The 106,321-nt window shown below is 37.3% G+C and overlaps 4 protein-coding genes and 1 non-coding gene across 6 annotated transcripts; 3 read left to right on the top strand and 2 right to left on the bottom strand.

The window, feature by feature from the left end:
- Positions 1-7,753: 7,753 nt before the first annotated feature.
- On the bottom strand, positions 7,754-9,395 carry PIGBOS1 (PIGB opposite strand 1). The gene is made up of 2 exons (XM_069459587.1): positions 9,269-9,395; positions 7,754-8,031 (listed from the first exon to the last, which is right to left on the bottom strand). Exon 2 carries the CDS (start codon positions 7,954-7,956, stop codon positions 7,795-7,797), a length of 162 nt encoding a protein of 53 aa, XP_069315688.1. The 5' UTR covers positions 7,957-8,031; positions 9,269-9,395; the 3' UTR covers positions 7,754-7,794.
- On the top strand, positions 8,182-41,676 carry PIGB (phosphatidylinositol glycan anchor biosynthesis class B). Its single transcript, XM_069492061.1, has 14 exons — positions 8,182-8,187; positions 9,149-9,249; positions 9,438-9,694; positions 10,523-10,655; positions 11,817-11,937; positions 16,963-17,067; positions 19,411-19,541; positions 24,586-24,726; positions 29,522-29,573; positions 30,287-30,498; positions 31,105-31,169; positions 38,390-38,603; positions 40,846-41,026; positions 41,356-41,676. Exons 1-14 carry the CDS (start codon positions 8,182-8,184, stop codon positions 41,485-41,487), a joined length of 1,851 nt encoding a protein of 616 aa, XP_069348162.1. The 3' UTR covers positions 41,488-41,676.
- Positions 41,677-41,732: 56 nt separating this feature from the next.
- Positions 41,733-88,508, bottom strand: CCPG1 (cell cycle progression 1). Of its 2 annotated transcripts, XM_069483569.1 has the most exons (10): positions 88,418-88,508; positions 67,927-67,995; positions 65,112-65,226; positions 62,207-62,283; positions 60,613-60,814; positions 55,782-56,033; positions 49,624-49,745; positions 45,416-46,821; positions 42,390-42,487; positions 41,733-41,837 (listed from the first exon to the last, which is right to left on the bottom strand). In XM_069483569.1, exons 2-10 carry the CDS (start codon positions 67,984-67,986, stop codon positions 41,821-41,823), a joined length of 2,349 nt encoding a protein of 782 aa, XP_069339670.1. In that variant the 5' UTR covers positions 67,987-67,995; positions 88,418-88,508; the 3' UTR covers positions 41,733-41,820. The 2 variants fall into 2 exon arrangements, with proteins under 2 accessions (XP_069339670.1, XP_069339669.1); XM_069483568.1 differs by having other exon boundaries at positions 41,733-42,487.
- A 452-nt stretch (positions 88,509-88,960) lies between these two features.
- On the top strand, positions 88,961-95,128 carry PIERCE2 (piercer of microtubule wall 2). Its single transcript, XM_069492048.1, has 2 exons — positions 88,961-88,978; positions 94,781-95,128. The coding sequence occupies exons 1-2, from the start codon at positions 88,961-88,963 to the stop codon at positions 95,126-95,128; spliced, it is 366 nt and encodes a 121-aa protein (XP_069348149.1).
- Positions 95,129-105,854: 10,726 nt separating this feature from the next.
- Positions 105,855-105,962, top strand: LOC138381011 (U6 spliceosomal RNA). The gene has a single exon (XR_011232967.1). It is a non-coding gene; the product is annotated as a U6 spliceosomal RNA (small nuclear RNA).
- The last annotated feature ends 359 nt before the right edge of the window (positions 105,963-106,321 follow it).

Raw genomic sequence — 106,321 nt, 5'->3', positions numbered from 1 at the left:
CGTCTTGTCGTAGCCAGAGGTGCTGAGCGGCTGTCAGTTGGCACCGCCCCAGGTTCCTAAGTCCGGGGGCTTCTGCGGCGGCCCCCCAGGTCGGCTTCTCGGGCCGATTGGCGCCGGGCGTCCGGCTCTGCCCCGTCCGTCCCGCCGCTCCGGCTCGTCGCTCGGGCCCACCCTGGCACCGCCTTTCCGGGGCAAGGGAAAGTCTGGGGTTCTTGAAAATGACAAGGGGGGGCGCAGCGGGGAGGAGGTGAAATAAGTACAACTTCTGGCAGGTAAAAATAAATATAATTCTGGGAGAAAATGACAGATGGAGTCTCTGCTCACACGGTTTAATTCGGATTATAAAATCACTCTGAATTTTTAAGAGAGTGTTAGAGAATTCGTTTTTAAAAAAGAGAAAAAAAATTTACAATGCATTGAGACCTGCCTCTGTGAGGAGGAACTTGCGAGCTTTTGCTGCCACCCAGCGGCGTTCCCGCTCAGCGCCGACGGTTTTGCGTGGGCCTGCAGGGCCGCTGGGCCTGGGGCCCGGCCGCTGCTCAGGCTGCCTAGTTTCCACCCAGAGGCAGCCAGGTTTATCCTACAGTGGCCTGGAGGTCTGAACGGCGGCCTTTGGGCCTGCCCGGGAGGCTCTAAGGCAAAGCCCCTTGGAACCAAGTAATTCCACTTCTAAGCGGAGCAAAATGTTTGGAAGCGTTTCCAGCTTCTCTTACCTCTGTGTCCACCTCCACCACAAATGCCAGCTGTCCCAGGCCCACTTGCCCAACTCCGTCATCCTTCCTCTCTGTGGCTACTCAGGTTGCGTGACAGTACAGTTAGCTTCTCAGATATCTGTCCACTTCACAAAATTACATATAGGTGAACCAGTAGTTGGCAATTTTATACAATCGGTAGAACACTTCCAAGCAAACATAACACATTAAACTCAAAATTAGAGATAACAAATTTCATCATAGGGTGATGATTTCAGTGGCTGTTACCCCTGGGAGAGAAAGGCCTTCAGACTGTTGGTGATGTTAAGAAAGGAAAAGTAAGCCCGTGTTTGTGTCTAGAGAAACAGTCCAAGTAAGAAATAATAGAAAGAATTAAGAAATCCAAGTAAGAAGTAATAGTGATCTGAGTAAGGCAGTGGCCATAATGATGGAGATGAATGGATGATTTGAGATATTTCGGAGAGTGAATCAAGAGGACTTTGTTGTAGGGGGTGAGGGAGAGGAAGTATTCCATGGAGATGCCCGGGTGTGTGGTTCCTAGCTAGGGAACCATTGAGCAACAGCAAGAAAATCTAGTTGCAACAGGGAAGGAGGGTGAACTAGGCCATATGAATGCGCTTAGGACATTTCCATTTTGACACACTGGCACTAACAGAACATCCAAGTGAAGCTATTTAGTATGTAGTTGAACAGGTTTATCTGGAGCACAGAAGACATGTGCCGGAGCTATTAATATCATCCAAAGGGTACTGGAAGACATGAGAATCAATGAGCTAGTCTAGAAAGTGAACTGGGAGGACAAATAGGAGGTTGTCACAGAACCCAGAGGAACACTCAGCATCTAAGGCACGAACAGAGAAAATCCAAAAAGGAATCTAAGGAAAGAGTGTCCAGAGAGGTAGGAGGAAAACAAGGAGAGTGTGTTCTTACAGAAACTGAACACATCTTACTGCATACCAGTTCAAAGCCATCTCTACACCACTTCTTACTCTAGCTACAAAATTGGTGGCAGTATACTTCTTGCTTCCCACCCTGGGGCTTTTCTGACACTGCAGACTCCTACTTGAAACGCAGAATCCCAGTTCCAGTATTTCTAAAATGATTGAAATCAAAGGTATCAGTAAGAACTCATGGATTGTCATACATAGAAATAGATAATAGATAGGTGTGTATGCAGGTACTGTCCAGGTCTGTCTGCTAAGCGGTCCCAGAAGCAATTATAATCACAGTAGCTATGGATACACTTAGCACCCAGATCTTGATTTCTAAACACCCCTTTCCAATAAAAAGAATCCAGTACATGATCGTACATATAGAAAATCCTAAAGAATCAAAAAAACTATTAGACCTAATAAATGAAATAATCAAAGATACAGGATACTAGATCAACACACAGAAATTAGTTGTATTTCTACATATTAATGAAGGAGAAACAGGCAAAAGCACACAGGATCCATCGTGAGGGAGGACTATTCCTCAGTTAAGAACTTATTTTAACTGAGACCTTAAATATATTTTTGTTTTTAAGCTACATTAGCAAAACTTGTTTTTCAAAAATGCCCACTGTGAATGTTAAAGTATATTCTTAAGTATTTTATACCTGATTGTAAATTTTTTTTCAAAAATCTTGTTTTATATTTGTTAAACTGAACACAATTTTTGGATGTTTAAACATTACTTTTTGTACTTGAAATAAACATTACTTAAAAAAAAAAAAAAAAAAGGACACTGGAACCAGCTTGAAGGGATTCCCATTCACCAAATCTAGGACTATTTGAGCATGAAAATAAATAGTGTTTGTCAGGGCTAGCTTTGTGGGCATGCAACCAGGAGAGTCACACAGAGCCTTGCAACTCAGAATTTTAATGCTGTGCAGTCACTGTCTCGAAATTCTTAATAATTTAAACTCTGAATTTGTGTTTTGTAAGTGAAGTCTGATGACACAAAGGAGCATACTGACAGCTTGGAGCCTCTGATCACACCTGGGTGTTACATATGCCTGCCACTGCCCACTCCCTACCCCCTGGTTCCCTGGTTCCTGCCCAGCTCTGCCTCCCCTGCCTTGCTCCAGGGCAGTGACCGGGTCACCTTGGCTTGGGGAAGCCCACGTTTCTCCATCTCTTTCCACCCTTGCAGTAACCTAAGCGTGGATGGGTGCATGAGAGGTCAGGGTTGGGCGCACACCAACGGCACTGTCAACCTAAAAAGAAGACATCAGAGAAAAATATCTCCTAATATAATGATTTTATTTAGGAGTAAGCGGAAAGGATTATAACCTGGGGTGCACTGCTATAGTAAACCACAGGTGCATTCGAACAGGGGAGGGTAAAGGGAAGGTTTTACTGGCAAAAAAGAGTTCAATAAGCTGTTTGGAAATAGAGTTCATTGGTTCCAGATGCTCAAAGCATCAGTTGGCATCAGTTCATTGGTAAAGATGATGTTACCAGGCAAGTGTTCTTTCAAGAGAATCTTATCTGAATTCCTAAAGAAATTCTAGTGATAACTTTGTCATAGAAATATGTGGATACATGAGAAACATGCAAGCCAGGCAAAGCATGAGAGGCATGAAGGACATGAGAGAATTTCTTGTGGGGTTATTTTAAAAGGTCCTTGAAACAGTTTTCATCTTTAGATATACAAGCATGAACTCCTATCTTTTGTGTTCTCCCAATCCCAATTTGTCTGGGTCTGACCAGAGTGACTTTATCCTGATATGCACAATGATAGGACAGCCTTGCTGATAAACTGTCTAACAGAGAAAAATAAAATAACTTGCTGTCTCTAAGATTAACCACGGGGACCTTAACTCACTGTCTTTAAGATTAATCATCTGGGTTTTTTTGGTTTGGTATTTTTTTTTTTTCTCTATCGAATACTTTCTTTATTCAAAAAACACTTATTGGAATACTTTCTTTATAAACCAGATATTGACAAAGTTTTTATTCTTATCATTTTCCAATCACATGGGTCTTAATTTGCTGTCTTTGAAAATTAAACCGCCTGCAGAGATTGTTTTTACAGCATTTGAAAAGAGCTGAGCAGACAGAAAGGAAGTGTAAACCCTCCTCCTTTGTATTTGCCAGACCAGTCACCAGACTACACTGGTAAGCCAGTCCCCAGGAGAAGAAAAAAAGGAAAAATGAACACCCTAACATCTCAAAGCTGTCTCCTGTTAATCAGTCTACAACAATAAAATTTTCTTTACCCCTTTACAACCCCCCAATAAAAAGCTCAAGCCACTTGGCCTCAGTGCCAACATACCTTCCTTCTTTCACTTTCGTGCTGTGTCCCTTTCTCTCAGGAAAAGTAAAATAAACTTCTTACTTCTATCCTAATCTTTGTGGTGAGATTTCTTTCTCCACCTGTATTGTGAGCCCCCACCCTATTATGCAACTTTCATAGCTCTATGGGGTGGGCAAGAAGGCAGCTGGCCCTTCCCTGGTCTGGCAGTTCCACATACATTCTGTAGGCTATTCAGCAAGGGCCTCTTACCACCGCCATGTAAGAATCAAGAACACACCAGCATGGAGGGCTCAACCCCTTGCAGGTTGCCTATTTCCATGGCTTGGAGCAGTCAGCCCATGTGAAGAGGAAATTGACTCCCTCAGCCCCACTCCAGGCCCTGCATTTTCATCTGCAATGGGTCTCACAAATCATGCAGCCAGCCCTGATAGCAATGGGTTGCAACTCATGGAATAAAGTAGGAATCCATGCATGAACCATGTTAATGCATCTGTTCTGTGTATTCCTATCAGATTGAATCTATTTAATCATGAAAAAGCATCAGCTTTTTATAGAGTGTCCCAATTTAAGGGACACTCTATAAAACAACAGGCCAGTATTCTTCAAAAATGAAAGACAATGACTGAGGAATTGCTCCAGAATTAATGAAACCAAAAAGACATAACAACTAAATTCAAATGTGACCCTGGATTAGTCCCAGGACCAGAAAAAAAAAGTTTGTCTTTTGCTCTCAAGGACATTAATAGGATTCAGTGGAATTTGAATGAGATGTGAGACTAGATAATAATAGCATTATCAATCTTAATTTCTTGATCATTATACTGTGATTATGAAAGAGAATATCTTTGTATTTAGGAGTTATACACTGAAATATTTAGGGATAAAAGGGCATCATGTGTGTAACTTACTCTCAAAGGATTTAGGAAAATGAGTTTGCACATGTATATATGTGTGAGTATATGCGCGCACGCACGCACGCGCACACACACACACCGCTACCTACATATATAAGGAAAGAGAGATTAAAGCAAATGTGGGAAAATGTTAATAATTGTTGAATCTGGATAACAATTGTGTGAAAATTCTTTGTCCTATTTTTGTACCTTTTCTCTAAGTTTGAAATTATTTCAAAATAATAAAAACTAGTCTCTTCAGAAAATTCCATAGGATCTGGTCACCTATATTAGTGGCCCACTTGAAAATACAGTATATCATTGTCTTGGTTTTCCCTTTTAAACTCTTTTACTCCCCCTATCCTGCCCTCCTGATCTTAGAATTAGAATGGATTTATTATACGACTGGAGAAAGCAACCCCTGATTATGTTACCTGGCAAGGGCCTGATGATACTCCTTCACTGGGACAAGAACGGATGCACTGGTGAGGAGGGCACTAACCTCTTTGAAAAGCTTAATGGTGGTTGTCCTTTACAGGCTGGGGTTGACAAAAGAAGCTGCTGCAACAGGGCTCCCTAGAATCAACTAGAAATAAAAGAATTCAAAAAGGCAAAGGACAGACATTATAGCAAGACATAACTGCTATAATGGGAAGCAAGTCTGGAGCGCAACCAGGGTGTCTTGACCCACAGGGACCCGTGGTGATGGCTAATAGATCACGCTATGCTAAAGGGAAAGAGAGGAGTGTTTCTTTTTATGGCAGAAGGGGTATTTCTTGACTACATGTGTATACATATGTGTGTGTGTGTGTGTGTATAAAATTTTTTAAAGGAAATTGATAACTAGTGAGCAGAAGGCTAATGTCAGTCTCCACGATGCAATTCATGGTCCCTCACTAGTTTCGTAATCTAAGCCACTTTATAGACTTCATAGACTTTGAGCTCAATGATCAAAGAAGCTGTATCCATTTGAGGAAGGACTCTTCAATACTACAAAAATATACAAAAACATTCCCCTACTCCTTTCTCCCAAGAGACATAACACCATTAACCAGGATAAAGGTATATTGGAGCAAAAGGAATACTCAGACTTTGATGACCACTAGATACAGGACCTAAGCTGACTGGAACAAGCAGACAAGAAATACCACTATGGTCCTTCAGTAAGAGTAGGGGCTCCTGGAGGTGAAAGGATGAATGCAGGTTTAGCCCACACTAACCTAACAGGGCCCACCCTGTTGGGTCTCCATGCCCCCCATCCCCCTGCAGTTCTTAAGTGGGATAAATACAAACTCAGTAGTTGATAGAGACCTCACATTGATCTGTGATATAAGAGCCTTTGTGGTAGAAAGGGCCAACTGAAAGCTCCTGAATCTGACTTACCTGAATAAGGTAGTAAATTAGAAGCAATTCATGCAAAGAATTGCAGACATTAATGCCACCTTCAAAGACATGAAAGATATAGCGATGGGGTCTCTACATCCCCATTCAGTTCACCTGAGACCTGAAAAAACTAGATGGAAAAAATTCTAGAGATGGATGGTGATGATAGTTGCACAATATGAATATACTTCATGCCACTGAACTAACTGTACACTTAAAAATGATAAATTTTATGTTACATATATTTCACCACAAAAAATAGATGGTACTATCACAATAGCAGAAAACAGGGGACTACCTCAATTGCAGCTGCTATTTTGGAAGCAGTTATCTTCTTTTTTTGACAGTTTTATTGAAATATAATTCACACACAATAAAGTTCACCCTTTAAAATTCAGTGGTTAATATATTCACAAAGTTGTACCTTGATCACCATTATCTAGTTCCAGAACATTTTCATCACTCTAAAAACTTCATCACTCTAAAAATCACTGTATGATTCTTCAACTCTGCAGCCACTAGTCTACTATATTTTCTCTATATATTATATATAAGCAATATATAATACATAAATACTACATATAATTAATATATATTTCCCTATATAGTTTCCTATTCTGGACATGTCATATAAATGTATTCTAATTTTACCCATATTGTAACATGTACTTAATTTTTATAGCTAAATAATATTCCATTGTATGGATATACCACTTATTTTTCCATTTATCAATTGATGGACACTTCTTTCCACTTTTTGGGTATTGTGAATAATGCTGCTATGAATATTCATGTACCAGCTTGTGTTTTCAAGTCTCTTGGGTAGATACCTAGGAGGTGAATCACTAGGTCATATGGCAACTCTATGTTTAACTATTTGAAGAACTGCCCAACTCTTCCAAAGTGACTACACTGGTTTTATATTCTCAAAAACAGTGTATGAAAGTTCCAATTGTTCCACATCCTTACAAACACTTGTTATTCTCCATCTTTTTTACTGTAGCCATCCTAGTGAATATGAAGTGGTATCTCACTATGGTTTTGATTTGAACAGATGCAGTGTCTCAATTTGATCTGAGCTACACAATTTTTCAAGTACTCCTCCATTCTGCCCGGGATGAGAAATGGCTAGGGCTGAAAGACTGCTAAAGTATATACAAATACTACTGTATGTTAAACCAAGCTAACTGAGGGACTTTTTGCATAAGGTGGTTTAACTTGGTTCACTTATCTACAAATACTACAGTAAACATAATTTAATACACACCTAGACTGTCGCCCCATGACACTGCATATACTGCATTCCCAGAAAAATAAACCCCAACTAAAAAACAAAATATCCCTAAAATACTCATTTTTGTTTAAAAGGAAATTACTGTCTTGGTGATAAGACATAAAATGGCAAATAAACGTATAGTAAACATTAAAATTAACAGTGCTGATTTAAAAAATCATTATCCATGATTTATGTTTAAAATATATCTAATTTTTTATTAGATTACAGTCAATGTATAATTTCAATGGAACTTTAAGTAATCATTACAGTTCAACTCTATGTAGTATTAACTTTTCTTTTCTGATTCTTGTGCCAATTTCAACTTTTCTTTTAATGCCTTCTGATCTCTGGAATACTGTTCAAATATTGGTTGATAAATATATATTCCTGAAGCAATTCCAAGGATGCTAGCAAAAAGCAGTTCTGGAAGAGTCAATCTCCCAAACATTGTTGCAACAAACACAGCACAAGGCAAAGGTGGTTTTGGAAAGTCACACTCCACATCCAGGAAATCTCTTCAGATCTGTGTACAAAGCAAATGGGAAGCAAAGCAGTAACTTAGAACAAAATCCTTTTCAAAGATTTTATGTCACTACTTCACACTGAACAATATTTTTATAATAATATGTTACTAACTAAAAATAGAAATATAAGTACATAGGGAGTATGGGAAATGGGGGTTAGGGGATGGTGTATGACAAAGCTAAATCCTCTTCTATTACAGAATGGCTTTAAATGGATAATTTTTTTAAATGGCAAAAAGAGGGGAGAGGAAGGCATATACTCCTTTATATCTTTAAAGTCATACTATAAAAACTACTAAAAGAAATAGCCAAAAAGACTTGACAGTGATAGCCTCTGAGGAATATGATATGGAAGCAGGAGAAAGGCAGGCGGAGAATTGGTATTTTTCATTAGTCTTTCTGTACTATTCATGTTTTTTAGCAAAATGTAGGACAAAAACAATTTTTAAAAACACGCTAAAACACTTTGAGTTCCCTTTGATACTTTAATAAAGTAAAAGTAGATATCAAATAAAAATCATTTGCCATTCGTTTCTGACAAAAATATAATAGAAATTTGGCTGGCTTTACTTTTGACAATTGAGGAATTAACCTTAGTACTTCCTGGAAAGTAATATTCCTTGACAACACCTTAGTCTCTGGAGAAACTAGGTAGATGTTTGTGAATGAGGAAAGCACACTAAAGGATTTACTTGTTTTTTAAATTATAACAACACTTTTACTTACGGCCTCCTAAACCAGCCCCCGAGGTCACAAAAGTCACAAAAATCATTAGTGACAAAAAACGGTACTATAAACTAGTTTGCTTTTAATATCCCTGGAATGTAATTTAATCTGGGAAAGAAAAGCCCGTTTTCTCCTGAACTCTATGGTTGACTAGATAAATGACAACTTCACCAATCTTGCTTTGGTTCAGTGGCTACTAAGTGTTTTCAAAAAAAAGAAACCATAGGAACCATTTGAGCCTCAGTTTCTACATCTGTAAGACAGGCTAAATGATCCCTACCTACTCTGCCTAACTCGCTTAATAGTTATTTGTGAAATCACCCAAACAGTGAAATGTTATACCAACACTGCCATTTATAATTATCATTATCGTTCTTAATAACCACTCAGTGGAATGCTGAACAGATATTTCAAAAACATAATCAGGCCCCTCCGACTGTTCGGCCCTTGCTGCGCGTCGCTAACCCAGCCTCCCGCCTGCCCCCGCACAGGTGAGATCGGGCTCCTTACGGCAGGTTCCGGACAAGGGGCACAGAGACCTGACAGCCAAAATGCCCAGAGAGAAGGCGCAGACGAGCCCTCAACAAAGCGTAGTGGCTGAGACCAACTTGGCAGCATTCAACCCAGCAGATCACGAGTGACGCATTTGCCCGTTCCCGGCCACTTCCGCGCCTGCGAGCGATGGCTGCTCGCAAAGGCCAAACTTAGTGGAAGCAGAGCAGCGCGCGCCTCCGCAGCTTCCTTCCGCCCCAGGAAAGCGTTGGTCGCCGGTTCTCAGCCGACCTCTAAGCAGGTGCGGGATGGAGCGGGAGGGCGGCGATGGCAACCTGGCCTTGCGCGTTCTCCAGAACCGCTCCCACGAGAAAATGAAGCTGCGAAAGAGAAAATCTACCTTGTACCTCAGCGCCCAGGAGAAGAGCACCGGGCGCCGGAGGGGTGAGTGAGGGACCGCTCTCTGGAGGGCTTGCAAGAGCACCCTGTATTTCACTACCCGCTAGTTGTTGCCAGATCTTGAAGAGTCTTGAAAGGCTGGAAATATAGATTTTAATATAAATTCTGATTTTTATGTGTTAGTAACTAAATTCAAATTTTAAAAAATATTCTATTCAGCCTACAGTCTGTCCATTTGTTGTTAAGAGCAGGACTTCGGAATCAACAGAGAGATCTGGGTTTGAATCCTGTTTAGTAATTTACACCTTTTTTACTTCGGATAAGACATTTTTAGTTTCTGAGCCTAAGTTTCCTCACATGTAAGGTGGGGCTGATAATACCTACCCCATAGCATTGTTTTGAGAATTGACACACATGTAAAGGAATTAACACAGTGCCTGGTGTATAGTAAACATCAGTAAAGGGGACCATTTTATATACCACTGTTTGGTACACAAACAAAGGGTTGTGTCCTAAGTTGATAATGTATTAACTGGTTTCTTTCATGAGATACACATGTAGAATACTACAATAATGATAACTACCTATTAATAATTAGCCTAAGACCTTAACCCAGTCCCTTTTTCAATATTTATCTTAATATTCTCTTTATACAATAAGTTGCAAGAAAAGTTGGTTAAGCAAAAAGAGTGGTGATCACCGAGTGGTGCAGAACGTTCCCTAGGTGGGCTTTGAAAGCAGTGTGAAGGGGCCAGAGTTCACTACTGTGCCCTAACAGAGCCTGAGCAAAGGGCCAACCAGAGCAGCAGATTTTAAGTTCTGTAAGTGGAACTGCCAGACTTCTGTGCCACAATTACCTGTTTTGTTTTTCAGATCTTCTTGGAGAAAACATTTATCTGGTGTCATTTACCATAGCTTTGCGAATATTCAACTGCTTTTTAGTGCAGACAAGTTTTGTTCCAGATGAATATTGGCAGTCTCTTGAAGTTGCACATCATATGGTTTTCAAATATCCTTTGTAGCTTCTTTTTCAAACTATGAATGTGCATTCATCTTGGGAATTGTGTTCAGTTTATATTACAGTAGTCTGCAGGGGGTGCATTCTAAGAACCCCTGCGGATGTCAGAAACCAAGGCTACTACTGAACCCTATATAGGCTATATATACTGGGGTTTTTTTTTGTTTGTTTGTTTGTTTGTTTGTTTTTGAGACAGAGTCTCGCTCTGTTGCTGGGGCTAGAGTGAGTGCCATGGCATCAGTCTAGCTCACAGCAACCTCAAACTCCTGGGCTTAAGCAATCCTACTGCCTCAGCCTCCCAACTAGCTGGGACTACAGGCGTGCATCACCATGCCCAGCTGATTTTTTCTATTTTTAGTAGAGATGGGGTCTCACTCTTGTTCTGGCACTACAGGCATGCGCCATCATGCCAGGCTAATTTTTTCTATACGTATATTTTTTAGTTGTCCATATAATTTCTTTCTATTTTTAGTAGAGACGGGGTCTCGCTCTTGCTCAGGCTGGTCTTGAACTCCTGACCCTGAGCGATCCACCCGCCTCGGCCTCCCAGAGTGCTAGGATTACAGGTGTGAGCCACTGCGCCCGGCCTATATACTGTTTTTATCGAATACATAAGTACCTATAATCAAGGTTAATTTATAAATTAGTCACAGTAAGAGAAAAACAAAAATAATAAAATAGAACAATTATAACAATATACTGTAATAAAAGTTAGTGAATGTGGTATCTGTATTTTTTTCCCCCTCCCCTTCTCTCTGTCTCTCAAATTATCTTAATATTTTCAGATGCCAGTTGACCGAGGGTGAAACCGTAGATATAAGAAGGACACTACTGCACATATTTTGTTTTCTATATTTTCTCCACATAATTTTAACTCATCAAAGTATGTCATTATTTTATACTAATATTTCTTCTTGATGTTAATATACTTGACACAGCCCTTAACAGTGCTTAGTACTTGGAGAATACAGAGGAAGTAAAAAACACATTCCTGCCTTGAAGATGTTAAGAATTAGTTGGCCAATTGAATTTTTAATACAAATTGCCAATATAAAATGCTGTGTTTTAAAACAAAATAAAATGTTTTACATATGGAAATGAAAATAGGTTTTGTTTCAATACTATTTGACATTTAATCCTTAACATTACTAATTATGGTTATTTGACCTGGGAATGGACAGAAAGATTGAGGGGTTACACTTACCCTTTAATCTTTGCAAGCATTTACAAGATTCTACATCTTTTGGGGAAAGATAGTGTTCAGTTGCTGGTAAGTTTAAATAAAAGTAACCAAAATAGTGTTAAAAACAGATTTATTCCATCCTTTTTCAATGGTTAATGTATGTTAACTCAGTGATATCATTGATACCATGAAGTTTGTTTTTTAAAAGGCTATTGTTGCTAAAGTCCAGCCATATGTGGGAAGCCACGGTACTAAAGACATACTGTGATTCGTAACTCTTCAATATGTGCCAAAACACAAGACTGAGCATGAAAATGTCCTCCTGTGAGGAAGCCTGTTAGGATGTACAGATTTTCAGAATGACTACATTATTGTACATTATTTAGACTTCAGAATTATACTCCCTTAAAAGAATCACTTGAGAGCAGTGTTGTGTTTTGTTTTTGCAAGTGGAAGACCGTGTTATATGAGCTTATGAATACTAAATACATATAAACCCATTCAGGATTCAGTGTTGAAATTAAAACTTAAAAATTAATTTGACAAAAATTTAATAATATGTTTAATCAGTGTGTAATAATTGAACATCAGTAGTTAAGCAGGATTGTAACTCCTAGATCATGAATTGCTGAGATCACTTGTTAGCAGAGGGTACAAAGAAGGAACTAATGGTACAAAAGTTTCTCTAGCCTCACTCTCAGGATCTTTTAAGCTGTTGTCTAGTTGGACTCAGAGGTTTGGGCCTTCCCTATTTTCTGTTAGGGAGGGCCAGTGGCCCAGTATTCCAAAGAAAGTTTAAATCCTGAGGTGTTTTTTGGAGCCTATGAAGACACTACAGTTCTAGGTATTTGTTTTAAGGCAGGGTTGTACCCTCCCCTTTGCAGTGATATTTGATTTCCCATTATTGAGAAATGAGAGTCAGACCAGTGAAACTGATGCTTTACATGGGAAGATCAAGGGGAAGAGGAATTTAGAGCAGCAGCGGAGTTTCCCCCATTGACACAGATAGAATTTCGGAGCTGTGAACTAACATTTCTCCTCTCAGTTACCTACCAGCTTATATATGATGCAGGGTATCCATAAAGTCTGGAACCATACGCAAATATATATAATGTCATCAAGGACACTTTTATGTTTTACCAAGTAGGTTAGATTATTAATGAAGGGGTCTTCAAGATAGAAAAATTTCCTATTCCTCTAAAACCTATCCACCTGCCCTCAACCTATAGCTGACCCACCAGGCCACTTTGTAATAGAAAGGAAACCTCCCTGACCCCACCACCACCACCACCAATGCCCCCCCAAAAACCCTCTGTCCTACCTGGAACTTGACCAGGTAGAGAGTCATTAGGATGTGATCAGTCAGTCATTCATATTGTCATATTGGTTATTTTAAGCACATTTTATAATTTTGAAGCTAGAAGGGGTCAGAGAAGTGAAGTAAATAGACCAAGGTCACAGCATCTTAAAAGCATAGCTAGCTAATCCTAGGTCTACTTACAGCCTAGTGCTCTTTCCAGATAGCTTCTCTCTAAACTGCCTAAGGTGTGTGCACAGAAGTAGGGATGGCTTAAAGCTGCACTGTCCACTGCAGTAGCCACTAGCTACATGTGGCTTTTGAACACTTGAAATGTAGCTAGTCCAAACTGGAAGGTGCTGTAAGTGTAAAACACATACTGGATGTCAAAGGCCTAGTATAAAAAAATTATAAAAATATTTTTATAATTTACATTGATTAAATAAAATGTCTGAGATATATTGGATTAAACAAAATGAAATTTTGCCTGTACTCAGTTTTAGGTTTTGAGTTTTTCTTTTTTTACTTTTAAATTTGGTTGCTATAAAATTTAAAATTATACATGTGGCCTGTGTTACATTTCTGTTGGCTAGTGCTGGCTTAGAACATGTGAGGGGCAAGAGGAGAAGGAGGGGAAACTGAATGAGGTACCACAGTAGGGGCTTTGAATAGTCAGAATACAACAAAAGGGTACCTGGCTCCTGTAGCCTAAGGGAGGAGTGAGGAGCTTACAGAACAGAAGTATAGAATGGTAAGCTGCCAACAAAGGCCTTGTACACAAGGTTTACCCCTTCTCCTCTTTACTCCACCCTACTGCTTTTTATTTTCCAGAAGCTATGTGCAACTATTATTTAATTCTTCTCAGGTCCTTACTACAACCTGGAAAATTATGGTATCTTAAAAGTCAGGAGAGACTGCTAATGACAGGGGTTCAGAACTCAACTTATGGCCTGGCTCAGTGGCTTGCACCTGTAATCCCAGCACGTTGGGAATCTGAGGCAGGAGGATCGCATGAACCCAGGATTTCAAGACCAGCCTGGGCAACATAACAAGACCGCTTTTCTACAAAAAATAAAATAAAATAGCTGGGCATAGTAGTGCGAGCATGTAGTCCCACCTACCCAGCAGGCCAAGGCAGGAGGATCCCTTGAGCCCAGAAGTTTGGAGCTACAGTGAGCTATTATTGTGCACTCCAACCCTGGCTGAGACCCTGTCTCAAAAAGCAAGAAAGAAAGTAGATTTTAGCTCAACACAAAAATAATATGTAAAGTTCTCTCTTTTTTTCTTTTTTCAGACAGGCTGCAGTACAGTGGTGCAATCGTAGCTCACTGCAGCCCCCAACTCCTGGGCTCAAGCAGTCTTCCTGCCTCAGCCTCCCCAGTAGCTGGGACCACAGGCACATGCCACCACACCCAACTAAGTGTTTTATTTTTTTTTACAGAGGAGATCTCGCTATGTTGCCCAGGCTGGTCTCAAACTCCTGGGCTCAAGCAATCCTCCTGCCTTCGCCTCCCAAAGTGCTGTGATTACAGGTGTGTGCCATTATGCCCAGCCTACTTTCTTTTAAATTCAAGATTTCTACATAACAACCCTTCAAAAATTTTCTTTATCCAGGCTAACCATCTCCAGTTCTTTTTTTTTTTTTTTCCTGAGGCAGAGTCTCACTCTGTCACCCAAGCTAGAATATCGTGGTGTCGGCCCAGCTCACAGCAACCTCAAACTCCTGGGCTTAAGCAATCCTCCTGCCACAGCCTCCCAACTAGCTGGGACTACAGGCGTGCATCACCATGCCCAGCTGATTTTTTCTATTTTTAGTAGAGATGGGGTCTCACTCTTGTTCAGGCTGGTCTCAAACTCCTGACCTCAAGTGATCCTCCTGCCTTGGCTTCCCAGAATGCTAGGATTACAGGCATGAGCCACCACACCCGGCCATCTCCAGTTCTTAACCTCATAATCATAGATAGTATCTGATACCTTGTAATTTATTATTAAATAATATCCATCTTAAAATGTGGATCTCCAAACTGAACGCAATACTGAAGGCTAGGATAACTAATTCAGAATATAGCGGGACCATTAACTTCATAAGAACTATACATCTCTCAGGGCAAGGATTCTATTAGCTTTTTAGTAGCTACCTCACACTATTGGCTCATAGTAAGTTTGTGGCCAAATTGACTTTTCATATGAACTGCTTTCAGGGGGCCTGGGAAGTGAGGATGAAGCTTATAGCTCCCTATGCAAAGTAAACAGAAGGTATGTACATAGGTGCCTTTTACTGTATTTTACAGGGCACAATTTAAGTGGAATTAAGGATAGTCTACCTTTAATTTTCAGATTTAAGCATTTATTGACATATTGACAAAGAAAAAGAACATAAAGCTAAAGTATTAGAAGCCACTGACAATTGAAAATAAAGCAGCTCTAATTATAATGTAAACTTAATAAAGTTTGATTCAACAAAAATACAAATTCACAAATTTTTAAAAACATATCTTTTGAACAAACCAAGATTAAATTGTGCTCTAGGCCGGGCGCGGTGGCTCACGCCTGTAATCCTAGCACTCTGGGAGGCCGAGGTGGGCGGATCGTTTGAGCTCAGGAGTTCGAGACCAGCCTGAGCAAGAGCGAGACCCCATCTCTACTAAAAAAATAGAAAGAAATTATATGGACAGCTAAAAATATATATAGAAAAAATTAGCCGGGCATGGTGGTGCATGCCTGTAGTCCCAGCTACTTGGGAGGCTGAGACAGGAGGATCGCTCGAGCTCAGGAGTTTGAGGTTGCTGTGAGCTAGGCTGATGCCACGGCACTCACTCTAGCCTGGGCAACAGAGTGAGACTCTGTCTCAAAGAAAAAAAAAAAAAAAAAAAAAAATTGTGCTCTAGCAGCAAGTGTTACTTTGTTAGTGATGACTATCACACTTTTTTTTTTTAATTTAAAGAGGTTCATTCTGAGCAAAATGTGTGTGACTGGCCTAGAGCACATGGCCTCAAGAGGTCCTGAGAAAATGTGCCCCAATGACACATTTTTTTAATTCTCAGAGACGCTAATACATCTTTAATGTCCTCTGAATACCATTTTCTATAATTGTAGGATACTTGTGCTCTTTTTTTAAAAAAAGTAATTTGCTATTTTATTATCTATATTGAAGAATTGGGAAACAACGTAACTTAGTCATAGGCTCTAGTGTCAGGCAGACTTGGGTTTTGAATCCTGGCTTCTACAATAACTAGCTGTGCAGCCTTGTGAAAATTACTTAACCTCTCTGTGCCTCAGTTTCCTCATCTATTAAACAGTACCTACCTCAGAAGATTATTAGGACTGAATCAGCTAATATGTATAAAGTACTTAGTATGATATGTAGTACACAGTACTGTAAATGTTTGATTTTAAAAAAACCTGTTGTTGCTAATGAAAGTATACTTCTAAAATAGAATCTTAACACAATGAAATGGTTTGCTATTTAAATTAAAATTAGTGTTGATTTCATATATATGTTTCATATTATATATATGTTTTATATATGTATGTTTTATGTTATATGTTTTACATATATATATGTTATGTATATATTTAAAACAGAGAGAATGGTAAAACTACCTCAAGTATTTATTTCCACAAGAAATTAATGTAATTTTGGAGAAAAAGAAATGTATTTTTGCAGAAGAATATTAATAGAATAATACATTGTTTATTTTTGTACTAAAAATGGCTTTTAATTCACAGTTGGATGAACTTGTTGATTTTTATGGTAATTCAGTGTAAACCAACAGATGTTTTTAACATCCTCTTCTTCTTTATAACTAATGAAGATTTGGATTCCTAGACTTGCCCAAGCACTTCTATCTGCTGTAGCAGACATTCGGCTTTACTCATTAATGAAGCAACTAGAAAATCAGGAAGTGGCAAGATGGGTGGTAAGTCCGAAACACTTCAGAAACTGTATGCCAGTTATTTCATTCCTGTGGGCATAAAACACGTGGAAACATCGATTCTCAAAACAGTTTTAGAAGATAATTCATATAACTTTACAGGGGTACTTCCCTAAATTAAGAACAGCAAAATGCAAGTGGCACATACCACATCTCTCCTTCTGATGAAGCCCTAGGTGGTGGAAGCCACTGATGCCCTCAAATGCTATGAAAGGCTAAACCCTGGGAGACAGCCTTTGGGAGCCCCTTCACTTCTCAAAACTGTCCTTGCCTCACTTTTCATAGAATTCAGTAGGAATAGTTCTAAATCAGTGCCGACCTCACAAAGCATCTCAGCTATTTACCACCCTTGTCTATTCCTCTAGCTACCTGAGGTGCAGTCTGAGAAATCCATTGCATGGAAACACTCTTTTACTTCTGGCTGGAATGTTTGAAATAATTGGACTCATGTAAGGGAGAGAGTGTGGTGTAGAAGTCTATCTTTTGTCATTTGGCTTATTTCAAGATGGGGAGATAGATTCCTGACATCTCCCATTCTTAAATGGATATTCTCATTGAAACCATATCCTTACAAGGGATTGGATTCTGTAGGAAGGACTATTGTGACTTCACTTGGCTCTTTCCAAAATTAAATAAGCTTATCTGAGCCAGCCTAGAAATCTTACTACCTTTTCAATAGTTTCCATTGGAAAATACATTGCAAATTCCAAGTAACCAATTTACCAGCACATTTCTGCAAAATAATTTATTAATAAATTGGAGAAAGAACAAGTATTGTATTCTTCTGCATTAAAAAGAAAGATCGATTTAGTGATTAAGTCCTTACTAATTGATTCAGGGATAAAGTCAGCCTCTTTATTTTGTGCTTTTATTTATTTTACTTTACTTTATTTTATTTTATTTTATTTTTGAGACAGGGCCTTGTTCTGTCGCCTGAGCTAGAGTACAGTGGTATCAGCCTAGCTCACAGCAACCTCAAACTCCTGGGTTCAAGCAATCCTCCTGCCTAAGCCTCTCGAGTGTCTGGGACTACAGGTGTGCAGTGACACCCAGATAATTTTTATATTTTGAGTAGAGATGGGGTCTCGCCCTCTCTGGTCTTGAACTCCTGAGCTCAAGGAGTCCTCCTGCCTCGGCCTCCCAGAGTGCTAGGATTATAGGCGTGAGCCACCATGTCTGGCCTGTGCTTTTATTTTATGTACCTTGCTGAAGGTTTAACATGAAATGGTAGGCAAAGGTCACAATGACTTTGAAATCCTCTTTCCAGCCAGGTGTGGTGGCTCATGCCTCTAATCCCAGCACTTTGGAAGGCCATGGGGGAGGATTGCTTGAGCCCCTGAGTTCAAGACCAGCTGGGCAACATAGTGAGATCCTGTCTCCACAAAAAATAAAAAAAAATTAGCTGAGTGTGGTGGGAGGAGCCTGTAGTCCCAGTTACTCAGGAGTATGAGGCAGGATTGCTTAAGCAAAGGAGTGCAAGGCTGCACTGAGCTATGATCTCCCCACTGTACTTCAGCCTAGGTGATAGAGCAAGGCTCTCTCTCTAATAGAAAAATCAAGTTAAAAAAGAAATCTTTCCTTCAAAGATGCAACACTAGTTTCTTCTAGTTTAGGAAAAAACCTTTAATTTAATGAAAATTGGAAATATTTTTTCAAGGCTATATTTGAAGAGATAGGAAGCTATTAATAGTACCATATGTTTAATACCCTTGGCCCAACTAATAAGTTTCTTTTAAGACATTTGTTTTATAGACTTAATGATGCTCTGTTTGCATGTTCTTCCAGAAACTGGTTTATTAACTTAGTCCATATCCAAATTAAAATTTAATAATGTCTGCTGGCCTTTTTTTCCTCTCTCCTGTTTTTTCTCAATTTTTTCGTCAAGGAATAGGGTAACATTCCAAACCAAAGTCAATAAAAAACAGTCACAACACTCATGTTGGTACTATCAGACAGTTTGAGGAATACTAATTGGGAGAATCCATTTATGAATTTCAATCCTCTGTAAATTCTACCATCAAAGAATTTGTGTTTTATGTCTTTCATTAATGGAGAGTGGGATTTAAATCAAATGCAATGCCATAAAAATGCACCTGAAAGTATAAACTTCCTAACATTAATAAATATAGATCTGATATTATCATAAACCTGTGTTTGATGTAACTTCTTAAAAACATTGTTTGGGCATGTTTACTTACTTTTAACATCATTTAACTTCTGATATGTTTTTTGCAATATTTATACTTGCTTGCTGTTTTCCATAAAGATAGTACATACTAAGTTTGTCCATTTTCTACTTCATACATGTTTACTCATAATTGTTCTTAGTTTTTTTGCCAGTTGTGCTCTTGGTTCACATGGTATTGCTGTACCAGAACCCTTACAAACACCATGGAAACTGTTCTCACTATAATTGCTCTTTTCTACTATCCTTTGGAAGGTTCCAAGTCTATGAACAGGTGAGATATATTATTGTTAATAATTATGTACAAAACTCTAAGACATGCTTTTGAAAAATCTTAAATATCAACATATTGTAATGTCTTGTAGACCTGCTACTGTTCATGAGAGTCATGAGAATCACAAATTTTCAGTTGATATATTATAGCAAAATCAAGTACTCAAACTGGATAATTAAGGATAGTTTAATAAAAGAAATGTTTAGAAAGGTATATAAAATATTTAGGAAAGTCAATAAGGAAATACCACAGTACCCCAGGGCTAATCATAATTGGAAGTCTCCATTATCTTTAAGCCCCAAGGAGCAAGGAGATGAAATGGTTACTGGAGCCTATACAGAGCTATAAAAGAGAGGGCTCCAACAGAAGGCAGGCACATCCAGTTTTTAGCAATAGCAAGAAGACAGCCACAGGAATAAGTAAGCCTCATTTGACTCACCTTCCACCTTCCAATTAGACAAAACCAATGAAAAGCCAGAAAGCAAAGTAGTCCATCAATGTAGTCCATGCAGGACAGCCTCCCTGCACATAGAACAGGTAAAGGGTGGTGGAAGGCAAATTGAAAATATCTGGACCTGATTTGGCTTCATATAAACTGGGGAAACAAATATCAAGCAAAGGGAACATGAGCAAAGGTACAGAGCTGTGAAAGGGCTTCAGTATACTTAGGGCAGATTGTCCACAGTAGCTAGAGTGTGGTAGGATGCATGGAAGAAAAGAAGAACAAGGAATGAGGTTGGAATGGGACTTTGCTCTTCTCCAGAATTTGGATTTTATTCTATAGTTTGTAGGGAACCATTAGAGGCTTTGGAGAAGTATGACATAATCAAATCTGATTTTGAAAGAATTCTCTTGTAGTAGCAGTATTTAGGATATACTAAAAGGAAAAAAGCCAGAATTGAGGAGTCTAGTTAAAATGCTAGTATCTGTTCTTCCTACATAAAAGGTTGTTGGGAGGATCAAATCAAATAAGATCATTTCTGCCTTAGACTCTTAATTGTAAGAAAAAGCATTCGCTCGTTACTTAATATGATGAAGACATTATTATGAGGCTAAAAAATGGGCATCTCAGCCTTGTGGCCAGGCCTGGGAGAAATCTCAACCATGCAAATGAATTGCAACATTATACAGAATCCAAGGCAGTTTGGGGAATGGGCTATTTTGTTGTGCCTTTATAGCCCAAACAGTCTATGAATCTCTGTTTTACTTTCCCATGCTTTGAGGCTTAGCTGGTCTGTCTACATCCTTTTTGTTTTGTTTTGTTTTGTTTTTCCCATATACGCCAATAACAGCCAAACCGAATTTCAAATCAAAAATGCAATACCTTTCACAATAGCCTCAAAGAAAATTAAATATCTAGGAATATATTTAAAGAAAGATGTGAGAGACACATATAGGGAGAACAACGAGACACTAAGAAAAGAAATTATAGAAGATGTAAACAGATGGAAAAATCTACGTTGCTCATGGATTGGTAGAATCAATATCGTTAAAATGTTCATACTACCTAAAGTGATCTGCAGAATTAATGCAATCCCTATCAAAGTACCATCATCGTTCTTTACAGATCTAGAAAAAATAATTCTACGCTTTGTATGGAACCAGAGAAGACCTCATATAGCCAAAGCAATCTTAAGTAAAAAGAACAAACTAGAAGGTATCAGTCTACCAGACTTCAAGTTGTACTACGAGGATATAGTAACTAAAACAGCATGATATTCGCACAAGAATAGAGACATAGAGCTTTGGAACACGACTGAGAATTCGGAGATGAAACCATCCGCATGTGGTAATCTAATCTTTGACAAAGCAGACAAAAATATACACTGGGGAAAACAATCCCTTTTCAATAAATGCTGCTGGGAAAACTGGATAGCTACTTGCAAAAGTTTGAAACTGGATCCCCTCCTCTCACCTCTGACAAAAATCAACTCAAGGTGGATAACAGACTTAAACCTAAGGCATGAAACCTTAAGAATTCCAGAAGATGATGTTGGGAAGACCCTTTCAGACATCAGCCTAGGCAAAGAATTTTTGAAAAAGACTCCCAAAGCAATCACAGCAACAAAAAAAATAAATAAATGGGATCTGATCAAATTAAAAAGCTTTTGCACAGCCAAGGAAACTATCATTAGAGTGAATAGACAGCCTACAGAATGGGAGAAAATATTTGCTCTCTACATATCCGATAAAGGGCTGATAGCAAGAGTCTATCTAGAACTTAAAAAAATCAACAAGAAAAAATCAAATAACCTCATCAATAAATGGACAAAGGAAATGAACAGAAACTTTTCAAAAGAAGACAGAATGGCCAGCAAACATATAAAAAAAGCTCAACATCTCTAATCATTAGAGAAATGCAAATCAAAACCACAATGAGATATCACCTAGCCCCAGTGAGATTAGCCTCTATCAAAAAAATCCCAAAACAACAAATGCTGGTGAGGATGTGGAGAGACGGGAACACTGTTACACTGCTGGTGGGACTGCAAATTGGTGCAACCTCTGTGGAAAAGAATTTGGAGATACCTCAAAGAGCTAAAAATAGAAATACCATTCGATCCATCGATAGCACTATTAGGCATCTACCCAAAAGAGCAAAAGACATTCTATAATAAAGACATCTGCACCTGAATGTTTATGGCAGCAGAATTCACTATTGCAAGGATGTCAAAACAACCGAAGTGCCTGTCAATTCATGAGTGGATTACTAAAATTTGGTATATGTATACAATGAAATATTACTCAATTATAAGAAATGACAATGATCCAGCACCTCTTATATTTTCCTGGATTGAGCTTGAGCCCATGATCTGCAGTGAGGTATCCCAAGATCGGAGGAATAGCCTCCACATGTACTTGCCATCAAATTGGTACTAACTGATCAACACTATGGTGCTCACATGGTAGTAATATTCTCCAGGGATTAGGGGGTTGGGGGGCGGTAAACTCACAACCAATGGTCACAGACATGGTGAGCATTGTAGAGGAGAAAGGCATGCCTCTAAACCTCGCTTGGGTGAGGCAAAGTGCAAAAGATATTTGCACTTCAGTGTTTATTGCAGCATTATTCACAATGCCTGAAATGTGGAATCAGCTTAAGTGTTTATCAAAGGATGAATGGATAAAAAAGATGTGGTGTATCTACACAATGGAATATTATTCAGCCATGAAAAAGAAAGAAATTTTGTCATTTGCAGAAACATGGATGGATCTGGAGGACATTATTTTAAGTGAAATAAACCAGGCACAGAAAGACAAATATTGCATTTTCACACTCTCATATGGGAGCTAAAAAAAATTGATCTCAAGGAGGTAGTGAATAGAATGGTGGCTACTAGAGATAGGTGAGGGTGGTGGGAAGGGGTAAGGAAGAGGTATTGGTTAATGGGTAATTCTGTTAAATAGAAGGAAAAAGTTCTAGCGTTCAGTAGTGCAATAGGGCAACTATAGTTAACAATAATTTATTATATTTCAGAATAGCTAGAAGTTTTCAAATGTTCCCAACATAAAACAATGATAAATGTTTCAGGTGAATCATGTCCCAATTATCCTGACTTGATCATTATATGTTACATGCTTGTATCAAAATATAACATGTACTCAAAAAAAAAAAAAAGTAAACCACTTGGCTTTTTTTTTTTTTTTTGAGACAGAGTCTGGCTCTGTTGCCCTGGCTAGAGTGCTGTGGCATCAGCCTAGCTCATAGCAACCTCAAACTCCTGGGGTCAAGCAATCCTTCTGTCTCAGCCTCTCGAGTAGCTGGAACTATAAGCATATGCCACCATGCCCGGCTAATTTTTTCTATATATATATTTTTAGTTGTCCAGATAATTTCTTTCTATTTTTAGTAGAGACGGGGTCTCGCTCTTGCTCAGGCTGGTCTTGAACTGCGGACCTCAAAGCGATCCTCCCGCCTCAGCCTCCCAGAGTGCTAGGATTACAGGCATCAGCCACCGCGCCCGGCCACTTGGCTAAGTTTTTTAAATAGGGAAATCTTACACAAAAACCTAGATTTCTAGTTTCACTTAAAAAATTGGAACTCCTAGTAGTAGAATTTGGGGCTAGGATTCCTTCATGACAATATCATAATCCCCACCCAGCCTGCCTTTCTCGTTTTTATTATTTACCTGGTTTCTGTAGGCATTTGAATTTGTTTTCCCTGCTCTTACATCCTGACTGACATTAGGAATTTTTTAATAGTTATTTATTTTTATTAATATTAGTTAATAGGAATATAATGGTACCATATGTTTTATTTTGCTTGCTTTTAGTTTTAAGCAGGGCTAAATATTTTTCCACATAAGTTACTACCTATAGTCCTTGTGATTAAATTATCAAATCATCTCTTTCATCCATTTATTGAGAGAAGTCCTATTAGTAAAAGTCGACATTTTTATCCATGATGATATAGATTTGTATAGAATTTTTATCAGTTGTGTATGTGTATATATATATGTATATGTGTATATATATATATATACACACACAAAAAAAAACACTTTTTGTCAGTTGTGTATATAAATTAGCTTATTTTCAACACAAAATCATACATACTCAGAAGACCATCATTGTCTAATGTTTCAGTCAGATAAAATCAGCTTACTTTCAGAACAAAATCATACGTACTCAGAAGACCATCACCGCCTAATGTTTCTTTAAATGTGTTGTTTTTCCTTAGAGAAAGGGTTTGTGTGACCTCCTTATATCTCCTTAGGAGAAACTTTTCATTTTTCATTTTTCTATCAAGAAAGTAATTGGCAAAGTTGTGTGGTGAAAAGTTAGTATACTTTTCAGCACACAAGACATTAAGACACATAACTTGAATTCTTGAAAATATTAGAATTAGGATATCAATGCTGGAAAAGACTAGATTTTACCTCTTTTTACAGATAAGAGAAACTGAGATCCAGAAAGTATAAGTAACTGCCAAAGTTCATACAGCTATTTATACCAAAAGGAAATGCATATTACAGTGTAAATAGTAGATAACTTCAAAATTAATTTCCCACCTGTCTTGATAGCACATTTTCCTTGCTTATAGTGTCAAGTACTCATCCCTGGTGGCACTTGCCTTCATAATTCGTCCCACAGCTATCATTCCATGGATACCTTTGCTCTTCAGACATTTCTGTCAAGAACAGAGAAAGCTTGACCTTATTCTACATCATTTTTTACCTGTAGGGTAAGTATGGCTACAACCCATTTATTAATTTTAGTAACCTATAAAAGATAGAGTATAAACAAGATTTTTACATCTTTCAGTTAATTCTCTTCTCTCTCTCTCTCTTTTTTTTTTTTTTTTTTTTTTTTTTGTGACAGTGTCTTACTCTGTCGCCCAGGCTGAAGTGCAGTGGCACATCATAGCTCACTGCAGTTTCAAACTCCTGGGCTCAAGTGATCCTCCTGCTTCAGCCTCCTGAGTAGCTAGGACTACAGGCACACACCACTGTGCCTGTCTAATTTTTTCATTTTTTGTAGAGATGAGGTTTCACTATATTACCCAGGCTGGTCTCAAACTCCTGGCCTCAAGCCATCCTCCCGCCTCGGCCTCCCAAACTGCTGGCATTGCGGGTGTGAACCACCATGCCTGGCCCAATTTTTATATCTTCTAATGTCAATGAGAACTCTCAGTACTAGGAAATAGAATATTTTCAAATTTCTATTTTACATTTTTGTATTTATGATCCTAACTATAAGTACTTTAATTTGCTTAACTGAGAGTATTTGCAATTATTTCTAACTTAGAATGTTCCTATGCTTTATTTCCTAGCTATTTCTCAAATACATTTTAGAGATACTTTATTCTTTTACATTTGTACAGGGCTTTATAATTTATAATGTGTTTTCACATGTCACCTCCATGATTTTCACAATACATGTATCTAGGCAATACATGTGTTTTTATTAATAGCAAAGGCAACAGGGGGCTTGGAGAAATTAAATGTGTATTAGCCAAAGTCACTGGGCTGATTGCTGTGATAGAACGGGTTTTTAAATCCTAACTACACCATGAGCTTCCAGGATCAGACTTATCCCAAGTATCTTGTAGAATACCCAAAATAATTATTTACTGAAAGGATAAGTGTATTCTGACTCTTAGAACAGTAATCTTTTTAATATATAATCATGCATTGCATAAGGACATTTTGGTCAATGATGGACTGCATATACAATATTGGCACCATAAGATTATGTTTAAATATGTTTAGATACACAAGTACTTACCATTATTTTACAGTTGCCTCCAGTGTTCAACAGTCCTATGCTATGCCTAGGAGCAATAGGTTATACCATCTAGGTTTGTGTAAGTACACTCTATGATGTTTGCACAATAAAGAAATCACCTAATGATGCAGTTCTCAGAACGTATCCCCATCATTAAGTAACACATGACTGCACTAGTATTCACTCTGCACAAGTACTTTTTGGGTAGCAATTTGAAAGGACTAAATTATCTCGTGGCTAAGTTGCTACTGTTGTCATTTCTCAGATGTATTAACATTGTTTGGAATGTATTCATTCATTCAGCAAATATTTAATCCTAGGATGTGCCAGGCAGTGTCCTAGATCCTGAAGATACAGCAGTTTAACAAAACAAAGTTCCTTGCCTTCATAAAGTTTACATTCTGGTGGGGGGAGACAGCTAAAAAGATACAAGTAAATATATATATGTGTCAAGTGATAAGCGCTATCAGAAAAAATAACGTGGGATAAGGAGGATAGAATGTCTAGGGTGAGGGAGCTGTTATTTTTTATAGGGTATTGGGGAAGATCACCATAAGGCAACATTGAAACCAAAACCTAAAGGAGTTGAGACAGTGAACCATGTAGATACCTGATGAAAGTATATTCCAGGCAGAGAGACCAGCAAGCACAAAGTGTGTCTGGCATGTTCCAGGAACAGCAAGGAGGCTGTTGTGGTTAAAGTGAGCTTGGGAAAATGTGATAATGAGATCAGAGACATAGCAGGTGCCCAGTTCATGCAGGCTTTTACACTAAGGGAGATGAAAAGCGTTTTCAGCCTCATCAGCAATATGATATGGTTTATTCGTTTAATAAGCATTTAACCTACTTGGCTTCAAGCATTTGATGATTCAGAAGTGAGTAACATATATCATCTGCTTCCAAAGTTAAAGTCTGTAGGGGAAAAGCAATACGGATGCTCCTTGACTTACAATGGGGTTATATGTTTATAAACCCACCATAAGTTGAACATACCTTAAGTGGAAAATGCATTTAATACACCTAACCTACCAAACATCGTAGCATAGCATAGCCTACCAGGAACATGCTCAGAACACCTATATTAGCCTATAGTTGAGCAAATCATCAAACACAGAGCCTATATCATAATAAAGTATTGAATAGCTCATGTAATTCATTGACTAGTGTATTGAAAGTGAAAAACAGAATGGCCATCTGGGTACCATTATAAAGTTGAAAAATCAAAAGTTGAACCATTGGAACCATCTATAATTCTTACCCAACGATTTATAATGTTCTGATATGGGTATATAACAAAATGTTATAGGAGAAGAGAAAATAATGAGTCTAAGTCTGTTTGCAGGAGGAATATCAGTAGAAGCCTTATTAAGAGGGTGGTGTTTCAGATAAAATCAAAGGTGAATATGAGTTTGCCAGGCACAGAGAATCAGCATGCTTAAAGCTGAAAAGGCCTGAAGGAATCTATTCATATAGATCAAATGCTTGTCTTGTTTATTTTGAAGGAAAATATAGAAAAAAATCAATAAGATAATGCACGTGAAAATACTCTGAAATTATACAATGTAGAACAAATCACTCATAGTCCTAATTAGTCTTATACTCGTCTTTGATGCATAGAGTTGGTCCGAGACTTGAACTGCATAACCACCTTTTACTTAACTGAGCATGCTTTAAAAATAGCCAGTTGCATATCCAAACAGTAATAGTGTCTCTAAATATAGAGAAAATCTTGAGTTACTGTTAAGAAAAATTCTAATGTATATGGACCCATTTTTGTTTACCTTTTACATGATCTTAAGAATAGGATATCATTGTCATTTTGTACAATCAAAAATAGTTCAGTTGCCTTTCAGCTGCCACATTGTCTCACCAATTATTGGCAAGACAGGAATGAAAGAGGGGACATCATTATAGGTCTTACAGGCATTAAAGAGATAAAAGGATATTGTAAACAACTCTTTCCTAATAAATTTCACAAGTTAGATGAAATGGACAAATTTCTAGAAAAATACTACTTACCAAAACAGACAAAAGAATAGAAAATCTGAATAGTACTATTACATATGTGTGTATATATATATATATATATATATATATATGACATTTAATTTGTAATCAAGACCTTCAAACAAAGAAACATCAGGCTCAGATGGCTTCACTGGTGAATTCTTCCATACATTTAAAAAAGAAGAAACATCAATTCACATGTACTATTACACAGAACAGAAAAAGAACATTTCCAAATTCCCCTAATGAAGACAGCATATCCTTGATAACCAAATCTAGCAAGGATGTTACAAGAAAGGTCAATTATAAACCAATTTCTCTCATAACTATGAATGTAAAAATCCTAGGCAAATATTAGCAAATTGAATCCAGTGAAATATTAAAAAAGAGAATATATGACATCCAAGATTGGTTTTATTCCAGGAATTTTAAGTAGGTTTTTTCTTTTTTCTTTTTTTTAAGAGATGGGGTCTTGCTTTGTGGCCCAGGCTGGAGTGCAGTGGCATGATCAATCATAGCTCACTGCAGCCTCGAACTCCTGGGTTCAAGTGATCCTCCCACCTCAGCCTCCGAGTCTCTGGGATTACAGGCATGAGCCACCGCACTCAGCTAGGTTTAATATTTTTTTTTTCTTTTCTTTTCTTTTTTTTTTTTTTTATTTTGAAGAGCTCATGAGAAAATGCAGTTCTTTTTTTTTTTTTTTTTTTTGAGACAGAGTTTCACTCTGTTGCCCGGGCTACAGTGAGTGCCGTGGCGTCAGCCTAGCTCACAGCAACCTCAAACTCCTGGGCTTAAGCGATCCTATTGCCTCAGCCTCCCAAGTAGCTGGGACTACAGGCATGCGCCACCATGCCCGGCTCATTTTTTCTATATATATTTTTAGTTGTCCATATAATTTCTTTCTATTTTTAGTAGAGACGGGGTCTCGATCTTGCTCAGGCTGGTCTCGAACTCCTGACCTCGAGCGATCCTCCCGCCTCGGCCTCCCAGAGTGCTAAGATTACAGGCGTGAGCCACCGCGCCCGGCCTAGGTTTAATATTTGAAAATTGATCAGTATAGTTCATGACATTAAAAGAATAAAGGAGAAAAATCATATGACTTTCTCAACAGATACAGAAAAAGCATATGATAAAATTAAAGGCTGGCCAGGCACGGTGGCTAATGCCTATAATCCTAGCACTCTGGGAGGTCGAGGCAGGAGGATCACTTGAGGTCAGGAGCTCAAAACTAGCCTGAGCAAGAGCGAGACCCCAAATAGCCAGGTGTGGTAGTGGGGCATGCCTGTAGTCCCAGCTACTCGGAATATCGAGGTAGGAGGATTAGTTGGGCCCAAGAGTTCAAGGCTGCAGTGAGCTATGATCATGCCACTGCACTCCAGCCTGAGCAACAGAGCAAGACCCTCATCTCTCAAAAGAAAAAAAAAATATATTGTGTGGTACTGGAGAAAGAACACAGAGATCAACAGAACAGAATAGAGAGCTCAGAAATAGACCCACATGACTATGCTTAGCTGATTTTTGACAAAGATTATGTTTTTATAATAATATATTATTTTTATATAATAGTCTTACCTATTAATTCCTATCAATAGATAACATCTTTCAAAATACATAAATCCACATTCAGTTGGTGAAATTGTACAGCGTTTTAAAGTGGCTTTTGATGCAAAGCACTTGCAAGCACATGCCAATATTGAATTTTCAGCAATTCAGAATGTGAATCACCGTTCTATTTTGTTTTTCAGATTTGTTACTTTGAGTTTGTCTCTAATAATCGATCGTATTTTTTTTGGCCAAGTAAGTAAAACTATATTAAGCTAACAGCTATTTTTATTTTACCCATTTTTTGCACTGAAACCTGAACCTGGATTTTTGATCCATTAATATTTTGGCACAGAGGCAAATCATTTTTAAAAATGATATAGGACACATTAAAAAAGATTTCTAGAGTATGCCACTCGTTCAATTTGTTATGTTTTCTACATAACAAAATTAGTATTCCTAGTTGATAATTAAAAGAGTCTGTTTTAAGGCAGGAAAGTATTAAGTAAGGACTTAATGTTACCTGCTATTTTTGTCGCCATCTTTATTATCTGCTTTGTGCTACAATTCAAATTGTAATGTTGGCAAAGTTTTATCTTAATAGGCAATATGTGACATCCTAAGGTACTAAAGTAAGATTTTTAATATAGGTACCACACATACTCTCGTAAAAAAATATATCCTCTAATTGGATGTAAACTTACATTGCCAAAATATAAACATTTACTCATAATTTTTGAGATTCAAAATGAATCTCAAACTAATAAAGAACATATCAAAACTTAGAGAAGAAAAAAGTAATAGTTAAGGATTTCATACAGTCACTAATCAAAATTATTGATGTAAATATTGTCTGGTTTTTAGACTTCAGTCCTGATTTTATGTAAAGATTCTGTCAATTCCCAAGCGCCAAAGATTAATACTTGACACTAATACATTTCTATTTCTTTTTCCTTCAACTATGCCAGTGGACTCTGGTTCAATTCAATTTTTTGAAATTTAACGTACTCCAGAACTTGGGAACATTTTATGGTTCTCACCCCTGGCATTGGTACTGCAGTCAAGGATTTCCAGTTGTCTTGGGTACTCATTTACCCTTCTTTATTCACGGCTGCTTTCTAGCACCAAAGAGGTACCGGATACTTTTGGTGACTGTGCTGTGGACACTGCTAGTTTATAGGTAAGATTCTATTTGTTCAAATTGTTAATTTTTTTAATGTCACCAAGAAATTAAATTAACTAAATTCTTCAAAAAGTAAACCGATTATCTTTTGGAGATGCATTAACTTATGATTTGTGAGTGGGGATTATCTTAGAGGACAGAAATAGTAATAATTATGCATGTACTCAGAGTAAGTACTTTAGATACGCAATTTGCTTAATAAGGATTGTATTCAAGTTTTAGGAAGTTGTACCAATTTTATTTGCTTTTTTAAAAAAAATAACTACCAAAATCTTAAGTATTGAAGGACCAAAGAAATACTATTCTAAAATTAAGAATATTCCAAACTTGAATGGTATTACTTGCTTGGATTGGAAGTAGAAATCCCTTTTTTAGAATGTAATTGTACTTTATAATTTCACATTGACGTCAATGTTATGATTAGTTTTAGCACATCATAATCACCTTATAACTAAAATAATAAGACTGATTCCTGAAGCAAGAAATCCAGTCTCAATAATTAAAAAATAGATCATGTTAATTATAATTTAAAAATAATTAAGTTCTCAAACTATCATATAAAATAATACTTAATATTTTCTCTTAAAATCTTTTTTATTATAGCATGTTGAGCCACAAAGAATTCAGGTTTATCTATCCTGTTTTACCATTTTGTATGGTGTTCTGTGGTAAGTGTTTTCATTTAATATAGAAATAAAATTTATATAGAAATAGTTAGACAATACCATACTCAAACTCTGTTTTTCTTTGCTGAGCTACCATGCCCAGCTTATTTTTATTTTCAGCTAATCTAAGTGAGAATTACTTCTTAATTACGAATTATATTATTGCAATATTTCCTTTTGGTAGTCTAAATATCTCTTTTCCTATATGCTCTAAAATAAGATAAAAACATAAGGATCCTAGCCAGGCGCTACAGGTGGTGCACACCTATAGTCCCACCTATTCAGGAGGCTGAGGTGGGAGGATTGCCTGAGCCCAGGATGAGCCAGGAGTTCAAGACCAGCCTAGGCAACATAGTGAGAGATCCCCATCTCTGAAAAAACAAACAAACAAAAAAACCCACATAAGGATCTAATACCCAAAGCTTCTTTTGGCAGTGTTGCCTGTGATTATTAGAAATCTCTCACTAAAAAGTAAAGGAATATGTCTGTTTTAGAATAGCTATTTTAAGTTTATGGTTACAGGTGCAAGGGTCTTCATTTTCTTTTTTTTCTTTTTTTGAGACAGAGTCTCACTCTGTTGCCCAGGCTAGAGTGAGTGCCGTGGCATCAGCCTAGCTCACAGCAACCTCAAACTCCTGAGCTCAAGCGATCCTCCTGTCTCAGCCTCCCGAGTAGCTGGGACTACAGGCATGCGCCACCATGCCCGGCTAATTTTTCCTATATATATTTTTAGCTGTCTATATAATTTCTTTCTATTTTTAGTAGAGGTGGGGTCTCGCTCTTGCTCAGGCTGGTCTCGAACTCCTGAGCTCAAATGATCCGCCCACCTCGGCCTCCCAGAGTGCTAGGATTACAGGCGTGAGCCACCGTGCCCGGCCAATTTTCACAAAGGAAAAATATATTTATAGCTGTTAAAACTAGTTTTTAATGCTTTTACACATGAAATATTTACCCATGTAAAATGTACTCTAACACATATGCAATTTCTAAAGTAATTTACTCCTCTGATTTTTAGACCTTTTGTCCATTTTTCCACAGTCTTTGCAGTATATTTTTTACTTGTGACTTCTAAAAAATCTCATATGACTCAGCTTGGGAAAAATCTGAATTTTCACCTTGCCTGGTTTGGAAAAATTATGAATTGAAACTTTATTAACTTTAATTCATAATAAATGACTGTTGGCTTCCTTCAAATATTAAGACTTTAAAAAAAAATCACTGAGTTAGGAGGGAAGAAATGAGTAACCAACTGGAACTGGAGGCTGGAAAAACTAGGAAGTTACAGGTTTCAAACTTGTTACTTTTAAAAAAACAACCCACTGAATTAGGCAGCCCTTGACCAAGTATACATGAGCTCCTACAGACTGCAGATCTATATACTCTTCAATTCAGATAAACATACATATTTATATACTTGATACATCTGAAGTACTGAAACCAAAGCCTCAATTTGTCATTACCTTATAGTCTTACAAATGCAGGCACATTTAAAAGTAAGACATCTAACAGCTCTTTGGCAAACCTTTAAGAATAATTGGCCCATTTATCAGAACAAATCTATTCACAAATCACTGTTCAGATTTTAAAGTGGTATTTTGTTTTTTGCAGCCTCTTGAGTATAAGTTATAATTAAATCAAGCACTTCCAGAGTACCAGAGGACAAATATTATTAGTGTGTGTGGTTTGGTTAATTTAGGAACTGGGTTTGATTTTCTATTTTCACAATCTGGATTTTCCAGCATTCTTCCTCTGTGGCCCTGTTTCTTTGTTTAGAGAAAGATTGGGTTGTCTGAGTCCTCATTCCCATTCTAAAAGATTGAATCTTTAAGTGGCAGGATCCCTGTAACCAGGACCTGTTCCCAGTCTCAAAGATTGGGATAAAATGCTGATAAGAGGCAAAGAGAGTCCTTTCTAAGGGACAAGAATTACCCCTTCTTCCATCCAGTGTCTACTCAGAAGGATCCCTAAAGAACTGAGACCTAGAAAGCTCCCTGATCTCCTCACAGGATGTAATCTTTTCCTCCAGACGAGAAGATTCTTGAGTGGGCCAAAAGATTCCTAGGAGATTTGTACTTCCACCAAGAGTCAGAGCTCTTTAATGCTAAGAGATTCAATTAAGGATCAATAGGATCAATTAAGGAGTGAACTCACCTAGACAGAAGTCTTTGGACATTCAGGAACACTGCCAGACAACAATTCTCTTTGGAGTTGTTCATGTTTTAAGTGACCCAGTTTGAGTTTTTCCTAACTACCTGAAATCTTGAGTTGTATTACATCTCAAATCTCAGCCTTACATTCTGTTCTTATGGGACTATTTTAACCTGATTTTATTTAAACATGACGAGTCTGTCAGCCATTGCTGTGCAAGAGGCCACCTCAAAACTTTAGAGGGTTGGTTGGGCCAGGTGGCTCACATTTGTAATCCAAGCACTTTGGGATGCCAAGGTGGGAGGATCATGAGGCCAGGAGTTTGAGACCAGCCTGAGCAACATAATAAGACTGGCTCTACAAAAAAATTTTTAAAAATTAGCCAGGCGTGGTGACTCATGCCTGTAGTCTCAGCTACTGGGAAGACTGAAACAGGAGGATGGCTTGAGCCCAGCAGTTTGAGGCTGCTGTGAGCTATGACGATGCTACTACACTCCAGCCTGGGCAACAGACAAGGGAAGACCTTGTCTCTCAAAAACAAAACAAAACAGAAAACCTTTAGTGGCTTAAAACTGCATTTATTATTGTTACTTACAAGTCTACAGTTCAGCTGGGCAGTTCTTACCTCTGCTGAGCTCACTTATGCAGATGTGATCAGCTGCTGGGTAGACAGCTCTGTTGACTTAGGCTGTGCTCTCACATGTTTGGGGTTCATCTGGCTAAAGGCCAAGGCACTTCAGCTCTTCTCTGTTTTCTCATTCTCCAGAAAGCTAGCTGGGGCTTGTTCACTTGGTGGAAGGCATGGTTCCAAGAGAGGGAGCAGAAGTATGCAAGGACCTTTGAGGACCAGGCTTGGAATTTACACACTGTTAATTTTTTTGTGATTCTTTTGGTCAAAGCGAATCACAAGGCCAGGCCAGTTTCAAGAGATGAAGAAATAAACATAAGACTCATAATGGGATGGGACACAGGAAGAGGAGTAATTGCAGCCATATTTTCAATCTACAGTAATTTCTGTTGCCTAATTTGAATCTCTCTTAGTCCTATAAAATAGGACTTAATTCTAGAAAACATACCGTCTGTGATTGGCTCTGATCTTTAGTGAACCGTATAATGTTGTCCCTCAGTTTATCTGTAAAAGTACTATTGGTTTAGCAACACTGAAATTCTTAGATTGAACCTCTGTCATTTGTGTGCTGACAGGTTTCCAGCACTTGGTACCAGTTCTGGGTTAGGTGCCTGCTTAATCTGTTTTTACCACCGTGGCAAATGCAGACTCGCTTCTCTCTGATGGGGCCACTTTGTTTTTCCATATTCTAGCCTTTTTATCAAAATTGCACATGTGCATTGTTTCAACAATCATTCCACGAGTTGTTTGAAAAATCATTAGTCCCCCTGCTCTCACTCCCCAAAAAGCAATTACTTGAACATTCTTTTAGCTGGTTATTGTGGTATTTATCTCCGTTCTCTAAATAAAATGCTTATAATGCCACTTAGAGATTTTTGTTTTAGGTATTTTATCTATGACTTCTATGGAAGATGAAAATAAAGTTTCATTTTCTTAACAAAATAGCAACATAAAATTCTCCTTGATACCTCCATCTGTGCCCAGTACCCTCATTATGGTTAAGATTTCAAAGGCTCTTAGTTCAGTGGTTCTCAAGAACAAGTTCAGTCTCACTTTTTCTCAGCCTTATTCTCCTGTATGTCTTATTCCAGAATTGAACCAGCCTTTGTTTTACTCATGTAAACACTAAAACTTAGCTGACCTAACAGCTTTCTCAAAGGGTCTTTAAAAGTGGAAATGTTATTAATAACTCAGATATATCTCTAACTGGTAGAACTGGTAGAGATTTTTTTCTTAACATTAGGTTTTCTGGTAATTGTTGCCCAAACCAGAAGGAATCAGTAATGTATACCCTTAGACATTCCCATCCCATGACCGTGAACCTTACCTTGGTAAGAAGGAACTCATTAGTCATTGCTGAAGAATACAGATTGCTACATTAAATATCCAAAATTTTAAAAGTGTATATATCAAACTAAATAATACATGATGATTAAGAGATATGGCTGAGTAAAGGAGCCAACTCATGAAGAGCCTTCTTACATACTCAAGTTTTCAGATTTTATCCTGGAGAATAGTCAACTGGGACATAATGGATTTAAAACACTTTTGTAACATTTGTTTTTTTTTTTTAGTTTTTGTTTTTTTGAGACAGAGTTTCATTCTGTTGCCCAGGCTAGAGTGCCCTGGTGTCAGCCTAGCTCACAGCAACCTCAAACTCCTGGGGTCGAGCAATCCTTCTGCCTCAGCCTCCCAAGTAGCTGGGACTACAGGCACGCGCCACCATGCCTGGCTAATTTTTTTTCTATATATATTTTTAGTTGTCCAGCTAATTTCTTTCTATTTTTTAGTAGAGACAGGGTCTTGCTCTTGCTCAGGCTGGTCTCAAACTCCTGAGCTCAAATGATCCACCTGCCTCGGCCTCCCAGAGAGCTAGGATTACAGGCATGAGCCACCATTCCCAGCCCTGTTATCACTTTCTTAAGCAATTCTTCCAGAAATGTTCTATGTATCCACTTTTAAATATCTTTTTATAGGCACAGATAACAGGAATAAATTAAGTATTTTGGCGTAATATTTAGCATCCAGTTAGCAATGTGTTAGCTACTATGTGAAATGAAGTGATCTATATTCTGACAACTAGTCACCAGAGTTCATATAAAGTCCCAAATCTTCAGTAATTGGGAGCAAGTCTTGTATTTTAGGTAACTCTTAAATTATTTACATGATGGTGATTATCACTTTCTGAAGCTAGGTCATTTGAGGGTGGATCATTTCAGTGAGAACTGCATCTCCATATTATTTGCATGTGCAATTAAGTAGATTTACTGGGACGGCAGCTACTAGACTCTTGTTAATTACCCTACTTCCCTGTAAGGAAACCATGGGTCCTAGGCTTCTCCTGTGGTTCCCTCAGTCTAGCATTGGAACAGCAATGTCTTCCCCAGTCTCCCTTTACCAACTCCAGTTTCTGAAATCCCGTTGGGAAACTTTCAATCCCAGATGGTTTGAAAACCCCTCAGAGGCTTCAAATTCAAGACTCTTTGAAAAGAACCTGTGAAGTCAGGTTCTTTTCTAACATGTGCACAAAAGTCATTTGATGATAATGGAAATTTCTAAAGATATCTTTCCTATATGTCAAATGCTTAGTAATGCTTATAGGATGCTAAAAATTTATGTAAATAAAGGCAGTCCTCAGATTTGAAATAAGATTTTATCCCCAAACTTCAAGTTGGAACTTGAAATGCATTCTCTGTTAGAAATAACTTTAACATGTAGTTAGGTTCCCAGAATATCCCACAAAAGCTCATCTGATCCATAATATTGTTGCAGAAGCCAATTTTGACTGGCGAATGTTTTATCAGTACCCACTATCCCTCAGGAAACTAAGCTATCACCTGACTCCCCCTAGGCAGTATTCAACTAACTGTTCCTTCCCTTCCCAGCATTTTCTTCATATCATTCTCACTAAAATGATCTGTCCCAAAATGAGCTAGCTTCAGACAGTGAAAATTACCACCATACTGTAAGTAAGGTAAGCATTACCTAAGAGACACCCCTCTCCCCAGTACTGAAGATGCTGGGAACGTTATCTTCAAGCATTCTACCCAGAATCCCATTTTCACAACATTTATCACCACACATTCCCATTTTTAGTCACCCACTCATACTACTGTATTCCTAATGCCATAGTTTCTGGTAAAATTTTCCGTGAACCATTTAATGAGTGAACAAACTATTAATAAGTGAATCACTTATGCCCACTATACTTGTGTATCTCTGAGAGCAAGTTACCTTCTAGTGCCTTGACATAAGCTTCAGTATAGCTTTCTGTAATTTGAACCCACTAAGGTAGATGTTTTTGCCTTTCAACACAAGTAAGTGCTTCAAGTTGTATTTGCTGGTCTATTAAATCTGTAACTGGAATTATTATAGATGGTTGAAATTTTGGAATCTTATTTTATTTCTAATACAACTAATTTTAGTTCTCATCCTCTTTAGTAGGTTCCTCACTTTACCATTTCAAACACCTTATAAATGTAGATGTAAGTTTTAAATGATAGACTTAGTTTTCTTGATCTGGCTACATTTTTCTTATTCCAACTCCTAAATAGTATGAACTGTGGGTAATGTTATCTAAAATATTCATAGAGAAGGAACAAAATGGAAAACACTGCTTTGGCTCCAGTGGGTATTAGTGCTAACATTTTGGGCAGACTGTGGTTTGGGTACTGGATACCCAAGTTCCTAAAGAACCTGGTTCCACAGAAATAGTATATGTAAACCATGAACAAAATGTTAGGGAGCTTACTAATATGCTTACTCTTTTCCAATGGAAAGGCATGTTCTTTGGTATTTAACAGATCCTAATGTGCTGATTATCAGTGGCTATTGCTGGGAAGCAGGACTTTGGGGGAGCAAGGATAAGGACTTTTACTTATCCTTGTATACCTTTGTTTGTTCTACTTGGTTTGTTTGTTTTTTGCCAACACAAATTACGTTCACAAATTAAAAAAGAAAAAATTTTCAGCATCTCCAAATTACTCAACACTATAGTGAAAGAAAAAAAACACTTAAGACTTAGTCCTCTTCTTTCAGAAAACGGTCCATACCACCACTCACACACCACTGAAAATCTTCCAGAAGCCCAATGGCTTATCTTGCTAAGAGGACACATTACTGAGACTTGTGTTACACACTGAACTATCCCTTACTAGTGCTTGAGAAATTAAAAAGGTAGGTAAATGGAACAACTAAAAGTCCTATTTATTTAGCAACTACTATGTACCAGAATAGACACTGGACATTTTCTCTAATACTTTAAAGACCTAGATGGCAATACAGTGATAGTGAATGGTCAGAGAAATTATGATGACTTATTTTTTATTTGTCCATCACGGTATTACAGCTTGTGTTGTTTCCATGAAAAATTATAAATATACTTGCCGGTAACATAAGAAAATAAAAGATTGCCAGTATACAGTTCAATGTGTCTATCTTCATATAGGATACTCAGTAACCCACCTGAAAACATGGAAGAAACCAGCTCTGAGTTTCCTGTTTTTATCAAATATGCTTCTGGCCCTCTATACTGGTTTAGTTCATCAACGAGGTACTCTTGATGTCATGAGTTATATTCAAAAATTCTGTTACAACAGTCCCAATAAATCTTCGGCTTCAATACTTGTAATGATGCCTTGCCACTCTACTCCTTATTACAGGTAATAAAAGTTGTTCTACTACGTGCTATTAAGAAAATGACTACTTTAAAATTCCCTTTCAGATTCCTAGATTTGAATTAATTGATCATTGATCAAATGATAAGAAATTCTAAACTTGCACCCATGTTTATTCACTGATGGATTTTAAAAAGCCATTCGAACTATGTCGGTGAAAATCTTGTAAACTATTATATCTTTAAAAGTTCAAACGATTTATACTTAAAAATTTGATTTAAATTGGTATAAAACATTTTGTAGGAATTTGATAGTTTTCTTAGTAAAGAAACTGATTTATCACTGATCTTACCACAAATCTTTATGACACCATCTTTTATTTACACAATTTTGAATTAATCTCAAAAACTGGATTGTAGCCCAGATTTACTACTGGATTATTGCTCTGGTCTTAAACTAGTCTTCTAAAATCTCTTTGGACATCACTTGTCTCACTTGTAAAAATTAGGGAATGCAGCTAGATGATATTCTAATGCTTGAATTGTTTCTAGAAAATAAAAAATATTAAAATTGCCTTAACTATTCAGGGCACTTAAAAAGACATGCATTTGGTCCTATGCTTATATTTCAGAAAGCTGTATTAGTTACCAGCTGTCTAGTAATGGTACGGGGCAAAGCGGCCAGCTTTCTTATAGAAAATTCTACACCTGTTTAACTCAGCCTCAATCTGGAGTTAATGTTTCATGTGCACATTCAGTTAATTTAATATCACCATGGATATCATTTTAGGGGAATCACACCGTTTTTGGAATACTCTACTTAACTGAATCATTAATGCCAATCATTAAAACACAATTTAGAAAATTGAGATTGTCTGACAAAATCCACAGGCTAGATGGAAGACCTCAAGTGTCTTTTCAACTTGGATTCCTTACTATATTAATAAAAAAGAAATAGGGCTGAGAGGACATTCATTCTCCCTCCATGTTCCCATTAGTGTTAATACTGCAGAGAACAGGAATTTCTAGAGGTATCAAGATATTCTCCATACATGGTTGTAGTGGTTGATGTCTAGGCTTTGTATAGTTCACCAAGGTCTCATCTTGATACCTTTTCAGAGCACACAATGGAGGAAAAAAGTCTGATGCCTACTCTGCAATATCAAGCTGGTAGATTTTTCTTGGGAATTTCTGCTTTCCCTTTAAAACAAGACCATGATCTCCAATAAATAAAAGTCATGAAATATTAGGTCTTGTGTAAATTTACTTTGTGTGCAATTCACAGATAAAACAAACCTCTATTCTCATAATTATTTAACTTTATTTCTAATTGGAAATTTAAAATTTTTCCATCAGTGAGGTTTAACTTTTCCTGAGGCAGTTATAAACCTGGCTTTCTGCATGACCCAACTAACTAACTTAAATTGTCATGATGTATTTATCTTTTTACATTCTAGTCTTCCTATACCAAAATATAACCATTACTTATTTGGATGTTAATCAGCAAACATATTTTACCTCTATTACTAAATCTTACATAAACGTGTAAGAAAAACAACAGGAAGAACTTGCCATTTAAGGATGTGAGCAGAAAGGGAAGAGAGGAGAATCTTTTCTTATTTATGACCATAGTTTCCCACTTTACCAAATAAGGCTATGGAGACTCACTTTAATAACAAGTTAACTTCACCATCAAATTGGTATTAACTAATCGACACTTAAGTGCACACATAGTAATAACATTCATTGGGTGTCGGGCAGATGGGAGGGGAGAGGGATGGGTATATACACACTTAACGGGTGCGGTGCACACCATCTGGGGGACAGGCATGCTTGAAGCTCTGACTCAGGTGGGGCAAAGGCAATATACGTAACCTAAACAGTTGTACCACTGTGATATGCTGAAATAAAAAAAATAAAATAAGTATTACCTAAAAATAAAACAAAAAAGTTCTTACCTGGACCCACTTAGGTTTCTGGAATAGCATACTAATGCTACAGAAGGTGAGTCCCTCAAGCTGCTAACTGACCTACTTCCCTCCTTGAAATGGAGTTTCACGCTTTAGTGTGGGCTTGCAGGTTATGCTGCAGCTGCATAGGTTCATGGATGAGAATCATGTTTCCATCTTCGAGAAAATGCATTAAAGCCTTGCTTCTTTACCTTAACTTGGAACACAGTTTATGGATTCAGATTTCACATTTTGCTAAGTGTACATGATATTTCTGAAGAAAACTTTCACATTTTTTTTTACTTTTTGTATTTATTATGGTAACTTTTCTTGTCATAGCCACGTTCACTGCCCACTACCAATGCGATTTCTCCAATGTCCCCCAGACCTGACTGGAAAAAGTCAGTATCTTGATGAAGCAGATATATTTTACCTAAATCCCTTAAACTGGTTACATAAAGAGTTTCACGATGATGCATCATTGCCTACTCACTTGATCATCTTCAGCGTTTTGGAGGAGGTGAGTAAACATGAAAAAGAAGAAAGCTCAGTATTTTTATTTACCTCAGGTTTAGCAAACACTCAGGTAAATAGACATAACGTTTTTTTTGGTCCCTTTCAACCCCCATGTTTGATAATTGGTCTTTTCCTCAGTCAAAATTAGCCCCAGTTCTGTAACTATCAAGATATTTTACTTACTACAAGTTAATTCTTTAAGAAATTTTATTGTTTTATTAAGAAAAAAGTTGTAGAGAAGCAATTACAATAGGCAATTCTAAAATTCACTGATGAAACAGTACTCAGCAAAATGTAGCCTTTATTTTACTTAAACATTTATTTTACTTCTAGGAAATAAGTGCTTTCCTAATTTCAAGCAATTATGAGAGAACTGCTGTTTTCTTCCACACTCACTTGCCGGAGGGTCGAATTGGAAGTCACATATATGTCTATGAACGGAAGTTAAAAGGGAAACTCAACTGAAGATGAAATTCTGAACTGTGTTTAGATCTTTCCTAGAGAAACTGACATTGCTGGATGGAAAAATTTAGATACCGCTTAAATACTTTAGTAAACACTGGGTAAGATTCGTGGAACTTGGAAAAAAACACTGTGAACTGCTTTACCAAATATCACTACTGAGGAAATAAAATATCACATAGTATAAAACCACATATTAATACAATGCCAGATTTTAAATAAAGACCTTTAATTTTCCTCATGGTGTAGTTTTATTGTTTCTTCCACAATATTCAGATGTGCAAGAAATTTCACAAGAGAACAAGTCAGCAAGCTCAAAAGAGGGCAGCAAATTCTTCACAAGTCAACGGGCTCTTGAACCCACAAAAAGACAAGAAGCAAATGTAAGATTATAAAATGTTAAAGATGAAATCCCATCACAATGTACTTTTTTCAAGTTCTACTGCAAAGTTAACACAAACATCAGTGTTAATTACACTTTGTCATGTATGATTTGAGCTTACTTTAAGCTCATACATTGAAAGGAAGTCTCATTTCATGCACAAAATCTGTTGCATGCCTGGCTTCCTTAATAAAACTACTGTTGAACATTTCCAGTGCCAAAAAAAATTCAACAAAGGTAAACTACAGGAAAATGCAGTTAGTAGGCTTTTGATTGATGCTTCTGAGTAATAATATAAAGTCATCAAACTGATACTTAAAAATGAAGGAAGAAAGACATTGTCATCTTGATAATTTCATCTTAGTTTCAACACCAAACATTGTAGAAAGCATCCATGTTTCTTACAGTTTCTAATTTAACTTAATCATGAATCAATATTTAGGATCAAAAGGTAATTGCCCCAATTCTATTTCAAGATTTGCCATGTATCTTCCATTAGTGCGACCATATTTATGCCATTTACCTTCCCTTTTATAAGGCTGTGGCTGAAGATGCTTCTGCTCTTGTTTTCGATGCCTGGCGTTTTCAATATTTACCATACGTTGCTTTTTATCAGGTCGACTGAAAGCAGTAAACACATTTTTCATCTATGTTAGAGTTCAATTTATTTAAATTAAAAACAATTTTAATGTTTTCCTCCATTAATCTATTATCTGAACACTGAAAAAAGATGTTAAATTAATCTTAAGTATAATTCTAATATAGCTATATAAAAAATTAAGGATTCAGTATTACACTTTTTTTTTATCCTATAGCAAGAAAAAATAGACAAACTGTCCTGGCAAAAAAGGGAAACACGCAACATATAAAGAATAGAAATGTGACAATAAAATAATGAGATGTGTTTCCATTATTTTTTCTCCTTTCCTGTAAAAATCAATCCTTCCCCCATTGCCTTTATCCCTCAGCAGAAATATATACACATCTCTTATAAACAAAGCAAAGCAAAATTCTCTTAACTTTTTCTCTTACAACTAAAGTTCACAAACAATGTCTATACTGCTTTCTTCAGGGTCTATGATGCCTTCTTTCACTACTTGACTAGAAGTCCATACTGCCATCAATGGCCACCCAATTCCCAAGCCAAGAAACATTTTTCAGCCAACTTTCTTTAAAAGCATATGGCACATTTAAGTATTTTTTGAGTTGACCGTTGGATTTTCATGATGCCACTCTTGTCCTCTCAGCCTCCTGTATAACCCCACAGATGTTTGTGTTCCCCCAGGAGTCTGATAAATACCTCCAGCCTAGAATATCTACACACACACACAGTCTGGGCAAAAGAGATGGCCATATAATTAATTGCCAACTAACCCTTTTCCATTTCAATCTCAATAGGTACTTCCAAATACTCCTCATCTCCAATTCCCCTGGCCAAAAACCTGATACTCTCTCTCTTAGTGACACCACTATCCAACAGGTGACCTAACCCACAAATCTAGACATCACTGTTACTTTCTACTTCTCTTTCACAAGAAATACCAATTTTACCATCTGTTCAACTCTGTGTCCTCCTTTCTACTCCTACTACTACTATTGTTCCAGTTCAGGTGCTCAACTCAAGCTGGCATTGTATTGACTACCTTCTAGTTTCACACCTTTCCCAGCAATCCTCCAGGCTGCTGCCAATACAGTAGTCCCCTCTTATTCAGTTTTACTTTCTACAGTTCAGGTGGTCAACCGCAGTCTGAATATGTTAAATGGAAAGTTTCAGAAATAATTCTTAAGTTTTAAATTGTACTCCCATTCTGAGTAGTGTGATGAAATCTCATGCTGTCCCACTCTGTCCCACCTGGGACTTGAATCATCCCTTTGTCCAGTGTATCCACATTACCCGCCCATTAGTCACTTAGTAGTGGTCTTGGTTATCAGATCTACTGTTGTGGTATCACAGTGTTTGTGTTCAAGTCATCCTTATTTTACTTATTAAAGACCCCAAAGTGCAAAAGTGGTAATGTTGGCAATTAGGATATGTCAAAGAGAAGCTGTAAAGTGCTTCCTTTTAAGTGAAAAGGTGCAAGTTCTCAATAAGGGAAAAAAAAAAAGTCTGTACGCTAAGGTTGCTAAGATCTATTGCAAGAACAAACCATCTACTTGCCAAATTGTGAAAAAGGAAAAAGAAATTCATGCCTAGTATGTATGTATGTATATATGTGTATATATGTGTGTATATATATATATATATATATAGGATTCTGTACTATTCCTGGTTTCAAACATCCACTGGGGTTCTTGGAATACATTTCCTGAAGATAAGGGGAGACTACTGTAATCCAAAATACTTATCACACCCTACTCCATAATTCTTTAGAGGTTCTCCATGGCCTACAGGACAAATTCTTTCACATAAAATGAGGCCCTTCATGATCTGAATCTTTCTTTATTCACTGCCCAGCACTGTCCTGCTTCCTGAAAGTAGTTATGTCTTCACATCTCCGAGTCTTTGCAAATGACCTTCCCTTTGAGTGAAATGCCCTCCCCCCAACTAGACAGCAAATTCTCATTTCTCTTCCAAAAGCTAATTTAAAAACCAAGTTTCAGTTCAAAGGCCATCTCACTCATGAAGCCTTTCCAAACATCTCCAGACACGCCTGAGGCCACCATATACATGCCTCCATACCTTCATTTCATTTCTTTTTATTTAACTAGCTTGTAAGTTCCTTTACCGCAAAACTTTTTTCATTTGTTTCCTCAAGGCAGCCTCACAACACTTTGTTCATAAGAGCACTAGATATCTGCTTAATGACTAAAGACACCAGAATCAGTCTCATTATTTTATTGACACATTACATTTATTCAGAAAGATATAAGTATCTCAATGGTAAAAAGTGAAGCTAACATTTCAAGATTAGGCAAGTTTCATGTTACAGAATATAAAGCTGATAAACAATAGATAAAAGTTATGAAACACACAAATTAGAATTTCTAGCATGCCAAGTTTGCGTCTTTGATCATGCCTCTAGCTTTATCAGCAATAATTCTATATTAAGTATTAAGTATCATAATTAAGCTGGTATATTCAATGGACAAATGAAAAACAGATAGGATATTAGAATTGTTATGTATGAGCTCTTCACTCCTAGCTTCCTTAGGTGAGTAAATAAATAAAAGAGTACAGGAAAATAATTTCACTTAAGGTAATTATCTTTTCATAAAAAATACACTGAAAAGAAACAAAATATGCCAAAATAGGATTTATATATCCTTAACTGATTTTTAAAAGTCTGATGCTCTATTCACTGAGCCTACCCAGGCCCTTCTTAACTGATTTTTAAGGCAGAAATTAAATCAAATCCAAATGATTACGTGACATGAAATTTTCAGCTTCTAATAGCTATAATTTTAAAACTTTTAATTTATTCTAAATTCTCAGTGGCAATAAAGCAATCTTACAAATATTAACCTTTCAAGAAATTCATCAAATAAAAATGCTATCCAATCTACAAATGTTAGAAACTACTATAATAACATGGTTTTATGTAAACCGACCTGGGTCCATATGGAGGGGAAAAAGTTTGACCAAAGAAGTGTCTATATATATATTCATCCAACTTCTCAAATACTCCATCATTATCTACTTGATAGTCCTTCATGTCTTTAAGATAATCTTTAACATCATTAACAAAGTCAGTGAAGAGCTTCTGATCATGTATAAAGACACCATTTAGGAAAAAATTATTGATAAAATGATCAAGTTCTTTCCAATGATGAAAAGCATCCAGCTCTTTTAATAAGTACCTTTCAATTAACTGTCTAAATTCATCTATCCTTACAGGATTCACCACTGTATTAAAAAGGCTCATGGATTCTTGTCGAGCACATTCAAATACACCAAAACAAGCCTTTCTAAAAGGATAATTTTCCCTACAGTCATGCTCAGCAGTGCATTTCTGTGAATTTGTATTTTTTCTGAATTCTTCAAAGTGAACTGGCTTTTCTTTCCTTCCGTCTCTTTGCCTAGTAGGGCCTCTACTATTCTGGTTCTGTGTAGGTGCTTTATACTGTGGATGTGAATAGTCACTAAAAATTGTTCTTGATTTTTCAGCTGCAGCTTCTTTTGTAGCACCGTATCTTTTATTACCCTTTTCATCGAAGATATTCTTGGTGGTATCTTTAAAATGTCTAAAGGTAGACTTAACTGAATCTGAGAATTTTTTCAGATTTTCCTTCACAGCTTCTTTAGCCTGCTTAATTTTTTCTTTATGATGCCTCACAAACTCCTTGGTAGAATTCTTCATGGCATCAAATGTTTCCTTAACTGAACCCAAAAATGTTTCCTTTGACTTATTTTTAGCCCTGTGGTTTCCTCTACCCCCTTTCCTTTTTCCATCAGCTTCTTGTTTTCCATTTTGTTCTTTTGCCTCAACATACAGTCTTTCCCACAAATCAGAACGCTGCTGTTCAAAGGTAAGCTTCCGCTCCAGCTCAGTGAGTCTTTCCCGTAAGATTGCTATTTCCTTTTGTCCAGTTAACACACCGGAAGAATCTGAGTTGCCATGTGACTGACTAGCACTTAGTTGCTGGAGTTCCACCCTTAAAGTCGTGGTTATTAGTCGTTCTCTCTCCAGTTCCCTCTTTAGCATCTTTGCTTCTGCCAACAGAGTCTCCCTTTGATTAAGGAAGCTGTGTTTTTTCTGCTTTTCCTCTTCCAAATGCTGCTTAAGTTTCTGATTTTCTTTAACTAATTCAGTACTTGTTCCTTTATCTTCCAATATTCTAACCTGTTCTCTTAGTTTACTTAACTCTTGCTGTAACGAAGACAAGGCTTTTTCTTCCTTCTCCAGAGATTTTCTTAAATGCTGATTTTCCGTAGCAAGGTTCATTTTCTGAGTTTCAAAGGACATCTTCTCTGCTTCAGTAAGGGTCCAACATCTTGCAAGGTTGTCTTTCAATGACTAAATTTTTTTTGAAAGAGAAGAAAGAAAAATGTCAACTGCTTTAAAAGCTGTATTTAAATCATTAAGATATAACACCCCATAAACTTTAGTGACTTTACTTCTACAGATAGTGTCCCCTGGGTAGTATAATGTTCATATGCAAGAAAATGCTTAGCAGACAGCTACATCAAATTAAGAACAATGGCATGGTGGAAGAATTTAAAGACAGGGAAAAGTTAGCTAGAGCTCAGTTTATCCCCAATAGGATTTTTAAAATAGCAATAGGGGTACTTTTGATTACTGTTTCCTATAATCAGACGAAGTTCTTACTGGTTTCTAGGCCCATTTATAAAAATTAGGAGAAAAGGGGATAGCTCCTCCATCTTTTGCCCACAGGACTCTCTTCCTGAAAAGGCTCCTAGGGAATTTAGGCAGGAAAAGGCTTTTCTGATTCTTGGGGAGAGAGATTATCTTTTATAAAAAGTAAAATTACATCTGGAGCTGATTTCAGGCTTCAAAAAATTCTGTTTGTAGTCAGTGTACCCTTTGAAGGAAGAAACATTTCAATAATCTTAGTTCTCTTTGAAACATTTTAGTCCCATGCAAACAAACATTTCCAATAAGTAAAGTAAGTCATAAATTCTACAAGCACATTAGAGGACAGACTGAATCTTGGTAACATTTAAAACTAATTTCCCCAATTTTAAGTAAACTTCTGAAGTGACTGTAACCCAGATTACAGCAGCTCTGTAATCTGTACAGATTAATATAATTCTGAAGATTAATCTGTAGATTACTATAACTCTGAAAGTCAGACAGAAACATGATAGAAATCATGTTTGGGTAGGCTTACAGAATTTTACTAAAGTTCAAGGTAGCCTCAACTGATCTGATTCTGCTTTCACCCATATGCATTAGTAACACATTTTAACCAAAAACAGTGAAAAATTAAACAATATGCTTCAATAGGTGTTATAGCATTATCCACTCAATTAAAATATCTTATGTATAAGTCTGCCAAATGATACTTAAATTTGGCTTAACTTACCACAAATATTATGGTTATCACATTGAATCAGACCAGTAAAATTATCTGGTTTCATAAACAAGCAAAAAAGAAAGAAAAAAAAAATCCTTTAAGAGAATGGCACTATTTTACACTTGAAAAATAACTATCTGAAATGTTTCTTCACTTTCTGGCTCATTAATCTTCAGAGAACAAATAAGATTTAAAATTTAAGCGCAGTCATTTCCTCTGCTCTACCTACATGAGAGAAAACAAGTTTCTTCTACCCAACAGCAGTAGACTGTGGAGTAGAAGAGACTTCTGTAGCATAATCTTGAAATGCACAACAACAGGAAGCCACAGAGTGATGGAAGAGTACAGCATTGCTCATCCAGTAACATGATCTTTAAATAAGTGATTGATAAGCAGATCCTGAGCAGGTCTTCCCAAGAGTTTCAACATCTGATCCACACTTAGCAGCTAGAAATAGAAGATCTACAAAAATTGAGTCTCTATAAAGATTTATGCTTGATGAGTCTCCTAAAAGCTAATGTCATCCTATAGAACCAAAAACCATTGTGGTGAAGAAGAAAATGACATCTTCTGATATAGGTAGGAAAACTACACTATTTATAATTAGCTGCAGTAGTATCCCCCTGAAAAAATACAATTTGGATATAAATTGGTATTCTGTCTTCCCAAGAAACATAATCATAACCTCTAAGGGAGGCATATACACATTAAGTGTGAAGGAGATTGGCGGGGTAAACAGAAGGAAAAAGCAGCAACTTACTTCTCTATCCTAAGCTTATCTACAATCCCTACACCATTCCTAGGAAAGAACTAGATAGGAGACTAGCTATTGTGCTGGTCCTCATAAATCCATGAAGATGTTAGGTAACTGGACAGAATAGACAGAAAAGTCCTGTTAGATCTAGGTGAGTTTTAGGTAGAAAAACATAACATGCACCCCTTCCATCAGAACTAACAAGAAACCAATAAAAAGGACTGGCCGTTTCCCCTGATCAAGGGAAAATCTTGGAGAAAATATAAAACCACAACTCTTGGGACCAGGCAAGGTGGCTCACAGCTATAATCCTAGCACTCTCGGAGGCCAAGGCAGGAAGATTGCTTGAGCTCAGGAGTTAGGGACCAGCCTGAGCAAGAGCAAAACCCTGTCTCTACTGAAAATAGAAAAAAGTAGCCAGGCGTGGTGCCGCACGTTTATAGTCCCAGCTACTCAGGAGGCTGAAACAGGAGGATCACTTGAGCCCAGGAGTTTGAGGTTGCTGTGAGCTAGGCTGACACCACAGCACTCCGGCCCAGGCAACAGAGCAAAACTGTCTCAATAAATAAATAAATAAATAAAATATATATATATATATATATATATATATATGAAATACATAATAATATAAATAAAATATATAAGTAAAAATAAAACCACAACTCTCATTTTTCTCTCCCACTGACTGAAAATGTTTTGCTTAGTTCTGTGAAAATAATGCTAATAATAAAATGTCTATATACATATATAAAATATCAATTTTAAATTGCATCACTGCTAATCACTACCCTTGGGAAAGTTGGTTAACCTTTCTGAAACCTCTTTCTCAGCTATAAAATGAAGTTAATAATTGCTTAATTCACATATCGTGAGAAATAAAAGAAATACTTGTATGAAGCACTCATGACCTATTATCAATCAACAATTATCAGCATTATTATTGATTTACTAAGCTGCACTGTACATGTATCTAAATAGCATAATTATTGGCTAACAATTGTTTTTAATATTTGTTAGTGGTACACACCTTATAATCTATAAAAGATTCTTGTTCCTGTTGACATTGGGAAAGATAATCCTTCATATCATTCAATTCATCTTCATGTATTTTTCTGACTAACTGTTGACGCTTCTGAATCTGAATTGTTCCTAAAATGAAAATTTTTATTAGGTATAACACAGATATGATTACCAATACTTTAAAATACATAAAACATTTAATCTGTATATAACTACTTAATCTAGACAGAATCATTTTCTTAAAGTATCAGCACTTCACAATTATTTAAAAATTCTGATTATAGGCTGGGTACGGTGGCTCACACCTATAATCCCAGTGCTTTGGGAGGCCAAGGTGGGAGGATTGTTTTAGGCCAGGAGTTCAAGACCAGCCTGGGCAACACAGCAAGACTACATCACTATAAAAACTAAAAGAATTTAACCAGGCATGCATAGTGGCTCACGCCTATAGTCCCAGGTACTGGGAGGGCTGAGGTGGGAGAATTGATTGCTTGAGCCCAGGAGTTCCAGGATACAGTGAGCTATGATCATAGCACTGCACTCCAGCCTGGGCAACAGAGCAAGTCCCTGACTCTTAAAAAAAAAAAAAAAAAAAAAAACTGATGGGGGAGGGGGCAAACATTTGTGCCCACATAATATGCTGAAATAAAAAAAAACTGATTATATAGATGAAGAATAAATAAGTGAAAGCTCATGATGTCATTCATCAAATGGTGGTGGGATGTTAATTGTAACATTTTAAATCAGGCCAAACTGGGTTAATTTTTCAAAATATTTATTTAGCAATAACCCAGAAACATTTCAGCAGTTCACTATCCTTTTGATTAAAACAAGCCAGCCTGTACTTCTCTAACAAAGATAACAATTTATATAATGTTCTTATCTTACTATATTGAAGGCACTCAGCTTTGATGTTCTGAGGGGATCTTTGAAGTACAAAAAGTGTTTCAGCCTCCCTTACAGAGACATGAAACATGGTGTCTTTTCAGTTTATAAGTCAATAAGGGAAAATGAAAACTTTTTCTCTCTTTGGTAACATTTTGCCTAAAGGATATAAAGCACAGCACAGAAAATAATTGGCTAGCTGTGATTATGCACCATTCTCAAAGCCAAATCTGTTAAGAATTCTGCAATGGTTATTTAAGTTGGTCATAAGGAAAAAAAAAAAAAAAAAGAAAGAAAGAAAGAAAAAAAAAGTAAGTAGAAAAGAAAAAAAAAGAATTCTGCAATGGTTAGATCTGTACCGGAGTACTGCTGTCCTTATCCCAGCAGTGATAAAGGAACCATAAACCAACTAGGATTCTCTATATTTTCACCCTAAAATAATCCTTCATGTCATTCTTCTTCATGTATCTTTCTGACCAAAAGTCAAAGCGTTACTTTGCCAAAACATGCTGTTCACATGCTGCTATATGTTTCACACGTGAGGGGGGAAAAAACTCACTAAATCAAAAATAAGGCAAAATGCATTCAGCAACATTAATCCTACATCTACTGAGAGGGCATGCCACTCAGTATGTACAGATATCACAGAATTTTACAACAAAAGGATGTAATGATAGTTTACTATTTCTTCACTTACTGCTATACCAATTATTTTTTAATTTCTTTAATACATTTTAAAAAATACTAAAAAGAAAATTTGCCAATTTACAGACAACTGTTAGATATTCTAAATGCTAGTTAACAACTATGATACTCTGTGTTAGAATCCAAATTTTCCAATTTCTAGAGGCATGGCAAACTTGTTTCAAAATTACTCAAAAAACTCAGATTTTTTTCAGATGTTGAAAGAAATTTATCTATTAGTTCCCAGAGTATCAGAAAACCTTTAACTTTCTATTTCAAACTGCTAATAAGATGAATTCCTTTGCCCATTGGAAAATAACCTAAAACTGTGTTGAAATGTGAATTCAAGATACTGTTAGATAGCATGTTCTTGATAACCATCTTAATGTGGCCCTTTCTTTTCAGTCTCACTAACTAATCATTGGGGTTTTCTTCCTGCACATTCAGCTGCTTAACTATAAGATGTTACCACACAAGATACAATCTTGGCCTTCTAGTCGTGCCTACAAATGCTGCTTATCTTACCACATTAACCCATTGTCAGTTTTTGCTATCATTCCTGTAAGACTTCTTGTCTACAGATACAGTCCTAACCTCTCACCAGAGCTTCCAGCAACTATATCCAGCTGCCTATTGGGCAATTTGGGGGCCCTTTTGTGGGGCAGTGGGAATCAAACTTCAGTACCTGCCCCAACCCATTTTAGAATAAATTGCGTATAAACAAACCAAACTATGCTTACCATCAATTTATTTTATCATCTGGCAAAACCCTTCCTCAGTAACTCCTAACTCCAAATGTGATGCAGCTAGCACCCTTCCTAGAATGTAATAAACTGCCATTATCCCACGTATCCAGGCTCAACGTCCTATTTTCCATTTTTCCTTCAGTGTCCCTTATATTACCAACTTTCTCTGCATCCCCACTGTCGCTGCAATTGTCAAGGCCCTCATAACTGATATTGGGATTACAAACCTCCTAACTGTTCTAGTTTTTCCCATACCACTTAGCTTCCTGCACTTTTTCCCTCTAAAATCACTGCTGTCAGGTCACTCAATAAATCAAACTCGCCTACCAGATTCCAGTATGTTTTACAATATTTAATTGAACCTTGAACAACACTGGTTTGAACTACAGGTCTCCACTCATATGCAGATTTTTTTCAAATAAATGCAGAGTCCCATCATACATGGAGGGACAAGTTTTCCTACATGTGGCTTCCACAGTCATGGGACTTGAGTACACAGTGGATTTTGTTATGGTGGGAGCACAGGGGAGTGTCCTGGAACCAATGCCCCATCTATACTGTGGGGCAGGGCAACTCCACCTACTCCATTATTTCTAAATACATATTCTGCTATAGCACAGGCAGTCTTCTCATGCTCCCAAATCCAAGTTTACTTCTTCCTCAGATTATCAGGTTCTCCTCATTGGAATTTTCTACCTTTCCTTTGGCCTGTCATAAGCTTACTAAGATTAGATCCAGCTTAAATCCTACTACCTTCGGGATGATTCAGTAGTATATTCTTTGAGCTGTAATTCATGTCTGTGCTATATAACTTAGCATCTAGTTATACTATTACATTGTCTGCTGAAGAGGAAGGCAGCCTATCAATATTTAAAGAACTCCATGAAAAAACTAAATCAATTGAACTCCACTGATGATTTAGAATATAGTCCACAAGTAATGACAAGAACAAGAAAGATTGCTTCAAGCAACCCTATCAAAAAGTGGGCAAAGGACATGAATAGAAATTTTTCAAAAGAAGATATAAAAATGGCTAACAAACATATGAAAAAGTGTTCAACATCTCTAATCATCAGGGAAATGCAAATCAAAACCACAATGAGATATCACTTAACCCCACTGAGAATGGCCTTTATCAAAAAAACCCAAAACAACACATGTTGGCGTGGGTGTGGAGAGACAGGAACACTAATACACTGCTGGTGGGACTGCAAACTAGTGCAACCCCTGTGGAAAGCATTATGGAGGTATCTTAAACAGATTCAAGTAGACCTGCCATTTGACCCAGCAATCCCATTACTGGGCATATACCCAAAGGAAAAAAGGTCATTCTGTAACAAAGACACATGTACCCGAATGTTTATAGCAGCACAATTCACAATAGCAAAGATGTGGAAACAACCCAAATGCCCATCAATACATGATTGGATTAGTAAACTGTGGTATATGTATACCATGGAATATTACTCAGCTATAAGGAATGATGAAGATACGACATCTCTATGGTTCTCCTGGAGAGAGTTGGAACCCATTATATTAAGTGAAGTATCCCAAGAATGGAAAAACAAGCATCACATGTACTCACCAGAAAATTGGTTTCCCTGAACATCACCTAAATACAAATCTGGGAACGACACCAATTGGACATCAGACTGAGGTGGGGGGTGGGGGAGGGGATGGGGGTATGCCTACACAATGAGTGCATTGCGCACCGTTTGGGGAGTGGTAACACTTGAAGGTGCTGACTCGGGAAAGGGGGGGTGGGGAAAAAAAATATGATACTGTTGTTTTTAACTTGTATTGTTCACTTAATAATTTATCATGAATATTTCCCATATTATTTCATATCATTGTACAAGAAATAATAAAAAAAAAAAGAAAGAAAAAAAAAAAAAAAAGAAAGATTGCTTCATACATGAAGATTTTTTAAAAAACTTCTGGAAGCACTTTCAGAGCCTCAAACTTACCAAAAACCCGGAGTACACTATTTTACTATTCAGTCATGCTAGCTTTCTCTTCCAGTATAGATCTGACACTCCAAATATATATGGAGCCAAGGCTGACAAATGTTCTGAGTGATTCATTCAATAGTATGTCTTTGTTCAATGATTATAAAACAAATGGCTGACTATGGGATGCAATGACTGACTTCACTGTGAAGATGGATAGGAAATTCAAACTGGCTGTGAAATCAACTCCAAAGAACACTGAGATCAATGCTCGAATTAAGAAAAAATGGGATGTCCTTTAAGGAGTGACTGTGAAAAGTCATTCAGGTTAGGTTTTGTATGTTCCTTAAACCAATCTCCTTACTATATAGACATACTTCATACTATATCATCTGGGCTTTTCACATGCTAAAAAGGCTAATATGAAAAAATGTAGGAAACTGTTTTATTAATTGTAATTAAGTAAATTGTACTAGTTACCAAAATCCCAAATAACAGAGAATTGACCTCACTTTGGAAAGTACTCCTCCCTCAACTGATCTTTCTACAAAATATTCAAAGGGCATACAAATGGTGAGGTTTTAATGCAATTTAGATTAACATTAAAAGTCACTAACCAGTTTTTAAGTAAGAAAAAAAGACCTTCTCCTTCATTACCTTCATGTTTACTTGTGGGGGGAAAAGCATACTCAAAAAACATATTGATATATTTGTTCCAGCTAGTCAATAAAGTTAAATATGTATTTCAAATCAAATCTCATTACAAAAACCTCAAGAGAGGATGCAAATTTTAGTATCTCAGTATTAAATTCAAGCAAACATCCATTAGGAGTCTAAATACATACTTTTATTAATATAAAGTTAAATACAGTAAGAAACACATTTCACTAACTCTGACTTTAAACAAATATTGTCTTCAGTAACTTTATTCTGACATCATACTATGTTGAGTAATTTATCTTTTCCACAAATCGATACAGGGTCCATGCAATTCTTCAATCTTTGCATAAGAAACACATTTTTGGAAGGAACCAGGCAAAACAGAAAGTTAAACTGTGGATTATGCATGCAAAAAAATCTAAAAGTAGTTAAGGTGAACTAAAATTTGTCAAGTTGACAAAATCTTTCTTTTTAAAGTGGCCACCCTAAATTCCAATACAGCAAACAGAGAGAATGTTCAGTTCTCAAATACTCCTGCCTTTGTACAAACATATACATTACATAAAGAGATTCAACGGTGAGGCTCCTAAATGAAAAAACACCACCACGTGGAATGCCTTCCTCTTCTCACCCAAAAGGCATAATGGCTTTGAATTAATAAGATAATCAACATACGTAAACACTAACAAGTTTAACAGAGCAAAGCATAAAGCTTAACTAAAGACAAACAATTCTCAATTCATGCGAACCACGGAAGCAATGATGAATGTCACAAAATATGATACTTACATGAAACCTCAAAGTAGAAATAATGAGGACTAATTATTTCAACATTTCAAACGTAGCTATTTCAACTGAAATTTAAATAAGCCTCCTAATAAAGTCACAGTTCAAATTTGTTTAACCGTGATTCTAGGTTAAAATAATTTGCCTTGTGGTGAGCATTTCAGATTTTCAATCTTCCAATCTTTTAACTTTAAAAAAGTCACAAATACACATACTAATAATAATCCTTATATTTCTTAACTTAATAACTGCTGCCTCATTTAAGAGAAAACAATTTTGTGAGATAGGCAACACCCACTTTCCAAATGAGAAAATGGGGCTCAAACAGGTTTTTAGTTTTCAAGGTCATATATTTAATTGATGGCACTGAAAATGGATCTCAGAATTCCTCACTTAGTGACTGTGACTCCACACTTCGTCATCAGCTTATATGTAACAGACTTTCAAAAACTTACCATAGAAATGTCCAAATCCCATGCTGACTGCAATCACTAAGGCAAGTATAACACACTTATTGAGACCACTACTGAACTGGCGTTTACTCAGCTCCTTAGATGGTTCGGTTTCTTGTGTAGTAAGTAGCTGTTCTTCAGATTCTGAAGTAGAAACAGTCTTCTTCCTGGCACGGCGTCGTCTAAAGGCAGGACTAGGCTGATTACTGGTTTCATCACTACTTGATTCATCGTCACTAGGCTGAGATGAAAATACTATTTTGAAAAGAAAAATATTGACATTTAGGTATCAAAAATTTTGGAAAAGCTTTCCCAGTAAATATGATTTAGAAAAATCAATGTCATCCCTACATGCCTTTTGACACAAGACAGCCAAAAACAAAAACCAAACAACACAAACAAAAACACCAAGTTTTCGATTTATCAACATAAAGCCGAAACATAACTGGGATACACAAGAATCTGATAATCATATTACTCTGGTGCTTCAAGAGACCATCTATATCTGGTTTTTTTTTTTTAACTCCCCTTGTAGTTTAAACTATTAGAAAGAACAATCATTGATTCTCATAGCCTATTAAATTTCATTGCTATTAGAGGCATAAACAAGTACTATTTCTAGAAAGAAAAATAACCTCTCTTTCTTCATTTAATTTCAAATAGAGGTAATTTAAGGAACACGGGAAAGTATACCAGCAAGATCCTGTGATATACAAAGAACAATAACTACCAAAAGTTTCCCTGGGTGTATCTGGTCCCTAGTTTCATTTCCATCCTATTAGCCCATGATCAACATTCAAAGCACTACAGTTCAACATAGGTTTCCAGAAGTCAGATGAGCCCTTCCCTTCGACTGCCACTCTTACTAGAAGGTTATTAATTTTACCCTCTAGTAAATATGTCAGCATGAGGAAGTGACACAACAGCTATCTCCGACATTAAGGACTAGTCTCGTACTGCTCCTTTATGAATAGAATAGTAAAGAACAACAAGGCGGGGGGGGGGGGGGTGGAATTGCACGAGAAATGTCAAGTCAGGGAAACATATCCCCTGGAAAAATCACCTTCAGTTTTTTCCAAATGCGTAATTCTTTAACACTGTAACAACGAGCTATATGTTGACACAGAAGATTAAATAACTCAGTAATAATTTCCACAAGCTAAATAGAAGAAAAGAAAAGCACTTTAAAAAGTAAGGGTAAAATGTAAACCTGAATTTAATACAAAGAGCTCCAAAACAACAAACATTCATGCTCCAAAAAAGCAAAACAGTTCTTCAGAAGACAGGATATCCATGCCACAGGAAAGCTGGTGACTTAGGTTAGGCAATACTTTTTAAAGATGGATCATGGAGCATTCAGTTTACTTCCACACTTACAACAATAAACAAAAAGACAGAAGGCACTACTGAATGAATGAATAGTCCTAATATTTAGTGATACAGATGCCACTGAGAGATCTTTTGGTCATGACCCTTATGCTCATCATGTTTATCTGGTTATTCTTGATCACTAGTTTTTCCAAGATGCCGTCGCCTCAGGTGTGAGGTTACATTTCTTGGACAAAGAGAAAGAAAGGAAGACTTAAACAAAGCATTACATAATACAAAGGCATTCATGATCACGGTTAGAGTATTTAACTCAGGCTTTTTGACATAAAATTAAGATAGGTAAAGGTAAAAATAAACCATTTATAAAAGTTCTTTAAAATAAATCTTCAATTCTACATTAACATATTGCCTTCATTATATATGCTAACAAACCAGCATAACCCATATTAATAAAGTCGTGTTCCTGTCTAATGCTTCCATCTTTTTTAACCCATACATATAATAGATGAAATATTTTGATTTTTAATTTCTTTTAAAGCTTAATTTGACCCATAGTCCAAGATGCAAGCAAGGCAAAGGCATGCAATAAGCTTGGCCAGCTTTTTTACAAGATCAATTTTGAACACCTGTTTCAAATATCACAGATGACAACAGGTATCTTTAAAGCACTCAGTAAATAGTAAATGTGACTTGGCACACTCAGCTCGAGAGAAGCTGGTCAGATTTAGTCACACCACCTTGGAAAGCGAGTTGGCTAGGAACATGGTGTTTCAGCTGATCATCCCATCCCCAAATGCATTCGGGAATCTTCCACAGCTTCTCCCACCACCTTTCTTTTGTGAATAAACAGGAAAAAAGATGTATAAAGCTTTATTATAAGGAATAAAAAGGAAAAAGAATTGCAAATATTTATTTTAATTATCACTTAACATTATCCTTATTAAATTAAAATGTAAAAAATCATACCTTTTTAAAAACACACACAATACAAACTTCTCTACAACTACCAACTTTGCTTTTTGAGGGCAGAAGAGAGGTCATATAGAGGAAGTAGGTAGTATTCTTAAATCAACAAAAAGTACACTGCCACAAGAATCTAATTTAGTAGAAGAAAAAATTGAAGTTGAAATCCTATAAGATGAAGAAAGGAAAAGGAAAAAACAAAATAACTAAACAATGGGTAGCATGAAATTAATAAACCAAGAAAAAAATATGGGGCTAAGGGAAAGAGAACAAAAACTCTCAGCAATTGATTTATATATAATGTTTCAGCATAGTCCAAAATTTCATCTTTGTTTATTTTTTGAACACTTTATTGAAATAATTAATTTCTGTAGGGGAGATAACAATGGGTAAAAATGCACTTAATCAAATATTCCTCTTAACTGAGTCTGCAAAATTCCCAAGAAGTCCAAGTTCAGAAAGGAGATAAACATTAGAATACTAGTCTTAGAAGGCCCAAGTTCCTGAAGAAAAAAAAAAATTAGTGTATAGATTCTTTCATGTCTTCTATGTCAGTTTCTTACACATCTGCCTGGACCCTTCTGCAGTACTCTTTCTTCAAATTAACATTTGGCCCACGAACATTTTCAAATTAAACCAGGAGGAAAGGAGGGGACAAAAAGACTACTTAAATACAGCACAAATCCTAGAGTTAAAAAAATATATATGATGACCAACAAGGACTCTAGAATGAATTATATTAAGCCCTGGTAAATAAAGATATTATATACCTGCAGTCCCCAAACCCCAGGCAGTGGACCAGTACCAGTCTGTGGGCTGTTAGGAACACAGGAGGTGAGCAGCGAGCAAAGCTTCATCTGTATTTACAGCCGGCATCACCACCTGAGCTTCGCCTCCTGTCATATCAGCCACAGCATTAGATTCTCATAGGAGCGCGGACCCTACTGTAAACTGCACGAGAGGTATCTAGGTTTTGCGCTCCTTCTGAGAATCTAATGCCTGATGATCGGAGGTGGGGCTGAGGCGGTGATGCTAGTGCTGGCAAGCAGCTGCAAATACAGACTGTCATTAGCAGAAAGGTTTGACTGCACATCCTGAAAACAACCATTCCCCCGCCCCAACCCCCATCCCTCAGTCAATGGAAAAATTATCTTCCTTGAAACCAGACCCTGGTGCCAAAAAGGTTGGGGACTGCTGCTATATACTATGTATGCTACTTTAACAACGGCTAAAGTTTTCCTCTGACCAGGAAGGTTAGATGAACGTTTAAATAGGAAGTGTTTTCAAGCTCTTGTTTATAGGCAAACTACTAATACACTAACTGAAAATAACTCTTCATTAAATGAAATAGCCAAGAATCTCTACTTGACATTAGCTTAAACTAAAATGACAGAAATTCTTCTATCTGATTCTCATTGTCAAATGTAAATATTAAAGAATGGTAAAAATCTAAGAAAATTATCTAAATGCTCCTGTTTTTTCCATAAAAATAGGAAATTTTTTGAATTACTAGCAGTGTTCCAAGTTGTCTCTGCCATAATTCACCCCTGGTTACAACCGTAGGTTAATAACTGTGGGTTAAAGGTTTGTATCTTATGGTATTTTCCAGGAACTTTATGCCTAAATATTTACATCACCTTGAAAGATGTTATTTATATGCATTCCTATAACTGAGCTGAACAACTGTGGAAAAGAATCAAGCTCAACAACTCACACTTTAACCTCCAAATGATTCTGTCTGAACAATGGGCATTAACTGCATTAAGAATGTGATTTACAATAGTGATATTTTCATAACAATCTAAAATGAAAGATCAGGTGTCCCAGCCTGAGCAAGAGTGAGACCCCATCTCTACTAAAAATAGAAAAAAATTAGCTGGGCGTGGTGGCATGTGCCTATAGTCCCAGCTACTCAGGAGGCTGAGGCAGGAGGATCCCTTGAGCCCTGGAGTTTGAGGTTGCTGTGAGCTAGGCTGGGGCAACAGAGCAAGACTCTATCTCAAAAAAAAAAAAGAAAAGAAAAATCAGGAGTCAGGAGCTTCGGGAGACTGCTATATTGACAGCACCTTGGACCCTGTCTGGCACATAGTAGGTACTCAAATATTTGTTGAATGATTAATAATTGAATGTATCTGAAAGACTTCAATATGAATTTTCTTTCACTATTTCTATAATACAAAATGTATACTATTGTAAGCAAAAACATTAACATCCTCCTACTTTTAGCTAGCTCAATCTTCTCTTAAAGATCTAAAAACCACCAAATGCATTTTGGAGCATTTGCGATTTTAACAAATCTCCTTGAAGAAATTTTGTCTTCTATTTAATAAGAGATGGCTATTGTTGTAGCAAAAGACCGCTGTGTTCTAGGCCATAGAGTCTAGGAAAACACTAAATATAATACATTTCACAGAAAAAAATTATCTTGAGTTTTACTCAAAACTAGAGACTTATGGTTAGAAAACAATGCATTATATAAAATATGGTAATATAGGTCCTTAAGTTCTTATCACTGTATTTTTTATCCTTATATAGTTCTTACCAGTTTCTGGCTGACAGAATGCATACTGGCTGCTAGACGAAGAGCCCATGTTAAAGTCTTCTGGATTCTGTGCTTCTTCAACAATGATTACTTCTTGATTTCCCATTTCTTCTAACTTTGGTGGCTCAAGGGTAACAATATCAGAATCGTCACTGGCAGTTCCAAAACAGACATTGTCTTCAGATGACTTTTCTTCCTCTGCCTGAAGAATAATTTTATAGATAGTAAATTGAACAATTTTTTAATGGCCTTATATTTTCTACACAGTTCAAAGTAAATAATGGTACTGAGTATTAGGGTATTTTGAGGTTAAAATAAAAGATATGATTCCTACCCATTAGTAAAGAATTATGCAATAGTAGGTTCACCTTTTAGTTTGAAAATGCTATCAAACCACTTGGCGACTCTCAGAATTAGACCAGACCACTACCTTCTCCAAGTGGGCTGCAGAAGCTGAGAAGCCCACCTTTGTTCCTAAATAATCATAGAAAGAAGAGAGTTCATTTCTCCCACAAGTCCCATAGGTTTATTTGAACATAACTCTGGAGGTTAGGGAGCCCAGAAAAGACTGATTAAACTTTTCTGGTTATGTATGTAATAAACTTCAACAGCTATGCCATGAACTATTGTCTGAATGTGTCCTCCAAAATCTATTATGTTGGAATGTGATCGCCAATGTACTAGTATTAAGAGGTGGGGCCTTTAGGAAGTGATTAGGTCATGAGGGCTCCTCCCTTGTGAATGTGATTAAAGCCTTTGTAAGACAAGCTTCATACAGCACCCAGCCCTTTTTCATTCCTTCCGCCATGCCCTCTTGAGGACACAGCAACAAGGCGCCATCTTGGAAGCAAGAAAGCATGCCCTCACCAGACACCGAACTTGCTGGTACATTAACCTTGGACCTCCCAGCCTCTGGAACTGGGAGAAATAAATTTCTGTTCTTCATAAATCACCCAGTCTCAGGTATTTTGCTATAGCGCCGCACACAAAGACGCCATGTAAAGATCATCTAGTTTTATCTGGAAGTTAAGTAAAACTTCAAAGGACAACATGTAGCTTGCTATCAAATTTAAAAACTAAACGTCACTTTAGATTGAACCACGAACAGCTTAATTTCTTTTTTTTTTTTTTTTTTTTTTAAGGAGACAGGGTCTCACTTTGTGGCCTAGGCTGGAGTACAGTGGTGTAATCATAGCTCACTGCAGCCCAGAACTCCTGTACTCGAGCAAGCCTCTGGCCTCAGCCTCCCAAGTAGCTGGAACTACAGGCATGCAATACCACACCTGGCTAATTTTTCTTACTTATTTATTTAGTAGAGGTGGGGTCTCACTATGTTGCCCAGGCTGGTCTCAAACTCCTGGCTTCAAGTGACCCTCCAGCCTAGCCTCCCAAAGTTCTGAGTTAATAGGTGTGAGCCACCATGCCCAGACCTAACTTTAACCTTTAAACTGACCAATCTGTGGAACCTCACAATTTTAAGTAAAAATTGCTTATAATTCAAATAGAAATGGAATGGACAACTAGAAATGGAGGCTTTAATTAGCATTCTCTAAGGATACTGCTTATATATTCACAGGGTAAAATAAAAGTTTACCTCAATTGCTGACTTGGTTTCTTCCAAAGCTGGATGAGCAGTTTCTCCCAGTAACACTGTGCCATTTTGGCTGCTTTCTAACATAAAGCAAAAATCAATACAATTATTTCTTGATTTAAAACACTGTTAATTTTTTGTAGTCTATATATAATCTGGGTAGATAAAAATCTATTCTCAATATGTTAAAGTGGATTTAATGAAATGTCACATACAATTATAAAAAAGTCACTCCCCTGGTGCTAACAATCATTTCTTTGAAATTGTCGGGAGATAATTTTAGATACTGAACTGAACTCATTTAGGACCTACTAAGAACTCAAATCAAAGGTCCTTTGAGCAAGTAAATAAAATCTCTACCTTACAACACCAAATTACTTAATCCAGGTGTCTATAAAAAACCCGCTAATATGAAAGATCTATTCTCAGATACCTGGTGGCACAATTCCTGAATTCTTAAAAGTTCATTCAAAATTCCCAAAGACATCACCATTCTAATGGCTGTCAATGCATCGTACTATAAGAATCAAAACTACAGCTTTCAAATTATAAATGATTTACAAAACGAAAAAGTGCTTTACAATAAAAAATAAACTATAAAAAACAAGCACTCAAAAGAACACAGAAAAACAAAATAATGTCATTACAGAAGATACATTTTATAAAAATCTCCTCAAAGAAAACATGCACAAACAGGCTATTGAGTTCATAATATATTTTTAATGAAAAAGAGTATAAAATGTTAACAGAAGTTAAAAATATTAAATATAATAAACATATAAACTTCTATACAAGGAATATATATCAAATGTCAACAGCAATTATTTCCAGATAAAATAATTATAGGCCATTTTAAATTTCTTGTGCTTACTATTACTTTCTCCCTATCATCAACATGAACTTTTTACATAATTTAACCTCTTCAAAGAACAGGATAAAAAAAGACATTATTATACCCTTTTAACAGCATCCATGAGGTTGGGTAGATTATTATTTTATTTTATTCATTTCATTTCATTTTTAGAGATAGGGTCTCGCTCTGTCACCCAGGCTTGAGTGCAATGGCCAGATCATAGCTCACTGTACCTTGAACTCCTGGTCTCAAGTGATCCTCCCACCTCAGCCTCCCAAGTAGCTGGGACTACAGGTGCTATCCACCATGCCCGGTTATTTTTTTTTAGTTTTTGTTTTTTGTAGAGATGGGGTCTTGATATGTTGCCCCAGCTGGTCTTGAACTCCTGGCCTCAAGCAATCCTCTCACCTAGGCCTCCCAAAGTGCTGGGGTTACAGGTATGAGCCACTAAGCCTAGCCAATTTGGCATAATTCTTAAGAGCCCTAGGATTTTCAGAATGGTAAATGATCACTGACTTTTGAGTTAAAGTTACCAGTTGCATTAGCCTCAAACAAGAGAGTCGGCTTGTTCTTCGAAGACTGGAAGCCAAGCAGCTATTAAAGTCCTAGATGGCATCTTCTTTCAAGAGAAGGCTGTCTCATCTACATTAAAAATCTACTGTTTAGCATAGCCACCTTCATCAATCATCATAGCTAGATCTTCTGGATAACCTACTGCGGCTTCTACATCAGCACTTGCTGCTTCACCTTGCACTTTTACATTATGGAAATAGCTGCTTTCCTTAAATCTCATGAATCAACTTCTGCAAGCTTCAAACTTTTCTTCTGCAGCCTTCTCACCTCTCATCCTTTACAGAATTGAGAGTTACGGCCTTGCTCTGGATTAGGTTTTGGTTTAAGGGAAAGTTGTGGCTGGTCTGATCTTCTACCCAGATCACTACCACTTTTTCCTTATCAGCAATAAGGCTGTTTTGATTTCTTATCATTGGTGTGTTCACTGGAATAGCACTTTTAATTTCCTTCAAGAATTTTTCCTTTGCATTCACAACTTGGCTGTTTGGCTCAAGAGGCCTAGCTTTCATCCTATTTCAGCTTTCAACATGCTTTCCTCAATAAGCTTACTCATTTCTAGCTTTTGATTTAAAGTGAGAGACATGTGATTCTTTCTTTCACTTGAACACTTAGAGGCCACTGTAGGCTTATTAACTGGTCTAACTTCAATATTGTGTCTCAGAAAATAGGGAGACCTGAGGAGAGGGAGGGAGACAGGGAATGGCCAGCTGGTAGAGCAGTCAGAACACACACAACATTTATTAAGTGCACCGCTTTATATGGGCACAGTTTGCGGTGCCCCAAAACAATTACAATAGTAACATCAAAGATGAACAATCATGATCACCATAACAGACGTAGTAATACTAAAAAAGTTTGAAATACTGCAGGAATCACCAAAATATGACATAGAGACATGAAGTGACCACATGCTGTTGGAAAAATGGCTTTGACAGATTGCTTGACACAAGGGTTGCCATAAACCTTAAATGTGTTAAAAAAAAAAAAAAAAAAAAAAAGCAGTATCTGTGAAGCGCAACAAAGCAAAGCACAATAAAATGAGGTATGCCTGTATTCTATAGCATGATGATAACTAGAGAAGAGTTCAGTAAATCTCTTCTGATAAATTAATCTTATTCATTACTAGTCTTAACTTTAATAATGGAAAGTAAATGTAAATTATTCCACCAAACAAATTCATGTTAAATCATGTGACACATGATATTTAGTCACTGGTTATATCTGTAGCATCAATGCATATGTGAAGGCCCAAACATATACTAACTACAGCTGCAAATAAACAAAACAAATGCTTGGGGCCAGACTGGTGACACTGGGTTCTACAGACCTTCCCTAAATCCACTCTAAAATTCTTCTAGTTCTTCAGTGACCTGATCACTTAGGTTAGCCAGAAAGGCTGCCCACCTGAAAAGAAGGCAAGATTCATGTCACTCACATATCCTATTTAAAAAAAAAAAAAATCAGAATTTTTAAACAACTTACCTCCCTGCTCTACCTGCAATACTTGTAGCTCCTCTTGCTCTAAAGATGAACATTCTGGGGTAAGCTCATGGCTATCACTGGCTGTGACAGAATTCACCATCTCTACATCAGACCCCTAGAGAAAAGAAAATTGATAATCATTCAGTTATTTGCCTATTAGCTCCTCAAAGCTGGATTTGACCATATGCAGATGCTTCCATTACTAAAAATCCCAGATGTTGCTATACTCCAAAAAAACAGTACCTAATCTGATGAGCTTTTGTTCAGTTTGGTCCACAAAGGCCTAAAACAGCAGAATGGAGTCACAGGTTTTGATTCTAAGTCAAGTTGGTCCAAAAGTGGAATGCTCTATTTGATGAGCCCAACCAATAAATTTGAATCCTAGAGGATAAGTATCTAAACTTAGCTGTTTCTATAACTTACTTCTACTTAACATTTATGGAACTACTATAAACAAGGCACTTTGCTAGGTATTGTGGGGTATAAAGAATTCAAATTTACAACATATTCAGAGAAACAGCCATATGCAAATACTACTTATTACAGCAATGTAAGCTAAAACTGTTTAAGGGCATGGATTATACAAACCTATTAGGTTAATGAATACTTTCCTTACATTTTAGACTATTTTCATTTTGAGGTTATCTTTCCTACTTTGATGTCAGACTGTCCTTTAATAAAATAGTGGATCTTATCATTTTTCCCCTTATGTCTTAATTTGCAAAATAAAGTTAACCACTAAATTGATTCTGCCTCTACCTATGCACCCCCCTCCCTTTTTTCCTAGTTTTGCTGATACATGAAAAGTCTAAGTTCTTCTGATATATGTAACTCAAAACAGCAAAAATTAAAAGAACTAAGGAAATGAGTAGCCTTTAAGATGAGTACTAAAGAGAATTGTGAATGTAAGACTTTGGGTTTGCCTATCGTGGCAGGCAGGAGAATGGTAGAAGCTAAGGCAAAGTTAGAGCTAGATTAGGGATCGCTGGGGAAACCAGTTCTGGCCTACATCAGAATGGTAGTTATTGCGAGAGGAAAAGGAAACACATGTAAGAGACATTAGCAAGAGAGAGCAGAACTTGGAAACCAGCTATGGAAGAAGAGAGATAAAAGTACAAATATGACTGATCCTGTGACATGATGTCTCAGACACACCCTAATGTCACACTTGGCTAAGTGCCAAAGGTTTGCTGTCTTGCTCTACTCTGCGGATGCACAAGCTGCCTTGTTCCGATATTGCTAATTATCCTTGAAGGAGAAGTTGTTGCCATGGGAGTTGATCTAACCTTTGTATAATAGAAAACACATTAAAAATAGAAAAGTCACTTATGATTAATAAAAAAAGAACCACCTCAATTTCAAATGGTACAGGTTTTTTTTTTTGTTTGTTTTGTTTTGTTTTGTTTTTTGAGACAGAGTCTCGCTCTGTTGCCCGGGCTAGAGTGAGTGCCGTGGCGTCAGCCTAGCTCACAGCAACCTCAAACTCCTGGGCTCAAGCAATCCTTCTGCCTCAGCCTCCCAAGTAGCTGGAGCTACAGGCATGTGCCACCATGCGCCCAGCTATTTTTTTCTATATATTTTTAGTTGTCCGGCTAATTTCTTTCTATTTTTAGTAGAGATGGGGTCTCACTCTTGCTCAGGCCGGCCTTGAACTCCTGACCTCGAGTGATCCTCCCACTTTGGCCTCCCAGAGTGCTAGGATTATAGGCATGAGCCACTGCGCCCGGCCAGTACAGTTGCTTTTAAAATTTGAAATTGTAAAGCTGAAAAGAGATCATTTTGTTTTGTAAATGCTGTTTTCTAGAAGATATGACTAACAAATTATCTAAACCTTAAATTATCAAGGTAATTATAAAAAAATACCATTTAAGTTATTTATTAATGAAGGAAAACAAATGAGGCTTATGAGATCCTAAAAATAGGAAAACCATAGATAAATCCATTAAAACTTTGAATAAAAATGATTTTTATTTGTTCCTGTTTATCAGTATACTATAATTTTTCTATGATGAACATATTTTACTGGTGTGAGAAAATAAGCCAATGTTTATTATGTACAAGTTATGGACATTCATTGTATGTATATCATTCTTCTATTATAAAATCCATTTGGGGATAGGGTTCTAGCCACAGGCCTTTTCCTGTCAAGTTCTGCTAATATAATACAAGTGGAACACATGTTCTCCATCCTCCTTTCTGGTCTGTTCAAATCCAGGCTCTAATATATTCTAGTTGCATAATCTTGGCCACATTACTTAATCTCTTTAGGTTTTAGTTTTCATAATTATAAATGAGGATGAAACCAATCTATACCATGGTGGGTTGTTCAAAATTATATGAGAATAGGACATGGTCGCACGCGCCTGTACTCCCAGGTATCAAAGAGGCTGAGGCAAGAGGATGAATCACTTCAGCCCAACAGTTCAAGGCTGCAGTGAGGCATAACCATACCTGTGAACAGCCACCACTATCCAGCCTGGACAATACAGTGAGACCCCATCTCTTAAAAAAAAAGATAAAAGTATATTGAGAATGAAGGGAAAGTAGAAAACACAGGGCCTGACCAATGATAAACCCTCAATAAATATTTGCCTAATGTCACAAAGCTAAGGAAAGCTGTATACAATAATGTATTAATAGAAGATGGCAGCCTGTGAAGAATATTTGGCAGTGAAGTTTAATGTGGGTGGGAAAATGTCCAATAGAAATGTTTGCTTAAACGTAGAAAAATACTGGCTTTCAAAGAACACAGTTTACATTACTGCTAACATTATAATATTTTCAATTACCTTATAAAAAGTATTAAATATCATACCTCATGATTGATGACAGTCCAACCACAAGATGAATCACTGTCACTGGAATTTTCAGACATTTTTCAGGTCTACAAATACAAGAACATATAGACTTGTGGGACACATTTTTTAAAATTCCATAGGAAGCACCATATGTGACATAAAGTATGAAAAGTAGCTTACTGCCTTCCAGTTGAAACTGAGACAACCCACTCACAGATTTGCCATACAGGACATGGTATGATTGCATACCTGTATGAACAAATACGACCAAATGTTTAAGACAAGGAAAGCCTTCTGGACTAGGTATGGACAGTCACATTGTTAGAATGAAGAAAGTTGAGTCTGTAAGAAAATGTAGGATTTGGCCAGACAGACAAGAAGGGAAAGGAGAACCCAATTTGATCGTGTGAGGAAGTCAAGGGTTAGTAGAATGGGGAACAAACAACAGTAAAGGTTTATATTTTCAATGAACAGTAAAGTGTGAAAAGCATGGCTGAAGAAACCTAGAAGTAGTGGGAAATAAAAGAGCTCCCATACCAAGCAAAATGAAGTCTAAATATGTTGGCAACACAAAGTGATTTACATTTTCAAGCAGAAAAGAAACATGATTGGTTTTAATGAAAATAACTGTGTCAGCAATACTTGAGTAGAGTTAAACGGGGCGGGGGGGGGGAGTTAGAAACTTGTGGGGTCACCAGCAATAACTCAGACTCAAACCCTAACAAGTAAGCACACACTTTTCACATTTTTTACTCTACTTGCTTTGTTCTCCCTTTTCTATCTGAAACTCCTTTAAACTTCAAAACCCAGCTCATCAAAGCAAATGGTATTCTTACTAACTTGTTCTACACACCTAAAGCTTATACTTCTATTATTGCACATATACTGTGAATACATTAGATATCTAAGTTGATGGGTTGGTATTTTAATAGAACTCTACTGCAGACAATATGAAACTAGTGGTCAAATGAGAACAAGGCAAAAATACAGATCTGAATCATCTGCTGACGATTCTGGAAACTCTTATAAATTAATATTTCAAAAAAGGAAGATACAAAGAGGTTGGTCACTAACAGCATAAAAATTAGCATGTTTTCAGATAAATTATTCAGAACCTGAAATAAGACATAAAGATGACTGTGTGACTTTTAATGTCATGCTAGAATATTTTGTAATAAGTTCACCTGAAGTCATCTAATTATTTGATTTCCAATTTCAATTGACTAGGGTCCAGGAAGTTTGTAACTCTATAAATTTAAAGGTAAGCTTACAGAAAACCATTAGAGTTAAACAAATTTTTTTCTGTCTCAAGTAGAGATTACCCAAAAAGCTACAGTTTGAATACCTTGTAGGATACTAACCAGACTTATATCTTTGTAATTTTATTTCAGCATTCTTTATTAAACTGACTATATAAATCCTAATTTCTTATTGAACCAGTTTTCATGAATTTCAAAAAAACTTTTGACCTTGTCTCTACTAAAAATCAAAAAGCAATTATCTGGCCAACTAAAAATATATATAGAAAAAATTAGCTGGGCATGGTGGCGCATGCCTGTAGTCCCAGCTACTCGGGAGGCTGAAGCAGTAGGATCGCTTAAGCCCAGGAGTTTGAGGTTGCTGTGAGCTAGGCTGACGCCAGGGCACTCACTCTAGCCTGGGCAACAAAGCGAGACTCTGTCTCCAAAAAAAAAAAAAAAAAAAAAAAAAACTTTTGATACATGTCACCATCCATTTGTTTGAGAATTTTTTAATAATAATTTTAAAATCATGCATTAACATATAGGCATACACAAAGACTGAGCAATTAAATTTGCAGGGGGAAAGCAGAATGATCAAAGAAATGTTTATAAAATTAGGCTGCAAATCAGACAGCTTTTTAAACTAAATTAACAGTTGCCAAAATTTAAGAACTATGTGATATTACATAAAAATGAAGATTTCTGGAACCAGGCATGATGGTAAGTGCCTATTACAATCCTAGCTACTTGGGAAGCTGAGGAAGGAGGGTTCCCCAAGGCCAGAAGTTCCAGGCTGTAGTGGCTTTGATGATTGAGCGCGTGAATAACCACCACACTCCAGCCTCCTGGGCAACAAAGCATGAGATCTTGACTCTAAAAAAGAAAAAAGATGAAGATTCCTGTTTCCTCACGAAAAAAACAGAAATCAAAAGATCTGGTGACACTGGAAAGATTTCCCAAGTAAGAAAGAAAAAGCATCATACAGCTAGAACAAAGGCAGAAAAACTATTAAAGAATATGAAAGTTTTTTAAAAAGGTAAATTAATCTAGCATGAATAGAGTTTAAAAAGAAGATTAGATCTGAATTGTTTTGGGGGGACACAGACTCCAGAGAAATGGGGTCAGTGCTCCCTATTTTTTACTTATTTTTCATATTTGACTTTTTAAGAGCATATATTAAAATGGGGAAGCAACAAAAGGGCCCTCCACCTGTGGGATGCAAGAAAACAATGTAATATCCCATGAAAGAGATGAGCACCTAAACTTAACCAGTACTGATGAGGAGAACGGGGTAAAGAAGGAAGGGAAGGTTTAGGAGAGATGAGAAGATATGAAAGGTTTTTTTTTTTTTTTTTAAAGGATTGAATAACCAACCGTAAAAGAGAAAATATGTAGGATAGCTCCTAGGTTCTGGTTTAAGTGACCAGATAAGGGGAAAAACCATTCCACATGAAACAAGTAGGTAGGCTTTGTGATAAAGAAAATTGGCGGAAGCATAATAAGCATTCTGTCTTCACCATGTGAAAGCTTCTCTCCTGCCCTTTGCCCACCCACATCTTTTTTTTTTTTTTTTGAGACAGAGTCTCACTCTGTTGCCCGGGCTAGAGTGAGTGCCATGGCGTCAGCCTAGCTCACAGCAACCTCAAATTCCTGGGCTCAAGCGATCCTACTGCCTCAGCCTCCCGAGTAGCTGGGACTATGGGACTACAGGCGTGCGCCACCATGCCCGGCTAATTTTTTCTATATATATTTTAGTTGTCCATATAATTTCTTTCTATTTTTAGTAGAGACGGGGTCTCGCTCTTGCTCAGGCTGGTCTCGAACTCCTGACCTTGAGCGATCCACCCGCCTCGGCCTCCTAGAGTGCTAGGATTACAGGCGTGAGCCACTGCGCCCAGCCCGCACCCACATCTTTTAACCTCCTCTAGTAGCCCAAATTCTCATAGCTGCTCCATCTTACCCCTGAGACTTAACCTGTGCTTTATTTTCTTGGTAACTTCCAGGTTACTAATCAGGGATATTTAATATACATTAAGCCTCCTATTCTCTAGGTAACTTCCATCTAAACAGTTCTTATAAATAGGTAGCCCCTAGCTTTTGTTTTCTAATAAAAGGATTAAAGATAACATTTCAAAAGAAAGTAAAATACATTGCTAAATTGAGACAACGTCCATACCTGAATTTGCCAAATCAATAAGCCCACTTTAATCAGGGCTCAGTTTAATTATTTGTTTACTTGCTTGCGGGGAAGGACAAGCTTGGTTGGCATCTAGCCCAAATGAGACAAAAAGACTCCCCAATGGCCATACCACCACCATGACAATTTGGATAAGCAAAGTTCACAGCCCTACTAAAGAACTCTATTAATTCAGCTGTCCTCAAAAAGTTGGGTGCACTATAACCAAAAGGAAAAAAAGTAACTTTCTAAGCCCCCATCATAGACACAGCGACTATAAAAGCTCCCTTGGAGTTTTTGTTTTTGTTTTTTTTTTTGAGACAGACTCTGCTCTGTCTCCCAAGCTAGAGTGCAGTGGTGTGATCATAGCTCACCGTAATCTCAAACTCCCTGGTACAAGTGATCCTCCTTCCTCAGCCTCCAGAGTAGCCGAGTCTATAAGCGCACACCAGCTAATTTTTCCATTTTTAGTAAAGATGAGGTCTCACTCTTGCTCAGGCTGGTCTCCAACTTCTGAGCTCAAATGATCCTCCCACCTCAGCCTCCCAGAGTACTAGGATTACAGGCGTGAGCCACCGCGCCCGGCCTCTCCCTTGGAGTTTGAACCCTCCTCCACTACAGCCAGAGATCTTCCTAAAATGATAATCTCATTATTTTATTCCTTTAAAAACAAGTTAAGATTTTCATATTGTCTTCAGGATAATGCCTCAAAGCCGTCAATATTTAGTCTTTTCTCTCTAGTATTTCATCCTCTCTGTTTATTCGCTTTTCTCCCAACCTTTTCAATTCCCCAAAATGCTTTGTTTTCTCCTAATTCTAGGGCTTTGCATAGTCTTATCCGTTGCCCATCCCCTTACCTCAAACCAAACTCCAGTGCTCACCTCAGCATCACTCTGTGACCCATTCCCTGACCCCATCCCCCAAAGACTCTAGCATTTTCCCTAATCTAGCACTTAAAATAGAATGCTATGCAGTAATTGCTTGTTTACCAAGCCTATTATATATTCTCAACACATGGAACAGTGCTTGACACTTACTAGGCACTCACTAAACAAGAAAGGTAAACATTTCTGGGTGATGGTGCAGTTCCTGACACAAGTCTAAATTGTTCCTCAGGATTCTAGAGAAACCCATAGGGTTCCTCTCCCATTATTCTGAATGTAGGTAAATGTATAAACCTTTCTCATTTTAAGGGCTTTACTAATAGTAATTTAGAAATAAGGAGAGTTTATGGGAACCTTACAAAGGCATAAGGACAATCATACAGTTATGAAGCTAAGGATACTTTGTGAAATCAATAAACTTGAAGCCTTTTTTAGACTCAGGCTTCTTTTATACCTCAGGGTAGTTTCTTTAACCAAATCTCCAGTCACATATTCCCAATTGCTTTTGATGTACTCTTGTATGTTTCTCAGCCACTTCAAACACAAATGTACAATACTGAAATCATCTTTCTGCTGCTCCTTCTGTTTCTGGCTATCCCAGAGAATAGCATTAACCAAAAATGATATGGCTGTAAGCAAGAGCCACCAAACATTCACATAAAAAAATCCGAGGGCAGGCGCGGTGGCTCAGGCCTGTAATCCTAGCCCTCTGGGAGGCCGAGGTGGGAGGATCGCAGGAGTTCGAGACCAGCCTGAGCAAAAATGAGACCCCTCTCTACTAAAAATAGAAAAATTAGCTAGGCATGATGGCTTGCGCCTGCAGTCCTAGCTACTTGGGAGGCTAAGGCAGGAGGATTGCTTGAGCCCAGGAGTTTGAGGTTGCTGTGAGCTACACTGATGTGTGACGTGCCACGGCACTCTACTCAGGGCAACAGAGACTCTGTCTCAAAAAAAAAAAAATCCTAGACTTAGGATAACTAAAACTTTACCTTAACCTAAAAATCCAGACAAGTCTTACTCTTTTATCCATTCTCTCTTCTACCGCCCTACCCAACTTCATCATTTCCCACTTCAATTAAAGTTGATAGCTTTCTAACTGATCTCTACCTCCAATTTCAATTCCCTTCCAATCACTCCTACACAAAGCTGTCCACACTAAGTACATCCTAAAACATAAATCTGATCATGCCAGTCACTCAAATCACTCAATCACTTAAAACTCGTCTCTACTGCCAATTTTATGTATTCCTTTGTACATAAAACGTACATATTTTAATGTACTTTCTCCTTATTGCAATAATATGAATAAAACACTGTCCTGTGCATTTCACCTTTCATACTGGAGACATTCAATAAACAAGTCAAATGCACAGTATATTTGTTGGTATGTATATTTTCCGCTCTGGAGAAAACACAGTAAAGAATAGAAAATACTAGGATGGAGTAGCTTACTGCTAAAAAGGATGGTCAAGGAAAGCTTCACTGAGAAAGTATGTATGAGCAAAGATTTGAACAGGTGAGGGAACTATTATTCAGTTAATTGGGCGAAGAGCATTTAAGATCAAAGGAATGGCAAGTACAAAATTGGGATTAAGCCTGCACCTCTGAGAAACAGGAAAAGAGGCCTGTGTGTGGGGAGTGGAGTGGACTAGCAGGACAGCAGAAACAGATGAAACAGGAGATAATACGGTAAGGGAGAGTGACAAATTGCGCAGGGCCTCACAGGTCCTAAGACTAGCATTTTACTCTGAGTGAAAACTCAAAGTCACAGAAGGGTTTTGAGGAAAGTAATAAAAGATCACTCTGGACCAGGTGTGGTGGCTCATGCCTGTAATCCCAGCACTTTGGGAGGCTGAAGCAGGAAGATTACTTGAGGCCAGGAGTTCAAGAATAGCCTGGACAATCTCTAAAAAAAAAAAAAATTTTTTTTTAAATTAGCTAGGCACAGTGAAACGTGCCTGTAATCCCAGCTACCTGGGAGGCTGAGGCAGGAGGACTGTTTGAGCCTAAGAGTTTGAGGTTGCAGTGAACTGTGGTTGCAGCACTGCACTCCAGCCTGGGTGACACAGTGAGATTGTCTCTTGAAAAAGGAATCACTCTGGCTGCCTTATTGAGACAGTACTGTAAGGAAGCAAAGACAGACACAGGAAGCCCATTTGCAAGGCTACAGTAATCCAGGTGAGAGACGATGGTGGTTTGGACCAGGTGGCAGCAGTGGAGACAGCAAGCAGTGAACAGATGATATATTCCGAAGGTTTTCTAAGTACAGCCAAAAAGACTTCCTGATGTATTGAATATGGGGTATGAGAGATGACTGCTGGCCTCTGTAAATACAAGAAGGAAAGGGCCACTGAGACAAGACGACTTCAAAAGGAGCAGGTTATGGGAAGAAAAACAATAAACTGGCTTGAGGTATTTTAAATCTGAGATAACTGTTATCATATTCAAGTGTAAACATCAAGTAGGTAGCTGGAGACTGAGTTCAGAGGAGAGTTATTGGCTAAAGATGTCATTTTAAAACCCTTTGGTGGCAGCTGTCAAACCTGTAAGAATAACACAGCAATAATTTTACCTTAGGAAGTACAATTGGAATGGATCTTACCTGATCTGATGGTGCCCCCCTCATCATTCCTGAGTAGCTACATTTTCCTATGAAAAAGGTAAGGTTTCTTTCACCGTATCTTCTAGAATTAGATGTGATGGAGAAGAATGGGGGCATTATTCTCTCACACGTCTATAATTCCGAAGTAAGGCAACCAATGCGCTGTAGGCAAGGGCCCAAAAGTACTGCCATACTGTCAATGTGATCAAAGATCAGAGGGTCATAATGGGTAACTTTCAAGAACCTATTTCTATAATGCATTTCAAAGGCTGTGAATCTTTCCTTTCCTCCAAAGGATATGAAAATGCCTGCTTTAAAACAAAATTCACCTTAACTGGGGTCTTGGTGCACAACTGTGGTCCCAGATACTCGGGAGGCCAAGGAAGAAGGATCACCTGAGCCGAGGAGTTTGAGGTCGCAGTGAGCTACAATGATGACACTACACTCCACCCAGAGCAAGAGAGCGAGACTCTGTCTCAAATAAATAAATAAATAATAAAATAGACTTCACTTGAGAAAGGGAAGAGGATACAAGATCCCAACTCTGTCTCAAAAAAATAAAATAAAATCTTATTCTGTATCATGAAAAATGAATTGTTTTATGAATTAATGCTATTATTTTTTAAATTTTCAATATAAGGAATGAACTTATATGTAGTAATGAAAAGGATTTTTGCTCCAGAATAAAATAATTTTTTTAATCTTTAAAAAAAATGACGCTACATACAGATATATTCATAGATGGAAGTAAAGGAAATTAAAGAATTCAATGCTGGCTTTTTTGTTTTTCATTTTTGTTTTTTTTTTTTAACTTGAACCCATGTTAGTTGCCAGGAATGAGCAGGAAGGTAACAGAGAGGAGTGAAGGAATGAATGGCAGAAATTACCAGTCCAGTTTCATATATAAAAACATAAAACAATAAATATAGGAGTTATTAATTTAACAAGTTCTACTGTAATTAGTGGTCAGAATCTGTTAGCATTTCTTTTGATAAATGCAATAATTCCACTTCCGTCTCCATATGGTTACCTTTTTAAAGAGATTTTTTTCTTAAGACTGTAACTGTGTTTAGCAAATAAAAACTAAGAAAAAACCTATAATTCCTTCCAAAGGAAGAAAGAAAAAAAAGAAATTGATACTTTTGTTTTAGGTATATTATTATAAAACACATCTATTTTGGATAAAAGCACAGTAGTGACTTTTCCTTTGAATATTTTTCTGCTGGAAACTTTTTGTCTATCTTCTTATCAACCAATGTCACAAATGACAATTTTCCTGACTGCATAATATATAATCTTTTTACATCACATAAACTGCAACTAGAGTGGAAAATTATCATTGAATTATCTCAAAAGCTGACACATCCCTTCCCTATTAATTTCCTTCTCTGTAGTCTCTCTATAATTGCCACTTTACTTAAATCCTAAAATAACATATTTTATTTCAGAAAAATCTCTGAGATATAAATCCAAAAATCAGGTTGCAGAACATCCTGTATAATAAAATCCCAATGTATGTACAAAAATAAAATTACACCATAAAATGAAATATTTTATACATGTATTATAGTTTACTTCATTATTCCTCTATTGATAAACTGCAGGTTTTTACCAATTTTTCACTATTATAAATAGCATGAAATAAACATCTTTGTAAATACTTCTATGCATGTGTTTCTCTAAAACAGATATCTAAAAGCCAAAAGGTATGCACATGTAAAATTTTTATAGATATTGCTAAATTGCTCTCCAAAAGATACTAGGTAGCTCACACCAACAACCTATGAAAGTATCTATTTATCCACAGCCCCACCAACAGAGTAACAATCATCTGCAATTTCTGCTTATCTCATGAGCAACATAATGAACTCTTTATTCTGCATTTCCCAGATTAGTTTAGTGGGGTTGTGCATCTTATGTTTATTGACTATCCTTATCCCCTTTTCTGTGAGGTATTTATATTCATGTTCACTTTCCTACTGAGTTGTCTTTATTTATCTGCACTTCTTTATAAACTGGATCATGAAGGAATTCATTGTTATACCTATTGCAAATATTTTCTTCTAGCATGCTTCAAAAAATTTTTTAAAGCATCTTTTATTGTGTTTTCAAATTTTATGCAGTCAAATGTAGAGGCTGGAAAATAAGGTGTCCTTTTACAACATCTAGATTTTGCATCTTGTTTTAGAAAGTTTTTCCTACTCCCAAGATTATAAAATTTTTCTCCTTATATTTTCTACTAATACTCTTCCAGAATTTTGACTTTTACATTTAGCTGTTTAATTCATATATCTGGATTATTTTCTTTTGGTGTGAAGCAGAAATTATCCCAATTATTGAATATTCCATACTTTTTCTATGATTTGAAATGCCAGTCTTTGGTATATAAAGTCCCACATATTTATGAATCAGTTTTTATGTTCGCTGTTCTGTTCCACTGATCTATTTTCTATTCCTGCATTAACACAATGTTGTTTTAGTTACTATTGTATCCATGGCTTTGTATAGTACCATTTTTCAACACCATCCCTGACCCTTCCCTAAACATACACAACTACCCTATAAACATACAGGCAAAGATGAAACAGACTGCAGGTTACATACAACTCTTATTCCCACCACTAATTTTTTTTTTCTTCCCACTGAAGAGTCTCCCCCGTCAATGGGAATACTTTGAGAATAAGTATGCTGTACAATAAAGTCATATTCCTTAGTGTGACATTGAAAAGCTTTCACTATCTGGTTCTAACCTAGCTTGCAATTTGATTAGCTCTCCTCCTGAACTATCTCATCTGGTCAAAGTAATCTATTTGCTATCTTCTTCTGAACATAAAATGGACATCTCATGTCCATGTCTTCACTTCTGGGACACTTTTTTCTTTCCTTTACTCTGATTTCTATATTTAAGGCTCAGTTCTCCTCCATGAAGTTTTCCTAGATCACTACTTCTGATATACACTGATTTCACCTTCCTCTGAATCTACAGCATTTACTGTCTGTGCTTCTTAGCATGACACACTTAACGGTAGCTTATATTACTTACTTTTTTCTTGAGTTACTTTACTAATTAGTATTAAGTTCAAAGTTCTGATAAATCACTCCAATTTTATTTTTAATGTCTTTATAATACCATAAAAATTTTAATTGCACTATACTAGCAAGAAAAAGCCATGCAATACATACTTATTAATCTCTCATTTCTAATCTCTTATCATTCTATTTTATCTACAGTAGAGAACATGCAGATCAGGGGCTAAAGAATCAGAAATAGTGAGCTTCAGGTCTAATTTCAGGTCTAGTCCCACCTCAAAACTTGCCTCTGTTAAACTTAGTGTAATTAAGAATATTTCCTAATCTTGCCTACTTTCAAGAAGTATTTAAGGCCACTAATATCATCAAACATGACAATGAAGGGGCCAAAGCAGAAAAGCTTAACAAATCCACTATTACCTAACAATTTCATCCACAGCTAAGTTTGGGGAGTAGCTGCCCACTCTTTAGCTTTCTAATAGTCTCCAGTAGCAAAGAAGGAAAATTGGGGCCGGGCGCGGTGGCTCACGCCTGTAATCCTAGCACTCTGGGAGGCCGAGGCGGGTGGATCGCTCGAGGTCAGGAGTTCGAGACCAGCCTGAGCAAGAGCGAGACCCCGTCTCTACTAAAAATAGAAAGAAATTATATGGACAACTAAAATATATATATACAAAAAATTAGCCGGGCATGGTGGCGCATGCCTGTAGTCCCAGCTACTCGGGAGGCTGAGGCAGGAGGATCGCTTAAGCCCAGGAGTTTGAGGTTGCTGTGAGCTAGACTGACGCCACGGCACTCACTCTAGCCCGGGCAACAGAGTGAGACTCTGTCTCAAAAAAAAAAAAAAAAAAAAAAAAAAAAAGAAGGAAAATTGGGTAATAGCTAATCCTACATTACCCCCAATGGTCTCACCTGCTCCCAGACTCCTGAGCTCTAAAAAGACCTCTTTCCAAAGACTGACACAGTCTGTTAAGCGAAAGAATGAAGGTCTCCAGCTCTGCTTGGCCTGCTACCACTTCATCTTGCTTTCAGCAGCCAGAAATGGTGATACTCTTTCATGTCTATCAGGAGACCACCCTTCTGGAATGGAATATTGAAGATGATCTCATATGTAGTATTGAAGATTGTGAAGCTTAATTCAGATCTACTCAAAGGCATTTTACTATTTTCAATTGAGTAGCATAGACAGCCCCCATAAAAGTGTAATACCTTAACCTTAATCTAAACTTTGCTTTGCTGTGATGTCACCAATCAAGAGTCACCAAAAAAAAAAAAAGAGTACTACTAAACTCCATTATTGTGTCCCTTGAAACTGTTAGTAAGCATAGTTCATAACACAAGCATCTTCTTTAGAACGACCCTCAGTAGAAATTGCTTTGATTTTGGTATCATAATTACTGAACTTACCCTGAGCAGTCAGCTTAATTGAAGAGTTTTACCTCTTATTATCTGGCCTTAGCAAGAATATAGGTCCTCATAGCACATATTTTGTGTAGAGTAATATCTTGATTTTTGGTTCCATTTTATAGTCCTTACCTCTATCTTCCCTTTATCTCATTTTTCTCTTCTACTTCTGTTACCTTGCTGTGTTTTATCTATCTCTATAAGTTGTTTCAATACATCTGGCAACAAGATAAATTCACTCATATATTCACATTCACTCAAAAAATATTTATTGAGCACCAACTATACAGCACTATTCTAAACCATTTTAACTACTATCCTTTAGGGCAGCGGTCCCCAACCTTTTTGACACCAGAGACCGCTTTCATGGAAGACAACTTTTCCATGGGGACGGGGAGGGTGGTTTCAGGATGATTCAAGCGCATTACATTTATTGCCTACTTTATTTCTATTATTACATTGTAATATATAATGAAATAATTATACAACTCACCATAGGTTAGGGACCCCTGCTTTAGGGCTCAACAAAGATTCTGAGGATTGGGCAATAATGCAAGGTGAGGACAAACAGGAGTAAAATACACAGATAGAGTGGGGAGGGGATTTCAAGCAAAATGAAGAGCATGTGCAAAGGCAACAAAAAGCATGGGTAAAGAAAGTCTTTCCTAATAGTGGGAATACAAATTATGTTTGCTGCAAATTTGATTTAAATGCCCCTGAGACACATGCTTCCACACGTTTTATAAAGCGCTGGGGTCAAAGAGTTTTCTACCTTACTTTTTCCACTTAACTAGTTAAAAAATTTCATTTAATGTTTTTAAAAAATATTCAAAAAATTACTTTTAATCACTATATAATGTATACTTATCATAGTTTATTTATTTCCCTATTAGTGAATGTTTACATTGTTGATGGTCTTTCAATACAGTGAAAAATAGCAATGCAGGAAAAAATAAGACTTTTACTGTCCAAGTAAACATCTAAAACTGTTATTGTCACTGTGTTTTATACAAATCCGCATTTTAAAAAAGTGTTTTGACATAAATGCTTCTGAAGTTAAATGGTGAGAACCGTGTTCCTTTCAGAAAGAAAGTAGTCTTCAATCTTGTTCACTGTGGGAGGAGAGAAACTTCCACTGCATAGCTTTCTTTTTTCTAGTCTAATCTTAAGTGAAGGGTTCTTTTAAACCCTCTACAATTACTACAACATTGACTTTATTCCAGTCTCCCAAATCTGGAAATAAATAAACCTAGGTTAGGAGTGCCTTGTAACCACTAGGCTTTGTGTTGTGGGAAACAAAAATACTATCTGGCTGGGGAAGTTGTAGATTACAAGGCTTATGGGCCAGAATGGCCAAGCAAACCTTTTTATCTGAAAAAGACTGTAAGTTCTTGTAGGGCTTTATAACTGTTACAAGCAGATAAATCTGCAGTATATTTTAACCAAGGACGAGTCAAATTAAGTTGCTTTCCAAACAGCACCATCAGACAAAACATTTGACAGGCAACTTAGAATATGCAAACTAAGTGCTGGATGCATATTTTGGATGCTCAAAGCACAGCACAAAAGCTTCCTATGGTAGGTGTGGAAAACAGACGATGAAAGAAATGCCAAGTAAGAGTCACTTTCCTATAAAAAGCTTTTGAATTTTAAAAGAAAGCAAATTTCATTATTCTCCCTCTCCTTCTTCCCAAAGGAAAAAACTGATCAGTTTTTGTTTGTTTGCCAAGTTGTATTACTCAGGAATCAATCATAGCCTCCACTAAACTTTCAGGACAACTGGAAACTTGGAGTTGGCTTTTCCTGGACTCCACCATATATGTACCTTTCTCCTTTGCTGATTGTAATCTGTATCTTTTTCTGTTATAAACCATAACTGCAAGTATAACAAAACAAAACAAAAAAAAGACTTCCAGAATGATATCTTATTTGCCTTGTGAAAAGTCAGCATTATTAATATAAGTCTTCACAAAACTTTTAAGACCATGTGCTAATAATATGGCTCAAAGATTTAAATATACAAAACAAAACCACAAAAGGACTCACTTTTATAATGCTGGGGCTAAAGAAGATGATCTTTTTAAGTTTTACACAAAACCCAGAAATTATAAAGGAAAAGATTTTACTATATAGAAATCATAAAGCCAGTCATGGTGGCATGTCCCCATAGTCCCAGCTACTCAGAAAGCTGAGGCAGGAGGATCCTTTGGGGACAGCAGTTTGAGGCTGTAGTATGCTATGGAATAGCAGCTGCATTCCAGCTTGGGCAACATATCCAGGCCTCACCCCTAAATTAATTAATTGATTGATTAATTATAAATCACAAACTTGTTTGCCAAATCACTATAAATAAATATGAATGATATACCAGGAAAATAGCTGTGACATATGGCAGAGGTAATTTTCTTTTTTTTTTCTTTTTTGAAACAGGTCTCACTCTGCTACCCAGGCCAGAGTGCAGTGGTGCAATACTCGTAGGCTCAGGCGATCCTCCTACCTCAGGCTCCTGAGTAGACAGGACTACAAGCATGCACCACCATGCCTGGTTAAAATTTTTTTGGGGGGGGAGAGGCAAGATCTCACTATGTTGCCCAGGCTGGTCTCGAACTCCTGGCCTGAAGCAATCCTCCTGCCTCCCAAAGTGCTGGGATTACAGGCCTGAGCCACCACGCCCAGCAAAGTCACTATAAATAAATATCAATGTTATACTGGGAAAATAACCTGTGACATACAATACTGTGACTGTCCTGATTCTTGGTTATATTCATCATGAAAGTGAATGCAAAGATAACCCATCCATAGCAAGCAAGGCTCTCCAATTCTCATGGAGTGAGAAAACACTGAAATCTATCACTAAAGACAGGTATCTGGAAAAATCTGGAAAAGGATAATTTCACTTTATGCCCAAAAAGAGGCAGTAATCTGCTGTTACATACAGATTAACCTTTTGATCTAGAAAATAAATTTTGCAACAGAAGTGAGTCAATATACAATTACTTCACAAGGTTCCTTCTATGATGTAAGACCCCTCAAATTGGGAAACAAAAACCAACCTGTCATATTTGAAGATAAAAGTACAGTCATCTCTCCATATCTGTGGGTTCCGCATCCCTGGATTCAACTAACCTCAGATCAAAAATATTTTTTTAAAAAATTGCGTCTAGGCCAGGCGCGGTGGCTCACGCCTGTAATCCTAGCACTCTGGGAGGCCGAGGCGGGTGGATCACTCGAGGTCAGGAGTTCGAGACCAGCCTGAGCAAGAGCGAGACCCTGTCTCTACTGAAAAAAAATAGAAAGAAATTAGCCGGACAACTAAAAATATATAGAGAAAATTAGCCGGGCATGGTGGTGCATGCCTGTAGTCCCAGCTACTTGGGAGGCTGAGGCAGTAGGATCGCTTAAGTCCAGGAGTTTGAGGTTGCTGTGAGCTAGGCTGATGCCACGGCACTCACTCTAGCCCAGGTAACAAAGCGAGACTCTGTCTCAAAAACAAAAAAAAAAAAAAAAAATTGCGTCTCTACTGAACATGTACAGATCCTTTTTCCTTGTCATCATTCCCTCAACAATACAGTATAAAAACTATTCACATAGCACTTACATTGTATTAGGTATTATAAGTAAACTTGAGATGATTTAAACAATATAGGGAGGATGTGTGTAGGTTATATGCAAATATCACATAATTTTATATCAGGTATTTGAGCATCCTTGGATTTTAGTATTCACAGGATATCTTGAAACCAATCTCCTGCAGATACTAAGGGGCGAATATATTCCTTTTTGACTCAATCCAAAAGAAACTATACCTCTGATTTTTAAAAGTTTGAAATAAAATGAGTAAACAGTAAGAACTCAAAACACTGGGGAAAAATTAAGATAACTGCTATTAAGAGTATGGAAAAATTCCTTTCATCGGGAATTCTCATTCTGAGAAAAATCCCAACTTTCCAGGATTGCTATATCTTAATTTTGTAAAAGCCTGAAAGGGCTAACAGAAATATATGTATACTGCCCTCACATGAGCACTATCAGCCCCTGGTGGCCTTTCTCCCTTTTATAGATAAGTAAAACTACCGTGTTCTGGCTCTTCATTTTCTTCTATTCTCAAGTTAAAAAAAAAAAAAAAAAAAAAAAAATTTCCTTACTTGTCAAAAAATGCATATTCATTATATATCCATATTTTTGTTTATTTTAAACATCCTTTTCACAAAAGGATAATTCTCCCTAATTTTCTTACAGCTGTCTTCCATTTTTCATTTGGGAAGGAAAGCTGGAAAATAAAGAGATTTTATACATTTTTATTTTCTATTTGTTAAATTTTGTGTAACTTATTACAGAATAGATGAATATATACATCCATTGTTTCTGGTAGTAGTACTAGATAAAAATGTTAGTAAACATGTTATATGAGTTATCAACTAATTATATAAGCAGTCATTATCAACCCATGATACACTATATATTTCTTTGCCTTTTATTTTCACTTACCTATATTTACTCTGATAAAGTCCTCAAATTTTATTGGTAAGTTTCCAAAAGACTTTTTTTACTTGAATGTTCTAAATGTCAACCTAACTTGAAGTTTCAAGGGTCAGATCCTCTAATTGCCAGGGATGACTTCCCCAGAAGGAAGCCTCTAAATTCTCCTTGATTTCTTTGGCTCAAAGACCAATGATTACACATATAATGTATCTCTTAGAGGACCTGGGATTTTATATTCCATGTAGTCTCATTGTTCATGAAATCAACTTAAAGTTCTATTTTAGAACATTAAAAACAGCCACTTCCTACTGTTAAATTAGACTAATGATCTTTCTTACACTTATAGATGTAAGATTAAAACAAATCAAAACCAAAATTAAAAGCCCAACCACAGAAGTACACTGCAGTCTCAAGATCTTTAATGCAGCAGGGTGCAAAGTCACAGTCAGGACAGGAGCCAGGTTTTCTTCAGTCTAGAAAAAGCCACCAAGCCCTACCAAGAAAACAAATGAAGTCCCCCTTTTGACTTTTTTTCATCAAACCCACTCAAAACATATATATCACATCATCATCACACTTCAAAAGTATAGTATGCTTCATTTCACTGTTCTTTAATCAAACTTCCCAGCCAGAAAGTACATTATCACATCAAGTCACTATACATCAAATATATAATATGCTCTATGTAAATGTCACTTATGTAGGCCACTAATACTTTACATGGGGACATAACTCTGCCACTTACAAAGTGATTTTATTTTCATATATGATTTGATCTTCACAAATACCCCATAAAGTAAGGCAATTGGCTATTAATTACAACTTACAAATGAAACCAAATAGAGACTTATAAATTAAATTGCTTGCTCAACACCATTAAAAAATCTTCTGATTTCCAATCCATTGCTCTTTTTAACATTTCATCACACTGGTAATATGAACCAGGAGTAAGGTTTTTGGGGGTTTTTTTTCCTTTTTTTTTTTTGAGACAGAGTCTCACTCTGTTGCCCAGGCTAGAGTGCCATGGCATCAGCCTAGCTCACAGCAACCTCAAACTCCTGGGCTCAAGCAATCCTCCTGCAGCAGCCTCCCAAGTAGCTGGGACTACAGGCATGTGCCACCATGCCCAGCTAATTTTTCTATATATATATTTTTAGCTGTCCATATAATTTCTTTCTATTTTTAGTAGAGACAGGGTCTCGCTCTTGCTCAGGCTGGTCTCGAACTCCTGAGCTCAATCTGCCCGCCTCAGCCTCCCAGAGTGCTAGGATTACAGGTGTGAGTCACCACACCCAGCCCAGGAGTAAGGTTTTAAAATAGTGATTTATAAACAAGTCCTTAAAAAAGAGATTTATTTACTTTCTGTAATGACAGAAAATCTTTAACTCACCTTACTTATTTTCTAATACTTCCTCAGAAAACTTTATAGGCCCTTAAAGAGCTTCCCAAACATTAAATGTCCTTTAACACGTTGACAACCACACAAAAAAATCAGAAACTTTTCCTTGGGGCCACAGTGTTTTATTACAAAAATAGAATAAAAACTTCAACTGTAATTTAAAGGTAAACATAAATAGAAAAATGAAATTTATTAACTTCTATTTAATCCACGCTTTTAGAATTAAATTGTCAATATTAATTGTAACAATAAGAAAATCAACAAGATTTTATATATGCTTCATGTGGCCCCAGGGTCAAAACTAGAGTGAGTTAAACACAACTCTCATGGCAGCTGATGTGTTAAAAAAAAAAAAAAAAAAAAAGTCCTTTATCAGTTACTTGCAATTCTTCCCATTTTATAGGGCTAAATTTTATCTTAGATTCAAATTGAGAGATGATTTAGGTAAGTGTATCTGGTGCAATACATTAGAAATGATCTTTGAAGCCAACTTAAATTTCTTAACTGTTTTAATCTAGTCAAAATTGCAGAACTGCAAGGAAGGAAATTCTTGAAAATGTAATAGTCATCACTTAGATTATAGCAACTTCCTCACCTTCACCACACACAAACACAAAAACAATTCACACTCTAGTAGTTGTGCCTTGTTAGATGAGTCTGCATTTTCTGTTTTAAAATACCCTGGGCTTAACAGGCCTTGTTGCTATGTCCATGTTCTTAACATGTTCAAAAACTACTACATCTATGATTTTAGCCGTTCATACTCATCTAATTTTTTAAAATCTTAACTTGGATAAGAATACAATTTTAGAACAGATATTTTATTAAGAGTTAATGGACACTTGGCACTGAGGTAAAACTCAAATTTTTTTCAAGGCTGATAATAGCAAAAATGCACAGGGTATTCCTATGGGAGAACAATGTGGCCCCTTTCTTTATGACAGAAAACAAAATGAAGGCTACCGAATTATGCTACTAACCTGTCCATATCCAACATAACCATAATAGAAAATAAAACAAAAACAAAGATAATCCAATATATCAGACATAGAAAACATTCAATGTTAACAAAGTGATTCAATGTTAACAAGCTTAAAATGCCCAGTTATAACTGCAAAACTTTATTTCCACTGGCAAATACTTATAAATAATAAACAAATTTTGCTACATCCAGATCTTTTCAGTAGGTTCATATGTGGGACCTTTTGTGACCTGATGTATTTACAGGAATAATCAAGATTGCCCATCCTTAAATTAAAAAAGCTAAGCACTTTTGCTTTTGATTTTACCATACAAGGTGAAAAGAAATCAGATCAAAAGATGGTATGTGCAAATGCTAAGAATTATTGTTATATCTGTTTTTATTTTTTCCAGTCCAACTAATCTATTTCTTGTCTCTTCTCTCCAAATAACTTACATTTTAAATTCACATAGTCTGTAGGAGGCACCAGCAAGGACTCTGCCTGGGTTTTGTACTATTATTGCTTATTTGCTTTTTAAAATAATGTTTAAAGAGTCCATATAACTGGAATTACTGCCGGCCTTTTTTTTTTTTTTTTTTTGCTTAGGGGCTTTCCAGTAGCCTGTTTAGAATTTGTTAGACAAATTCTCAAAGAGCTGTAACAACTGCATCCTCTTTAAAAATTTTTTCCTAAAGAAAAGTATAAGGAAAAAAAATCATTTGTCGTTTCACTAGAGAATCACTTTATAAATGTGAATATCCTTTGAATCATTTCTACTAGAAATAGATTCACTTCCTGTTCTATGGTTTACAAAATTGGAATTACACTATTGTCTAACTTGTTTTCATTTAAATGAGTATTCCCATACCCTCAAACTGTATTTGGGAGCAATTTTTAGTAGATTCTTTGAAATCCCATCCGTGGTGTAAAACAGTTCAAAATTATGCATTAGAATAATACTCTTTTTGGCCTGGTGAGGTAGCTCACGCCTGTAATCCTAACACTCTGGGAGGCTGAGGCGGGAGGATCGCTCGAGGTCAGGAGTTCTAGACCAGCCTGAGCAAGAGCGAGACCCCATCTCTACTAAAAATAGAAAGAAATTAGCTGGACAACTAAAAATATATATAGAAAAAATTAGCCGGGCATGGTGGCTCATGCCTGTAGTCCCAGCTACTTGGGAGGCTGAGGCAGTAGGATTGCTTGAGCCCAGGCGTTTGAGGTTGCTGTGAGCTAGGCTGATGCCACGGCACTGTAGCCCAGGCAACAGAGTGAGACTCTGTCTCAAAAAAAGAGTAATAATAATACTCTTTCTCCAATCCAACCCTTCCCCTCTATGATCCCAGGTCAGGAAAGAACAGTAAACCATTCACACTGGCTATGTGTGATAAATATCCTCTGAGATACGTGAGACCTAATAAGATTCAAACCTTAAGCCAAAGACACGATGCATTAATAGTGACATTTCAAGCACTATCCAGTGGATGTGACCTTACTGGAGGAGGCAAATCTCCTAAAATTCGTGCTACTGGTTATCTATTCTAGCTACAAAAAAGGCCCATTCTGTTTTTTAATAAAGCTAGAGTGGAACAGTGCAAATTTCACCATTCAACAAAATAACTTAATTGGATAAGTTCGTTAAAATCAGCGCCCCCAATGGCAGAGCTGGCTTCATTAAACAGAGATAAACATATAATGCTCACAATGCACTTAGCGGGACAGGTGCTACAGAGGACAAATCGATTAGGAAGACCTACGTTAAAGGGGGCCTGTGGAGGGAAGAAGGGAAATGAAGTGGATTTGATCATTATTAGGCAGGCATATAAACAGAAGTCTCAGCTGCATTATTTAATATTTAATCTTTCTATTCCTGGCATCACGGGGCTCTAACGTCACCAAAAAAGACAGGCTGGCAGAAAACCCGACAGGATGACGCACATAACATTTTACCATATGGATTCTCATCACTCAGGACCGAGAAGCGCCCCAAGCCTCACCAGTGAAGGAAGGAAGATGCCCTGGGCCACCAGCTCCCCAACCCTTGGCGCACAGCTCGGGGCTGCACGCGGGGTTCGGAGGCTGCAAAACTACAAGACCGGACGCTTCAGGGGCCCGCTCCGGCTGCGGGAGCTGTGGACTCGCAGCCTGAGGATGTGGCCCTTGCGGGCGCGCATGCCAGGCGCCAAGGGTCAAGTCCCCGCCCAAGCAACCCCCGTCTAAGAGGGAGACCCCGCCACTGCCCTCGCAAGGCTGGTGAGCCGAGGGTGCAGGCTAGGGACCCCGACAGTCGGCCCCGAACCCTTTCCTAGGGCTTAAAGCCGCCCAGTAACGTACCTGAAGGGGCAGCGCCACCTCCTCCCGATTGCGCCGGCTGTCACGGTGGCGGCGGTCACGGCTCCAGGCGCCAGTGACGCCTCTCATAAAAACAACCTGCTCCCAGGCGTCCGCAGCCCAGAGGCGGAGGCGGGCAGCCTGCTGCAGCGCATGCCGGGACTTGTAGTCCCGCCCGCGTCTCATGCAGGGTAGTAGCGGAGGAAAGAACTACGACTCCCGAAGAGGAGCGTTGCCGGCCTGGGGAGGCTACAGGAAGCTGGGCCGGGCGGCCGCGGATCCTCACAACATCCGGGCCCCGGCGCCCGCGGCCAGTTGCTATGGAGACGAGCTGCAACCACTAGAAAGCGATTGCGGTTTCACCCGGGAAAACAGCTCCCTGGATAAAACGGATTCATACATATTGATCCAGCCAACGACTCTTCTTCTCTTTGCTACTTTAATTGGGTGCAGTTAAAAGGCCGCGTCCCTGGGCGCTCGCCGGCTTTCGTCCTATCTGCTGCACGAAAAGGCTGCGTTTGCCGAAAAAATTAACAAAGAGTGAGAATGACGGACTGCAACTGGGTGAGAAGTCTAAATAGAAATCTAGATGTTTTTGAATGTTGGTATTCTTTAGTATAATTTGAGTCACTACCCACTGCCACACCCCCATCACCCCCCACCCCCCCGCAAAAGCACCTTTCTAGGCAATCACGGAGCTTTTACACTTACGAATGCAAATGTATGTTTCATTAAATCAGAATTGCCTCTGAAGGTATAAAGACGATCCGGGATGGTACGCACCCGTATTCCACTGCAAACTGTCCAGTGATGATTTTGAACAACAAAAAAAAGTTACCTTTTTAATTGTAGATTTATTTACATTGTGCCTTATCCAAAAAAAGGGTAAGAAGAAAACAGGATATAGTGCACTTATATTCACTGGTGATGGCAGCAATGGATTGCCTGTTCCCAGTTGTGGCAAAAGTAAATAAATGAAAAAGGAAAGCATCACAACAACGATGGTGGCCCTAAGCAGAGACAAAAGGGTGCCTAAAAATTAGACTGATTTGTTTTTTATTTTTGCTCTTGTGTTAACTATATTTAACATCAACTGTGACACCAAAAAAGAAAAAACAATTTTTAATTTTATAATTACCACTTCTGCAATAACAATTTTTATTATTCAATGGCTTGTTCTTATTTTTCTGTTTTAATAAATGTGTGTTTTTATACCAAAGGACTTTGCAAAGTTAAAGTGGCCTGACGTTCTCTAACTTAAAGAGAAGCTGAAAATTAAATTAGTAAGACAATTGATACCATCTATTTGTAGATGTTTATACTTTTCAAGGCATTTTCAGTGGCCAATTTTAAGACAATCTCTTTTAAAAGAACCATTTGCATTTTTTTAGAGACAATATCCAGGAGTGCAGTGGGGAAATCATACCTCACTGCAGCTTCGAAGTCTTGGGCTCAATAGATCCTCCCATCTGAGCCACTGGAGTAGCTAGGATTACATGCATGCGCCACCACACCTGGCTAATTCTTTTATTTTTTGTGGAGAAGGTGCCTTGCCCATTTGCCCAGCCTGGTCTCAACTCTTGGCCTCAAGCGAGTCTCCTGCCTCCATCTCCCAAAATGCTGGGATTATAAGTGTGAGCCACCATGCCCAGCCCTCATTTGCAATTTTAACTAACCTTTTTATCCTTAAGTAAATCACAGTTGCTTACATATGTTATCTGGCAGACTTTAAAGTAACCCTTTTATTATTTTTTTTATCAGGCTGTTTGTTTTGTTTTTAACTGTATCTAGTTTGAACTCCACATTTTAAGAATATCAGGTTTGAAGAAGGTAAAACCCAAATAAGAAAGCTGTGGTGAAAGTCGATGACATAAAATAACATCTATGGGTATTTTGTTTCTGAATCTATAAACATTTGTGAATTATCCTAGAGATCTAAAAGATTTCAGTATACACTAACTTTTCAAGATTTTATGGTACTAATTATGCCAACAAAGTTTATTAACTTGACTTCTGTTTTGAAAATTTGGTTTTCTGTATTATATTTTGAGCCAAGGCTGATCAGAATTTTAGAGTCAGTAGTAGAGAGGGTGATTTGATGGAAAAAAAAAAATGAGTTCTCAGTGATTGAAGGGATAGTATTAATGACTATGACAACCAAAATAAAAACAAAAAAAAAAACATGGGTTACCCTGGGCAACCAGCCTAGGTGCCCATAAAAGTAAGTTAGGGTGGTGCTTTTTCCCAAAAGTCAGACAGGCCAGCCAACTTCAAACTATAAAGTTTTTCCCCTGTGCTGAGAAAACCTAGACATTTTGAGAAAAGCTGACCTATTGAGATACCATCAAAATCTTAGGATTCTTGTGATTTACTATTTACTATTATCCAATGTCTCTGCTTTTGATATTTAAAACAAATCAAATATTAATAAACTGCAGTATATTAATATAAAGTGTTATTAACCTATAAATTTCAGAAGTGGGAGATCATACATATACATTGAGGCAAACCTACAAAAAATAAAAGTAGTAAAAATTGATTCCATTTATATAGTGATTTTAAAGTGTCTCAGCACCATGAATGACAAGAGTTTATGGAAAAAGAATAGAAATTTAATGCATATAAACAATCTTCTATATAATTCAGCCTTTAAAAGTCACAGTTAGTACCCTGCCAACCACTATTAGATTATTTATTTTATAAAATAACTTTTTTTTTTTTTTTAAGACACAGGGTCTCACTCTGCTGCCCAGGCTGGAGTTTAGTGGTACAATCATAACTCATAGTAACCTCAAACTCCTGGACTCAAGCAATTTTCCTGCCTCAGCTTCCCAAGTAGCTGGGACTACAGGCATGTGCCACCACATCCCTGGCCAGTTTTTTGTTTTTTTAGACATGGGGTCTTGCTATGTTGCCTAGGGTGGTTTTAGTTTCCTATTGCTACATTTGGACAGGTCTGATACCCAAGTCTTCAGATTAGAAAACAAAGCCATCTAATCAATTTCCTTTGTTTTGTATTTATAGACAAGGAACTTTAAATCCTTGGTAAAATAATTTTATCAAAGTCATACTGCTATTATCATTGCCAACATTAGAATCCAGAACTGGTGACACCCAATTTGTGCTTTTTATAACTCTTACAACAGAAGGTATACAAGTTAAAACAAGTTTCCCAATCAACCTGCTTGACATGTTGACATGTTCCTGTATAATCCATGCAGCTGTCATTATTATCTGGCCCTATAATTCACTCCCTTCCTCTCCAAATCCCCACAACCCTCAGCCTGTCCCCCAAAGGCCCCTTTAACTCCTGGCTGCAATTTGGCCCCATCTTTCATAACAAGCATGTAGCCCAGTACTCAAAGTGTGATCCAGTGACCAGCAGCATGAGTATTACCTGGGACTTTGTTAGAAATGCAGAATGTTGGCAGAGGGCAGTGGCTCAGCGCTATAATCCTACCACTCTAGGAGGCCAGGGTGGGAGGATCACTTGAGGCCAGGAGTTTGAGACCAGGCTGAGCAAGAGCGAGACTTCATCTCTACTAAAAATAGAAAAATTAGCCGGGCACAGTGGTGCACACCTGTAGTCCTAGCTACTACGGAGGCTGGGGCAGGAGGATTGCTGGAGCCCAGGAGTTTGAGGTTGATGTGAGCTAGGTTGATGCCATGACACTCTAGCCAGGGCAACAGAGTGAGACTCTGTCTCAAAAAAAAACCCAAAAAAGTTTATAAACTTATACAGTTTATAAAATGAGGCAGTATCATAATGTTTTATACTATGCTCTCATGTTTTGTTTTAAAATCATAGGCAAACAAACTTTTCAGAAGAGCTCCTTTAAACCCTTTTAACAGATCTTTTAGATCACTTGATGGCTTTTTTGAAAATCCAATCCAAGAGTGCTCCTTTTGCTGCTGTTATTCTACCAGGGGAAAAAGTCTTTTTCTTACTGTAGTAAAAATTCCCTTTTGCAAATATAGGTTTTAGAGAGAAAATTGCTGGTGGTTTTTTTTCCTCCTACTTTCTAGGTTACTGTTCATTTCTTCAGTTATTGTTCTACTGTCATCTTGAGCTGAGAGCCTTTAATCTTTTGCCTCAGAAAAATCTCCTTACTGGTCAGTTCTTAGGAGGGAATAAGAGCATTATTTCATGAATATCTATCTTGTCTAGATAGATATTCTAGCTGTCATTGACCCAGCCACTTTTTTTTTTTTTTTTAAGAGATGGGGTCTTGGTGTGTCACCCAGGCTGGAGTGCAATGGTGTGATCATAGCTCACTGTAGCCTCCAACTTCTGGGCTCAAATAATCCTCCAGCCTCACCTTACGGAGTAGCTAGGACTATAGGCACATTCCTTTGTACTTGATTCATATTTTTAAAACCCTTATTCACAGAAAAATACTTTCAAAAAGTTTATTCGGGACACTGTTCAGGTAGAACATTAATAGTAAAGTTGACTAAAGAGTAGATTGAATATGGTTTTATGGTACTTTAAATTAAACACTGGCCTTTAGGAATGTTTTGTGGAAAAACATTTTAACTCAGGTTCATTTCAACTCATTAAAAAATTTTTATTTTTTAGGATTATGACCAGCCACACGTACTCGTAAAACACAAATAGCTATAAGACCATGTATTATATATAAAGGTTTTTACTTGTATTTATGATTTTCCCAGCTAGAAATGCCAATGAAATTGAGTTTATAAAGGATTAGCCATTGCAAGTGTTTCAAAAAACTCAATAGATATAATCCCAAAGTGAAATTTATTAAACAAAAAGTCTATTTATATACTAAGAGAACTTCAGAGAACTCCCTCAGTTTATAATTATAATATTTACCTTACACCAATGCAAGGTTGAAGAAGAAACTTACCTATTTAAGAAAAGAAACTATTTTCAAGTAATTTATCAGTACTTTTGACATAAGCAATATAATTAAAATTAATGTCCATCCAATCAATACCCATTTGAGTTCTTTTGTAAGTAATGCTGTGCATTAAATTTTTTTTTACAATAAAGTTTCTTAGGATAGAATTCAAAACTACAATTTCAGGATTCAAAGTCATGACATTTTTAAAGTTCTTGATGCATTTTGTTAATTTTTTGGAACTTGATTATATTTACTTATCCGGCTACCATCAATGCAAAGTTCTGTTTCACTGCCAAAATTTTGTATCATAATTAAAAACAAAACAAAACAAAACAAAAAGCTCCCTCTGGTTTTCTTTTTTTCTTTTTTCTTTCTCTTTTCTTTTCTTTTTTTATTTTTCCTGCTGCTCCATGGGTTGGATCCCTCTGGTTTTCATTTACATTTTTTAAATTACTGTCATGAAATATTTTACATGGTATATAACACCAGGTACATTTTGGTTTTATATGTATATATAATTTTAATTTACATAATAAATTGCAGTCCAAATGTACAGAAAACTTGAAGTCATCCTAGAGCTATCCCTCTTCTTCACTACCCACCTCCAATCAATCACCAGATCCTATGAATTCTACTTCCAAAATATTTCAAATTTATTTACTTATCTCCATCTCTATGCTACTGCCCTACTATAAATCATCATCATTAGTCACATGAACTACTGCAGCTCCTCTCCACATCCTCGAAGGGGCCTAACAGCAGCCAAAGTAATTTTAATAAAAATTATGTTACCTCGTAGCACTCCTTTCCTTAGATAGTTTTCCACTGCTTTTACAATAAAGATTCAAATTTTTCACATAGTCGACAAGACCCTGAGAGATCTGGCCTCTGCCTTTCTAGTCTCATCTCAAGACATTTTTACCCTAACTTACTTGATGTTGGTCACACTTTGTTCTCACCTCTATCTTTTTCTTCCTTGCCTTCCAGTCAGTCTTAGATTTAATAGTGCTTGACCAGAATGGCCTTCCCTACCTCCCCGAACACAGTAGGTTAGAACCCCCACTATGTCTTCATTAACTGTGTTATATTTTTTTCTTCGTAGCAATTATCCCAATTGTAATTTTTCAGTTAGCTGTGTAATTAGTTGCTTAATGGCTCCCTCCCTCCCTACTCAGGCTCAGATCCCTGAATGTTTATCTTGTTCCTTTCTCACTCTAAAACCAAGCTGTATTTCCTCTTCCAACTATGATAATTACAAATTTCCCCCATGATTTACAAATGTTTTTATAAATTCTCATAGTTCTAATACAGAATGTTTAAAAAGCTATTTTATGCCTACTTCTGACAAGTTTGCTCTGTACAGGTATATGTCACTTAACAGGAAGTCTTTTATGCTCTCAAAAGAACAGGATTCCTGAAAAGGGGGAGTAGATGGGGCTAAGTTTTAATTTTTTTAGAACTTTATAATTGAGAATGATTTTATGTGTTTATCTTTTAGGGTAAGAAAAGTACTTCACCTTTAAATTCCGACACAGAAATGAAACCTGAACAACTGCCTCCTTGTGTAAACCCTGGCAATCCTGTGTTTTCATGTATGTTGGACCCAAAGACACTGCGTACAGCAACCTCACTATCAAAACCTCAGATGATTATGTATAAAACCAATTCAAGTCATTATGGTGAATTTTCACCTATACCACAGTTTTTTCCCTGCAGTTACACTCCAAGGGAGCAAGCATTTTCAAGCCATATCAGAGCAACTGGATTTTGTCAAAATAACACTCTAAATACTGCACCTGACAGAACCAGAACCCTTGATTTTCCTAATTTTCAACATACTCTATGAAAATGTATTCCTTTGTTTATTTAAGAGAAAATATACCTAGCAAAAATTAGTTTTAAATCTAAGGCAAGAACACTTAATTTAGAATATAAAAAGACTTGGATCAGTTTTAAAAATACCTTTAAGAAATAAAGCATTTCAACTGATAACTGAATGACAGTGACTTTTAAAAATAAAAATGTGGGGCAACGTATGTAACCTGCAATTCTGTGATGAAAAAAAAAAAACAAAAAAAAAATAAATAAAAAAAATAAAAATGTGTTCAAAGAAGCAAAATAAAAGGTAGAAAGTGTTTTAGTGTATCTTACCCTTATTTTGTACATGTACTCCAAAAACTTCAACAAGTTTTCATGATCTCACTTGTCTACTGAGTATATTTATCAAGACAAAGGAACACAGGAGCGCCAAGAAAAAAATGAGGCCGGGCACGGTGGCTCACGCCTGTAATCCTAGCACTCTGGGAGGCCGAGGCAGGTGGATCGTTTGAGCTCAGGAGTTCGAGACCAGCCTGAGCAAGAGCGAGACCCCATCTCTACTAAAAATAGAAAGAAATGATCTGGACAGCTGAAAATATATAGAAAAAATTAGCCGGGCATGGTGGCGCATGCCTGTAGTCCCAGCTACTCGGGAGGCTGAGGCAGGAGGATTGCTTGAGCCTAGGAGTTTGAGGTTGCTGTAAGCTAGGCTGACGCCACGGCACTCTAGCCCGGGCAACAGAGTGAGACTCTGTCTCAAAAAAAAAAAAAAATGAATTAAGGAAGATTCTGACCAATAATTGCCCATTTTTCTGCTATCTCAAATAATGCCTTAGAAGTCAGGGGTTGGGATAAAGTTAGTATCATAGGAAAAAAAAAAAAGAAGTCAGGGGAATGATAGTTCCCACTGGTAGACTGGTAGAAGAGAAGACTTATTCATTCATGTATTAAGCAAATATTTATTTAACACTGATAGCATACTATACTGTGCATATGTGGACACACAAATAAAATACAGTGGCTTTTATTATTTCAATTAACAATATTTTGGGAGAATGAGATTAGCAAATTAATAATAAGTGTGTGGCCAAGCATGGTGGCTCATGCCTATACTCCCAGTACTTTGGCAGTCTGAAGGGGGAAGATCGCTTGAGGCCAGGAGTTTGAGACCAGCTTGGGCAACATAGTGAGACATCCTCTCTACAAAAAATAAACAAATTTTAAGTACTTAGCTGGGTGCCATGGGGTTCACCTGTAGTCTTAGCTACTCAGGAGGCTGAGGCAGGAGGATTGCTTGAGCCCAGGAGTTCAAGGTTGCAGTGAACTTTGATCATGCCACTGTACTCTAGCCCAGAAAACAAGATCCTATTTCAAAAAAAAAGAAAAGGAAAAGGGATTGCTGAAATTGAGAGACCAAGGAGATCAGGAGAAATGTCCTAGGGAAGATAAAACTAAATCAAAGGAAAGGTCATTCCAGGCAGAATATCTATAAAAGTACAAAGATACCAGAGAATGTGGTATACTTTTATATACGCAATTAGTTTGATATTATCTTTAACATAGTATAAGCATTGGTGGCTGATAGGCTATACAATTCTTCAAGATCTGTGATTTACTCTACACAGAGATTTATTTCAGCTGCCATCATAAACCGTATGTTCAATTCGGTCTGAGTACCTTTACTGGAAAAAAAAAAATCACTGTTATTTTTCCCTGTTGGTTTCAGGTTCAGGATATTACCATCAATTGGAATACTCTTGTGAATCATTAGGGGGTAAGAAAAGTTGAGTCTTCTAATTATAAAAATGGATTGATGTGAGGAAACAGCTCAAACTCTGCAACCTCATCAACTTCTTCCAAATATTCTAAAAATTGTTATCTGGTAATGGCACAAGCAAGAAGAAAAATTAGTTTTCACTTCCTCCAAAACATCAAATAGCAAGGCATTGCACAACATTTCCAGGTGAAGGATGTAACAGAATTTGAGTTTATCAGCCTTATCTCCCTTAATAAACTATACAAACCATTTTTCCCCTTCACTGTAGGTACCCAGTTTGTGGCAAGCGAATTCATATTTTTGTTTATTTTTTTTTTTTAAGAGTGACAGAATATATTGAAGAACACACTGGTAAAAATGAAAAACAATGAAAATACCAAGAGTTATCTGGATGTGGGAAACCAACCATTCCCGCACAATGCTGGTGTATAAATTAGTACAATCTTTCTAGAAGGCAATCCAGGAATGGGTTTACCAAACATCTGCACAATCCCTTTGAAGGAGTAATTTCATTTCTAGGAATTTGAAGGAAAGAAAAAAGACATATACACAAAGATATCCATTTTAGCATTACTTACAATAGCAAAAAAAAAATGTAAACAACTTACATGAGTAACAATAAAGGATTGATTAAACACATTTTGGTTAAACTCTCAATGAAATACTACATAACCATTAAGATATTACGTAGAATCTTTATTGATTGAAAAGATGTTCACAGCATCTTGGTTTGGAGGAGAAAAATTATGTCACAAAACAGTGTGATTCCAAGCTGTAAATTAATACATTCAGAATGACTCCATTTTTGCAAAAAAGATGAGATCTACATGAATAGGAAAGAAAAAAGTTTAGAAATATATATGAAAATTAATAGTGGTTATTTTTGGGTCATATTACATACTTGTAATTTTTTTCTTTATGCTTGGTAGTGTTTGCAAACAATTCTATACTTAAATATTTTTAAGTGATAAGGGGTTGTAACAGATGATTTCTAAAGTCCCTGCCAAGTCTGACATTTTGGGCAACTATGACTGATGTCCCAAGTGACTTCAAACAGCCCATATTTAGTGTGGGCTTACTTCTGTGGCCTTCAGAGCCTCAGCTTTTGCCCACAGCTGCAGGCCTTTGCATTCCACTCTCCCCACACTCGCTGCCCAGCTGTCTCCCCTGCCAGCCTGGGAGCTTCTGCTTGGTAGGCCCCAGCTGTACCCCTGTGTGTAATCCATGTGCCTAGCCAAGAGCTGAGCAAAGGAATACAGCATGCTGACAGGTGCCATGTGGGCACAGAGAGATAAAAGGCACAACTCTAGCTCTAGAATCTTATTGGACACTGGACTCACACATAAAGTGCTTGGCTGTATATAACACAGACAAACACCAGAAGAGAGAAAGCAGGGCAAGCTAGGCTGGGAGGCTACTAGAGGAGAAGGCCATGCAGGATGGCGGGGGGCACTCCAGGCAAGGTGTGGGGGTACTCCAGGCCTGAGCAAAGGTGAAACCACCCAAAGTCCTTTGGGATATATGACCCAAACCTTTCCAAGAAACTTTCATAATCCTTGTTCTGCTAAATTTCTGTACTTTGGTCCCAGTGGGTAAAAGTTAAGTTTCCTAAACAGAAGTCCTCCTTCTAATCTAACCCTGGATTAGCCACTGAACACAACAAAAATCTTCTGGACAAAGACAATGAATTACCATTTTATCCACTTTCTCCCAAAGCTCACAAAGGGAGAAATGGAGGGTCAGGGAAGGGTAAGGGGAGGGGAGGGGTCACAGGAACAACCAGACAGCTCACATGCAAACACTGCTCACCCCTACCACCAAGCCACTGGATGCTCCTGCCCGCACCACCAGCCCCATTTGACCGATGGAGGAAATGCAGCTGTGAGAGTTTAAAATGGCTTGCTGCGGGGTCACCCAGCCAAAGAGTGGGGAAGGTGACTCCACTCAGCATATTTTTAATATGTAGAATCTAAATTCTAACCTAAAATTCCTTACTATGGCAGGTGCTTAGGCCCTTTTTGTTTTGTTGTTGCTAAAATATGTCAAAATCAAGCATGTTTTCTGCAATCCTTGATGTACTGTCATTCAGTGCCTGTTAAAATCCAGGGACTATTCTAGGCACTAGGAGGCAGCCCTAATGGAGATTAGATTATATTAAGTTCTAGTAGGAGAAAACAGACGAAAAAACATATGTTTAAATATATAATTATATAAATATGTACATGTTTATATATATATATATATATATATATGTCCATATGTATAGAACATGCTATCAACAGAAAAGAAGTGAAACTCTGTAAAATAATTTTAAGGGGTTTATTCAACTCAGTAATCTAGTTAAAAAAACAGAAGCTGGATTGGGAAGCCCCCTAACAGCTGAATAAGCCAGTTATTTTGAGACACTTTTGTATAAAAAATTTACATCTACAAAGAAAAATCACTGTAAGTTCTTAAATGAGAGAAAGCATTGACTTAAATCTATATAACAAGCTTCACCTTTTACCCAAACTCTTCTTTGTTTCACAAATAATGATACTTAAATATGAATTCTAACCTCTGTGCCTTTGAAATGTAAAATCTCTACCTTGTCTTACCTAAGAGCCAACCCTTTGGAAATGCAAATTTAGGGTGGAATTCTTTGAGTAAGTATATAAATACGGCATGAATAAAATAGGCATTGATTAAAACAAGCATCTTAATCCCACACTATCAAAGGTTGGTGGACCAAAAGGAGCCCAATTCTGGTCCTCCAACATTGAAAGGCCCAAAATGAGTCCACTTTATTTACCTCAGTTTGGAGAAAGCTAAAAAAGTCAAAAGGCAGAGATCATGATGAAAAACGTGGCTCACAATTGCTTAGGGCAAAGACCAGTTAGGTTAATCAAGATGAAAATAGTTACAGAAAATTTTACAGAAGAGCAAGGATTCTTTGACTTAACTCCCTGCTAGAGACCCAAATCTTTCTGCATTTTTCAGAGATAGGCTGTCTAAGATTTTCTCTCTGTACAGCTGAACCACTGTAGACAGACACTGGATGAAACCTCAAAATCTCAGGATCCTTATAAGGAAATGTGGCCTTTCTGTCAAAAAGTACGCAAACTACTTGGAAACTGACAAGAAAAATCTTAAAAGCATTTTTCCACAAATATTAGTTAAAAAAAAGCTTTAGTCATGTGAGCAAGTAACCTTAACTTCTTCCACTATTGTAAAACAAAAATAATAATCTAATTTGTTACCGAAAGCTGGGCATTTGTCTTCAAGGCCGTATCAGAAGAACGATGACAAGTGGTTGGTGAATAGGAAAGAGAGATTTATTAATTTGCCAGCAAATGAGGAAAATGGCAGACTCCCATCTTACAGTACCAAATTTCCTCATTATAAGCAGAAATACACACCTTTTAAAGGGATGGGTTTTAGTTCTAGGATATTGTCCTTCAACTACAGTTGATGATTTTGATTTTCCCATCTCCAAAATGCCCAGTGCTAATAACCAGAGACATTCAAACTGAAAACCAGAAAATTATTCTTTGAGTTCAAATCTGGAAATCTTCTCAACTAACTTCCTTCTGGACTCAGACACTGACACCAAGTTTACAGTTTGTTCTAGCCACTCACCTCTGTTTTTCTTTTATTTCAGCTGGTTTGGTTCATTGATGCCCTGGCTAAGGAGAATACTCTAAGCTCTTAGTATTATCCTCCTGATAGTTACCATAGTAGTGTGCCCTGTATTCTCTCAGAAGGTTTTTTGGGTTTTCTTTCAGACAGAGTCTTGCTCTGTTGCCTGGGCTAGACTGCTGTAGCATCAGTCTAGCTCACAGCAACCTCAAACTCCTGGGCTCAAGTGATCCTCCTGCCTCAGCCTCCTGAGTAGCTGGGACCACAGGAATGCCTGTGATGCCTGGCTAATTTTTCTATTTTGTTTTTTAGTAGATACGGGGTCTCACTCTTGCTCAGGCTGGTCTCGAACTCCTGACCTCAAGCAATCCTCCCATCTCAGCCTCCCAGAGTGCTTGGATTACATCTCAGAAGGTCTTATGGTCCACATGTAGCTATCCACTGAATGCCAAACGGTTTCTCTCCAGATGGAATGACAAAAACTGAGAAATGCATGATAACAAGAACACCTTTGTTACCAAAAGCTTGGTACTTGTCCCCAAGGCCAAATCAGTGAGAATGAAGAACAAGTACAAGTGGTTAGAGGAAAAGAAAGAGAAGTTTGTTAATTTGCCAGTAAATGAGAAGGCCAGCAGACCAGCATCTCAAAGACCGCCATCCTGCCTTTCAGTAGAAAAATGGGGCAAAGGGGGGTTTTCAGCAGTTGGGCTCAGGTCTAACCAGTGTCACATGGTCATGGCTTCAGGCTATTGTTTAACTATAATTGGTGGTTTTGGTGGACCTTATCTTCTGTGAGGATGACCTTGTGACCCTCGGACAATTCTACTGAGCCATCTCCTGTGGTTTAAGACTCTAGAAAACAAACAGCAAAGAACATTTTTCTGCCCCTTTGATTACTGGCCGCAGGGAAGAAATACACGTTTTAATTCCCCCAAAGGATAGGGGTTTTAGAGAGACAACTCATAAAACATTTTGTTGCCCTTTTTCCAACATTTACCTCTGTTACACCATAACCTATGAATCACATGTTGGACCTGAAAACCCAGGATGACGGTGACTGAGAGTAGCGCTGATGCCCTAAGTTTTAGTCACACAAACCTAATTAGTTTTGGTTTGGAGAAATGGAACTTGATCATGAGTGATTCCATTTTGGTTTGGTCTTGTAAACTAAACTCCTAAGCCCCCATCACCTAAATGGACCCCCTCTTGTCCAAGGGGACCCCAGAAAAACATTAAAACTTGAGTTCTAGGCCATGAGGGGAAAGTAGGTCAGACACACCTTATTATGCCCCCACCCTTTTGGAATTTGGAATACCAACCAGCATTAATGTTAAAACAGAGATCATAAGAATGATAAAACAGATTCTTTGCGGCAATAAGATACTAAATTACTAAAAGGACCTAAGGCCAGGAAAGGCAAAGGTTAAATCACATCTGCAGGCCATCAATTTGCTTAATCATAACACTTTGAGTATATCTATTGTGGCTTGCTCTATGAATAACAAAGGTCCTTATCTTAAAACATTCCTTTCTACTTACTCCAAGCCTTTAGACAAAGCTTTATTTCTTTAACCAATTACAAATCAAAGAATCTCTAAACCCACCTATAACCTGTAAGTTCCCTCTTCCTCAAGATGCCCTGCCTTTTCAGGTCAAACCAATGTGTATCTTCCATGTACTGATTTATGACTTTACCTGCAATTCCCATCTCCCTAACATGTATAAAACTAAACTGTAATCCAACTGCCTTGGGACCACTTACTCAAAGCTTTTTGGATTTGTGGATCCCTGGGCCATCGGGCACATGTATTCAGCTCAGAATAAACCTCTTTAAATTATTTTACAGAGTTTTGGTTTTTTCCATTAATAAATAGTCTGTTGGGGCCTAGTCAGGAGCTCAGTCCTTTTTTTTTTTTTAATAATAGATATGGTGTTTTGCTCCTGTTCAGGCTGGTCTCAAACTCCTTACCTCAAGAGATCCTCTCACCTTGGCCTCCCAGAGTGGATTACAGGCATGAGCCACCTTTTCCAGCCAGGAGCTTAGTCCTGATAAAATGCTCAAGCACTTTAATGAGATGAAGACTTGTTTTGGGAAAATTAATTACCTGTGTACCCTAGTGAACTCTCAAATGACTGTCAGTTAAACGGTAAGGGACATGTAGGGAAACACTTCTTTTTTTTTTTTTTTTTTTTGAGACAGAGTCTCTCTCTGTTGCCCAGGCTAGAGTGAGTGCCGTGGCGTCAGCCTAGCTCACAGCAACCTCAAACTCCTGGGCTTAAGCGATCCTCCTGCCTCAGCCTCCCGAGTAGCTGGGACTACAGGTATGCACCACTATGCCCGGCTAATTTTTTCTATATATATTTTTAGCTGTCCATATAATTTCTTTCTATTTTTAGTAGAGATGGGGTCTCGCTCTTGCTCAGGCTGGTCTCGAACTCCTGAGTTCAAACGATCCGCCCACCTCGGCCTCCCAGAGTGCTAGGATTACAGGCGTGAGCCACCGCACCCGGCCAACACTTCTTTTTAAATATAGTCTAACAAAGCCAGGCATGATGGCTTGAGCCTATAATCCCAGCTACTTGGGAGGCTGAGGTGGGAGGATCAGACCAGCCTGAGCAACAAAGGAGATCCTTTCTCTAAAAAAATTAAAAAATATCAGCAGGGCATGGTAGTGTTACCATAAACTTGGCACTTGTCCACGAGGCCAAAGAAGAACGAGGACAAGCGGTTTGAGGAGGAAGGAAAGAGGGTTTACTTTGCTGGGAAAGGAGGAAAAATAGTAGACCTTCTTGTCTCAAAATCTCAAATTTCCTGCACGTTCACAGAAATACAGAGCTTTTAATGGATGGCTTCTCAGCTTCAGGCAATTACTGTACAACTACAGTTGATAATTCTGATCATTCCATCTCCACTGAAGACAATCTCCTGACCTCCACCCAGGATCTCCCTTTACTAGCTCAGGCTGGGCCATCTCCTGTTACACAAATAAACAAAAGACTTACCCTGCCCCTCCCAACCACTGGCCTAAGGCAGAGATTCAGGCTTTAGAGACAGAAAATATTTTTGCCACTTTTTCCAGGCCATTCCCTCTGTTACAGTAGCATATACCTACAGTCCCAGCTACTTGGGAGGCTGAGGCAGCAGGATTGCTTGAGCCTAGGAGTTCAAGGTCACTGTGAGCTATGATTTCACCACTGCACTCCAGCCTGGGCAACAGAGTGAGAACCTATCTCTAAAAACAAAACCAAACAAAACCTAGTCTAACAATGATTATTTATTTCCTATTCATATAAAATATCCATTATAAAAATGGACTAACTAGGGCCTTTTTTGGCATGCAATGTTGTGATATAGCATTGATATTTGTTTATAATTAAATTTATTTAAAAGCTCTTTAATAAATGTGTACACTGTATATTTATGAATGGTAACAATACAATAGTAGAAGATTAACATTTTCTCCAATTTACATTTCTGTAAGGGCTATATTTACTTTATTATTTACTTGGTATCTGTAAATTAATTTCAACTTAATAATTAAATTGGCCTTATGAGAAAAATCAAAGTGCGGGGAGTTAGCTATGCTCCCAGCAAAAAATCGGGTCCCTCAGGCAGGGGTCGTGGCAAAGGATAAGGAAATAATAGAATATAGAAATACAAGAATACACAGAGACGATAGTACCGTCTTTTAAAGAATAGATTTATGAAAAGGGGGGGCTCAGGAGACTCCACATTTATAGGTACAGTGATCGGTTGCCAGGGGTAACAGATTTACATAATAACAGATAGTTCGTTTCAGGTTAAAAGTCTTCCATAAGGCTTCTAATTAAGGGATCCCTTAATTAACTCTATCTACGTGAGCAAACGGTTACAAAATCTTTCTAAGACAAACTTCTAAGTTCTAAGATAAAACTATCACTTTAGCAGAAAAGTTAAACAGAGAAATAGTGGCTCCATATTTCTTTATCTAGTTATTGTGGATTGAGACAGGTAATCAGGAGTCAAGCAAGAGCTGTCCCTTGCTTGACTAATTGCTTTTAGCCATAGATGTCTGTCTGTTGGGCCGGCACTCTTTGATCAGCTCTCATCCCGTGGCTCCATGCAAACCTGTTTTGTTGTTCAAAGCAAGCGAAAACCACAGGTCTGAGACTGCAGCATCACCTTGGAAAACAGCTGCTACTGACCTTTGAGACACCCTCCTGAGTCGAGGCAGCTTTTGACATGCGAACTAACACGTTCACATACTCCTTCAGGACAAAGCCCTGCAAAAACTCCTGAGATCATTTCTGTCTCTAATATAGCAATAATAATCTATGGACCAACATCAAAGGACTACCACAATAATTTTTTCTTATCTTTTATTCATAGGCTCTAATGATAACACTATTATTTGGGAAGCATGTTTTTATCATAATGGAAATGGGAATGTCTGTGTCATTATTTTAACTCTGTCACCACTTCAATCTTAGACAAAAGTCCCTTGCAAACCATCACAGATTGCTGTAGGCCAAGTACTTCCTAAATACAAATGAGTGAGTGTTTCATTCAAACTAAGAAATTATTTAGGCCGGGCGTGGTGGCTCACGCCTGTAATCCTAGCACTCTGGGAGGCCGAGGTGGGCGGATCGTTTGAGCTCAGGAGTTCGAGACTAGCCTGAGCAAGAGCGAGACCCCATCTCTACTAAAAATAGAAAGAAATTATATGGACAGCTAAAAATATATATAGAAAAAATTAGCCGGGCATGGTGGCGCATGCCTGTAGTCCCAGCTACTCGGGAGGCTGAGACAGGAGGATCCCTTGAGCTCAGGAGTTTGAGGTTGCTGTGAGCTAGGCTAACGCCACGGCACTCACTCTAGCCTGGGCAACAGAGTGAGACTCTGTCTCAAAAAAAAAAAAAAAAAAAAGAAATTATTTAGAAAATAGGGAGAAAAATATTAATTAACTACTTAAGACTTTACCTTCTAGGGCAGCTATTGGGCCCAGTTTTTTGTTTCTTGATTAGGAAGGATATAGGAAGAGCCTGAGGAAAGTATTGGTTAGTTAACATATTTTGAATGTCAAACTGGTATTTTTCTACAAGAAGGCCCTTTTTATTAAAAATAAGAAAACAAAAGAAAACCCAAGTTGATTATAAGAAAAAGCAATTCTGCCTCATCAGAAGTTATAATAGGACTGCTAGAGAAGTTATCAGAAGTTGCTGTATAAAAATTTCAAGGTTGCTGAATTATAACATTCTAACACATTCACAAAGGTATTGCATTCTGCTGTCTTTGTAGACATAATTAAGGTAAGGATACCAAGGTAAAACCCTCTTGAATTACAGTGGGTCCTGTTAACTAAACAAAAAACGAAAAACAGTGCTCACTTCTGGCAGCACATATACTAAAATTAGAATGATACAGAGAAGATTAGCATGGCCCCTGCACAAGGATGACACGCAAATTCGTGGAGCATTCCGTATTTAAAAACAAAAAACAAAAAACAAATGTGAACTAAAATAAAATCTTAAGGCTCCCCCCACCAGCTGACTGAATGGACTCACTCTTGGCCAAGGGGATACCCTAAAACTGAGCTGCTGGCCATAAGGAGGGAGGTCACACATGCCTCATCACACCCCTCTCCTCCCTTTTGTATGTATCTTTTTTAACTCATTAACAGGTCTAAGGCTATGCAAAACAAACCTGTAGGTCCTCAATTTACATAACAAATCACTGAGTCTGTGTATCTGTCTGGTAGCTTGTCTCTGATTAAAAGACTTCCTTATCTTAACTTAAAATATGCCAAGTCTTTAGATAAAGCTTCATTTCTTTAACCAATTACAAGT

Source organism: Eulemur rufifrons, chromosome 2 (genome assembly GCF_041146395.1).
Source record: "Eulemur rufifrons isolate Redbay chromosome 2, OSU_ERuf_1, whole genome shotgun sequence".
In the NCBI taxonomy this organism is placed as follows: Eukaryota; Metazoa; Chordata; class Mammalia; order Primates; family Lemuridae; genus Eulemur; species Eulemur rufifrons.
This window is presented reverse-complemented; position numbering and strand designations above follow the sequence as displayed.

Excerpts from the sequence above, each read along its gene's own strand:
- PIGB (XM_069492061.1), top strand. Across the intron at positions 9,695-10,522 it reads GAGCACCGGGCGCCGGAGGG|ATCTTCTTGGAGAAAACATT; the intron begins GTGAGTGAGGGA and ends TTTGTTTTTCAG. Across the intron at positions 11,938-16,962 it reads AAGATAGTGTTCAGTTGCTG|ATTTGGATTCCTAGACTTGC; the intron begins GTAAGTTTAAAT and ends TAACTAATGAAG.
- CCPG1 (XM_069483568.1), bottom strand. The coding sequence starts at position 67,986 with ATGTCTGAAAATTCCAGTGACAGTGATTCATCTTGTGGTTGGACTGTC. Across the intron at positions 62,284-65,111 it reads ATTGCAGGTAGAGCAGGGAG|AAAGCAGCCAAAATGGCACA; the intron begins GTAAGTTGTTTA and ends GCTTTATGTTAG. Across the intron at positions 56,034-60,612 it reads ATTCTGTCAGCCAGAAACTG|TATTTTCATCTCAGCCTAGT; the intron begins GTAAGAACTATA and ends TTTTCAAAATAG.
- PIGBOS1 (XM_069459587.1), bottom strand. The coding sequence starts at position 7,956 with ATGTTTGGGAGATTGACTCTTCCAGAACTGCTTTTTGCTAGCATCCTT.